The sequence below is a fragment of the Haliotis asinina genome, chromosome 14, assembly GCF_037392515.1.
Source record: "Haliotis asinina isolate JCU_RB_2024 chromosome 14, JCU_Hal_asi_v2, whole genome shotgun sequence".
Lineage (NCBI taxonomy): Eukaryota > Metazoa > Mollusca > Gastropoda > Lepetellida > Haliotidae > Haliotis > Haliotis asinina.
The window spans coordinates 14,245,264-14,389,442 of record NC_090293.1 but is presented as its reverse complement, the minus strand read 5'-3'; the positions used below and the strand labels follow the sequence as shown (position 1 = coordinate 14,389,442).

General features: G+C 39.7%; 1 protein-coding gene across 1 annotated transcript; it reads right to left on the bottom strand.

Moving 5' to 3' along the window:
- Positions 1-24,555: 24,555 nt before the first annotated feature.
- On the bottom strand, positions 24,556-138,852 carry LOC137261977 (coadhesin-like). The gene is made up of 8 exons (XM_067799781.1): positions 138,525-138,852; positions 136,490-136,681; positions 122,567-122,758; positions 119,980-120,168; positions 83,385-83,576; positions 30,003-30,194; positions 26,488-26,607; positions 24,556-24,824 (listed from the first exon to the last, which is right to left on the bottom strand). The coding sequence occupies exons 1-8, from the start codon at positions 138,850-138,852 to the stop codon at positions 24,556-24,558; spliced, it is 1,674 nt and encodes a 557-aa protein (XP_067655882.1).
- Positions 138,853-144,179: the final 5,327 nt, after the last annotated feature.

Genomic DNA, 144,179 nt, shown 5'->3' with positions numbered 1-144,179 from the left:
CCCAGAAGGCGGAGTAATTACTTTGTGATTATTCTACTTGAGTATATCATCCGAGTATCCTTGGTGTTGCAAGCTGGAGGCCCGCTTGCTCTAGCATTGTCCTTAGTGATACTCCTTGGCGGGTGGGAAGCTCGGATGATGAACCAATTTACATTACACATGTAAATCAAAACGTCAACTTGAAATTGACCCTGTTGATACTGACAATAGACAGTCTTTATCGATTGAGTATTGGCCACGTTTCCTTGTAATTGAAACTCCTGACAAGACACCATTATCACTGAACCCTTTTGCAGTATCTAAAGGTATTCAATGTATTGCTGGTGATGTGAAGAATCTTAGATGCTTACGTTCGGGTGCCCTCCAAGATGAGTGTGGGAAAAAGCAGCAAGCAACCAATGGGTATTGATTCTTTTGTGGGCATTCCGGTCACGGTCTCTGCTCACAAAACCCTGAACACAAGTAAAGGTATTGTCAGAGATCGTGATCGGTTGTTTCCTGATATGTCCGAACTTGACATATCATCCGAAATGAAAGATCAAGGAGTGTTTTATGTAAAGCGTTTTTCACCAGGAAAAGTAATGAAACAATCCAAACAAACACCTATCTGTTTTCCTTCTCTTCTCCAAATGCTCCCAAGTCAGTGAAGGCAGGTTACTGTAACATCCAAACGCATCATCTGTGCGCAGCTCTAAAATAACAAAATCATCTACAAGCTGCTAAACTACCTTCACTTGGGTCTATACCCAGCTATCTCATCACAGACTGAGGAATCGCTTCCTGGAACATCAAAGTCTTCTTCTGATCATAAATCATCTTCGCAGTCACGCACTGAGTCAGCTGATAGACAACAATCTGCTAGAGGTAAATCTAAGCCTAAGCCTGATGCTTCAAAACAACAAAGTGGCAGAGCTCCTAAAGGGTCACAAAATAAAATTCAATTGTTCAATAAATATGGGTCTCTTGAAGATATGGACGTATCTGAAAACGTCCATTCTAGGGTACATAGCTTGTCGCCCTCCAAAAGAGTGCGGGGTAGATCCCCAATAAATCCCCCCAAAAGATAGTTTATCCCAATAATATTGTACAGTGGAACTGCAGAGGATTGAGGACTAATTTAAATGAATTACAGCTATTAGTCCCAGATTTTACACCTTCAGCGATATATCTCCAAGAGACATATTTAAAACAAACAGATACATTTGACCTTCGTCATTTTAATGCATATCATTCTTTTTCACCTCTTGGTGATAGAGCCACTGGTGGGTGATCTGTTCTAGTCAGACAAAAACGTTATTCAAAGCCCTGTTTCACTTAATACTAATATGCAGGCTGTTGCTGTGAGAATTACTTTACATGTAGCATTGGCACTATGCTCACTCTATATTTCGCCGTCTTCGACGTTTGCCAAAACTGATCTTCAAGCCCTGTATGACCAACTCCCGAAGCCCTGTATTATAATGGGAGATTTAAACTGCTCTTGATCAAGCTCATGACACTGTTACGGGAGCTGATAACATACATTATCAACTCCTGAAGCACTTACCAGAATCCTGTTTAGAGACGCTCTTATCAATTTTTGATGATATTTGGACTTCCGGAAAATGTCCTTCTTCATGGCGTGATGCTATAGTAGTACCAATACCTAAACCTGGACGTGAACATACGGATCCATCTAATTATCGTCCGATTTCATTAACTAGCTGTGTTTGCAAGACCATGGAACGCATGAGAAATAATCGACTTGTTTGGTACTTGGAAACAAATAACCTCATCACAGATATACAATGTGGTTTCCGGAAAAAAACAGAAATGCTGTCGATCACCTAGTGCGTTTATAATCATTTGTGCAAAACGCGCTGATTAGTAAACAGCATGCTGTGTCTGTTTTTTTTTTTTATCTTGACAAGGCATTTGACACAACCTGGAAGTATGGCATTCTGAGAGATTTACATGATTTCCGTTTGCGAGGTCGTTTGCCTGAATTCATAGGCACAGTAACAACAGACAATTTCAAGTCTGCGTGGGTTCTACCCTGTCTGATCAGGATCAGGGTGTTCCACAAGGCAGTATTTTGTCAGTCACACTTTTTAGTATAAAGATAAACAGTTTATCAAAAGTTTTAAACGATTCAATTGATGGATCGTTATTTGTGGGTGATTTTAATATTTCGTGTCATGGTAAAAATATACATACCATTGAACGGCAACTACAGTTGTGTTTAAACAAGATTAATAAATGGTGTCTTGAAAACGGCTTTAAATATTCCAAATCGAGAACTAACTGCAAACATTTTTGTCGTAAATATAAACCACATAAAGACCCTGAACTATCTCTAGATGGCACACCAATTAAAGTTGTGAAGGAAGCTAAGTTCTTGGGTCTCACTTTTGACTCATACTTAACATTTTTACCGCATATTAAATCACTTAAAACTAAATGCCTGAAAGCACTTGACTTGTTGAAAGTGATTTCAAATTCTAAATGGGGAGGGGATCAAGCTACCCTTCTCCATCTATATCGATCTCTCGTTGCGTTCTAAACTTGATTATGGCTCCATTGCAAAAGCAACTTAAAACTATTAGATTCAGTCCATCGTCAAGGTCTAAGAGTTTGTTTTGGCTCCTTTAGAACTTCACCTGTATGTCGAGGTTGATGAACCATCTCTTGAGCAGCGACGTGTAAAACTAGCTTTACAGTATGTAACAAAACTATATTCAAATGAGTCAAACCCTGCATATAACTGTGTTTTCAATCCTCTGTATGAGGATTTATACAATAAGAAATCTTCTCTTGTTCCGTCTCTTGGTTTAAGAATAAAACCACTTATTTCTGCTGCCAGCATTGAGCTGGAAAACATAGCTCCTTTCCGTCTTCTTTCTTCTCCTCCTTGGCAGTTGGTTAGGCCACAAATTGACCTAACATTAACGACATTTAAAAAATCAGAAACGAATGAATTACAGTATAAACAAGAATATAATCAACTGAAACATAAATATAGCAATTATAAATCCTTATTTACAGATGCGTTACCGGAAATGCCTACGTGGCTGGGTAACCAACAAAAGACGATGTCGTATTGGCCAGTGGCAAGATTATTATACAATTCAATAATTTCTATTAAAAGTGGATGTTTACAAGAAATATTTTTAATAGTCTGAAGGCAAGAAAGAGACTCTTAATAGATTATATATTGTTTACGTTTAGGGTGGCTTTGAATATATTGAAGAGCTGTTAATATGGCGTTAGCTTCAGCTGTAAAAATAGAACTGGTACTCTAGACGATATTGTTCTGGATCCAATGACAGTGGCACAAGCCACAGCGCCACGGTCCTTATACGCATCTGTGAATAAGGATTTATAATTAGGTATAAATAGATTACATGAAATACAACCGTATATTGGTTACACCTACTTGGGCTGTCAGTTCAGATTTGAAGAGGTTATTTCACGACGATGTCGTATTGGCCATACTAGATATACTCATGTGCACTTGTTAAAAGGTGAGGATCCTCCGTTTTGTATCCCTTGTGATGAGAGAGTCACGGTCAAGCATATTCTGCTTGACTGTGTTGAATCTTCATCACAAGGGATAAGTATTTTACAGTTAAAACAAGGATGGATCTTTTAACCAGCGTTAATTCACATTTAATTATTGGTGTTTTAAAAGAAATTGATTTTTTGGTGGAATTTTTAATATTATGTTGTGTAAATAGATGTATTTTAATGATTGGTAGTTTGGATTAGTAACTTGAATTGTTGGTGGCTGTACCCTCAAAGGGGGTTGAAGTATTGTAAAATTACTGTCCTCCTGAGAGGGTACATAAGTCCACAAACATTCACAGTAAATTTAAGTCGACCAGGATTGTAATCGTAGTATTCATGTAATTTAATTTTCGTACAATCGCTCAGCTGAAGGGATGGTGTATATCCAACTAGGGTCCATGTAGGTAGCAAAGGTACTGTAAGTCCCCATGGTTCCTAGTGTGGTGATCTACCTTCTGTTGTTGGCGATCTATGGTCTGTTTGTATATTGTATTGTCTAATTAGTGCTATTAGTTTTACCTTTGCATGCTAATTTAATTGAAATTATGATATTCTAGTTACTTTACTGTCCTTCGTTGACAGATTTTTATATTGTTCGAACCCACAAGCTCAGGGTCAGGCAACTAATCACCAGACTCCAAACCGCTCAGCCACCACGACCTCCATAAGTACAATACGCTATGGCACGACTTCAGTCTAATGGCTGAGGTGTGCAAAGTGTGCTCATGCATACACGTGTCTACAAACACGTACGCATATACGCAATGCAGCTGTAGTTCTTATACATGATTGCATTTACACATTGCTCATTACCCACGTTCAACACACACGCAGTAGAAATGATGGTAAGAACAATTTGTTGTAGATCTAACAAAACATGATCTACTCTGTAATCTGTGTGCATCAAAGCGTACATCAGTTTCTATGCCCCTCTTGATACTGGCAATAAACAGTATGTAACGATAATCCTACATCATGTGAGTAAACCCTTTCTCATAACCTCAAATCCCGTGCACGTGACGCTGAGCTTAACATCAAGCTAGTAATAATGCTTGCACTAGATCACAACAGATATCTGATTTGTCATCTGGTTCTATACTCTGGCGATATTAGGCGATTTGGGACGGTTCTGCTGGACAAGCGGCGATGAAGAGGGGATTTTGAGAAGGGCTGTCTCTCTCCGAGGATTGGTCACCCGTGGTCATCCTGAACGTTGACGCTCATTAACGTCATTATTTGGATGACGTTTTCAGCTGATGGTCTCTTGCAATAGCTCAGGGATCATCCCAATACCCTTCAATGACATACCAGCATTCCGTATACCACATATTAATATTTTTAGATATTTTCAGTTTAAGAATCCATACAAATGCAAATCAACAGATGTTCAAGTTATAAAGCTGATAGAACAGCTGACTGGAAGGTCAGTTAAGCGCGCTTCAAACAGTTACAGGATATCCTGCTTTCAGCACGAGTCTGGACATGCATCACCAGAGGATCATCATGATCATATTATACACTCAAAATGAACAATGACACGCAAAATGAAATTCAAAATGGATACTTACAATTTTGTACTCATATGAAAACTGAAACATTTTTAGGGTTGCACATTGTTTCTGAAATGTTTTAGAAGATCATTCTTGACCAAACTCAACCAAAAATGATTTTGAATGGTTTTATCAATCAGGATTTTCCGGATGTGCGTGGATATGTCATGCAGCCCGAACATCAGGCACAATGACGGTTTCTCACATGCAAAGCATGAGTGCATGTGTCTATAAAAGACCCTAATGAATCTCACTGTTTCATCCACAACCTTTGTACTGTACTGTATACGAAAATGGAACGCCTCAACACTGCCGATCGAAATCAGGCAATTGGACGAGTGCAAGCTGACGAATCCAAGAGTGAGGTGGCAAGGAACTTGCAACGTTCATCCCAGCACAATAACTCGATCGTGGGATCGATTTCCTCAAACAAATTCGACAAATGACCGTCCAGGATCGGAAGAGCTAGAGTCACCACAACTGCCCGAGATCGGTACATCCGGGTAACCAACCATCCGGGACCACCATCGTAGCCCCCGGAACACACCACAAGAACAGTTTGGAGCCCGAATGGTGTACGATTAGACAATCAGGAACCGTCTTCGAGAAGTAGGAATATATGCCAGAAGTCTAAACGTTGCCCCCTACTACATGGCCGAGTGAGATGGTGTAACACGGTACTGCCATGGAACCTGGCAAACTGGAGGCGCATATGATTTAGCGATGAATCACGTCTCCTCATCTACCGATGAATTAGCGTCTCCTCAGGCGACGTGATGGTAGAGACCGTGTCTACGGACGACGTCATGAACATTTTGCTCCTAACTGCATCAGACAGGTGGAGAGATTCGGCGAAGAAAGGGGTATGTCCAAGGCAATCGCATGGCAAATCGATACATCAACTATATTCTTCTTCTGCATGTCCTTCACTTTTGATCTTCAGCGGCTGTTCTTCCAAAAGGACAAAGCCAGGCCCCACACAGTAAGTGCCACCGTGGACTACCTGGCCAGTAACAACATCAATACCCTCCCCTGGCCCTCCAGATCCCGGGATTTAAACACCATTGGGATCAGACCGATAGACCATAGAATCAGTTGTTCCACATGCTGTAGGAGGAATGGAGGATTCCACAAGAAAACATCCAACGACTGATTCGATCTCTACCCAGGAGGTGTTGGGCAGTTGTATCAACTGGAGGTGGTCATACGAGGTACTGGCGTAAACACCACCTAGTGGACAGCAGTGATGACTGTTATTCTCATGAAATATGGGCAAGATAGCAATGCATTGCTTAACGAAATTTCATTTATGTATCTCTCTTTTCCGCTGATCTATATATCCTTGAATAACACCAATTTTTTTTACTTCTATTTGGGCTTTTCTCTTTTTGTTTTTGAGGAGTGTACATACTGGAGTTTCGGATGGATAGCTGGCTTCATGAGTAGTCTACAGAGGGTAAAGCATTTTAGGACAGCTCATTTCTTCATTACCTTGAATAACACCAAATATTCATTGATATTTGGGTTTTGCGTTTCTTTGTTGGAAGAGTGTAGTGTATTTTAAATATTACTAACCATTACTTTTAATGTTCAACAGGCTTCCATCGCATTACAGAAAATTAAAGCTAACAAAAGAATCTTTGGAATCTTTTTACCCTTCATCGTAAGACAATATCTGCTACGAAGTTAGCGATACACCGAACTCTATAATTCATTTGTGTGGAGACAACCTATAAGAGTCATCTGTAATGTATGGTTGCCGGGTAAGTCCGAGGATCGTGTCAAGAAACACCCGTACACAGCTACATAGCTACAGACATTACACTTGATTTGTGATAACGTTACCCAACCTTCCATTCCACAATCAACATCATTTTTAAGAGGACGTTTGGTATTTTTTGTGGGGATTTCATAAGCCATATTTAGGGTTGAGATTTCATCATCCGAGCTCCCCACTCACCACGGAGTATTACAAGGATAATGCTAAAAACAAGCGGATCTCCGGCTTGCAGCACCAAGAATGATATATTCCAGCAGAAAAATTAAAAGATTAATAGTTCCACCAGACTGGCCCCATGAGCCACCGCCTTCTGGCATACGACTCTGAGCAAAAACAAGCAATACTTCTGAGATCAAAACATTCGCCAAGTCTTGAAGCATGTTATAATTGCGTAATTTTCTTACAACAGTACACAAATGTAGCACAGGGCTTGGCGTGACCAGCCGATTGGTCGAACCGGGCCCAATTCGACCACCCGTCTAGGCGAATTCAGGGCCAAAGTGGTGTATTGAGCAACAGGAGCACAATTGCAGGCCCCTATTGCCCTCAACCACCAGGATCCCCTCCTCCGCCGACACAGGGCCGCAACCCACGGCAAACGGGTTGGTGAACCAAATATCCCCCCGGGTCCATTACGGGGGTGTTGGCTAGGTCTTGGCGTTACCCAGCACCCACCACGAGGAGGTGGCTCGCCACGGGTGCCTATACCTTCAAGGGTGAAGGAGATGTACAATGATTGTCTTCGTTTGGAAGATCCATTTAATGGATCCATTTTGACACATAAGAGAGGACTTGAATTTGCTAGAATGTATAAATAACTTTGACTATTAGTGGCTATACCTTCAAGAGTGAAGGGGATGTACAATGATCGTCTTCCCTGGTATGTAAATGCTATTTCAATCAAAACCTTTTTCATCCGCGATTTTATCCAGCTAGGATCCATGTAGGTAGTAAAAGTACTGTAAGTCACCATAGTCCATAATGTGTTGATATATCTTTAGTTGATGGCAAGGTACCGGGGTAGAATAGGCCTTCAGCAACCCATGCTTGCCATAAAAGGCGACTAAGCTTGTCGTAAGAGGCGACTAACGGGATCGGGTGGTCAGGCTCGCTGACTTGGTTGACACATGACATCGGTGTATGTCGACGGTGTATAAATCGTCGCGTCTGGACCAGACAAGACTAAATGCATGAGCATCTGTCTCCTTGTCAAATGGAAACTTTTGAAGTTGGCGACGAGTTCAAATTCCTAAATAATGCTGATGGTGTTCCAGTTAGATCCTTGGCCATCTAGCCTCCAAGTGACATTTAGGCTTGCAAGTTTCCAAACTGTATGTAAACTGTTAGGCAGTAGGGACACTTGACTTGGCCAAATTAGGTGATGACAGTGTGGAGAAAGGAAAGGGCTTAACAAGAGAGGCAGTAAATATGACTTTATAAACCGTTATCAGATGGTTGGATGTGACATCTTATTGGTAATGGCCCCAGCACGTGTTACCACAATGCATATGTTCATCTGGTCTCCCTTAGGCTGCTTCTAAATTTATATGAGTTAGCTTGTTACCATCAAAATATTCAGAGACTAAGCAAGTCTAGACCATCTCTTTCCAAGAAGATTTAGGAAGATTTTTAATAGCTTTTTTATTTGTTAGCTAGGGATTTTGTAAATGCAGAGTCAATACATGCAGCAAGAGTACTGTAAATCCCTATGTGATCTACCTTCAGCTTCTTTGAGATGCATTTATCCATCCATATTTATCCTGACAACTTTCAGCTGTCGGTGATCTTTAGCCAAATGTATAATGCGTCGTCGTGAAGAGAAATACCGGTTTATGATTACTTGCAACATTTAAATGTAAATATGTGATATTCTACGTTTCACTTTCTTTTGTTGACAGGTATTTATATCTCTTTAAATTGTTTTTAGATCTTCAGTGTCAAGGGTGGTGGGGTTGCCCAGTGGTTAGAGCGTTCGCTGGTCACCAGGGTTCGATTCCCAGCAATGGGTACAGTGTGTGATGGTCGCTCACTGCCCACCACCACCCGGAGTCTCTGCTAAAAGCGGCGTCCCAACTACGTTAAATGTATTCTTCATAAAGGGGTTCCACAAAGTACCCTACCTTTGTTCATCAACGGCTGAGTTGCCAGTCGAACACATCAAACAGAACACTTTCCAGGTTCTTGTTGTATGCATTCTTTTTATCGTCCTTACTTTTCTCCAAAACCAAGAGCATGGCAAGTATTATCCTTTTTAAGGTCGACTTTTTTGGATTCTTCTAACCTCTTTGGGATGCCATTATATCTCATAACAATCAGCTGAAACATAGCACAGTGTGCTCAGTTCGGACATTGACAGCCCGGTTATAAAGACTTAAGCCTGAGGGGAAATGATGCACTGATAACAGGGGTTGAAAGCAGCCTTCGACAAAAACAGTCACACAAAGGAATTCCGAAGTAGCCATGCTTGACAGTACGTAGCGAAGCTATGATATATTCATGATAGAGATATCACTATGTAGTGTCGGGAATGACATATTTAGAGCAGTACCTACCAGGATAAAGATGTAGTTTTCACGGTGTATCTCCACGCACCGTTGTGCCCTAACTGACAAGTCGACATGCTGCGGTTATATCATTCGCTCTTCACACCGAAAATCTGGGGTCGATTCCCCTTATGGGCACAATGTGTGAAGCCCATTTCTCCTGGTGTCTCCCGTCGTCATGTTGCTGGAATATCGTTAAAAGCGGCGTAAGCTAGCCTCACTCACCCCTTTTAGAAAGGTTACATATTTGGTCCAAATAACCCCTTTAGTTTGTTAGACTGCACTCAGGCGGATTGAAGAACGCTATTTCACGTGTGCACATGTGTTCCACATTGTCTTATGTTACCAACTGAAGAAACATGTCACAACTGTATCCAACCCCAAAAACGTATATGATCCTTTGACAACCTTATAGCATACCAATTAAATACGAAATTCAATAATACACATGACAATAGTGATAACATGGCACAGTGACATAGGATAATTGAGGATTTGTTAGTAATTCATGGTCCTTTAACTTACAATTGATTTTAACGTGCACTCAAACGTTAACACACGGAAATTATAGATCCAAATTGGTGTTGTTTGCTGCTTAACAGCAATCAGTATATGCTTGTTTGTTTGTACCCTAACGGTGAAGTCAAGTAAAATACGTGCAGTCTGAAACGAATCGAGTGTTGAGCAGATGATCCAGTGACTAATGGCATGAGCATACGTCTGTGGAAATGGGAATAGATCACATGTGTTTACCAAGTCAGCAATCTGACTACCCGATCCATTAGTCGCCTCTTATGACAAGGATGGGTTGCTGAAGACCTTCACGGGTGGGTTTTATCAATACAAGTTAAAATTTACTTATTAGCTCCAGAAATACGTGATGATCTAGTTTCTATGAATTAAAATGTCTGTTCTGACATGGATATCGATTATCTGATATTTTTTTCCATTCAGGTTTTTCTGTTCCGTTCTGATTCTGAAGACCACTTGTAACCCGAACCTTCCCGTGCGTAACCTCGGTGTACCACAACGGTTGAAGAGTAGTTCAGGTATTTCACGTAATAAATCATACATTATGTACAATACGGTGATACCCTTGCTGGTAGAAAAACTAACTGTCGATAACACTTAATTGGGTTGTCACACACTTGATGAGTGGGTGAGTTTCGTTTTACGCAGCACTCAGCAATATTCTAGTTATATGGCGGCGGTCTGAAGATGATAGCGTCTGGATCAGGCAATTCATTGATCAACAGCATGAGCATCGATCTACGCGACTGGGATCCGATGACATGATTCAAACAACTCAGTGATCCTGACCAACTGATCCCGTTCGTTGCCTCTTACGTCAATCATGGGTTGCTGAAGGCCTATTCTACCCGGATCATCAAGGGTGCTCACACTTGATGAACTCCACTCATATATTAGCGTTGAAAGTGAGTTTCTCTATTTTGTATGCCTTTTGATGAAGCCATCCCTGTCAAGCATGCCCGAGTCCCTTTAAGTGGAATAACTATTTTAAAGTTTCATCCACTTAGTACCAAAAAAATCATTTATTTGTTGTTGTTTTTTTTTAAGAAAATAAGTTTATCAAGAAATTACTGTCTACAACGTATTATTGCACATAAGTGTAATGCGACCACTAAATGTGTGTTTTTGCGCAGAACAGGTCACAGAACAGAATTCAGACAGTTTATTCCAATTATATGTTGTACAGTGGAACTGCAGAGGTCTCAGAACAAATGTAAATGATTTACAGTTGTTAGTCCAAGATTTTACACCTTCAGCGATCTCTCTCCAGGAGACATATTTAAAACGGACAGATACATTCGCCTTTCGTCAGTTTATTTCTTATCATTGTTTTTCACCTCCGCTCCGGGTAACAGGGCCACATGAGGATTTTCAATCCTTGTCAAACAGAACGTTATCCATAGCCCTGTTTCATGTATTACTAATAACCAGGCTCTTGAAGTGAGAATTACAAGTGGCGTTTCCACTATACAATCTATATATCTCTTTGTCTTCAACATTTCCCTAAACCAGTCTTCAAGCTCTATTTGCCCAGCTCTCTATGTCGGGACATGCCTAAACAATTCAGTATTTTCTTTACAAATTGTTGTCAGTTCTTTTAAGTCGCACCCACCAATAATATCTCAATAGAAAGTTGGAGAAGTTGGTCGCACGTTCTATCAAGTGCGGGCTATTGGAAAGGATGGCTTGACGAGATCTGTCAAGTGCGTACAATTCAAACTGGCCTTACAGGTACTGTCTGTCTATTCAGGGTAGCACGCTATACGTTATAAACTCTACTCATGACACATTGCTTTTGTTTTCTCGTCTCATGAAGGGTTTTCTGCATGAGTACCTTAAAACACATGCCTTTCCTTGACCTTTCCCTACATAGCACGTGCTGTTTATGTCCTACCTAACGGTGACCACGTGACTTTGATCTGCTCCGACTGCCTCTGGCGAGGCTACCGTCTGGAGAACCTTATAATACAATAAACGTGATTATATATTCTACAACGTTGCTTTTTCTAGCCACGAAATGGCCAAACTAATTCCAACATTTTAACCCATTCACCCTTTGCTTTTTTGGTTTCGTTTGGTTACAGCTCGCCGCCGCACATCGAACAAGCACTGTCTATGAAAGAGTGTTCGTCACAGTCTATTGGTGGGCCAGGGTAAGCCAGCCTAGTGTTATCCCTGACATTTAGAGCTCGCTTCATAGTTAGAGACACCATTCTCATAGACATTTTGTCCTTTACGCTAAATGTGGAACATGTGTTGGCACATATTCACTGACACGCTTTGTTTGTTCATCGATTATTTCCCATGACAGTGTTTGATGCATTGAACGGTTATATTCCTGAGTACAGTGCATTCCTGACTTTATTTCGCAACATTCTGCACGTTGCACCCTTCATATTGATACGCTGGCTATCGTTTGCTCATGAAGGTCCCGGGGTAGAATAGGTCCTCAGCAACCCGTGCTTGCCATAAAAGGCGACGAACGAGATCGGGTGGTCAGGCGCGCTGACCTGATTGACATATGTCATGAGTTCTCAGGTGCGCAAATGGATCACTGCTGTTGATCACTGGAGTGTCTGGTCCAGTCTCGATTATTTACAGACCGCCGCCATATAGCTGGAATGTTACTGAATGTGGAGTACAACTCATTCACTGTTATCTAGACACGGGGCAACAAATCTACAAATTATCACGTTTCAATTTATTTATCATAATCAAAATATTTTAATCGATAAGAAAACTATATGGTATTGAAACTAGAATGCAAAGGGTGTTATGTTTATATATAATCTTCTGATATCTTTGAAAATAAATACAATGTTAAAACAACGTTCAGAATATTCAGGAGTCAGGAAAATGCAAAACCCTTTGCCGCCACATGTTTACATTTTGAACTAGACAAACACGGATGACAATCGTACATTGAAAGTACACTTTTAGAGTGGTTGAGTTAATATTTAACGTCACATCGGCAATGTCTCAGCCATATCGTGACTAGAACATTTAATACTGAAACGAAAGATATGTATAGTATACAAACCTGTCAACGAATCACAGTAAAACTACTTGAATATCACAGCTGGGATTAAAACTAGCGTGGACAGTTAAAACTAATATCACTATTCGGACAACACAATGTAAAATCAGGCTATAGATTGCCAACAACTGAAGGTAGATCACCACACTAGGGACCATGGGGACTGACAGTACCTTAGCTACCTGCATTGACCCTAGTTGGATTTACATCATCCCCTCAGCTGTTAGCAATGTAGACACATCTAGCGACAAATTAAAAATACACAAGTGCTACGACTAAGAACAGCGGAAAGTTTAACTTTACTCAGAATGTTTTTGGACTTATTGCTAGACACATATTAGATGTTCCTGCGCAAGATACTGATATTCCACGCTAACCTTTAGTTAAGACGAAGATAACAAGATGATTGGGGCATTGACAAACATTTTAGATATTCAACACTTCTGTTGAAAAAACCCAGGAAAATGTCATTTGCTTCGTGAAATGGATCGGTGGTCCTAAACATATTTGCTCAGTATATTGTGTTGATTCAATTCGTTGGGACTGTACTAGTTCCTAAATCGGGTATGCTATAACAATTCATACGTGAAACGCACGGGGAAAATAAACTTCTCGATATTTATCAGACAACCTGTCTCCCTCTTGTTTCAAGTGGATCGTTCTGTGGGGCGTTCCCAAGTATGCAAATTGGGGTCATTTGTCAGGTAGTGGATCATCTTAGATGTGTTTACCAGTACGTACCCTCTCAGGAGGACAATAATACACTTTTTAGAAGAGTATGTATACTACTATTAAAAATAACGGAAGGCTTAAAATGATCTGGAATGCTTTGGGACTTACGTACCCTCCCAGATGACCTATAATTTTGCAATACTTCAACCCCCTCTGAGGGTACAACCACTAACAATCTAAGTTACTAATATAACAATCAATGTTTACAATATAGCTATTTACAACTCATTGTAATCAGAATTAAAAAAATATATCGGTTTCCTTTCAAAACCAATAATTACATGAGAAGTAACATGAGTAAAAAGATCATTCATTGATCTTACATTGAAATATTTATCCCTTGTGATAGAGAATTCAACACATTCAAGCAACATATGGTTGACAGTGATTCCTTCATCAAAAGCATAACGCGTATGGCCAATGCGTCATCGTCGCATAATGACCTCCTCAAATCTGAACCGACAACCTAAGTTGGTGTAACCGATATATGGTTTTATTTCATAAGTGAGTGAGTGAGTGAGTGAGTGAGTTAATATTTAACGTCACATCGGCAATATTGCAGCCATATCTTGACGAAAACATACGTGTCATAAAAAAGAAATATAACTGCATATAATGAAGAACCTGTCGACGAAGGACAGTAAAACCACTAGACTATCACAGTTAGTATTAAAACCTGCATGGAAAATAAAACTAGCATGGACACTAATAGTATCTTTATTTGGACATAAAATATAAAAACAGACCATAGATCGCCAACAACAGAGGATAGATCACCATACTATACATACTGTTATATTTCATGTACTTTATTGATACCTATGTGGGTGTCCCACTTCTGCATTATGTCACGGCTATAGCATCTGATGACAGCTTTATAATCAGCGTATGGAATAAGAAGTGGTGTAACAGATTTATGGAGTGCTGCCTTGGCAGCAAGATGAGCCACTGTGTTCCCGGAAATGCCAACGTAGCTTTGTAACCAACAGTAAGACGATGCCGTATTAGCCAGTAGCAAGATCGTTATACAATTCAACAATTTCAATTAAAAGTGGATGTTTACAAGAAACATGGTTAATAAACTGACTGTAGGAAAGTATGACTCTGAATAGATTATATAGTGTTCGCTTTTAGGGTGGTTTATTAATGTAGTTTCAGAATGATAATATGGCGTTTGCTTCCGCTGTGAAACTAGAGCTGTTATCCAGTAATCGAGTATCGTTCTGGATCCAATAAGAGTGACACAGACAACTGCGCCACCATCCTTGGACCCATCTGTAAATAAGGATGTGCACGTACAATGTATATTGTTGCTTATATTGCAGTTCATTTTTTCTGATTTTTTAAAACTTTGTCAGTGTTAGGCCAACCTCTACCCTCACTAATTCGCAAGTAGGAGAGGAAAGAGGACGGGATAGAGATAGATTCGCTATCTCAATGCCATCAAGAAACGTTTGCCTCTTAGTCCTAGTGGCGGAACGAAAGAAGACCTTTTGTTGTACAGATCCTCATAGAGAGGATTAAAGGCGGTTAAAGGCAGGATTTGATGCATGAGAATATAGTTTGGGGATAGATAGTAAGGTTAAATTAATATGTCGCTGTGTAAGAGATGGTTCATCTGCCTCGGCGGGAGAAATTCAGTCCTTGGTGGTGGATAGAATTCATTAATTCTAAGTTGCCTTTACAGGGTCCACCATATATGATAATCCAGTTTCGGACGGATAAGTGATCTGTGTGTTTTGTGTATTGTAAGTGAATCAGGGTAGTTTGATCTCCTCCCAAGTTTGAATGTGAAACCACTATTAACAAGCAGAGTTCGGGCTAAAAGCCCGAAGGGATTTAATATGCAGCAAAAACGTCAAGCGGGAATATAAAATAAGACTCAGGAACTTGGCCTCCTTTACAGCTTTGGTAGATGTGCCATTTAGGAAATAGTTCAGAATGTTTATGTGGTTTGCATTTACGGCAGAAATGTATGCAATAAGTTTTCGATTTCAAAAGAATTGAATCCCTTTTCTAGACAGCATTTATTTATTTTGTTGCATTCTGTTACTGCGTTGGTCGTTCAATAGTTATGTATACGTTTACCGCAACCAAACATTAAAATCATCCACAAAGAGTGATCCATCAATTGACTCTTTTAAAACGTTTGCGAAACTGTTAATCTTCATACTAAACACTGTGACAGACAAAATACTGCCTTGTGGGACACCCTGATACTGACTGTAACGATTATACAACGTTGAACTCAGTCGGACTTGAAATTGCCTTTAATTTAAAACCATTGATATAAATTGAGGCAAACAACCCCTTAAGCATGTAAAGTCGTAACGTAAAGTCATATGCTTCTTCTAAATCGAAAAAGATCGACACTTCATGTCTTGTATGAATTACAGCGTTTTTCACGAGCGTCACTAAACGCACCAAGTGATCAGTGGTACTTCTGTTTTTGCGAAAACAACATTTAATAATGGTTAGTATATTATTGGTTTCTATGTACCAAGCTAGTCGATTACTGACAATACGTTCCATGGTTTTGCAAATGCAGCTAGTTAGTTAAAGTAGTCGATAATTGGAAGGATCCGTAAGATCATGTCCAGGTTTAGGTATTACGACTATTATAGAGTCATACCATGACGGAAATTTCCCCGACATCCAAATATCAACAATATTTCGAAATGTCTTTAAAAAGGACTCTGGTAAGAACTTCAAGAGCTGATAATGTATGTTATCAGCCCCTGCAGCAGAGTGATCAGCTTGTTCGAGAGCGGTATACTGCTCATGAATAGAACATAGTTCATTATACTCTTCCCCTCTATCTGAATTAAAATTAATAATTTTCTTTTCTTGTGGTTTTCTTGTTGATAGTTTGAATCTTGGCACATGATTAGAAGAGGAAAAGTGTTTAGCGAGAGTATCAGCCCCGGTAAATAAATGATCTCCACGTTTAAGATGATAGACGCTTGACTTAATGCCTTTACCTTCAATGTTCCATACCGTTGTCATTTTCGTTCTTGAGGTTCTCAATGAAACACAATTTTGCCGAAACTGTCATTTCGTATGTGTAAAGGTACGCCGGGCTTTACCATTTAGAATTTTATATCTATTTTACTTATGCAACATGGTATGGAAAACAGAAAAAAATGTTTGGCCTTCTCAAGCGTCTTTGCAATCAGCTGTAAACAACGGCTTACATACGTGAGGATATGCAAACGGCATCGGAATAGAAACGTCAGCTATTTTGAGATGTTCAACAGAGAAACATTCTATAGGAACAAGAGCAACAATATAACCACATTTCGTTCCGCTATTCCACAGACACTAAGTATCTGCAGTGGTTTCAATACAAACGCCATACACCATATTTTACCAACGCTATATAGACACTTTAAGATGCAATACACTGATCATGACTTGTGCAGCTATTGATCTGCTTTTTGTAGACTATATCACACCTACGTTATGACTGTAGCAAGGTTACTTCAGTTTAGCATAATCTTGAAAACAGGCTAAACAATGATCTGGTTGTAAATTTAAAGCTAACTAAGAACAAACTTTGCTCGTATTCGGCCAGAAAAAAATAATGATCCAATCACGTGATTCTTAACCTTTTTTCATCATGATATCTTTAACTGTAAAATATATAAAGGTAAAGTACAAAGGTAACACAGTCTCATGCAAAACAACAATAACACCAAACATAACAATCATAAGCCTTATGCAGAAAATAAGTTGGTATTATTATCATAAGGAATATGATTATGCCTGGTGGCAAGACTTAGACTTGAAATATAGTGTGAATGAGGTATTTTTAGAAAGACATACAACAATTAAAAAGGTATCAACAACTGAAAGGGTGTCCGGTCACCAGGCATCATATTGACTGACAGTGCCACAAATAAAGATAATGACTTCCAGCGTTATAAACAACCGAGCAAAAAAGACCAAGAAAAATAAGGCCACGTCTTTACTACATATTAATATTTACTACGTAAAATACCTGATGTAGAAGAGTGCTGAAAACTACCACAAAACCGTCGACACACAAGAAGACAAAAGTCTGACTCTAGAGTGGGTAGACAACTTCAACACTTTGCTTAATGACACAAAACATGTAGCTGATTTGTGTGCAACCGTGATTCACCGTATTACTGAAAACTCAAATGAATGAAAACAAATGGCACTTTAGACTCTAAAATGTCTCTGACGTGAAACATGCTCTCAATGACTTGCCCAATAACAAAGTTCCAGGACCACATGGAGTACTAAATGGGCACATCAAGAACAGTGCCCATATCTTACTATCTACTGTAGAGACTCTATTTAATAGCATACTAAGCACAGGGTGTTTCCCACCGAGGTAATAGATTTGTTTGGTATTCCTTAGCACAGGAGAATGTTTCTACATCAAAGGGTAGAATGCATTGTTTATTCATCGAATTCCCCAAAGCATCTGACAGGATTCACCATCATTGCTATAAAATGTGAATCTGGAAAATGGTAATAGTGGTAAATGCTTTAATGTCATATCATCACTGTATGACCAATTCAAACCTTGTGTTATGATTAATAGATTACCTTTATATGAGGATATTGCCTGAGAAATATGTAACGTTACGGCTTGTATGGTGAGTCCTATCTTATTTACAATGTTTCTGAAGGTTCCGTCACTGATGTATGAAGCTACAAACTGCAGAGGCATATTAGCGAACATTGGCATGGATCACATCACAGGTATTGTGTATTCTGATGAGATTGTTAATGGTAACTTGTCAGTTGGGAGAGTGCTGGTTAATCTAGGCCATGTCTGTAACCTGTATGGGATGAAAGTGAATCTGGAAAAAGACAAAAAGTGTTTAGAGGAGGAGAGAAACTTAAAAAAAATAAGAGATGGTACGATAAAGGTTAAAGACTGTAAGTGGACAAAGCTTGTCCCAAAGCGAGCTGAAATCCACGTTCTGGTGATTTCGACGATTGCATTGCTAGCGCTATACCAGGGAAGCACCGGCGCGATCTGAGCGCACAAACTGTTTCGTCGGTTGCGTAGCTGCTGTCGTGAGACGTTTTTTGACAATTGAAATCCGGAATTTAACATTTGTAAAGAGCAAATAAACATTAATATTATTTATCCGAGGCCGTTAATACCACTTCAGATGCAAAATCAATTGCCTGTATAACAAAACAAAGCGAGCGAAATTCAGCAAGATCAGTCGTCTGCTAGTGACAGGTTATGTATGTATCAAACAGGAAGCCAAGTCTCTCGCAGTGCGAAGGGAAAAGTATGGCTCATCCTGGAAAACACACAGAAAATGCACGGATATTACAAGCTTCGAACTTTAAATGATATTTAAGATACTAATTACGTTTTTGTTTGTTTGTAGGATTCGAAACCCCTAACACAACCTTGGAGCAGGCCTTACATCTGAATTATCATGGACTCATCGCCACCGTCTCAACAAGCTGAGAAAGCAACGAACATGCTGGTGAGGTTTACATACAGTACAAAGCATAATGGTAATTAGGGGATAAGTGTACTGTGTTTTACTATTTGGAGACGTATACTGGTGGCTAAATAGCCGCAAATTTAGTTATATTTAGTTATAAATTTAGTTATTTCCATTCTAATTCAACCCGCTTTAAGCCGTTTTTCGTGAACGAAGCATATTTTCTAGATCAATGTTTCTGTAGGCCAGAAGTTAATCATACCACTCCTTGAACTTACAGAATCGCCTGACATATTAGGTCCCTGCAACATATCTGTTATGTCCACGCTCACTAAATCTGACAATGATGAATAAACCCTAGTGTTACAGGTAAAACAAATGGCATTAACATGGAACCGCCCTCTGGTTATCAGAATTGAGCGGGCTGTTGCAAACGATACATCGCCCTCTGATTCCTTACCAATGGACCATTAACAGTGGTTGTCAAATGGCGTCACAGCGGGTGTCGTCACACTCCATATTGACTTCATATAAATCTTGTTCCATGATCTAACAATGTTAGATTAACAGCCTGTAAGATCTTCCAATCTGAGCAAAGGACACTTCATATCAGTGAAAATTCGTGTACATGGTTGCATGACTAAGTATTTCGAAGTATTTGCGTGTAAATGTTCGCATGTGCATGTGTGCGCGTGTGTGTCTGTCTGTATATCTGTATGTGTTTGTAAATGTATTTGTCCTTGCTGTGTGGTCTATCTATATGTGTGTAGAGCTATGTGCAATTGCATTATTTCCTCAGGGTACTCACACACAGACACACACACACATCCATACATACAAATATACATGTATGCACGTACATACATACATATGTGTGTGTGTAAATGCATTATCCCCACATGATATATTCATGTGTGTCTCGTGTAGTTTTCTTATTTTTAAGCTTAAAAAATGTAATTGCTATATATGTACTTTGGGCTGGAGGCCTATATATAGAAATAAACAATTCATTTCAGTATTAACTCACAGGCGAACTCGTTCTGTCAGCTCCTGTTGAGATAGAAAGGGTCTTGTTACTTTATAATAATTTGGGCTTTAGGATTGGTGATAAATCCGGAGTATACGTTTTCTGAATACGTCACTACACGCGCATGCGTTTCGCGATTTTAGTTAGAGTACATGTAATAGTATGGACGCGCATGTAATTGATAGTAACATTGCCTTAGGATATGGACGTCGTTATGATCGCATCAAGCAGTGATGACAATATAGCAAAGATCTGAGAGTATACTGAGAATGCTTACGCCGAAGAGTGCAGAGTGTCCCGGCAAACTATTGAACCCTGTTACAACCGTCATGTCAACTGCACCTTGCACAGTGTTCATCTCAGGTTTACAGCTTGTTCAGCTTGAAATGATCAAGTGAGTATTGATGCATTGCGTGACCCTGCCACAACTGGTTGGCTCTATTATTGTGAAGGGGTGCACCTTTGTCGGTTGGGGTACACATTTATCTAGTAGTACATGTTCCAACAGCTGAGACAAAGTCGCGTAGCACTCCCTGCTCCCCTATTCAATGAAGTTAATTCGACCTGCCATTTGTGCCAAATGACCTACCGAGTCGTGGAAATGTAGTAGCTCAGGTCAAGACGATCAAGCTGTAAGATCACCCTTAATACCCACTTCAGAGTAAACAAAACCCGCGAAAAATGTAGATTGCCCCCAGCTAACAGCGGTCAGAGCTTAACTGGTGTGGCTGTCAGTTAAACCCCGCCCTGAACGAAAAGTACCATGGTTTAAGCCGTAATATATATGCCAAGCAGGAGAGACATGTTGCAGCAAGGCCGTAGTAGTTGTGGCTAGTAATAAAGTAACACACGCAGGGAGTATTGTACTCCAACGTTCTCACTGAAGAATGATTTTAACACTTCTCAAGAACTGTAAACTTTGTTTTGAAACTCTGCGGTTGTTGCAGAATGCAAGCGAAATAATATGTTCTGAGATAATTCAGGCAATAACACAGAGAAGGGAAACTGCTGTGATGTCAGAAGAGTCAAATGATGGCCACAAACAGTATGTTGTGCGTCTCCCTTGTAACATCGTCTAACCATGAACTAAGATAGCCGCTGCCTACGTTACGTAAAATACAAAATTCTCTGGAAATTGACGCTTAACTAAACTAACTCTCTGTTCTGTTCCCAGTAATGATTTACTATTGAAGCGTTAGGTACAAATGTTCCGTGTGCAGGCAATCCTATCAGATCTATGTTAAATCAAATCACAGCCTAACATCATAAGGAACATTCGACGGTCGCACAGTTTTATGCACAAGTTACCCGTGACCTCATTCAATGCTTTTCAAGCACAATTGCGGATAAGCTGGTCATAGACTTTGCTGCTGGTAGAGGAGCCGGAAGATGTATTATACAACGGTGTTTGGCTGAGGTTACATTGTTTTGGTCGAAGCCCATAATCAGCAGCGGCACAAGTAAAGTCTGTTTCTGACAGACACAGACCCATGCATGCCTCTGCTGTTGGAACGGAGTAGACAATCCTGTCGTTGTAGCCGTCGAGCACTTTGTCTTGAAAGATGGTGAAGCCTGATCCATAACCAGCTGAACCGCAATCTGAAATAGGAAGTAAACCACTTAATACTAGTGAAGTATGACCAATGTTTCTCACCAAAGCTGACACGTGTCAGCGACATCCATTACAGCAAGGAACTGTGTAGACAACATTCTTGGATAGTAAACGTGCCATGGCCACAGACACGCTCTGGCACAGTGGAGTGCTTTTAAAGTTAAGACTGCTCGGTATCACCATCATTGCTATAAAATGTGAATCTGGAAAATGGTAATAGTGGTAAATGCTTTAATGTCATATCATCACTGTATGACCAATTCAAACCTTGTGTTATGATTAATAGATTACCTTTATATGAGGATATTGCCTGAGAAATATGTAACGTTACGGCTTGTATGGTGAGTCCTATCTTATTTACAATGTTTCTGAAGGTTCCGTCACTGATGTATGAAGCTACAAACTGCAGAGGCATATTAGCGAACATTGGCATGGATCACATCACAGGTATTGTGTATTCTGATGAGATTGTTAATGGTAACTTGTCAGTTGGGAGAGTGCTGGTTAATCTAGGCCATGTCTGTAACCTGTATGGGATGAAAGTGAATCTGGAAAAAGACAAAAAGTGTTTAGAGGAGGAGAGAAACTTAAAAAAAATAAGAGATGGTACGATAAAGGTTAAAGACTGTAAGTGGACAAAGCTTGAAGTTAATCATACCACTCCTTGAACTTACAGAATCGCCTGACATATTAGGTCCCTGCAACATATCTGTTATGTCCACGCTCACTAAATCTGACAATGATGAATAAACCCTAGTGTTACAGGTAAAACAAATGGCATTAACATGGAACCGCCCTCTGGTTATCAGAATTGAGCGGGCTGTTGCAAACGATACATCGCCCTCTGATTCCTTACCAATGGACCATTAACAGTGGTTGTCAAATGGCGTCACAGCGGGTGTCGTCACACTCCATATTGACTTCATATAAATCTTGTTCCATGATCTAACAATGTTAGATTAACAGCCTGTAAGATCTTCCAATCTGAGCAAAGGACACTTCATATCAGTGAAAATTCGTGTACATGGTTGCATGACTAAGTATTTCGAAGTATTTGCGTGTAAATGTTCGCATGTGCATGTGTGCGCGTGTGTGTCTGTCTGTATATCTGTATGTGTTTGTAAATGTATTTGTCCTTGCTGTGTGGTCTATCTATATGTGTGTAGAGCTATGTGCAATTGCATTATTTCCTCAGGGTACTCACACACAGACACACACACACATCCATACATACAAATATACATGTATGCACGTACATACATACATATGTGTGTGTGTAAATGCATTATCCCCACATGATATATTCATGTGTGTCTCGTGTAGTTTTCTTATTTTTAAGCTTAAAAAATGTAATTGCTATATATGTACTTTGGGCTGGAGGCCTATATATAGAAATAAACAATTCATTTCAGTATTAACTCACAGGCGAACTCGTTCTGTCAGCTCCTGTTGAGATAGAAAGGGTCTTGTTACTTTATAATAATTTGGGCTTTAGGATTGGTGATAAATCCGGAGTATACGTTTTCTGAATACGTCACTACACGCGCATGCGTTTCGCGATTTTAGTTAGAGTACATGTAATAGTATGGACGCGCATGTAATTGATAGTAACATTGCCTTAGGATATGGACGTCGTTATGATCGCATCAAGCAGTGATGACAATATAGCAAAGATCTGAGAGTATACTGAGAATGCTTACGCCGAAGAGTGCAGAGTGTCCCGGCAAACTATTGAACCCTGTTACAACCGTCATGTCAACTGCACCTTGCACAGTGTTCATCTCAGGTTTACAGCTTGTTCAGCTTGAAATGATCAAGTGAGTATTGATGCATTGCGTGACCCTGCCACAACTGGTTGGCTCTATTATTGTGAAGGGGTGCACCTTTGTCGGTTGGGGTACACATTTATCTAGTAGTACATGTTCCAACAGCTGAGACAAAGTCGCGTAGCACTCCCTGCTCCCCTATTCAATGAAGTTAATTCGACCTGCCATTTGTGCCAAATGACCTACCGAGTCGTGGAAATGTAGTAGCTCAGGTCAAGACGATCAAGCTGTAAGATCACCCTTAATACCCACTTCAGAGTAAACAAAACCCGCGAAAAATGTAGATTGCCCCCAGCTAACAGCGGTCAGAGCTTAACTGGTGTGGCTGTCAGTTAAACCCCGCCCTGAACGAAAAGTACCATGGTTTAAGCCGTAATATATATGCCAAGCAGGAGAGACATGTTGCAGCAAGGCCGTAGTAGTTGTGGCTAGTAATAAAGTAACACACGCAGGGAGTATTGTACTCCAACGTTCTCACTGAAGAATGATTTTAACACTTCTCAAGAACTGTAAACTTTGTTTTGAAACTCTGCGGTTGTTGCAGAATGCAAGCGAAATAATATGTTCTGAGATAATTCAGGCAATAACACAGAGAAGGGAAACTGCTGTGATGTCAGAAGAGTCAAATGATGGCCACAAACAGTATGTTGTGCGTCTCCCTTGTAACATCGTCTAACCATGAACTAAGATAGCCGCTGCCTACGTTACGTAAAATACAAAATTCTCTGGAAATTGACGCTTAACTAAACTAACTCTCTGTTCTGTTCCCAGTAATGATTTACTATTGAAGCGTTAGGTACAAATGTTCCGTGTGCAGGCAATCCTATCAGATCTATGTTAAATCAAATCACAGCCTAACATCATAAGGAACATTCGACGGTCGCACAGTTTTATGCACAAGTTACCCGTGACCTCATTCAATGCTTTTCAAGCACAATTGCGGATAAGCTGGTCATAGACTTTGCTGCTGGTAGAGGAGCCGGAAGATGTATTATACAACGGTGTTTGGCTGAGGTTACATTGTTTTGGTCGAAGCCCATAATCAGCAGCGGCACAAGTAAAGTCTGTTTCTGACAGACACAGACCCATGCATGCCTCTGCTGTTGGAACGGAGTAGACAATCCTGTCGTTGTAGCCGTCGAGCACTTTGTCTTGAAAGATGGTGAAGCCTGATCCATAACCAGCTGAACCGCAATCTGAAATAGGAAGTAAACCACTTAATACTAGTGAAGTATGACCAATGTTTCTCACCAAAGCTGACACGTGTCAGCGACATCCATTACAGCAAGGAACTGTGTAGACAACATTCTTGGATAGTAAACGTGCCATGGCCACAGACACGCTCTGGCACAGTGGAGTGCTTTTAAAGTTAAGACTGCTCGGTATCACAGTGAATGAAATCCAGTCAAGATTATTTCCAATACAACAAGAGATACGACAGGTACAAGTCCTACCTACAGCCCTCTACCTCCCTATTCTTAGACGAGTTCTTTGGGTCACTCCATCTTTAACCTATGCTATCAGTGTCATAGATCTGAGTCTTCAAAATCCTATCCACATCTGATGACATCACTTTGTTAAATCCCTAAGTGCCCTCCAGTCACTATTGGATATTGTCTATAAATATGCCAGGAAGTCACGGTATGAGGTCAATCTTTCAATGAGACATAACCCTGAATCTTCCTCAGTAGAATGGTATAGCACTGACGAAAGGTATGCCCACAGCATTTTCCGAATGCCACCTAGAGATGCATTTCAGCAAGTACCTGACGAAGGATGACTTTGTCACCCACTCTTGGAAGAAAGCTAAGGGCCCAGCGTTGTGCCTTTTGCTATTTACAGGATCTTGTGATGTATGATTTTCTGGGTTTCAATGGAAACGTTTCACACTTAGTCTCAAAATGGAGGGATGGGCTTCGTTTCCGGAGTACAGAAGATATACTTCTTTCTGCAAAACTTGGTAGATATGTAGGGGAGACCCTAAAGTGGTGCCTTTTGCTATTTACAGATTTTGGTGATTTATCGTTTTCCCAGTTTCCATGGGAGTGAGTGAGGTTAGTTTTACTCCGCATTCAGCAATATAACAACTATATGGCGGCGGTCTGTAAATAATCGAGTTTGGACCAGACAATCCAGTGATGAACAATATGAGCATCGATCTGCCCAATTGGGAACCGATGACATGTGTCAACCAAGTCAGCGAGTCTGACCACCCGATCCCGTTAGTCGCCTCTTACGAAAAGCATAGTCGCCATTTGTGGCAAGCATGGGTTGCTGAAGGCCTATTCTACCCCGGGACCTTCACGGGTAGGAAACGATTCTGACTTAGTCTCAAAATGGAGGGATGGGCTTCGTTTCCGGAGCACAACTCGAAAACTTTGGCAGGTATTTGTGGCAGACCACAAAGTGGTGCCTTTTACTTTTTACAATGTTTTGGCCTTTTCATTTTTCCCGGTTTTCATTGAACCCATTCTGACTTAGTCTCAAAATGGAGGGATAGGCTTCGTTTCCTGAACACAACTCGAAAACCATTTCATATCTGTCAACAAATGTTGGCAGATATATGAGACAGATCTTGAAATGGTGCCTTTTGCTGTTTACAAATATATGGCATTAAACTTTTTCATGACTTCCATGGAAACGATTCAAATTTAAGCAAAGAAAACATCAAGTAACTGTCACATGATTTGTCCTTTCAAATATGTAGGGAGCAGGGGGATATGTCATCCTCTCATAACTCTTGTTCCTATAAAGTAAGTTTCCGATTTGCCCATACTTGCTTTTTTAGTTTCTTTCGACCCGCCTGTGCTAGGCGTTTTGTTAAGACATAAGACACAGTAAATTGTTTCCAGTACTTACCCTGGACACACATGCTGCCAAGTTTGACGTACATGTTGTCACAGACACACTGTTCATTATAACACACAACGCCTGTCCCAGGACAGGAGGAGCTGCAGGTGCCAAAGTGTGGTTCTATTCCTGAAAACAATATGATACTCACAGTACCCAAAAATGCAAAGATATGCTTTTTGAACAGACATTATATATACCTACTATTTCATTTATTGGATTTCCATACACATATTATATTGGTGCCGAGCGGACCTAACATTATTTTACACCTAGGTATTGTCACAAAAGTACTGACTTTCAATGTCATTAATGCACAGACGAACAAGCGGCTTATCCAGTTGAGCTTTATCTTGGAAAAACTGACAAAAAGGCATTACTCACACAATAAGCATGACAACATCCGTCAGTGATCCCGATTATTTCAATACAATGCAAAACCATATACTAGTCAAAAGGACATCACCAAATCAAGGTAGAGAACGACGTTCTAACAATATGTAACATACATCGCTTGGTTATTTCTTATACGGCGAACCATTTTCTAATGTCGTTTTATTACGCCAAACAGAAAACAGAATTAGCGATAAGTAAGTAGAAGGCTTGTCCGGGAATTATCTGCCCTTGACTTCCTGTTTGTTTACTTCCTGGAGCTTGTTTCGAGGGTATTCTCCAGTGTTGGCGATGGCAGTAGTTGCTCGTACTTTCGAGAAATGACTGGAAGTATAATTATATAAAGGCTCGTTGCCATGTTCCACACGGCCAAAGATTATCCTTCTGCCTCCATAGCCGCCGTCAGATCGCTCACTGTTTTACATTCTGCACGACTGTTTCTCACTCACTCTAAGATGTGGTGATTTTGCAATACTATATATTTGGGACCCATTGCCTTAGATTTTGTCGCATTTGTATTGTATTTGAAATCTGTATTGTGAAATTTTTGTATAACTTGTGACTTTGTATAACTTGCTCTCTTGTCTCTAAATAATATAATATCTGAATATTTTAAACTTGCCTTTGTTCTGTTTTGCTGGTTCACAGGGGATTTCTTACATTGTTTGTCACGGTAAATTCTTAACCATAACAGATGTGTCATTATGATTACATATAAACACTTCAACTTATTGTTACTATAGTGCATTTTCTGCAGATTGTATTAATGACTAAGTGATAATTATTATTGAGTCACAAAGTTTTGAGTGATAGTTATTATGGGTCACATTTCGTATCACATATATTCAGTGCTATCAGTATTTAGCTGCAGGCCTTTAAAGAAGTGCCCTAGAGATGCCTCCCTTAACTAGTTGTGTTTTACTTCCAGGAGACTACGAGAAAGTTCTGTTATTGAACAGTGCAATGTAAGCAAACATCGAGGGTACATAGCCCAAGGACCAGTGAGCAACATATTTATCGTACCAAACGCCTCAAGTAGTATACACACAATGGGGTTTTGTTGGTGGTGCTGCACTTGCACGTCGGGGTGTCTGCATCAAAGCGGAATGGGAGCTTCGATATAGTGGCAAAGCAGTCAGTACAGCGGTTGTGTCTCTCCTTGGGTTTCAGGCAGTAGTCATCGATGAGAGAGATTCGCACTGTGGGTCACCATTTATTCTGGCAGGTTGATGTAGACAAAATCAACTAATTTGCCGTCTTCAACAATCTCGGGAAAGCACAGCAAATACAGTTCCAGAAGCTGTAGTGGTAGTGCTCGTAGAAGGTTCGTCCCGATCACTCCAGGATTTCCTTCTCAGGGTTGGACAGCAAGAGGCTGGAACACTTCTCATGCAGGGTCTCAAAGGCTTCAGCCATGTCGAAAGTTGTCTTAGTATAATCCCGAGCCACAAACAATCTCCCATTCTTGTTTATCTGGCTTGCGATATGTGGTATTTCCTCTTTGCTTCCCAAATGGACAAACGACCTGATCAAATCTGGGCATAAGCTTCGCGTAATAGCTTGCTTCCTGGCATTTTTCCATATCCATAGCCCTGCAATATCTCTAAATGAAGTGCACTTCCACCAGTGGAATTTGCAGAAACACACTTTGCCTATTGGAACAGATTTGCACAAAACTTTACTCTATTTTTCATGGCTGTGGAAGCTGAGGAGGCCGTTTGGAGGTTCCAAGACCCCGTTGCACCTCTGCGGTCCCATACCCCCATTGTGTATACTAGTGTTCATTTTTAACAGTTTGTAGCATGGGTATTGGCCAACCTGTGTGATTCAAATTATTCGAAAGTTTTTTCATAGCCAGGTGCAAAGCTGTTCGAAGACATGCTATATAAGATTTTGAAGATGACACAAGAAAAATACGTTTACAGTTATTTCCGTTCCATCTCTTTGCCTTTGCAAAACATCACAACGTTTTAATCATGGCCATCTGTTGAAATCGAATAAGAATGGAACCCCCATGTGTGTCTCTTGCAAAACAGCCTTCATATTTAAGTATATTTTCGTTGACTGTGTTGACTTTCTTACTGCAAGGAACTCCCATTATGTTGTGAGAAATCTGAAAGATCGGTTTTCAGATCTTAGCGGGCACCTGATCGTAAATTACCTGAAGAAAGTTTACCAGTATCATAAATTGCAGTTTTCTAAAGAGAATAGCAAGCAAATAATTGCTTGCTTTTTTATATTTTGTGTTATGACATTTTCTGTTTTTGTTTCTGTTATATGTTTGAAGCAATTTATTTTGGACCATAGATTTAGAACCGAAAAACATGATAACTTGATCTCATCACTATATGGCTGGAATAGTGTAGCTGTGACGTAAAACCCAACTGAACAGTGATGGCACCAGATGTTAATGAAGTATGTCCTGCCCTATGAAAAACATGGTCTGGATGCGGGTTGGAATATACTTTTTTCATCGATAGAAAAGCTTTCGCGAAAATGGATAACACATACTCATAGACTCTCATGCCACGGAAATTAATAGTTTGTGCATTTTCTTACACGTGTTCAATCTAAATAAAGGAAACAAGTGAGTTTTCAACCAGAAACAAGTGGGATCTTTGCACATTTCAGGATTAACTTCATACCAACAACAAGCAAATGGATGTTTTTCTGCAAATGAAATGTTTGCATTTAGGTTTGGAATATGTGTCTAGAACCTCAAAACGCTCGCAAATGAACATTTAGAAATGATCCATGATATATGCAAATGTGTCCCAAAAGAATGTCTTCATAGGAAAGTAACATTGTTTTCATAGCTTGAGATCAGACGTTCACTCTCAGCACGTTTCTAGTATTGTGAGAATAACGGACTTCTTAACGTTTGGCTTTCCAACAATATCAAGCTGACTAGCTTATAAGGCCGTGTTGCCCCTATCCTCAGACACATGCAGACGCGCACAAACAATGTCACTCTCGGGAGCGGGAATTCCGTGGCTGAACAAGGTTGCTTATGTCATATTTACCTGATGTAAAGGGGAACTTTAAGATCAAATGAATGAACCCAGTATTTAATGATTATCTTAAGTATCTAATGATAGGAACAAGACAAAAAAAATATAATTTATACTGACTCGGGCATTCATATGGACCACAGCTGAAGTTGCCAGTTTCAAAGAGACTCTCTGTGCAGTTAGCTCCACCTTTATCCGGAGCCGGGTTGGTACAGGTTCTAGTCCGGGTTTTCATTATGATGTGCGAGGGCCCACAGGTCTGTGAGCAAACAGGTACAGTCCACTCACCCCAAGCGCTGACACCGCCGTCAACTGAAGACAAATAAATAGCATAACGTTAGTGATGTCATAGAGGAACCCCTATTATTTAACAACTTCTACAGACTCAGTGGTCTGTTACTGACACAAAGTAGGGACTGTAGGTACAAATTTTGGATGCATCTTAAACTTTGTTGTTTAATGCAACACCAAACAATATCAACAACAGAGACAGTCCTGTGATGGACATAAACATCAATCCACGGGCATTTGAGGTAAGATGACATGTCAACCACGGGTCTGACCGCTCGATCCCCTTAGTTGCCTCTTAGGACAAGTATGGATTTAGTGGCTTTTACCAATTATTTTCAAAATTAAAAGAAAAACTGAACTTTTGCTGACATATTTAATGACAACTGCCATCTATGTAAAATCTGGGGTAAAACAATGGGGCAGAACATACCCAATAGGCAACACTTCTGCAACATTTTCTAATAATCTCATTTTGCTAGATATGAAGTGAAATTTCTGTTCAGATTATCCCAAATCGAAATAATTGGCAATTTGGCCATGTTTAAAATACGTTTCAGGGATATCAATGGTCTTTAACCCTGTTAGGGTCCTTTTTCCTTCAGCCTGACGTAGACATAAACAAGATCTGTGTTTCACAATCATAAAACCCTCAACAAGAGTGTATAATGGGAGGGACAACATTGTATTTATTGTAGCCACGGGGCCCATCAGTCACCATCACCTTTGTTCGATTATAAACCTTTTCATGCCTTGTACCAGACGTCCATAGGTGAAATAGGACACGCCCATGTCTAGGCAAAGATCTGATGTCACTGTTTCAATGAATCTCATATGAATATATGATGGTAATTAATACTTGGCGTTATTATAAAGGGCTAAATGATATATGACACATCTAAAGAAACGTTTCTCAATAAAAAAAGCGGAAGCAAACGCTACATGAACACCATTTAACATTAACATCCAAAATATAAACAACATATTTTTATTCCGACTCTCCTTGTCTTCAGGCTATTATAATCGTATCATGTAAACATACACCTTTAATACAAATTATTGAATTGTATTATGATCTGGCTACTGGCCAATTCGACTATGAAGGATCTTTTAACAATACAAGTTCTCATTTAATTAATGGATTTTTAAAAGAATTGGATGTTTTGACTGATTTGTAAATAGATCAATATTTTATGAGTGGACGTTTACATTAGTAACTCAGATTGTTAGTGGCTGTACTCTCAAGGGAGGTTGAAGTACCGTAAAATTATTGTCCTCCTGAGAGGGTACGTAAGTCCCAAAATATTCGAAGTCAACTTAATCTTCTACACTTTTAGCTGTAGTATTAGTATTGTTGTCATTTTAATTCGTGACTAAACAATCGCCAATAGCTGAAAGGATGGTGTAAATCCAGCTTGGGATCACGTAGGTAGCTAAGGTACTGTAAGTCCCCATGGCTCCTAGTATGGTGATCTGCCTTCAGTTGTTGGTGATCATTAGCCATTTTTACGTGGTATTGTTAAAAATATATTCTAGCTGGTTTTAACTCTTTTTGTGATATCCCGAAATATGAAGGATCTTTTTAATGTCACAAGTTCTCATTTAATCATGGCATTTTAAAAAGAATTATATTTATTAACTAAATTGTAAATAGCTAAATATTTTATTAATGGAAGTTTAAATTCGTAAATGTGCTTGTTAGTGGCTGTACCCTCAAAGGGGGTTTAAGTACTGTAAAACTATTGTCCTCCTGAGAGGATACGTAAGTCCACAAACATTCAACGTTAATTCAAACTTTCCACGTTTTTAATCATAGAATAAGTGTCTCGGCTAGATTTTCCAAATTGCTGACGGCTGAGGGGGATGATGTAAATCCACCTAGGGTCCATGCAGGAAGCAAAATTAGCAAGTCCCCATGGTCCCTAGTATGGTGATCTACTTTCAGCTGTTAGCAATGTGTGATATTCTAGTTGTTTGACTGTCCTTTGGCGACAGGTTTTTATAGTACACATACATTCGATTTCAGTGTTTAGTTCCCGTCACGATAAGGCTGAAACATTGCCGGTGTGACGTTAAATATTAACTCACACACTCACTCTTTTTGTGATACTCAAGTTATTTTACAGTCCGTCCATGACTGCTTCTGTAATTAAATTTACTTGTAATTTTGTGCATGTATAGGATTTCTCGTCACTATATGGCTACAATATAACCGATGTGACGTTAAATTCTAACTCACTCACTCCTATTGCTGCGATGCGAAAAACGTGGCAGACATTTGATTCAGACCCTAAGGTGCTATTTACAGGTTTTTGTGATTTCCTATTTTCTCGGTTTGGAAATGTTTGAAAGCAGCCAGAGAAAAACTCAAGGGAACTCACTATCGTGTGAGAGAAGACCGTCGGATGCTGGCGGATAAATACTCGGAAGCACTAACACGAGGTTTCAAACGCATCGTGAGACAGGATGCACTAGTTGTGGACAACAGAGTGTATAAATCTGTTTAGATCGACTAGTTGGCAAACAAGGGAGGGCACTCTAGATACTCATCGCGATCGTGGTGATGCAGGCACAAACAAGTGAGATAAGGGCCATGGCCTGTCTATTCAATGCTGGAATGTAGAAGGACTGAGGAAACATGTAAATAATGAATTCTCAGACTTTAAAGACCTTTGTATGTTATATAATGTGATAGGTTTGTGCGAAACATTCGTGCGGCATAATGTTATTCAAATCTTTTTATATCTTTATCTCACTGGCGTTTCTTATTTGAATTATATTTAATATTTTCTCCCTGAATAACGCTTTTAAAAGGATTAGATCGTCCATAACAATTTAGCTGTCACTATCAATTACGTTTTATATCTAACCAGTTCTACATATTTCATATCTTCTATAAGAAAGCGTCAAAGATAAAAAAAAAACCTCAGCTGTACCTAAATCATTCAAAGTTAAAGGAAATCGATATAGAAGAGTAATCATATTTGAAAAGAGGTTCTATTTTTGTATCAATTATAGGTTGGGTCATATTGTGGGATAACAAGAAATAATCAAGTCTAGCTTGTTTCAGAGTTGTTCATAAAGATGTATTTCTTGCCATGATATAAGTTCATCTTTCAGTTTAAGAAATCACTAGCCTTTACACGATTTTATGTGCGCATTGATATACATAGGTATGAAGTAATCTGGCACTACGTTCCAGTCCCCACAGCCTAGTAGTTGGTCGCTTTGACCTTATTATAGAATCGAGATTGTCACAGAAGCAAGGCTTGTCAATATCTGGACCATGTTTATCATGACTATTTTGTAGTTATCTAACGTCAGCTGTACAGTCAAAACATTACCTTCTATGTCTGTTCGGACAACACCAAGTGAGTAGTCAGTATGCGTGGAAAACACGATGTTACACCTCTAAAGTTACTTTTGAATAAACTGGAACAGCAGGGGTTTTTTACGACACCAGCCACCCATAACTTGCTTTATCATATCCCTACTAAAGTGAACACCGTGCTGAAAATAAACTGACGCATGCTTTGTCTCCAGATACCTACACATTTGTGTTCTGTTTAAATTATCATGACCCTCGACAATTAATTATTTTACTTTGGTCATTTCTTATCATGATAATGTCTGTACAATGACAGAAAGGAATGTATACACAGATTAAGCTATGCTCATAAAACCCTCCTGCAGGGAATACTATAACATTAATCCAGCAGGAATCCACGAAGGAAACACATGATACATATGTGCTCAGAGAAGGAACTGAGATGAAGCATGCTCTATTGAACCGCGCATAAAGACATGAAAAAGCATTCGCTGGCGTGTGTTCACTCCTGTTGACACACCACTTCAATTGTCTTTTCGTCGGGTCGCTTCCATATAATCGTAAATATACTAACGTTTGACTCACACAAAATTTGATAAACCATATCGCTCCTTTGGGCGGAAAGTTTAATTTGAATGGAAAGGAGTATTATAGAGAAAGTAAGTTGTCGGAATGTATAATGAATAATGTAAACACTTTCCCTATGTGGTCTGGACGATTGTCAGAGGTACAATAATATTTCAATCAAATTATTACCAAATAGAAGTCGGAATGTTAGGATCCCTTGTTTCATAGGCAATTTCAACACCCACAACGCTAACATGTGTCCACAGCTGTTAGCCTTTTGGCTTGCGGATTACGGTCCAAGAATTACCCTCTGGTTTAGCCTGAGAGCGGGTAGATCATTTTGGATACCTGATGACGTGCCTTGCTAGGCTTGCCGAGGGTAGTGTACAGTACACAACCCTGTGCACTTAAAAGAACCCACGAATCCGTTGGTATATGACCAGATGGTGGCCACATGAACACGTGCATACACCTAGTTGCGGGTACAGCAACGTGCAGTAAACTTGGACAAAATGCTGTGACTACGTGTCCCAGTCCACCCAGCTGTCAATTGGGTACCTCGTTAGGATGAGAGAGACACAATAAACTCGGAGCGCATAGTGGCAGCAAGAGTTGTATACTCCCCAGGGAGTTGAAATACGATGTGCTGTTGAGATTGACATCCAGTGATCGAAGGAAAAATACCAGCGCTTTGAGCATGCACTAGTGCGTGGATATGTGCGCTATATATAGTCTGGTTCATAATTATTGAGAATTTTTCTTCTTACTTTGAGCTATCCTAACACCTCAACTGATTCACTGATACTTAAAACTAAGTAATGGTATAAGGGAGGTAACTCATCTTGGCCCACTGAGTATAGTACAATTAGAGTTACCTCCCCTGAATTTGTAGCAGACGTCATTTTCCTCAGCACTGTCAACAATGTCTGCTGAAGATAAAACAAGGTTGAGTTGTGTAATCAAGGAATTGATGATATAAATATATTGGCAGAGAGAACAGGAACTCCTCTTTCTACTGTGTATAGGATTAGGAAGAATTTTAAAGAGGGAAAGGATTTTTGGCACCAGAAAGGAGCAGGGAGACCCAGAAAATTGGACTTCTCAGATCGCGTCCGGCTGGGAATTTTAGCGTCTAAAAAGCAAAGGGCAAGCATCTCCAACATCAGGTATGAAATGATAGAAAGGGGATCAACAGTTGTATCAAAATCTACAGTTAGAAGAAATTTTATTGATCTTGGATGGGAGAAAAAGACTGGAATTCCTTCTCCTCTCATGACACAAGAACATAAAGACAGGCGTGTTGAGTGGTGTTTGGCACATGAAAACTTTGACTGGGAAAATGTGATTTTTACTGATGAAAGCTCAATATGGGTATATCCCAATAATGTGAAAATATGGACAAAGTCTGCGTCAGCACCGTTGTATCGACGACCTAAATACAGCCCAAAGTTTCATGTATGGGGAGGGATATCCTTATTAGGAACGACCCCGCTGTGTGTGTTTGAGGGAAATCTGACAAGTCAACGCTACACTAACATATTAGATAATTTTCTCCTTCCAAGTGCACATGTGTTTTATGGAAATGACTGGCTTTTGCAGCAAGATAATGATCCTAAACACACCGCAAAACATGCCAAGCAGTGGTTTCAGGAGAAAAATGTGACTGCATTGCCATTTCCGGCATATAGTCCTGACTTAAATCCCATTGAGAACATTTGGGGGATGATGAAGGAATGTGTGAATCAAAAGGGGTTGACAAAAATTGAAGACATGTGGTCCGATACTGGGACAGCATAACTCACGAGACACTAACCTCTCTGATAGGAAGTATGCCTACACGTCTTAGACTGTGCCGTGAAGCTCAAGGAGACTTGATAAAATATTAAATTGTTACCTACACAACATGAAAAGGTCAGTTCACTTTCACAATACATTCAATTTTATCTGATTTGTTCTCGTTTAATAATATGAAATGCTTTAGCTATTCTCAATAATTTTGAACCATACTGTAAATATCCTATCTATCTATCTAGAATCTACGAGCGCCGTAAACGGCAGCACGCTGTGTCGTATGAAGAAAAAGCGATTATTGAGAGCGGCGCTGATGGCTGATGTTGTCTTTGGTACTCAGACTTAGGTGCTCTGATCGATTTTCCTGTCGACCATCAATGACAGAAAAACGCGAAAGAAGAGTGGGGTGCGTGCCGTGAATTGATCTGAAGGTTTGAAACGTACTTTTTTTCATACTTGCGGTAATCACTTTCTACGCAATGATACGGGGGCGTCGTGTTTCTGCGCGAGCATTTGTAAACTGGTATCTTGTAAACTTAACTGTGAAAAGAGTACTAAACTTTGCAGATATTTGAAACTTATCACGTCGCACTCTACATTGGATGAACGGTGTCAGGTCATCATTCACAAATACTCGAAGTTGCCTTAAATGTCATGCAATGCATGTGTACTACACAGTGTACTACACAGTGCACTAATAACCCCGATGCGACTGGTGTATCTGTCAGTACCTTGCTCAAAATAAGGTGAATATGAAGGTAAATACGTTGGGCTCCAATAACTTCACAAGCCCGGGGAAAGTGCGTACTCGTAACGAAGAGAAAATTGAATTTGACGATTTATTTAAATGCGCAAATCGCCAGTACAGTCAACACTGTTACACAGTAACAAAGGCAATGCCAACATTGACAAGAATTATGAAAATGGCTACTGATAATTTGCTATATGCAGGGACTAAAGAAACAATGCGTTAACGTTTAAGAAAAAATGTTTTTAAATGGCGGAAAACTAGTTCAGACAGACAGGTCCAAATGAGGCGAAAAGGCATTGTTGCTTGGCGTTTGAGATATCTCAGGATGTTTTTACCAGTTCCGCAAAGAAACCCGTTCAATCGTGGTTGCTCTGAAATATTGAAGAACAAGAGACTCGATTTCGGGTCATGTATACGCTTAAGGGCAGCTTGTTTCTGCAGAACTGATTTAACTTCTCACTCCTTGTGAGTGAGGGAGTTAAATGATTATCATCTTGTAATTCAATTTTACACCTTTTCCTTTTTCTGGGCAATTCCTATCATGTTTGCTGAAGCCTGAGTTGCTCTCGACGAGTTGGACGTTGATTGCTGGGAAATTAATGTATGCATTGTCCTGAGATTATGTAGTGTTCCAAACTGTTAAGGAGGTAATTTGTCGGAGATTTTTAGACGAAATTTAGAGACTGTATTTGAGCCTAATACCACGACATAATCGCACTTGGTAAACATGCTCTAGAATATATTTGCGTTCTACAGCTATTTGTTTGATGGAAGAACTCTGTCCTATTCCAATAAAAGTTTCATACATTTTTTTATCTTCACATGTTTCAATAATCTTTCATTTTCTTCACTTCATGTGATGCTAAAAGAATAGTTCTTTAATCTTTTTTCCCATGAAATGAGATTATTTATACTTATGTTTGTAAAGTTGTCTACTATAACATTTGACCTCTTTTCGATACCAGTTGCTCTGAGGTATTTAATAGTAGTCTTTACTTACAATTAAAATGAAACTCAATTTACATTCTAGTTGTTTTACTGTCCATCGTCGACAAGTTTTACGATATGCATATAGTCCTTTTTATTGTTAAATGCTCTATGATATGGCTGAAATATTACCGATGTGACGTTAAATATTAATTCACTTAACATTTATCATGTTGAATGTATAACAAAATTGTACAAGTTTCACAATGTTCCCATTTCTAACACTTGATATTACTTTGTTATGTAGTGTTCTGAACTTAGATTGACCATTAGGACGGTTTTTATTTTTTCAGCAGTCGTATGTGTGCGATGTTTTACCTTATGAAGGATCGATTTTGTTATTTGCCCATACTAGAACTTGGGTTCTGTCACCGTTTTACTTCGGGTATATTCGTGATAGATATTCAGTATTACGGATGAAAATATTCCGTGATATTAGCAATGTACCCAGAAGAGAAAAGAACATCTGACTTTATCCATTTAGATATTTAGATATTCATACCAAGAACATCAACTGAAGAATAACCAGAATTTCCGTTTGACTGGATCATTGTTCTGTACAGTTTTCCTTGTGTGAAGGGACGGCGGGCAGTGATCAGTGCACAGTAGGATCTGATACACCAGAAAGTCTAACATCAGCGTGAGATACAAATGCTGAAGCGATCAAACTTTTGCTACTTGCGATTATTCTAGTAGCATCCGTGATATGTGTCGATTGTCGTGAACACTCTGTACACAGTCTACCTTTTTTATAATGACCCTGAAGAATAGGCGTATTGAAATCACGGGTTATATAATCATTGGCACATTAAGATCGAATGTGTTATCTATTGATTCCTCAAAACAAATTCCAATATTCTGAGCTCTTGTCCTGTTTCTTGTAATAGACTTGATTTGTACCCACATCCCTTAAAACACGACTATATGGAAATCATCCATTAAGGGCGCACAAATAGTGTCTTCCACACAGGCCGATTCACCTCCACCGCGAGTTTGTCTTTACGAAATGTTATATGGAAATCAGCGATTCTTACACTGATGTTGTTTGAATCGAAAGTTAGCCGAGTTTCTCTTAGACATGCCAAATTTGTCTCCTACATATTACATCACAGAATCCGGGTTCACGCGTTAAATGTCTAATTTCTCTTCAAGGCTAAAGCCATTTAAATGATAATCTTTAAATCTTTTGGTAAACTGGGTCCTCATTTGGGATGAACATCTCCACCTAACAAAATATATCACAAACACATTAATGAAACGCAAGTACTGTACAGACATAGAAATTTGAATACATGGGGGTATGGAATGCAGAGCTGCAGCAAATTGTAATATTTCATCCGACATTAAAAGTTCATAAACAATCAAGTATGTAGGCATCGGGTATTGGTGATGCATATGAGTACACTAGGCGTGCACCAAGAACATCAATAGCTTGTTACACAGTCTAATGTACAATAAAAGCAAAGCAATGTAAGCCAAAATTTTCACTGGTTGTGGTTACTGCGAAACACAACAACCATACGAAATGGCATAACTGGTTCTGTTATACACAGTGCTTCAAAAGAAAGCACAAGGACTGTTTAAGAACATATAATATCGGTAGGTAACAGATATATGGAAGGTAATACGAAACGACTGATCTTGGTATCACTTGAATGTTTGCAAACTTACTTATTACGACTGAAATAAGTTTCTTTGAGTGCACGTCTTTTTTTCCTTTTGAAAGGCGATAGTCTTGACAAATATATCCACAATTGTTTTCAACATATGATTTACTAGTATGAAGTACTCATCCAAATAACAAAAGCAGTAACATGCAACAGATGAATCTTCCATCGTAATTATGCAAAATTGTGTTTGATGATAACACATACAAATGAACTAAAGCATAGAGAAGTTCAGCTTTATGGATAACACCTTTTGTTTTGTTACAAATACAGCCACGGTGTCAATCTAGACTCTTCCGGCGTTGTCAAGCTGGCTTGATTGCATCTACCCTACAACATGTAGTAGCAACGGCGATAGCAGATATTTTTTTTGAAATACATGTATTATTTCTACTTTTTCCTGAGGGTACCCTTTTCCATTTAAGGGTGAGACTTGTTTCTATAAAAGTCTTGTGAATGGTACTATGTGTAATGGCACTGAATTTTGCTAACTGACTATTTGATTTGAATCCGATATATGCGTAATTGTTTCATGTGTTGATATTTCAAATGGAAACTTCCTGTGTTCCCATAACCTATCACGCTCTCTATCTATTGGCTATCTCAGGAGACAATGTGCCCGATACAGCACCATGAGTCGGCTTACAATGTCTGATATATGACAGTTAATGACATATTTAAAGTTTGCTTCCTTTACCTGGTGCACAAGTTGAATACATGAAGAATCCCGTTTCGTTTACGACTGGTATCGCTGCTGCTGTTGTTCCTAGGGGCACAGTATGTGCCACACATTCTCCACTGGTGACCTTATATCCAAAGGACTTTATCACTCTAAAGATTGAACAGCGCGATGCACATTCGGCCCGGCTAGTCATGTCAGTCTTTCTCCACAGAACACCTGCCGTAACTCTCTTGTTCTGGAAACCCGGCAATGGTTTTACTTGGCATTCATCACAAAGAATGATAGAAGTTTTGACAAGACCAGCACACCCACAAGCTATTATCACAATCAGTTGCATGTTCATTGTTAGAAAACCCTCTTCCCCCTCCCAGCCATGAACTGGCAAGGACAACAATACTGGTTTTCTGAAGATTCTTATAGGTCAACTAATCGATCGTTTTTAAACATTTAAAACACGTTACACATCTCCGTACGGAGCCCGAAACAACCAATGAGAAGTTCCGTCTGGCAACAGCAACGGTAATGATAACTTTTTGCCATGGCACAGTAGGGGAATAATACAAAACAAATGCTCAAAGTAACTATCCAATCGGATGTTCTGCTTGTCTCAGTTAAAGGAAGTAATTCTCTCAACGATCCCATAAAAAGTTACCTTTGGAATCTATCTTCTATACTTCATGGTGCAAGTCACGCTGATAACGGACATTTACCCTCTTTACGCAAGGTGTGTTGGTTGGTTAGGTGACTGTTGGGTCTGCGATTATCATTATGACATCCCAAATCAGGGTATATACAACATTTGAGCAACGTGGACAGTGGTTAGAGCAGTGATTCAAGTGTTCGTTAGTTCGCTCCTGCATTTAGTTCACCATCTTGGTGTAATGTATAAATCCACGTTCACGTGTATTCTGTCGTGATATTGCTAACCTGGCGCCAACAACGCCCTACGCCGTCCACGCATGTTAGCATTAGATTTGCAAATAAATAAATGAGTTTGTCTGTCATTATCCCCCACAACATGTTTTGCGGAGGGTATTAAAATGCACGGCTTGCATCCATGTACGTGGACATGTCACCATGTTCTTCCGGAACAGAACTTTACAACCGTTCAATATTTCTTCACCAAACTTGGCACATAGACAGGCTTGAGGGTGAGCTGGTGCCTTTGATAGTTTTGGATATCTGACTATAAAAATACCTTTTGCATTTCCATGGCAACAACTTTGATTTTGCCTGAAATTAGTGTTGGTGCACTCTTTTCCCGAGCACAACTATTAAATCAATCCTGTTCAATATTTCCTTACAACCTTCTGACATAGATACATCCGGTGATACCTTGGTGCCTTCTGATAGTTTTGGATTTCTGAATGAAATATATTTTGTGTTTTCTCTGCAACTAGTTTACCTAACTGAAAGTGGTGGCAGTACTCTTGTCCGGTTCATAATGTAAAAGCCCTTTAATAAGGTCCCCCCACTCTCATGTATTCCTTGACTGTATTGCTGTTCATCAGATGTTTATCTCACAGTCAAAACAGTTAAAGATCTTTTATATAATGTTAATTAACTGAAATTTTAAAGGAGGTTTAAAGGAGAATTATTATTTATGAATTGAACAATATGTTTTGTAAATAGATAAATGGTAATTTGAAACTGGTAGTATTAAGTTAGTAGCAACTGCGATGAATAGTGGCTTTACCCTCAAAAGGTGTTAAGATATCGCACAGCTATTGTATTCCTCAGGGTACACAACTCCTGAACCTTTTGAAGTTAAATTTCAACTTTCCAGATTTTAAACGTAGTATAGTTTGTAGCATATAAAAAAAACCCACCTAGGTCAACTCGTATCATAACAGAAAAACGTATTACGACACTACAATTACTGGCATCACCAACTTTAACCACTCACTATGTAAACAAAACAGCCACCCAGGTGTACTAAGCCCCTACTACACTACTACAAACGATTGAACATATATCTACACACTTCCACCTGCAACAAACAAACATTACACAAACAAATAAAATAAATACCAAACGAAAAAATATTACAGCAACATTCCCCTGTTATTCAACCCATCCAACATCCCAGGTAGCACGGCAGCAATGGCCCGATAAGTGAGGGCAACGAGCTTGCAGCGTTGGCACACCAGTGGGCGATCCACTGTCTGTCAGCCGCCAACTGGTACCAGCAGATCCCCAACATTGACCCATGTGTTCTAAATATACACACTCTATTAGTTCATCTGCCCGAACTACTGTTAGTCGTGAAACGTGAAGACTAACTTTCAAATATATTTCAAACCCCTTGCCCAGTGACATACATACAATCAGCGCACAATTCTTTAGGCCAATGATAAAACCTTAGAGTCTAAGTTAAAGTTATATGAAACAACAAACAATGGAAAGTTTTGAAACACACATCTGATGCAGACTACCAACTGTGGAATTTCGTCTCTGAGCCGTATCTTACACCATTGTTCACTGTTGTTCTTGTACGAGGATCTACAGATGATATACTAGGATCTTTGAAAAATGTAAAGTGTACCATATAGGTCACTGTTTTAAAATGTATGTGAACATGGTACTAAACGATAAATTGGTTATTTGGAAATGGTTGTCATTTGATACGTAAGAACCAATGGGTGAAACGTGGCCATCCTCTCCCTCTGCTGAAACATTTCGTTTCAGTATTATTTATATTTGTCACTGTTTTGGGTTATCAGAAATACATGTACTTTTCAGTACGTTATTAGATAACAACTGTCTTTGTGACTGACTGGGATTATTATTTTCTTTCAATTGTATTTTGAAACGAAAGTATTACAATTAAACAAAACTGATAGCGTGAAACATGCATTATTTAACTATATATAAGATTAACTATTAATCAAAATTAAAAGGAGCCCCAGAGGTAAGGCAATCTAGAATTGTAACAATTGTCAAGAGCTTAAGAATTTCTTGGCTCATATAAATTCTTGGTCTGGACGACAGATTAACTAGAATGTAATAACTGCTCTTCTAGACATAATTACACGGTGTATTTACCGGTATATTGACTGTATCAAAATGACTCCTGCGGGACATCCCGTCGTAAAATTCTAAAAAGGGTTTCAAAGCATTTAAAATCTTCGGCATCAGCAAGCAAATATGATTTATTTGAAGACCAAAATAATGCTGAGGAGTGAGTGACTTTAGTTATACGCCGCACTCAGCACTATTGCAGCTATTGCTGTGGTCTGTAAATAATCGAGCCTGGACCAGACAATCCTTCTGATCAACAACATGAGCATCGATCTGCGCAATTGGGAACCGATGACATATGTCAGCCAAGTCAGCGAGCCTGACTCCCACGATCCCGTTAGTCGCCTCTTACGGCAAGCATAGTCGCCTTTGATTTTTTTTTTTTTTTTTAGTTAAGATTTAACGTCACATCGGCAATATTACAGCCATATCGTGACGAGAACAAGTAATTATAATACTACAAATACATTAATAGCACATACATTGTAAAACCCTGTCAACGAAGGACAGTAAAACTAACTAGAATATCACAGAGTAGAATCTAAAACTAGTGAATAGACCTAAAACAATGCATCTATACAGGACAGTACAATATAAAAATGAGCTATAGGTTGCTAACAACTGAAGGTAGATCACCATACTAAGGACCATGGGGACTTACAGTACATTTGCTTCCTGCAAGGACCCTAGTTGGATTTACATCATCCCTTCAGATGTTAGCAATTGAGACAAATCTAGCCATAAAGTAAAAACACACTTATTCTACGATTAAAAAGCTGGAAAACTGAAATTTACTCCAAATGTTTGAGGACTTATGTACCCTCTCAAGGGGACAATTGTTTTACGGTACTTCAACCCCCTTTGAGGGTACAGCCACTAGCGATTTGAGTTACAAATTTAATCTTCCAATTTTAAAATATTTATATATTTACAATTCATTTAACAAATCTAATTCTTTTAAAAAAGCAATAATTAAATGACCACTGTTATTGTTAAAAAGATCCTTCATAGTTTGTGAATTAAAATACTGATCCCTTGTGATGGAATACTCAACACAGTCAAGCAAGATATGCTTGACTGTGATTCTTTCATCACAAGGGATGCAGAACGGAGGATCCTCACCTTTCAAAAGATATTCATGAGTATATCTCGTATGGCCAATACGACATCGCCGCAAAATGACCTCCTCAAATCTGGACTGACAACCCAAGTGGGTATAACCAATATAAGGCTTTATTGCATGTAATTTATTTATACCCACCTGGGTGTCCCACTTCTTTTGCATCAGATCACGAATATAGGATCGAATTGTAGCTTTATAATCAGAGTATGGAATAAGAAGTGGAGTCACAGATTTGTTGAGTGCTGCCCTGGCAGAAAGATCAGCCATTGCGTTGCCAGAAATACCTACATGGCTTGGCAACCAACAGAAGGCGATGTCGTATTGGCCAGTTGCAAGATTATTATACAATTCAATTATTTCTATTAAAAGTGGATGTTTACATGACAGGTTCTTAATTGCCTGAAGGCAAGAAAGAGAGTCGGAATAGATAATATACTGTTTATGTGTAGGATGTTTTTCAATATATTTAAGAGCCGTTAATATAGCGTTTGCTTCTGCTGTGTAAATAGAAATGTTACCTGGTAATCTGAAAGATATTGTTCTGGATCCAATGACAGTGGCACAAGCCACAGCGCCACCATCCTTGGATCCATCTGTAAATAAAGATTTGTATGTGTTATAGTTACTTTGTAATTGATGATATTCTTGTTTATATTGTAATTCATTTGTTTCTGATTTTTTAAACTTTGTCAGTGTTAGGTCAACTTGCGGCCTCACTAATTGCCAGGGAGGAGAAGAAAGAAGACGGGAATGAGATATATTCTCCATCTCAATCCCAGCAGCAGAAATGTATTGTTGGATTCTTATCCCAAGAGGAGGAACAAGTGAAGTTTTAGTATTATACAAATCCTCATACAGAGGATTAAAAACGCAGTTGTGAGCAGGATTGGATTCATTTGAATATAACTTTGTAATATATTGTAAAGACAATTTGATACGGCGAAGTTTCAAAGACGGCTCATCGGCCTCAACGTAGAGACTGTCAATGGGAGATGTTCTGAAAGATCCAATACATAGCCTCAGACCTTGGTGATGTACAGAATCTAATAGCTTTAGGTTGCTTTTGCAGGCTCCACCATACACAATGGAACCGTAATCAAGTTTTGATCGAACCAGAGATCTATATAAGTGAAGGAGGGTACTTTGGTTTCCTCCCCACTTTGAATTAGAAACAACTTTTAACAAATCGAGCGCCTTCAGGCATTTGGCTTTGAGGTACTTAATATGAGGCAGAAAGGTCAGATGTGAGTCAAAGATGAGACCAAGAAATTTAGCCTCCTTCACAACTTTGATGGGTGTGCCATTTAATGATAATTCGGGGTCTTTATGGGGTTTGTATTTCCTACAAAAATGGATACAATTAGTTTTAGTTTTAGAAAATTTGAACCCGTTTTCCAGACACCATTTATGAATTTTGTTTAGACACAATTGTAACTGTCTCTCAATAGTTCGCATATTTTTACCACGGCAAGAAATATTAAAATCATCCACAAATAATGATCCGTCAATTGAATCACTTAAAACCTTTGAAAGACTATTTATTTTAATACTAAATAGAGTGACCGACAAAATACTGCCTTGTGGAACACCCTGATCCTGATTATAATGAGCAGACAGGGTTGAACCTACGCGGACTTGAAATTGCCTGTCGGTTAAAAATTGAGATACAAAGAGAGGCAAACGACCTCTCAAACCAAAATCATGTAAATCCTGTAAAATGCCATGCTTCCACGTAGTATCGTAGGCTTTCTCAAGATCAAAAAATATAGATACTGCGTGTTGTTTGGTGATAATAGCATTTTTGACGAAGGATTCTAAACGCACTAAATGATCAATAGTACTTCGATTCTTCCGAAAACCACATTGAATATTGGTAATGAGGTTATTGGTTTCCAGATACCAAATTAATCTGTTATTTACCATTCGCTCCATGGTTTTACAGACGCAGCTGGTTAAAGATATCAGTCTGTAATTTGATGGATCCGTGTGATCCCGGCCAGGTTTTGGTATTGGCACAACAATAGCATTACGCCACGAAGGAGGAAAAATTCCAGACATCCATATTTTGTCAAATATATCTAAAAGTGTGACCAGACATGGTTCAGGTAAGTGTTTTAATAGTTGGTAATGAATATTGTCATCGCCCGCTGCAGTGTCACGGGCTTGATCAAGAGCAGTATGTAGCTCATGTAACGAAAACACTTCATTATAGTCCTCACCATTAGTGGAATTGAAATTAACTTTTGTCTTTTCCTGTTGTTTTTGGTAACTCTGAAATTCAGGGACATAATTTGCCGAAGAGGAATTTTTTGCAAGAGTTTCGCCAATTTTATTTGCAATGTCCGCTTTGTTAGTGACTAATTTATCACCATCTTTAAGATGGTGAACAGCGGATTTTGAACCTTTGCCTTTTATTCGCTGAACCATGTTCCACACCTTAGACATAGGTGTACGTGAATTAATTTTTGAAACATAGCTCCTCCAAGATTGGCGCTTGTTTTGCTTATACGTGCGTCTTGTTTTCGCACTAGTGATTTTAACATTGTTGAAGTTATGAACAGTAGGATGTCTGCGAAAATATTTTTCTGCTTTCTTCCTACGTTTTCTTGCCTGTTTACACTCGTCAGTAAACCATGGTTTACGAATATGAGGAGTTGCAGAGGACTTAGGAATGGTTTCATCAGCAATTTCATTCAGTTGTGTTGAGAACATCAGGATGGGATCTGGTACATTACTGAAGTGATCAGGTGTTAATTTTTCAACGCATAATTGTTCATACACAGGCCAATTTGCCTTAGCGAAATTCCACCGCGATGAAGGTGGATTGTCATCTGGTGTTATAGATTCCAGGAGAGTAGGGAAGTGATCGCTTCCACAAAGGTCATCATGTACAGACCATTCAAATTCGGTGTAAACATTCGCATCTGTGAGGGACAGATCAAGTGAAGAATAGGTTCCAGTGGCAGGGTGTAAATAGGTGCTGGATTCATCATTAAACACACATAAATTATTATCAGAAATAAAATCTTCAATGACCTTGCCTTTATTGTTTGCACTTGTACTGCCCCATAGAGGGTTGTGCCCGTTTAAATCGCCCATGATGATACAAGGCTTCGGTAGCTGATCATACAGCGTCTGAAGATCAGATTGTCTTAGAGAAGATGATGGTGGAATGTATAAAGAGCACAGTGTAAGTGTAATATGCAAAGTCAGTCGAATAGCAACGGCTTGAAGATTAGTATTTAGATGAACAGCACTATGGGTGATATTCTGTCTTACTAATATACTAGAACCTCCAGTCGCTTTATCTCCTGGAGGAGAAAATGAATGGTAACTCATGTACTGCCTTAAATCAAATGAATCGGTATGCTTAAGATAGGTCTCTTGTAGACAGAAGGCCGAAGGTTTAAAATCCTGGACTAACAACTGTATCTCATTAAAATTCTTTCTAAGTCCTCTGCAATTCCATTGGACTATATTAGATGAATGACTCATGGAGGTTCAATGGGTGATCTCTCACGTGAGCGTGATGACGCAGAACTCCTCACAGAACTCTGTGATAATGGAGTTACATCCATGTCCATAGCACTGTAGGTGTTGTGGACAGGTACCTCGGATGAAACGGGATTCCTGGGAGATTGGTTTCTATTTAACTTTTTTCTATTACTTTTTGTGCTTTTTCCACTGGATGGGTGTTCCACGGCTGGTTGCGTCTGACTTTCAGCCTGAGCAGTAGAAGATGAAGTCGATGTTTGGCTATCAACCATGATGACAGGTGGTATTACAACAGGTTGTTCCGAATTGATCCAAGTGAAGTCCGTCTGACATGAAACAGACGAAGTTGGAGCCGCCTGAGAAACAGCATTAGCATATGTGAGTGTGGACTGAGATGTGGATTGAGAGCCTAGTTGAGAAGTCAATAGCTTCCTGGCTTCTCCAAAAGTAATGTTGTTCTCACATTTTAGTTTTAAGATTTTTGATTCGGTTTGCCAAACAGGGCAGGATTTGGATGAGGCCATATGTTGGCCACCACAATTTGTACAGTGCAGTGCTTGTTGACAGTCGGTGTAATCATGATTATCGCCACAGCGTTGACAAGCTACGGAGCGAGTACAAGTCTTTGATCCGTGGCCAAACTTCTGACATTTAAAGCATCGGAGTGGAGTGGGGACATACACCTCCACTCCGATGTTGACATAACCAGCTTTGATAGAGCGTGGTAATGAAGATCTGGCAAACGTAAACAAGTACGTATTTGTTGGTTCTATTGTTGAATCTTCCTTCCTCCGAGTAAAACGTTTAACAGAAGACACTCCTTGTTGTTTTAATTCATCAGTTATTTTCTGCTCCGACATACCAGACAAGGAACGGGTCCGGTCACGTACTATGCCTCGGCAGGAGTTGAGTGTCCTGTGTTCAGAAACAATCACCGGAATATTGGCAAATGTAGTGATGGATAACAGATTGAGGGATTGTTGTTTCCTCACACATTCTACCAGTAAAGAGCCAGAGCGCAGCCGGGTGACATTCTTCACCTCGCCACAATGTCCATGAATAGCCTTAGAAATGGCAAAGGGGTTCAGTTTAATTGGTAAGTGGTCTTCAGCTTCTATCACGATGAATCGAGCCCAGGAATCAAAATCTGTAATACTCTCGTCAGAAGAAATTGATTCTAGATGCCTGCGTTTTGAACCAGTGTGATTATGAGCCATGGTGACATATATATAAATTCAACAACCCTGCTCCCCACCCACCATGGAGTGTCAACAGGGACGGTGTCTAACTGCATCGGATTTCCAGCATGCAAACACCAGGGATACAGGGTTGCTATACTCCAGCAAATATGACTTGAATAGCAATACTTGTTTACTAAAACGATTGCCAGGCTGGTTCTACCCGTAACAACTATTTAGAAACAGAGAGTATTCAGCGGTCAACATCGCCAGATTGGCCCATGAGCCACCGCCTTCTGGCATAGGACTCTAGGCAAACGGATAGTTTATAAGTTCAAATACAAAAACAGTCAGTTTCAGAAAAATGCACAATAAGATGCAATAGGTGCATTAATAATGTTGTCCATGTGCAGGGCATGGCGTGACCAGCCGATTGATAGAACCGGGCCAGTTCTACCACCCGTCTAGGTGAAGTTAGGGCCAAAGTGGTGTGTTGGGCAATAGGAACACAGTTGCAGGCTCCTATTGCCCTCAACCACCAGGATCCCCTCCTCCACCGACACAGGGCTGCAACCCACGGCAAACGGGTTGGTGGACCAAATATACCCCGGGTCCACAACGGGGGTGTTGGCGAGCTCTTGGCGTTACCCAGCACCCACCACGAGGAGGTGGCTCGCCACGGGTGCCTCGCCTTTGATGGCAAGTATGGCTTGCTGAAGGTCTATTCTACCTCGGACATGCACAGGTCAAAAACTGCAGTCAACGCATGCATCAGAAGCAAGTCTGTATCTGTAACATCATTTTCCGATGAAGGCTTATTTACTGTTGAAGTTGTTGTGAATGATGAATATGACAGTTTATGAATTAGAAAAGCTAAATCATGATTATGAAAAAAACTAGCCATGCAGCAAGTTTCGGAAAATAACAGTTCAGAAAATGAATATTGAGATGAAATAATGATGGCAAAACTTAGCGAATGGGCAATCAAATACCAGGTTCCTAATAGAACAATTTCGTCACAATTGGAAATTCTACGCACCGACTGCACTTCTCTCCCTAACGATGCACGTATATTGCATCTTACTACTCAGAGTGGAAAACATTACAGATGGGTAGTACTTTCATTTGGAATTACAAGTACGTTATCAGATCAACTTTCCTCTTTATGCAATTTGAAGATTTCCTTTGGACTAATGATATAATTAAATAGCATTTAAAACTTCTAGCAAATTATGTATGTACTGTATCTATAGCTCTCTTTTCAGAAGAAGGTCCCGGGGTAGAATAGGCCTTCAGCATCCCATGCTTGCCATAAAAGGTGACTCAGCTTGTCGTAAGAGGCAACTAACGGGATCGGGTGGTCAGGCTCGCCTGACTTTGTTGACACCTGTCATCGGTTCGCAATTGCGCAGATCGATGCCCATGTTGTTGACCACTGGATTGTCTGGTCCAGACTCGATTATTTACAGACCGCCGCCATATAGCTGGAATATTGCTGAGTGCGGCGTAACACTAAGCTCACTCCCTATTTTCAGAGATTTTAAGCTATTATCATGACGGACGTGCCAGACGACCAGAAGTAGGATAATGCCTTTAAAAACCTACAGATGTGGAATTTCAGCGGTTTTCCTGGGTAGGGGTAGTAAATGGCTTTTGGAACTTCTTTGCAAATTATGAATGCTCAGCGTCAGTAGTTCTAATTTTCAGAAATTTTACACTATTATTACTAATGACGTGCCTTTTGTCCAGAAAAGGGGTAATGCTTTAAACCCTGCAATTTGTGGAATTTCAAGAGGTTTTCTTGTCTGATGACAGTAAACACGATTTCAAGTGAGTATATTAGGAATGTACTGGGGCAGTAATCCTAATTTTCAGATATTTCAAACTATTATAATTATTCATGTACCCTTAACCAGAACCTAACAGTATGTGAAATGTGAAGATTTCCTTTCGATTGATAAAAGTAAATGGCATTTCTAACTTTTGAGCAGGTTCTGAATGCACAGGGTCAATAAATTTTAATTTTTACAGATTTTAGCTATTATCTTTATTCAGAAGCCCTTGACCAGAAATGGGATAAAGCCTCCAGTTGAAAGAATGTGAAACTTTTCTGTGGACAGATGATAGTATATAGCATATCTAACTTCTGAGCACATTCTGAATGCACTTGGTCAGTAATTCTAATTTTCACAGATGTTAACTATTATCATTAGTCAAGTGCACTTACCGGAAGGGGGACAAAGCCTTTAAAACATAAACTATATGGAATTCCACGATTTCCTCACGCTTGATGCTGGCAAATAACAGTTCAAAGTTGTTGGCGATCTATAGCCCGTGTTTTGCTTTGTATTGTCTGCGTTGATTACTAGAATGTTTTACCTTTCCATGCTAGTTTTATATCTATATCTGTGATACACTAGTATTTTACTGCCCATCGTCACAGGTTATATTCTTCAAAACGTTTTCATTGTTAAAATTGTTCTCGTCACGATATCGCTGAGATATTGCCGATGTGACGTTAAATATGAACTCACTAACAATTCAATTAAACTACTGAGCAAATTCTGATGAGTTAACAGTAGTAGTTATATCTTATTTCCGTAAGTCTGATCATGGCTTAAAAACAACCTACAACCGGATGTATTGCATGAGATTGATTATTAGCATACCAGATAGATATATATATATATCTGTGTGTGTGTGTGAGAGAGAGAGAGAGAGAGAGACTTGCATGAAGTAATCTCATGTATTTTGAAAATGGTGATTGTGAAGAGCGCCTAATGTTCTTGAGGTGCGATAGTTTGTTATTATGTAGTTAAAGTATTTTTGTTATGTTTATCTGACAATACCTGCTTCACTAAAGGTGACTAAAGCTACAATAGTCCGCATGACTGTTGATAATTAGTCATGTAAAATTTGAGAAACTTACAGAATCTACATGAAACAGGTCAGCACAGATTTTTAACTGAGCTCCTCTCTGTATGCTCTTCATTATGCATGGACTAAGGACTTTAAAAATATGATGATAGGAGATCATATTTCACATTTGTACAGAGCAGACTGAAAGCATTCATACTAACTTCAAAGGTCACATGCAACCAAAAGATCAAGCATTAGTAAAACACTAATATCAGTTATTCATGACATTGCTGCTTTTTTTAATAAAATACACAAAATTATAAGCGTACACTCGCGATTCAAAAGTGCAAGAGTTTGTTCCAATTTCCGTCAGATCAAGTCATCCGAGAAAAATGGATATTGTTTGTTGGCAACCCACAGACATAAAAAGCATGTCATGTGTACAAGTATCACTCCTGCCTAATTACATAAGCCGACAGAGACAGGACTCGGTTGCACAAGTCATAAATCAACTTATTTTGTTTATGGAGTATACTGATAGGTGTTAAGTTCGAACTGCATGTGGTCGATGATTGAAGCTGTGTATTGCATATTGTCTTTAACAGACGGGCAGGCAGACATATAGGTGTCAATAAACCAGACATTGAGCTTTCTCTGTGACAGAGGCTGCTTACCACCATCAACAATTTTTTATGTTACGAGTAGATTCTTTGCTTGTTGGTGTACACAGCCAATATTAAACTACTGCTCACCTCATACTGCATGCATACTGTTTCATTGCACGAGCGTTATGAGCGAAGCGCAGCACACTTGTTGAAACCAGTTTTTCACCCAGCGCTGGAGGAAATTTAGTGAATCGTTTGAACTCTGATTTCGCGGGCTTTTCTTTTAGTCGCGTTTATTTCAAATTTATAGGTTGAAATACCGTTTTTGATGATCTGTTTTGGTAAGTGCACAACGAAAGGTATCAGAATCTGCAAAATTGTGTTGTACTTTGCATGTGACCTTTAACAGTTGACTTCACAGTTTCACCTCAGCTTCTAGGCCTTCTGACACAAGGTTCCTCCTGAGAGGGTACGTAAGTCCCAACACATTTGAAGTCAAATTTAATGTTACATTTTTTAGCCGTAGTATTTCTTTCATTTTAATTTGTGGCTAATCTTACATACAATCACCAACAGCTGGGGGGATGGTGTAAATCCAGCTACGGACCATGCAGGTAGCAGAGGTACTGTAAGTCCCCATGATCTCTAGTATGGTGATCTACCTTCAGATGTTGGCGATCTATAGCCTGTTTTTGTATTGTATTGCCTGAATGGTGATATTTGTTATAACTTTTCACGTTAGTTTTATTTCTTATTGTGATATTGTAGTTGTTTTACTGTCCTTCGCCGACAGGTTTTACAATATACATATATTCCTTTTCATTGTTAAATGTTCTCGTCACCATATGGCTGAAATATTGCCTATGTGACGTTAAATATTAACTCACTCACTCACTCACTCACTCACTCACTCGATAACATCAGTTGTTGGACTAACTGACAGTTTATGTCTTATGTTACAAAGACTACCCACATTAAGCTATCTCATTTTTTATTTGATCACTTGCACAATAATCAGATTGAAAGTAACAAATGATGATTACTGGCAACTCCCAATATGATAATGACAATAGCATTTACACAACATTACGTGGAGGTTAAGACAATGCAAAGGAAGCTGACTAACGGCTCCATTAGGGAAAGTACACTTTAAAAGGGGAAAGAATCTAAAATGGACCTTTTAAGTCTGGTATCATCAGTATCGTATTGTTTGTGATGGAATGTTACTGAAATTACCTTACTATGATTTACAGATCATCTCTCAATTTGCAATGTCATGAGTGTGTACATGAACTTGTGTATTTTTCTTGAATTTCAAAAGATATATTCTCTGAAGAGTATGAGCAATTAACATACCAATGTCTTACAAACTCTAACAAATAGCATAACACAAATATCTTGTCAAGTATGTTTTGAATGCACATAAAACTTGAATTATTTCACTTAAATACCCTTCCAAAATGGGTATAAATTCATGAAACAGTTAATTGTGACATAAATCAATTTACCTTTTAACTTTTATCACTTTAAAGACACTAAATACCGTATTATTACACACTGTGCAGAAGTAGCCAGGATTGCCCATATTTAGAAACAAGTTGTTATATGAAAATTACACATTATTAAACTATGAAAATCTGCAATTACAGCATATATTTCATAGTTCTCTTTCTAAACATGCACATATGATGTTAAAAGGAATAATTGAGTATATTATAAAATATGATTAGATATTGTAAGACAGTCATATTTGAAGTTGAGGAGGAACCATTTCCGAGAATGAAAACTGAATGAATGACACACACCTGACACTTAAGTCCAAAAACAACAAATAGGGACATTTATTGGTCGTTTCCTTATCGTAAGCTGGAACCCCACTCACACAATGCCAAGCTAAAATAATTGCAGCAAAGCGTATGAAACGTAACGCATTTTCACGTGTTTTCTTATCTTATTCTGTTTCTCGATTAAATGCATATTTCTAGTCGCAACACACGCCCCCCCCCCCCCCCAACACACACACACACACACACAAACACACCTTTACACACACATAACAATAACATAAAATCTCTCTCATGACAAACACTGCTGTTTCTCCTCTCTCCTTTAATAACCTCGTCTTTTTATTTATTTTCAGGCAGTCTTTCTGAAACGTTATTTCTAAATTCCACTGCGCCTATCATTAGTCTGTTTTGGCCGTGTTAGTGTGTAGGGCTTTTTTGCTTATTGAGATTTTATGATAGAGGTCACCAAGTTTGATTTGTTTGTGTTGGAAGCTTGTACCGGTTTTTATGAGTTGTTTGACTTCTGTTTTGAATGAACGAAAGCTGATGTTTGGCGATATGACAGGCGGCGAGTTCAGCTGCTGTGTCTGCCCTGTCGTTTCCTTAATTGCTTGAGTAGCTGGGTATTCATAGGGATGTGATTAGTGAGTCGGTTTGAAGTACGATATTGTGAACGAGGGTTGGGCGGGATTTTGAGTGCGTGCATGCTGTAGAGTTGCTACATGGAGTTGACTGAGTCTAAAGGAATACGAAAGTTTGTTTGATGGAGTGAGGGCATTAGGTAGAATGCAGTGAGGACGGATATTAGTGCTGCAGTCTTTATTGTCGGGTAGTTGGTGTAGAAGAGGGGTTGTTGAACATGTTCAATGCCCGAACCAGAGGTTTTGTTTGGGCTGACAGATCCATCTGTCTAAATGTGGGCGTGGGTGGGGTAGTGTGTGAATATGTAGTTGTTCGTAATGTTTGTTAATGTAGTTTTGTGGGTGTCGTTGGGTAGTTGTGGGTGGTGTAACTTGTAATGCGAGGTATGTGTTGTATGGTATTTAACTGTTGTGCATGTAGCAGAATGCTTAGGTAGGTGAGGCATAGGGCTTTAGATGGGCTGAGTTTGAATGTTTTAAGGGTGGATATTTTGGTGTTTTTATATTTGTGGTTAATGAGTATGAATAGTGGGTTATGTAAGGGAGTATGGTTTGTTTTATGTCTTGTCTGATTGTCTATAACTTGGCTCACGTGTCGTTGGTTATCAATTATGCAGATCAATGCTCATGCAGGTGATCACTGGATTGTCTGGTCCAGACACGTTTACTCACAGACCGCCACTATATAGCTGGAATATTGCTGAGCGCTCTCCTTGTGTGATTGAAGGCGTGCCTGTTAGCAGAAGTGGTATAAATAGTATGGCTAGTATGTGGGCTATGTATTGCATTGACCAGTCTAAGCAAACTTAGTCTCAGTGTATTTTGTTACACTCCACCACTGAGTCTAACAAAACCTAGTAGAAGGTCGCGCCAGGTAACCTTTGAGCGACAAATGGCCGTCCAATCCAACGCGCGACGGTTAAATAGTTTTAGCCAATCAGGCAACGGCTAATATTTAGGGATCGGAGGGACTTTCAAAATTTTCAGCTCACTGACACAGATCTCTCCCCAAACAAAAATCCGCATATAACACAGTTATTTGACCTGCAGTATATACGCGTTGGGGTTTCTGTTGACATGGTTACCATTAGCTAATATTTCCGCAAGATAACATCCTTGAATATTGCCAAAAACACTATTTTCAGCGACTGTTTACTCACCGTTGTCATGGTTGTACGTACGCCGTGTGCATCATACACAAGCGAGGGTACGTTAAATAGCATTCGGAATCGTTCGGGTACAAACCTTTGCGAGATAAAAAGTTCAAAATGTATGTGCGAATGTCCACTTTCGCGATTTGGTAAGCTGCGCTCTGATTGGTCAGTCTCAAAGGTTACCTGACGCGACCTCCCATAAGGTTTTGTTAGACTCAATAGAGGAGTGTAACGAAAAGTACTGAGGATACGTTTAACTCGACTGTTGCACTGACATGAGTTTTTGTAGGCTACAAGGGGAGAGGGAATGGAGGATCGGACCGGCGCAGTCCATTCTCGACAGTATGAGGGTGCCATACATGTTGCTTAGTGTGTTTTTCGACACCCCAGGTTGTGCCGCTGATGGCTTCCATTGGGATGAGGTATTCTCGACATGAGCTCACAAAATTATGAATGTGGGTTGTCCATGTCAAGTGATGGTCAAACGTTACTCCTATGATTGTGTCTTATTTTCTATTTCATTCTTTTTCGTTTATTTGGTGTGGTTTGTATTTCTTTGTAGTTCTGAATAGTACGTCGACGGATTTGTGTTCATACATGAAAATGGAACCCCCATTTTTGTGCCTAGTTTTTAATATACTTTCGCATTCTTTGGCATATAGTGCTTGGTGATTTACAGAGGTGGAAGATGCCCAGAAGGAAAAATCTTAATGTCATTTGCGAATTTAGCAGTGGAGATTTTACGCCATTTCTTTTCTTGGAATATGTCGTTGAATAAAGCGGTGGACACAATGATTCCCTGGAAATTTCCACTTTCAAGAGTATAATGCTCCGAGATAGTGTTGTGAGATTTGATAGTTATATGTTTCTTATTTTGGAATGAGTGAGTGGATAGTAGTGGGCCGTTTTTAGAGTTTCTCTTTATGGAGAAAGTAGTTTGGTAGTTGGTGAAGCTTCTAGTGGCCGAGAAATGGGCAGCAAATGTAATAACTTCTTTGTGGCAATGTTTGGAGAGTTTGGTTAGATGTTTTGGGGTTTTTTTTGAAAATATAATTGATGGCTTTCAATTTTCTCCAGTGGTGTGTTTTGGCTGCCTTGATATTTTTCACAGGGACTTGAAACAGCGCTTTGAAACAGCGCTCGAAAGGCATATATGTGTATAGACCCTACCCTAATACTATATAAAAGGAAAGGGATGTAACGGAGAAAACACCCCCTGTTCGATCAAAGTTACATGTAACCGCATAAACTATTTTAAGCTCCCGTCGACGCCAACGGATCAAAAGCCAGATGATTTCCATACAAAATGACCTATAAATGGTCACAATCGGATCATTATTTCAAAAGTTATACGCCACGAATCATCGAAAACAGCTACCTCCGCAATTTCACGCCAAAATCATGGATCACCAAATACGGCGAAAACCCACACCTTTTAAATTCGTTTATTAATTCCAGCCACGTTGACAGCACCAGCGTTGCGCTGGATCCGATTGGCTGCGGCATTCCGCGGTTCGGAATACCTATTGCAACATCTAATTTTCTCGACCGTAAACAAGCATTTTCACCAAAACCGCTGGCAATCCTACTCACTTGGCGGCCATAAGTGACTTTGACTTTCAAGTGAACTGATCAGATCCGCACAAACAGACTCGGGCCATCCGATTAGCCATTCTCACGGTATATTTTATTTCCAACCAATCGGAAGAATTTTGGAAATGTCTAAACCTTCATTAGTTGCAACGTTATTAATAGTGATTTCTTTGTTACTTAGTTTGCTTCTGATAGCCAGGACTTCTAGATCTTGATCGGGAATGTGCAAAATGTCGTAATTAAGTTTCTCTGCAATGAACATGCCAACTGCGAGGGCCGGGGTGGTTAGGTGGCCGGAGGTCTGTCTTTCCTAATGTAATTTTAGCCTAGTATTTTGAAGGCATTTGGGGAGGATAATGCTGTTTCTTGCAGATATGTAATCTGAGGCAATTTTTTTTTTGCAATCTTAATCTTTATCACTACAGAGCAAAGAGTAGACATTGTCTTCTCAGCCACCCTGTTCCTCATGGTCCCTTCCATTAATTACTGTATATGACATTTATGACCTCTATTGGTCATCCCCCTTGGCTGTGTCTGCCATCAAATCAACTGTACAAGGAAGTGCTATTGTTTCTCTATCTGCCCATTGTTGTCCAATATTTCGATCGTCTGTGCAGGGACAGCCGCTCGTTGAAAACGTCCCGTGGTTGTCATGTCTTGTGAAACCATCTAAAGACGTTTGAACTCACCTAGGCCATCATCTTCGTCAAAGGAATGTTCGTCTCAGGTATGAACTAATTCCCCAGTCGGTCATATAGAGATGCGTCGACAATACCATGGGATGAGGCATGAATTTGTAATAAAGGGGATGAAGTGCCATGAGTTGTTTAGTGGTTGTTTGGTTTAGGAGAAATGAGTAGACTGTAGACTGGCGATGTTTTCCAGTTAACTTAGAATCCATCAGGTTTCCACAAGGTTTCAGTTGGTTTGACAAGGTTTTCAAGGACTCCCATAGGTTTCCGCAGTGTTTCTGTTACCATTGACTTATGTAGTTTCTGTTATCAGCTGACTTACATTTTCCACAGAGTTTCTGTTACCAGACAGCAGTTACTTTCCACAGCATTTCATTTGCTCGGGTTCACAATACAAGGAGTTTGTTACAGTCATAACGTATGCGGAAAGAAATACAGCAAATACAATAATATTCACTGTTATATTTTTACATAAATATAGATCACACATTTGACTAATAAAACAGATATGGCACTAAAACGGATCCAAACATTATTACATTTATAACTTATAACGTAAAGTTTTAACATTTATATTACTAAAACGTGCTATAGCAAACATTTTCTTGCACCACTTGAGATTCATCCTCACACTTTCTGACACAAACACCCCCCAGTCAGTCATCACTATCGCGTACCATACAATAACACACAGCTTGCAACAGAATGCAATAATAAAATAAAATGCAATAAAAAACTTACATTACAATGAAAATAAATAAAACTATATTTGAAAATAAATTTAAAAAATAGAATTGAATATGAAGTTAACATATTTTTCAGATCACAATTGTTAAAGTTTTAAATTGAAATTCAATACAAAATGAATTGAACATAAATAAAATTACATCTACATGTTCGGTTAGCTATTCAATAGGCCACTCAGTGGCATCCTTGAATGGAGAATCCCCTGTCATTCTGGTTGGAGGCCTCATCCTAGAGTGGCCTTTGCTCCAGTGTCGACTTGTAAGTCTTGCGTTTTTTTGGATTCACAGGTAAAAGGGATCGAGAGCAATAAATTGGCATCTCCTTCGTCTCTCACAACTGGTGAACTCATTTCTAAGGTGAGTATAGTCTTTAGAGTGGCCTTTGCTCCAGTGTCGACTTGTAAGTCTTGAGTTTTTTTGGATTCACAGGTAAAAGGGATCGAGAGCAATAAATTGGCATCTTCTTCGTCTCTCACAACTGGTGAACTCATTTCTAAGGTGAGTATAGTCTTTAGAGTGGCCTTTGCTCCAGTGTCGACTTGTAAGTCTTGAGTTTTTTTTGGATTCACAGGTAAAAGAGATCGAGAGCAATAAATTGGCATCTTCTTCGTCTCTCACAACTGGTGAACTCATTTCTAAGGTGAGTATAGTCTTTAGAGTGGCCTTTGCTCCAGTGTCGACTTGTAAGTCTTGAGTTTTTGTGGATTCACAGGTAAAAGGGATTGAGAGCAATAAATTGGCATCTTCTTCGTCTCTCACAACTGGTGAACTCATTTCTAAGGTGAGTATAGTCTTTAGAGTGGCCTTTGCTCCAGTGTCGACTTGTAATTCTTGAGTTTTTTTGGATTCACAGGTAAAAGAGATCGAGAGCAATAAATTGGCATCTTCTTCGTCTCTCACAACTGGTGAACTCATTTCTAAGGTGAGTATAGTCTTTAGAGTGGCCTTTGCTCCAATGTCGACTTGTAAGTCTTGAGTTTTTGTGGATTCACAGGTAAAAGGGATCGAGAGCAATAAATTGGCATCTTCTTCGTCTCTCACAACTGGTGAACTCATTTCTAAGGTGAGTATAGTTGCAACCTTTTCCTTTCGTCGATCTGGCCAATCGATGGTTTCCAGGCTTTTCACACGCTATGCACGTTTCTCAAAAAAGTATAAAACACAAAAATCAAAACGGAAAAACCATACAAAGAAGGATTTCAAATTATTTTAAGGAAGTTATGAAAAATTACTAACTTGAACAATTACCCTCAGCATTGTTTTTACAAATAATGCAGTACATCACACTTAATGAAATATCCTAATCTGTTGCTCTGAACTGAGTTCAGGACCCGGTTGTATCAAACTTTAATAAAGCTTCAATCGCTAATTAAACTGTGATTAGTTAATCATTGCTTATCTTCAGCTGCATGAAACACTTAATAAAGGAATCCCTTCAATAATCCATCATTAAGCTAATGACGGTTTGGGGGTATCATTATCTCGTCATTAGCTGTATCAAAACGGCAAACAACAGAAAAGAGAAAAAAATTCGTGAACGGATTAATCATTTGGAAGATATGAGCAGCGAGGAAGTCAGAGCGAGGCACCGTTTCAGTATTGAAGCGATACAGTACATTTGTGGGCTGATTGGCGACAGGCTACGTCCCATGACAGCGCGATCTAAAGCACTGAGCGTGGAATTACATGTATGCCTAACCATGACTAGTTTCTTAATAATAGACAATATTCACAAAATACCTGCTGTCACACATGCACAGTAAATAAGATATAACACAATATTGACGAGCGAAATCTACACTTCTGAAAGAAGGACCGGTACTCACTCATCACAAATAACATATATTCCTTTGGTGAGAGCAGGAGTCATGTCTTACGCAGTCAATTGTAATGATTGCATACCCAAACAACACTGGATCTTAAATTTATCGTATCGCTGTCCAACAACAATGGCCATGGTGATAAGAGAGGACACTCTTGTGAAAAGTCCAAAACATAACTTTAAGAGCCTACGAAATCCTTAGAACACTTAATGATCGACGTTATTTGCTAGTAGCAAATTATTTATTTTGTTTATTTTTATCTAATTTAACAGCTTACTTGGCCTTGTAATATAATCAATATCTCCAGAATTTGTCAGGAATTTGGAGTGTACCTTTGATGGCGGCGATATTTTATTTTGACACGAAAAATACTTTCGTAGGGAAGGGAAGTGTGTTGCCAACCTTTGCTCGCTTCGCTTGCTTTTATGAAGACTGGTCATTTTCTCTAAGCAGCACAACCACATTTGCGCTACAGTTTGCCTGTGTTCCAAAAATTAATATCAAATACAAGAAAAGAAACCTATTAATTTCAATTCAGATAATGGGGTTGACTACAATCAACTATTTTCTATTCATGAGCTCCACACTGCTCTTGAACAAGCGCATGATACTGCTACAGGGGCTGATAATATTCATTATCAGCTCCTAAAGCACTTACGGAATCATGTTTAGAAACACTCTTAAACATTTTTGATGACATTGTGACGCCCTTCTTCATGGCGCGATGCTATTATTGTACCCATCCCGAAACCATGATGTGATCATACTGATCCTTCAAATTGTCGACCCATTTCCGTAACTCTCTGTGTGTAAAATCATGGAACGCATGATGGAATCGAATCGACTTGTTTGGTACTTGGACATTGTGCAATGTGGTTTCCGTAAGACCAGAAGTACTGTCGATCACTTAGTACGTTTGGAAACATTTATTAAAAACGCTCTAGTTAATGAACAACACGCTGTGTCAGTCTTTTTGTGTCTTGACAAAAAGCATATGACACAACCTGGAAATATGGCATCTTAAAGGATTTACACGGCTTCGGATTGCGAGGCCGTTTACCTCAACTTATAGCCAAATTTAGTCCGCGTGGGCTCAACCTGTCTGATCATTATAATCAGGATCAGGGTGTTCCACAAGGCAGTATTTTGTCTGTCACTCTTTTTAGCATCACGATCAACAGTTTATCTAAAGTTTTAAACGATTTAATAGATGGATCGTTATTTGTGGATGATTTTAATATTTCTTGTCTCGGGAGAAATATGCATACTATTGAACGGCAACTACAGCTGTGTTTAAACAAAATAGATAAATGGTGTCTTGAAAACGGCTTTAAATTTTCTAAATCAAAAACCAATTTTATACACTTCTGCCGTAAATACAAACCACATAAAGACCCAGAACTATTTCTAAGTGGCACCCCAAGTTGTTAAGGAGGCCAAGTTCTTGGAACTTATTTTCGATTCACATTTGACCTTTTTACCGCATATTAAATCCCTTAAATCTAAATGCTTGAAGGCTCTCGATTTGTTAAAGGTTGTCTCAAATTCTAAATGGGGAGATGATCAAGCTACCCTCCTCCATCTGTATAGATCACTGATCCGTTCCAAAATTGAATATGGCTCCATCGTCTGTGGTAGAGCCTGTACCAGCAACTTAAAGCTGTTAGATTCTGTTCACCGCCAAGGTCTAAGACTTTGTCTTGGTTCCTTTAGAATCTCTCCTTTTGACAGTCTTGAACCATTTCTTACACAACGGCGAATAAAATTAGCTTTACAATATATCACACAATTATCCGCTAACGAATCTAACCCTGCTCATAACTGCTTTCAATCCTCTTTATGAGGATTTGTGTAACAAAACGTTGTCTCTTGTTCCGCCTGTTGGGCTCTGAATAAAGCCTTTTATTGCTGCTGCTGGCATTGAGCTGAAAAATACAGTTCCTTTCCGACTTCATTCTTCTCCTCCCTGGCAATTATTAGGACACAAGTTGACTTAATATTAACTACATTTAAAAAATCGGAAACTAACCAATTACAATATAAACAGGAATATAATCAATTAAAAAGTAAATATAGCAATTACAAATCCTTATTTACAGATGGGCCCAAGGACGGTGGGGCAGTAGCTTGTGCTATTGTCACTGGATCCAGAACAATATCTTCTAGATTGCCTGAAAACAGCTCTATTTTTACAGCTGAAGCAAACGCTATATTAACAGCTCTTAAATATATTCAAAGACACCCCAAACGTAAACAATCTATAATCTATTCAGACTCTCTTTCTTGTCTTCAGGCTATTAAACATTTATCATGTAAACATCCACTTTTAATAGAATTTATTGAATTGTATAACGATCTTGCTACTGGCCAATGTGACCTCGTCTTTTCTTGGTTACCAAGCCACGTAGGCATTTCTTGTAACATGATGACCGATCTTGCTGCCAAGGCGGCACTCAACAAATCTGACGCCACTTCTTATTCCCTACACTGATTACAAAGCTAGCATTAGAACTTACATCCATGATCTGATGCATAAGAAGTGGGACACCCAGGTAGGTATCAATAAATTACATGACATACAACCGTGTATTGGTTACACCTACTTCGGCTGTCAGTCCGGGTTTGAAGAGGTTATTTTACGACGATGTCGTATTGGCCATACAAGATATACTCATAAATATTTGCCTAAAGGTGAGGATCCTCCGTTTTGTTTCCCTTGTGATGAAAGAATCACAGTCAAGCATATCCTGCTTGAGTGTGTTGAGTATTCCATCACAAGGGATCAGTATTTTAATTCACGAACTTGGAAGGATCTTTTTAATAACACAAGCTCTCATTTAATAATTGCATTTTTAAAAGCATTAGATTTATTGACCGAATTGTAAATAGACAAATATTCTATTATCGGAAGTTTAAATTCATAACTGTGCCTGTTAGTGACTGTATCCTCAAAGGGGGTTGAAGTACTGTAAAACTATTGTCCCCCTGAGAGGGTACATAAGTCCACAAACATTTCCACGTTTGTAATCGTAGAATAAGTGTCGTTTTATTTGCATGGCTAGATTTCCCAATTGCTGACGGCTGAGGGGATGATGTAAATCCAGCTAGGATCCATGCAGGTAGCAAAGGTAGTGTAAGTCCCCATAGTCCCTAGTATGGTGATTTACCTTCAGTTGATAGCAATCTATCATTTTTATATTGTATTGTCCTCTACAGATAAATTGTTTTAGGTATAGTTACTAGTTTTATATTCTCCTCTGTGATATGGCACCCGTGGCGAGCCACCTCCTCGTGGCGGGTGCTCGGTAACGCCAAGAGCTCGCCAACACCGCCATTGTGGACCCGGGGGCATATTTGGTCCACCAACCCGTTTACCGTGGGTTGCTGCCCTGTGTCGGTGGAGGACGGGAGTCTGGGGATTGAGGGCACTGGGCGCCTGTGAGTGCGTTCCCTTTGCTCAACACACCCCTTCGACCCTTACTTCACCTAGACGGGTGGTTGAATGGGCCCGGTTCAACCAATCGGCTGGTCATGCCAAGCCCTGTGTATGGACTGTATATATGTCAATGTACAAATTATATTTGGAATTGTTTGATTTTCGGACTTGGACTTATTATTACAGTTACATTATTTGGATTTTGCAATATCATAATATGTACTTGCGTTTTGCCTAGAGTCTTATGCCCAGAAGACGGTGGCTCATGGGCCAATCTGGTGGATTAGTTATTTACAATTCTTCCGCTAGAGTATATCATCTGAGTATCCTTGGTGCTGCAAGTCGGAGGACCACTTGTGTTTAGCATTGTCCTTGTGATACTCCGTGTTGAGTGGGGAGCTCAGATGATGAACCATACTACATTACCCATGGCTTACACAACCCCCCTAAAAAGAAACAAACGTCAGCTTGACTATGATGATGACGATGAACCTCGACCGTCCAGCTCAATCGAATATTCTCCACGATTTCTCGTTATGGAAACTCTTGACAAATCACCTATCAAATTAAATCCTTTTGCAGTATCAAAAGGTATACATGGTATTGCGGGTGAGGTCAGAAAAGTCAGACGATTACGTTCAGGCTCTCTCCTTAGAGAGTGTAATAGAAAACAACAATCCACCAACCTGATGTCTACCCAGTTGTCCGTTGGAGTTCCGGTCTCAATTTCCCCTCACAGGACTCTGAATACGAGCAAAGGGATTGTCAGAGATAGAGATCGACTGTTCTCTGATATGTCAGAACTTGATATCGCGTCAGAAATGAAAGAGCAAGGAGGGATCTTTGTCAGAATATTTACAACACGAATAAACTCTGAAACAAAACCTACTAATACTTATCTGTTCCATTTTTCTTCACCAAACATTCCAAAATCGTTAGAGCAGGATATTGCAATCTCAGTGTTGATACCTATATTCCCAATGCACTGAGATGTTTCAAATGTCAAAAGTATGGACTCGGTGTCAATACCTGTAGTAACTCGGTAACATGCGCTCATTGCAGTAAGAAAACTCATGTTACTGAGGTTTGTAATAACAACATTAAAAAATGTGCAAACTGCTCTGGGACACATTCATCTTTCTCTAAACAATGTCCCATCTGGATTCAACAAATGGAGATAAACAAAATTAAATCCACAGCAAAGTATTAGTTTTGCTGATGCCAAGAAACTTGTTCTTTCCCCAACAGACCAGACCACTTCTTATGCCTCAGTTACGAGAAGACCCTGTGCCGTCAGTCACAAAGCAACTGTATCCACCCCATCAATGGTGTGCCAAACTGGTCTGACATGGGTGGATACAGAGAAACCTGCAATATACACACCCACCCAGTCGACCCAGACCACTAAAACACTTCCAAAAACACTCGCTCCATTTCAATCACGGCCATCTTCTCAAGAACAATCGTTCTCATCATCACAGCCCATACCTAAACGTCAGTCACAAAATAATGGGGAAGGTATTACCAAAAATAAAATCAAAACCAGAAATGACGTACAAACATGTCAAAGTAGCAGAACCTTCAAAGGTTCAAATGACACCATCAAACTTTTTAATAAGTTTGGATCCTTAGAGGACATGGATGTGTCCGAAAACATCCAAAGTATGGCACATAGCTTGTCGCTCACAAGGAAATCAAGGTGTAGAATCAATAAATCCCCCCAAGAAATAGTTTCTTCATATATTATTCAGTGGAATTGAAAGAGGCCTAACGACTAATCTTAATGAGCTTCACCTATTAGTCCACGACTTTAGACCATCAGCATTCTGCTTGCAAGAAACGTGTCTAAAGCAGACAAATACTTTTAACTTACGTCAATATAATGCTTGTCATCCCTTTTCCCCACCTGGTGAAAGAGCCACTGGAGGATCTTTAATCCTTGTAAGACATGGTGTTATTCACAGTCCATTGAAACTCAAAACTAATCTTCAATCGGTTGCAGTGAGAATGACTTTGAACGTTATGCTTACTTTATGTTCATTGTACATTCCACATTCATCAACTCTTATGCAGGCTGATCTACAAACTCTACGATCAATTACCCAAACCATGGGTGATTTAAATGGGCACAACCCACTTTGGGGTGGTGTAACCACGAACACAAAAGGTCAGCTTCTGGAGGATTTCATTAATTTGTGTATATATAATGATGGTACAAATACATATTTACAACCTGGCACAGGAACATATACAGCTCTTGATTTATCATTAACTGACTCCAACTTACTAAATGAATTTGAATGGTCAGTCCACAAAGACCTCTGTGGAAGTGACCATTTTCCCACTATACTAAAATCTGTAACACCATCTGATGTTCCTACATCATCAAGATGGAATTTTTGAAAGGCTAACAGGCCATTTTATGAAACGTTGTGTGCTGCCAAGCTTCAACCTGAATATTTTATTGATGTTCCTGACGCTATCAGAAGGTTTTCTGATGAACTAAACTCTATAGCTGATTAATGCATACCAAAGTCCTCTGCAACTCCACATATTCGAAAACCGTGGTTGAACGATGAGTGCAAACAAGCTAGGAAGGCAAGGAAAAAAGCAGAACATTATTTCCGTCGCCATCCCATGGTGCATAATTCAAATAGATTTAAAACTTTAAATGCTAAAGCGCGGCGTAATTTTAAACGGAATAAACGCCAATCTTGGAAAAAATTATGTATCCAAAATAAATTCTCGGACACCCATGTCCAAGGTTTGGAACATGGTTCAGAAAATCAAAGGTAAAGGTAATAAATCTAGTGGCCATCATGTGAAACATGGAGATCAATTACTTACAGATAAACCAGATACATTGTATCATTGTACATTGATGTATTGCGAATAACCTGGGTGAAACTCTCGCTAAACATCCTTCATCTTCTAATAATTCCAACAATATCAAAAACAAGAAGAAAAGAAAACTATTAATTTCAACTCAGATAATGGGGAAGATTATTATGAAACATTTTCTATTCATGAACTCCATACTGCTCTTGATCAAGCTCATGACACTGCTACAGGAGCTGATACCATACATTATCAACTCCTGAAGCGCTTAACAGAATCCTGTTTAGAGACGCTCTTATATATTTTTGATGATATTTGGACTTCTGGGAAATTTCCTTCTTCATGGCGTGACGCCACAGTAATACCAATACCCAAACCTGGACGTGATCATAAGGATCCTTCCAATTATCGTCCGATTTCTCGAACTAGCTGTGTTTGCAAGACCATGGAACACATGCTAAATAACCGACTTGTTTGGTACTTGGAAACAAATAATCTCATAACAGATATACAATGTGCTTTCCGTAAAAACAGAGGTACTGTCGATCACCTAGTCCGTTTGGAACCATTTGTTAAACACGCATTAATTAATAAACAGCATGCTCTGTCTATCCTTTTTTTTATCTCGTGAAGGAATAAGACACAACCTGGAAATATGGCATTTTAAGAGATTTACATTATTTCGGTTTGCGAGGTCGTTTGCCTAAATTCATAGCCAAATGTTTTAATAACAGACAATTTCAAGTCCGCGTGGGTTCTACCTGTCTGATCATTACAATCAGGATCAGGGTGTTCCACAAGGCAGTATTTTGTCAGTCACACTTTTTAGTATAAAGATAAACCGTTTATCTAAAGTTTTAAACGATTCAGTTGATGGATCGTGATTTGTGGATGATTTTAATATTTCTTGTCGTGGTAAAAATATGAATACCATTGAACGGTAACTTCAGCTGTGTTTAAACAAGATTAATAATAATTGAAAACGTCTCTAAATCTTCTAAATCGAAAACTAACTGCATACATTTTTGCAGTAAATATAAACCACATAAAGACCCTGAACTATCTCTAGTTGACACGCCAATTAAAGTTGTTAAGGAAGCTAGGTTCTTAGGTCTAATCTTTGATTCACACTTAACGTTTTTATCACACATTAAATCCTTTAAAACTAAATGCCTGAAAGCACTTGGCTTGTTGAAAGTGGTTTCAAATTCTAAATGGGGAAGGGATCAAGCTTCCCTTCCCCATCTCTATCGATCACTCGTTCGTTCTAAACTTGATTATGGCTCCATCATCTATGGTGGAGCCTGCAAAAGCAACTTAAAACTATTAGATTCTGTTAACCATCAATGTCTAAGACTTGGCTCCTTTAGAAACTCACCTGTTGACAGTCTCTACGTCGAGGCAGATGAACCATCTCTTACACAACCCCGAATAATCTTTATCACAAAATTTATCACAAACTAGACTCTAACGAATCTAACCCAGCATATAACTGTGTCTTCAATCCTCTCTATGAGGATTTGTATAGCTAAAGGCTTCTCTTGTTCCTCCTCTCGGGCTCAGAATTAATTCATTCATTGCTGCTGGGGTTATTTAGCTACAAAATATAGCTCTAGCCGACTTCTTTCTTCTCTTCCTTCGCAATTGATTAGGCAGCTAGTTGACCTAACATTAACTATATTTATATAGTCGGTAACTAACGAATTACAAGATGAACATAATCAAGAATATAATCAATTGGGTGAGTGAGTTAATATTTAACGTCACATCGGCAATATCTCAGCCATATTGTGACGAGAACCTTTAACAAAGAAAAGGACTGTATGTATATTATAAAATCAATCGGCGAAGGACAGTAAAACAACTAGGATATCACAATGTGAATTAAAACTAGCGTGGAAAGTTAAAACTAATATCACTATTCGGAGTGAGTGAGTGAGTGAGTTTAGTTTTACGCCGCACTCAGCAATATTCCAGCTATATGGCGGCGGTCTGTAAATAATCGAGTCTAGACCAGACAATCCAGTGATCAACAACATGAGCATCGATCTGCGCAATTGGGAACCGATGACATGCGTCAACCAAGTCAGCGAGCCTGACCACCCGATCCCGTTAGTCGCCTCTTACGACAAGCTGAGTCGCCTTTCATGGCAACACTATTCGGACAATACAACATATAATCAGGCTATAGATTGCCAACAACTGAAGGTAGATCACCATACTAGGGGCCATGGGGACTTACAGTACATTTGCTACCCGCATGGACCATAGTTGGATTTACATCATCCCCTCAGCTGTTAGCAATTTAGTCACATCTAGCCAAAAATTAAAAATACATATATACTACGATTAAAGACAGTGGAAGTCTAAACGTACATGAAATATATATACAGTATACTGTTTATGTTTAGGGTGTCTTTGAATATATTTCAGAGCCGTTAGTATGGTGTTTGCTTCAGCTGTAAAAATAGAACTGTTGTCTGGTAATCTGGAAGATATTGTTCGGGATCCAATGACAGTGGCACAGGCCACTGCGTCACCATCCTTGGACCCATCTGTAAATAAGGATTTATAATTGCTATATTTATGTGTCAATTGATGATATTCTTGTTTGTATTCTAATTCATTAGTTTCTGATTTTTTAAATGTGGTCAGTGTTAGGTCCACTTGAGGCCTGACCTACTGCCAAGGAGGAGAAGAAAGAAGACGGGGGGCAGCTATGTTCTCCAGCTTAATGCCGGCCGAAGAAAGAAATGGTTTAATTCTATGTCCTAGAGACGGGACAAGGGAAGATTTCTTGTTGTATGAATCCTCATAAAGGGGATTGTAAACACAGTTATAGGAAAATTGATCCATCTATTGAATCATTTAACACCTTGGATAAACTGTTGATCTTAATACTTAACAGTGTGACAGACAATATACTACCCTGATCCTGATTATAATGGTGCGACAAGGTTGAACCCACGCGGACTTGAAATTGTCTATCGTTTAAAAAGTTTGATATAAACTGAGGCAAACGGCTCCTTAATCCAAAATCATGTAAGTCTCTTAAAATGCCATATTTCCACGTCGTATCGTATGCTTTTCAAGATCGAAAAGATCGGCACTGCATGTTGTTTATTAATGATGGCATTTTTAACAATGTATGTTATCAGCTCCTGTAGCAGTATCGTGAGCTTGGTCAAGAGCTTCATGAAGTTCATGAATAGAAAATAACTCATTATAGTCTTCCCCATTACCCGTGTTGAAATGAATAGGTTTCCTTTCTTCTTCTTGTTGATATTTTTTTTAAATTTAGGTACACAGAGGAGGAAGAGTGCTTCGCCAAAGTTTAACCTAATTTATTAGCAATATCTAAAGGAGCTGTTAATACTTCATTTTCCTTCTTAAGGTGGTGGATGCCAGCTTGAGAGCCTTTACCTTTGATTTTTTGGACCATATTCCATACCTTGGACATGGGCGTACGTGAACTGATTTTTGATACATAATTTCTCCAAGATTGACGTTTACTTTGCTTAAAGGTACACCAAGCTTTTGCATTTAAAATCTTAAATTTATTGAGATTATGGACCATAGGATGGCGACGGAAATAGTGCTCAGCCTTTTTCCGTGCCTTCCTTGCTTGTTTGCAGTGATCATCAAACCATGGTTTTCGTATGTGAGGAACAGCAGAGGACTTAGGGATACATTTATCAGCAATTACATTCATTTCATCCGAGAAACATTTTATGGGATCAGGAGTGCCCAAGAACAGCTCTGGTTTCAATTTGTTAGCACAAAGAGTAGCATACAATTGCCAGTCAGCTTTCTTAAAATTCCAACCTGACGATGGACGGACGTCAGATGGGGACACAGGTTTCAAAATAGTCGGAAAATGGTCACTTCCACATAGATCATCATGGACTGACCATGTGAATTCACTCAATAATGTTGAATCTGTAAGAGACATATCTAAACATGACTACCTGTAGCAGGGTGCAGGTAGGTTTCAGAGTCATCATTAAAGATACACAGATCATTATCTGATATGAAATCTTCAATCACTTTTCCTTTTTGATTCATGGTTGAACTTCCCCATAAAGGATTGTGCCCATTTAGATCACCCATGATGATAAAGGGCTTAGGGAGCTGATAGCATAATTTTTTAAGTTCAAGCTTTTGAAGATTTAAAGAAGGAGGAAGGTACAAGGAACAAAGTGTAAAGGTAATCTGCAAGGTAATACGAACGGCTACTGCTTGCAGGTTTGTGTTAAGGGGAACAGGACTATGGATGACGCCCTGTCGTACCAAAACAGAAGCTCCACCAGTAGCTTTATCACCCGGGGGAGAATAAGAATGAAAGGAATTATAGCGTCTGAAGTCAAATTTATCGGTATGTCTAAGGTAGGTTTCTTGTAAACAAATTGCTGATGAATTTATATCATGAGTTAAGAGCTGCAGTTCATGAGAGTTATGTTTAAGTCTCTGCAGTTCCACTTAAAAAGAATCGAATGGCTCATGGGGGATCTGTAGGTGATCGTTCACGTGAACGCGAGGAGTAGTTAGTACTACCAGGACGTTCACAGGATAGGGTGATATCAATCTCGAGAGGGTCAAAAAAGTTATGTAAGTCTACCGGTGTTTCAGTAGGAGTGGCAATCTTAGTTTTGATTTTCCTATGTTGTTTCTTCTTGTGAGGATTGGGCACTTCATTTGTTGATTTTGTTGTACCTGATGGTTCAGGAGTTGGGGCACACTGAGATGCTGGAGGGATGTCATGTTGTTGACTATCTGTCGACGTTGTGTGACTTTTTGATGATTTAGAAGCAGGCTGAGGGTGTTCCGAGTTTGTCCATGTCAAGTCAGTTTGATCTAGAAGAACATGTGCGAGAGACAACTGCAGCATACGTTTGTGGTGATGGAGGCGAACGACTTGCAACAACGTTTTTAGCTTCCTGAAAGGAAATGCTGTTTTGACATTTTACTGTCAAAATATCTTTTTCATGGATCCACAAAGGACAAGATGTAGAAGAAGCGTCATGTTCACCCTTGCAATTTACACAGTTTAGTGCAGCCCTACAACCAGTGTTTTCATGGTGATCGAGAGCACGTAGAAGAACGATTTTAGAACCATGTCCAAATTTCTGACAATTGTATCACCGGAGTGGATTGGGTACAGACACATCCACTCCGATGTTGAAATAGCCAGCTTTAATGGATTTAGGTATATCAGCCAGTGAAAATGTGAACAAATAGGTATTTGCTGGTACAGAAGCATCACCATCTCTTCTCATGAAACGTTTCACTGAGGTGACATGCTGTCCAGAAAGTTCTTTCAAGATTTCTTCCTCTGTCATTTCCGCTAGACAACGGGCTCTGTCGCGGATGATCCCTCGACCAGAATTTAGAGTTCTGTGGTCAGAGACTGCAACTTCAGTGTTTGCAAATGTAGAACATTTCAAAAGGTTGATAGTTTGCTGTCTCCGCGCACACTCAATTAAAAGGGAGCCGCCTCGGAGACGTGAAACACTCATCACCTCACCACACATACCTTCGATTGCTTTGGAGATAGCAAACGGGTTGATTTTTAAAGGAAGACCATTCTTAGATTCAGCAACAAGAGTTGCCCAAGAGTTAGACTTTGTTGCAAGAGAAACATCATCATCAGCCGACAATATCTCGGCGTCCAAACGTCCATTTCCGGTAGAACCAGAATGATTGCGAGCCATGATTATAACAAAGAGATTCGACAACCCTGCTCCCCACCCACCATGGATTGTCAACAAGGACGGCATCTAATTGCATCGGGTCTCCAGAATGCAGATACCAGGGATACAGGGATGCTATACTCCAGCAAATATGACATGAATAGCTATATTCGTTTATTAAGTGTATTGTCAGGCTGGTTCTGCCCATAACAATAACTTAAAAACATATAGAATTCAGCGGTCAACATCACTAGATTGGCCCATGAGCCACCGCCTGCTGGCATAGGACTCTAGGCAATATAATATCTTGAAATAATTGAGTTTCTAAAAGCCAAGATCAAATAAAACTATCAAATTTGTGCAATATTACCCACTATGCACAGTGCTTGGCATGACCAGCCGATTGGTAGAACCGGGCCCATCCTACCACCCGTCTAGGTGAAGTCAGGGCCAAAGTGGTGTGTTGAGGAATAGGAACACTGGTCCTGCTCCCATGCCCTCAACCACCAGGATCCCCTCCTCCACCGACACAGGGCCGCAACCCACGGCAAACGGGTTGGTGGACCAAATATCCCCCCCGGGTCCACAACGGGGGTGTCGGCGAGCTCTTAGCGCTACCCAGCACCAACCACGGGGAGGTGGCTCGCCACGGGTGCCTATAATCAATTAAAAAGTAAATATAGCAATTACAAATCTTTATTTACAGATGGGCCCAAGGATGGTGGCACAGTGGCTTGTGCCGCTGCCTTTGGATCCAGAACAATATCTTCCAGATTACCGGATAACAGCTCTCTTTTTACAGCTGAAGCAAATGCTATATTAACAGTTCTTAAATATATTCAAAGACACCCTAAACATAAACCATACATAATCTATTCCGACGCTTTTTCTTGTCTTCAGGCTATTAAAAATTTGTCTTGTAAACATCCACTTTTAATAGAAATTAATGAAATGTATAATGATCTTGCTACTGGCCAATGCGACATGACCTCGTCTTGTGTTGGTTACCCAGCCAGGTTGGCATTTCTGATAACACAATGGCCGATCTTGCTGCCAAGGCAGCACTCAACAAATCTGTGACTCCATTTCGTATTCCATACTCTGATTTCAAAGCTACCATTAGAACTTACATCCGGGATCTGATGCAGAAGAAGTGGGACACCCAGGTAGGTATAAATAAATTACATGAAATAAAACCGTATATTGGTTACAACTACTTGGGCTGTCGTGTTGGTAAGTCCCAAAACATTCACAGTAAATTTAAACTTCCCACTGTTCTTAGTCGTAGCATGTATGTATTTTTACTTTTTGGCTATATGTGTCTAAATTGCTAACAGCTGAGGGGATGATGTAAATCCAGCTAGGGTCCATGCAGGTAGCAAATGTAAGCCCCCATTGTCCCTAGTATGGTGATCTTACCTTCAGTTCCATTTGTGATATTCTAGTTGTTTTACTGTCCTTTGTTGACAGGTTTTTATAGTAGAAATATACTACCGACAAGAAATAAGGGAACTAATGAAATAATAGCGAATTTGAAACTGCTTTAAATATCCACTAAATCAATTTTAGGCGTCCAGTTCAATATCTGGTGTGTCCACCATGTTGGGCAACACATTCACGGCACCTTGAAGGCATGCTGTTAATCAATTTCCGGATGGTTGCCCGTGGTATTGTCCACCATTCCTCTTGGAGAGCTGCACCAAGCTGGGCCAGGTTGGCAGGTCCTGGATCCCTTTCGTACACCCTTCGACCAAGAACGTCCCAGAGATGTTCAATTGGGAACAGGTCTGGGGACTTAGAGGGCCAGTCCAATATCTGGATACCCTCTTATCGGAGATAAGCGGAGACAATTCGGGCCCGATGTGGTCTGGCATTATCATCTTGGAATACAAAATTTCGGCCGATACCTCTAGCCAATGGAGCAATATTTGGTCAACGTATCGCTGACCAGTCATGGCTCCGTTAATGATGACCAAATCTGATCGTCTGTCATGTGTAATCCCACCCCAAACCATGACACTACCACCTCCATATCGATCATGGTCAAGAATTGCTGCTCTGGCATATCGCTCCCCGCTCCGACGCCAACAACGTTTTCTGCCATCTGTGAATCGTAGGCAAAACCTTGACTCATCAGAAAACATGGTGTAATGCCAGTGGCGCATAGCCCGCCCCTGATGCTGCCTAGCCCATGCCAATGTTTGGCGCTTATGGTGAGCTGAAAGGGTGACACCCTTAAAATGCCGTCTTGCTTTCAGACGAGCTTGATAGAGTCGGGTTGTAACGGTTGAGGTTCAAATGCGTCTTCCAGTGAGTGTGCGGAATTCTCTATTGATGGCAGGGGCCGATTTAAACCTATCGCATAGAGCAATTAACGTAATGAGACGATCCTGTCGTGGTGTCGTTGATTTTGGTCTACCACGCCCAGGTCTCGTTGCAACCCCACCCGTTTGACGGTACTTATCCCACAGGCGTGAAATTACATTTTTTGACTTACCCATCTGCCGGGCAAATAATGATGCCCCCCACTCTATCATCCCCACAATTCTCCATTTTGTTGCTTCACCGAGATACTGCCACGGAGGCATTTCTGTCAGTAAGTGTCAATCTCTATTGCATTAGTGATTGCGACTTCTCCAGTACATTTACAAGAGTTAACTTCTGTATGCATGTGCTGGGCATGCATTATGCGAAATTCCATTGTCATTGGATGTTGCGTTTGGGAGATACGCCACGATACCGGACCCTGTCACAGTCAAAGTCATCTACATTCAATTTTTTGGTTCCCTTATTTTCTGTCGGTAGTATATATTTCATTTCAGTATTAAATGTTCTCGTCACGATATGCCTCAGATATTGCCGATGTGACGTTAAATATTAACTCACTCACTCACTGACTAGAAGAGGATCTCCAAAACCTAATGGGGTACCGTATGTGCTCCTTCTGTCACCCAAGTGACTACAGTCAGTGGGTGTAAACTCTTACTTGGACTATTGAACAGTCAGCATGTTCTTGACATTACTGGGTGGCATTGTTGTGTATTTGTATTGTAAAAATGGTACAGTGACATTCAAGAAGCAGTGGATCGAACTGGGAAAGCTGTGGTAGAGGAAATATCACCTGTGTGTAAATATTGTCTTTTTGTAAAAAGAAATATTGCATTGTATTTTCGTAATGGTTTTTCTTGGATAACATGATGCACGTGAGTCATGTACAGTTGTGTTTGAGATGGCACATTGGGAAAACTATTGAATAGGATCTATTATGATCCAGAGCATCATAGGAGTTGTACTGGGAGCTATATCTGGCCTTGATATATAAAGACGTAAAAGGTTAAGTAAGACTGCGGATAACTAGACATAGCAGCACGGGAGCAATCTAGCTTCATGTGGTCGTGGAGCGATGACAGGGAGACATGACCTCCCATTTTCATTATGAATAACCCACAAAACAAACTCTTCAGGTTGCCATGGGATGCCATGAATCAGCACAAACGGGCACCATCACCACCATCACCATCACCTCATGGATCTGCCCTTTCATCAGTGCCGACCTGAGCAGCAGATGCAACCAGTACAGCCACCTGTATACTTTAGAAGATTCAAGGCTATTACACCCATTTAATGTGATTGTCTCAAGTCCGACCTGGGAAAACCTACCTTGTGAAGCGGCGTTTAGAATAGATGAACATTAAACCTTATCCTGAACGTATTATATGGTTTTACAAACAATGGCAGCTATTGTATAATGCCATTCAAACGCGAACGTATCCCTACATTCCTTCTGGTCTCGAAAAGGATGCACCTTTTATGCCAGTGTTGTGAACGTCATTGTGCTTGAGGACATGTCTACTGCCAACAAAGATCCATGCATTACATATCTTTATACCGAGGGAAGTCATCATTGTAATCTCTCAGTGATAGCCTTGAACCAAAACTTGTATTACAGTAAGGATCCTACAGAAGGAAGAACCTGCCATTATATGCTAATCATGACTTGAGCGAGGCAAATGTTTACGGTAACACAGACCATATTTTCCTTGTGCCAGTTCAAAGGGCTATCCAAAACCCTTATGGCCACTTGTTGGATGATCTAACCACTATAACAGCAATAACCACAAGTAACAAAGACGCTGCTGCTGATTTTTTTTATTTTTTGTTTAAAGTTTTTGACCACATTTTCATCCATTTTATAGCAACACCTATACATAATATGTGGATATAGATGTACAGAGGATTGTGTCTTGTTTAGATATACTGAAGAGGATATATACAAAGACGTCATAAATGTACAGAAGGTTATGATTGATGTGAGTATCATAATATATGCATTACACCACGTTACTAAAACACATGTGTAGCGAACAACGCTATAGTAGCTGCTGCTGATGAATATCAAGCAATAACTCGCACAGCAACATGAAAATATGATGTCTGATCTCGAAGAGCAAGGTATATGACAAATCTGTTCAAGTATGTGTGAGCAAAATAAAGACTTTTTGAAGGAGAAATGACAGCTGTACATAAAAAGAAACTAAAACCAAGACATCACACTATAGAAATTAATTTGAAGCCCATTTAAAGAGACATGTGCACGATATATAACTTACCTGTATCATATGCAGTGGGGCCCAGACAAGGAATAGTGCCCCAAATACACGACATCAAAAATCTGTATCATAGTGTGTTTTCCAAACGTTACAAATACAAGGCTTGGGTAGAAGACCTCACTGATGATGATCCGATACTGAGGGTGAGGGACTGGAGACGAGGAGGGCCAATGATGTAGACATTTGGGAGAACTCCATCCAACATCTATTCATTTGAAACGGAGCTAATAAACAATGAAACTCTCTCTTGTTTCTTGATGTATTGTACTAATACAATATTTATTAATGTAATGTATCCTGGTTGAGAATGAACCTTCAGTGACCCATGCTAAATTGTCTGGTCCATTACTTACAGTGTTACGAGAGTGTATTTTCTGTACATTGTATTATTAATTAAGAAATAATTATGATTTGTGACAATGTTTAGTGTTTTAAGTGATAATTATAGTGGGTCACATTTCGTTTCATAAATGTTCAGTACTATTAGTATTTTGGCTGCAGGCCTTTAAGGAACTTTTGACTTCCAGGAAGCTGGCCAAGAAGATTCTACGTTGATGGCGATATGGTCGTATGCACTCGAACAGTGTTATATTTTGCTGGTTGCGAGGGGATTTCTAACACATTTTCTTACAACTTTTGTCAATTTTTAACCGTAACAACACAAATCCACCTTTACTTCAGTATTGCTGGGTACGGCGTAATACTAAACTCACTCATTCACTGTATCGTTGGAGGATTGACATGAGACAACTGTACCAATTTCAACCCTATTTCACTAAATCCACAGATTTTTTATTTTTAACCTCCTCCTATCCCACATAGTACATGAAATTTGCACCAGTAAATGAAGATTTGTGGTTCATTACACATTATCAAATAAGCATTGTTAATTCACGTTCATTCCTGTTCATCGTCTGCAGCATAACAATTAAATGATCTGTAAGTACTATATTTATATACATTCTCTCATAATAATACATCATTTAGAAGTTAGAAATGTATGCACTTGTAATGCGAGTCATTTTGGTCTACAAAACCGTTTTGGGCCTATAGCCATTCTGAGCCCGAACCGTTTGCGAGCCGGTTTTACAGTACCGGTTTTAGACTGAGATGAGGAAAGGGACATAACTGTTTTACCTGGACCACGCGCCAGAATTTCCTTGTTTGAGAGGGCACATGAAAACTGACTGATGTGGGTCTGTGCTTGGTGTGGAGTGAGTGAACAGGGTTTCTGTCAGCTGCTGTGACTAATTTCATGAATTATATGGCAAAAATGTGATGATTTTCTTGTGGATTTTGTAACTGGTGGATTTGCATTCGATTTATGCAGTGGCAAACTGCATTTTACTAAGTTAAGCACGTTGTTCACATTATGTTTTAACTGCATTGAACATATTGTATGTTGTATATCACGTTGTAAATGTATTGGGAATGCGAGTGCATCTACACACTACCTTTATGCATGCTTCGTGCATAGTGTGTAACACAATAAACTTGTTATCTATGAGATAGCTAGTGTCACGAATGCTTTGGTGGTAGGGGAATTACCTCACTGTCATGCATAGTAGTGAATATGATGTTATGTGTAGATTTGCAAAATTAACCACTGGTGCGTAGATGTCTTATTCATCGTTGAAGAACAATGTAAATAAATCTGTTTTCTCCTGAATAAATCTCCTGTTTTTAACTGAATTCTCTTGAAATCGGTTTTTACTTCTGTTCCCAGCAATGATTCATTATTGAAGCATCAGGTACACTTTTTTCTGTGTGAATGCAATCCTATCTGATCTACATTAAATCTCAGCCTAACATCACAAGAAACATTATATGGTCCCATAGCTTTACGCACTTTGTACTCGTGACCTTTCATTAGATTCTTGCTAACCACAATTCCGGATAATCTGGTCATAGTAACTGCTACTGCCAATGGACTCAGAAGGTGCATTATACCACTGCGTTTTGCTCAGGTAACATCTTTTCGCTTCAAGACTATAATCAGCAGTGACACAAGTAAAGTTTGTTTCTGACAGGCACAGACCCATGCATGCCTCTGTTGTTTGAACGGAGCTGACAATCCTGTCGTTGTAACCACCGAGGAACTTGCCGTGAAAGAGTGTGAAGCCTGTTCCATAACCAGATGAACCACAACCTGAAATGAGAAGCATAAGTCAGTCACATAGAAAACATACCAACAACTGTACTATTTTGACGTAAACAACACAGATATCTGGGACTGAACTGAAATACCTATCACATTTGCTGATTTCTATCAAAATATCCCGTCCCCCTTGTGGATTCAAACGTTGACAAAAAGTTCATCATGAAACCTACCCAGAAATGCTAAAGATGGTATCATTAGACTCTACACAACGTATTCACCGCCTGACGTAACCAGTTACAGTAAAGTTAAACAAGATGATTCATAGCCTAAAAAGTCCAACGTTGCAGAGTCAGACAAGACACAGAATGAACATTCAATGTGTGGCTGACACTGTCTCCAAACACATCTATTTGGCCTGTTTAACAGCATACTAAAATCAGGTCACATCCTCACCCATGCAAAGTAGGAACCACCAATCTAATCCGTAAAGATGGCAATAAACCTAAAAGTAACTATATACTGTAGACCTATCCCGCTACTAACTACCAGACTCGATAAGTGGATCAAGTTACACAACATTCCACTTCCGAACGAGCAGCCATAAGGCTAACAAAGAGGATCTAGATATAGCTGTACACCTACGACATTCAACCTTACTGACGCCATCCACTACAGCAGTGAACTGAGCAGCAAAGTGTACATGTTACGGTGAGATTGTGAAATCAGTCGTTTTGCGAAATGACTAAAAGTTCCAGTCATTTCATGAAATGACCAAGGGGCTCAGCCATATCATATCATTTTGTGCAACAACGATCAATATACTTCAGTTATTTTAAGAAATGTGATTTCACTTATCCATGTGGGGAACAATGGTTTGTGATGTGTGGTGATTCTGGACACAGCAAGTGTTAAACAAACAGATGTATACATATAAATGCTTCAAATCCAAGCTGAAGTGCCTCAGTCACTGCCACAACACTTTTAACTATTGACAATAAATGATGTTGAAATTGCGTTCCACTTTCGTCAATGTATGACATTAACTGGTGCGCGATTGAATGAGTTTTGTTTTACACCGCACTCAGCAATATTCCGGTTATATGGCGGCGGTCTGTAAATTATGGACCAGTCAATCCAGTGATCAACAACATGAGCATCGATCTGCGCAATTGGGAACCGATGACGTGTCAACCAAGTTAGCGAGCCTGGCCACCCGATCCCATTAGTCACCTCTTACGACAAGCATATGCCATTGACTAAAATTACATGAATTGACATAAGTATATTGATGGTTGCTACACAAAATGGCGCGATGACGAGACTTTGTCAGCATTATCCCAAAGTGCCTCCAGTCAAAGTTAGATATTGTGTCTACATATGCCAAAAAGTGGTGGTCCGAGGTCAATCCTTCAAAGTGTCATAAACCTGGGTCTTCTACAGCTGAGTGGCACACCAGTGACGAAACTATATCCCAACATACTCCACGTACCACCTCAGGATGCAAGTCAGCAATCATCTGAAGAATGGTGTGTTATTGTGTTATATTGCCATACATGTTGTATGGATGTGAACTCTCTTCAACCTGGTGGCATTATATGGCTAAATCAATGCACGGCGTACAACTTCGGACGGGAACTGACATGTTTCAGCATCTTAAACTGGCTACCCCAGTCACAATGGAGATGCACAAAAGACAAAGTATGTTCTTCCATGAACTCGGTTCACTTACTCCAGAAAACAGCTAAAAAAACTTAGGAAACATTGTATCAATATTTTCATTTAGATAACGGCTTCCAAGAACGGTTTCCTACCACACACTGTCCAAATCCTTTGTAACTACAACCGATAAGTTGTTCTAAGTGACTACCTCAATCATGACATACTCCCCAGTAAACAACAGTGAAAACGGCAGACAATTGAAGTCTTATTGAGAAGATGTGAGGTAGAATGGTCAACATCCATGAAAAGTTCCTGGTCCAGCATCAGTGTGGACACCAGCCAAAAGAAGGTAGCTCAGCTATGGGTTGCTATTCCACAGACTACAGCGACAACATGTGAACTTTGTAGCTGCGGTTACCTCAATTTTATACGAAACGCTCCAATATCATGCAACCATATCTGCGATCTGTATTATACCTTTTAGACAACAATGACCGTAGTTCAAGTGGAACTGTCGGTGAGATTACAAAATGCTGCTTTAGTAGCTGATGGGAAAGCCTTCTCCTATAAATATGGACTGATTCTGCTGATGAATTTGGTGAATTGTTCCAGACAGAAACTACTGTACATAAACATTAGGTATCCTTGGAAACCACGTTTCCAGCAGACGAAACCCAACAGCTTTCCCCGTCTACTCGCAATCCTTTAATCAATCCACTTAACAATCCTCTCCCCACCCACATTGTTGTTAACGTCTGTTCACTATCCCAGTTTATACATGGAATCTTCAAATAGGAGGAAATATAAATGATTCTGTTTCTAAATTATGTTGAAGACGTTTCTTTGTTAAGAATCCATACAAAAAACATGTCACAAGTGAAATTGAGAATTTCCCCATTTTTGCTCCACGTAACGTTTCCGATTTGTCCATACTTACTTCATTAGTTTTGTTTTACTCACATATACTAGGCGTTTTGTTGAGGCATAAGACGTCTTACTTACCCTGGACACAACTGCTGCCACGTTTGATGTACATGATGTCACACACACAATATCCGTTATTACAGACAGCGTTTGTCACAGAACAATACGAGCTGCAGAAGCCAAGGCTTGGTTCTATTCCTGAAAACAATATGGTACTCAGTGTACCCGAAAGGCAAAGACACTCTATTTGAATACAGTGAGTGAGTTAAAATTTATCGTCACATCGGCAATATTTCAGCCACATCGTGACGACAATGATGAATTACAAAAATACATATTAATTAATGACACATTGTGAAAACCTGTCAACTAAGGACAGTAAAATTAACTAGAATATTACAGAGAAGAATGTAAAAGTAGTGATTAGATCTAAAACAATTGAACTATAGAGGACAATACAATATAAGAATGGGCTACAGATTGCCTTCAACTGAAAGTAGATCACAATACTTGGGACCATGGGGACTTACATTACTTTTGCTTTCTGCATGGGCCCTAGCTGAATTTACACCATCCCCTCAGCCATTGGCTTTTATGCAGAGAATTAGCCATACATTATAATTAGAAAACTGCACAGTGGAAGCTGTCTAAACCGTGCTCATCAGGACTGAGGACATAATCCACTTTAGACAGCATGCCGCACTGTAGAGCTGAAGATAAATGTACCAGCCACGGACGGGACTGACGTGTTACACCGGTGTTGACAACCTCCCGGATTCTACAGATGACGGTTTTGACAGCTTCCTCTATACTACGATTTAAAAACCTGGAAAACGTACATCTACATCAATTGTTTTGGGACTTACGTACCCACTCAGGACAATAATTTTACAGTACTGTAACCCCCTTTGAGGGTACAAGCACTAACAAATTAAGTTACTAATTTAAACCTCCAATTATGAAACATTTATCTATTTACAAATCAGCCAACAGATCTATTCTTTAAAACATGCAACAATTAAATGAGAACTGATATTGTTTAAAAGATCCTTCATATTTCGTGATTTGAAATAGTACTCACTGGTGATGGAGTATTCAACAGTCAAACAAGGTATGCTTGACCGTGATGCTTTCATCACAAGGGACGCAGAACGGAGGATCCTCACCTTTCAGTACATATTTGTGCGTGTACTTTGTGTGGCCAGAGCGACAGATCAGGTAGGTGTAACCAATATAGGGTTTATAGCATGTAATTTATTAAATATTAACTCACTCACACAATTTCACTTTTGGGAACAGGAATTCCGCGGCAGAACAAGTTCGCGTATGTGATACCTGATGTAATGGGAACACAAGATCAAATTAATTATCTCATTATCTTAATTATCTGATGGTAGCAACATGGTTTGCTATCTAAAGATCAATATGCAAATCCTACATGAGAAGAATGACTAACATATACTGACTCGGGCATTCAGGTAGACCACAGTTGATGTCGACAGTTTCCGCGAGACTCTCTGTGCAGTTAGCTCCGCCTTTATCCGGAGCCGGGTTGGTACAGGTTCTAGTTCGGGTTTTCAATATAGTGTGCGAGGGCCCACAGGTCTGAGAGCAGGCTGGTCCCGTCCACTGGCCCCAAGCGCTGACACCGCCATCAACTGAAGACCAATGAACAGCATAACGTTAATGTTGTCATGGAGGCATACCTGTTACTTACATACTACAGACGGACTGGTCTGTTACTTACACAAAGTAGGCACTGTTGTGAATTCAGGAGACACAATTTAGGAGGCATAATTTACAGAACGCTATTTACATTCATTATACAAGATGGACAAACAAGAACAGAAAGATGGGAAAGAATGGAACAGTTCCAATTATCAGGAAAATATTTTTGATGGACAAATATATGTGAATAATTTTTAATCTTTTCTCATTTATATGAACAGCCAGATCTGCATTGACATGTGACATAACTCAGAGTATATATTCACAATGAATTGAATCGGTAACACTGCGTAAATTAGTCATCATGGTATTTCTCTGTTGAGTATATAATCGATATTCAAATAGGTAATGATAGGAATTTTCACAAACATAGTTTGATGTCAGCACTCAACAAAACTGACAATCGGGTCTGCCCCAAACGATCCAGTGATTGACATCATACGCATCAATGCACGGACATTTGAGATACGTTGATATGTCCACGAGTTCAACCACCCGACCCCGTTAGTTGTCTGTAGAAAAACAAGTAGTGAAAAAAAACAGATATGTGTTACACATTAATGAATATCAGAGGATTCAACAAGACTGCATAAAACGAGAAACAACATACACTTACTGCGGCCACGGCGCACATCAGTCATTATAACCTTCGTCCGATATATTCCTTTATACGACTTCTATCAGATGATCCATTGCCTTTTCAGGCCAACACTTAATATGCCTTTGCAAGAGTTTGTGTAGGTGAAACAGAGATAAGCGATATTATTAACCAGTGCACGCTTCAGTGTTATTTATGTAAATCTGTTCCATATCATTATAGAAAGAGCGTATGTAAATTCAGACGTAGTCCCCATAATTTCGCAATAGAAACTGGAAACGTTATGTGTAAATGTGTGTGTCAAATGTGTAAAGATAATGTGTAAAGATGACATTAAAGACGGAAGTACACTTTATATTAAATCGTCGCAAAAGGCGTAGTGGTCTTAGTTTGTACAACGGTCAACAAGAAGAGAGCTTGGAAACCCTTCTTAGAGAAAGTGAAACGAGCTCGTCATATGTACATGTACTTCCTCCTGGCTGCGGTCAGTTGTTACAGAGCTCACCTCTACTACCAAGTTCAGGAAAGGATGAGCAACTGGGGGGAATGAATACGCAAACCCGATTCGCCAAAGTTAATGAAGGATTGTGTGTTATCAATGAATGACCACTTTTCCACGTCGACAGGTTTTTCAAAGTCAATAAGCAAATGAAGACCGGGGATTCGTTGAGTTTCTCCATATGCTTGTAGGTATTAAATGTGTTCTGCGCTTTTCCTTGATATCTGTCTAAGGTGAAATCTTTCTGAAAAAAATCATTATTGGGGGTGTACACATTCTACCTGAAATGTCCCCGCCGAAAGGCACGCCCTTGGAAAGTGGGATTGATGATCTTGAGTTTAAAATAGCTTGTATAAAGTCGGAGACTAACCAGGACGTTGTTTTATGTTTCAATGTCAGATTATTGTATTAAGGATGATCAAAATGACTTAGAACATAGCTCGTTATATTGAGCTGATTTTCAGTAAACAAAGAGCCTTTCAAGATGATAACAAAGCTGGACTGTCACTGGACTGTGTACAAATATGGAACATGTATAAAGCACATAGATGACTTATGCAGTGAGTGAGTGAGTTAATATTTAACGTCACATCGGCAATATTTCAGCCATATCGTGACGAGAACATTTTGAAACTGAAATGAAACATGCATACATTATAAACACCTGTCGTCAAAGGACAGTAAAACAACTAGAACATCACAGTTACAATTAAAACTAGTGTGGAGAGTTAAAACTCATACCGCTATTTGGACAATACAATATAAAGCACGGGCTGTAGATCGCCAGCAACTGAAGGTAGATCACCATACTAGGGACCATGGGGACTTACAGCACCTTTGCTACCTACATGAACCCTAGCCGGATTTACACCATCAGTTCAGCTGCTGGCGAGTGTAAGAAATTTTAGCCAAAATTAAAAGAACACAAATACTACGCTTAAAAATCCTGGAAAGTATAAATTTACTTTGAAAACTTTTGGACTTACGTACCCTCTCAGGAGGACAATACTTTCACAATACCTGTGATGATCAATGTTCCTAATCTATACTACCAACCCTTAAAATACAACTATCTACAGAAATCAATTTCCTTTAAAAATCCAGTAATTAAAGGAGTATTTACTGTGTTAAAAAGATGTGTTTACATTAAAACATTTATCCCTTATGATGGAGAATTCAACACAGTCAAGCAGAATATGCTTGATCGTGGTTCTCTCATCATAAGGGATGCAAAACGGACGATCTTCACCTTTCAACAGGTATGCATGTGTATACCTCGTATGACCAATACGACATCGTCGTGGCATGACCTCTTCAAATGTGGGCTGACATCCCAAGTGGGTATAACCAATGTAAGGTTTTATCTCATGTAATTTATTAATACCCACCTGAGTGTCCCACTTCTTTTGCATCAGATCACGGATATAAGATCTAATGATGGCTTTGTAATCACTGTAGGGAATGAGAAGTGGTGTCACAGATTTGTTGAGTGTTGCTTTAGCAGCAAGGTCAGCCAATGTGTTACCAGAGATTCCTACATCGCTGGGTAACCAACAGAAGACAATGTCGTATTGGCCAGTAGCAAGAGTATTATACAATTCAAAAATTTCAATTGAAAGTGGATGTTTACAAGAAGTATTTTTAACAGCCCGAAGGCAAGAGTAAGTGAGTTAATATTTTACGTCACATCGCCAATATCTCAGCCATATAGTCACGAGAACATTTAAATGAAATATATGCATGTGGAAAAATCTGTCAACGAAGGACAGTAAAACAACTAGAATATCACAATTTTCATTAAAACTAGTATGGAAAGTTAAAACTAATACCACTATTTAGACAATACAATATAAAAACAGACTATAGATCCCCAACAACAGAAGGTAGATCACCACACTAGGGGCCATGGTACCTACATGGGCCCTAGTTGGATTTACACCACATCCCTTCAGCTGCTGGCGATTGTACGAAAGGTAAGCCAAAATTAAAAGAACATGAATACTACGATTAAAAACCTGGTACACTTAAATTTACTGTGAATGTATGTGGACAATAATTTTAAACTTATTGAAGGAGGACAATAATTTTACAAGGAGGACAATAATTTTACAATACTTCAACCCCCTTTGAGGGTACATCCACCAACAATTCAAGTTAATAATTCAAACTACCAATCATTAAAATGCATCTATTTACAGAAACACACTATTCAAAATTCAACCAAAAAATCAATTTCTTTTAAAAAACCTATAATAAAATGAGAATTAACGTTGGTAAAAAGATCCTTCATTGTTTTAACTGTAAAATACTTATCCCTTGTGATGGAGAATTCAACACAGTCAAGCAGAATATGCGTGACTGTGACTCTCTCATCACAAGGGATGCAAAATGGAGGATCTTCACCTTTCAACAGGCACGCATGAGTATATCTAGTGTGGCCAATACGACATCGTCTTAAAATAACCTCTTCAAATCTGGACTCACAACCCAAGTGAGTATAACCAATGTAAGGTTTTACCTCATGTAATTTATTGATACCCACTTGGGTGTCCCACTTCTTTTGCATCAGATCACGGATACAAGATCTAATGGTGGCTTTGTAATCACTGTAGGGAATAAGAAGTGATGTCACAGATTTGTTGAGTGCTCCCTTGGCAGCAAGATCGGCCATTGTGTTACCAGAAATGCCTACGTGGCTTGGTAACCAACAGAAGACGATGTCGTATTGGCCAGTAGCAAGATTATTATACAATTCAATAATTTCAATTAATAGTGGATGTTTACATGATAACCTGAACCTGAATAAACTATATATTGTTTACGTTTAGGGTGTCTTTCAATATATTTAAGAGCTGTAAATATGGCGTTAGCTTCAGCTGTAAAAATAGAACTATTATCTGGTAATCTAGAAGATATTGTTCTGGATCCAATGACAGTGTCACAAGCCACTGCGCCACAATCCTTGGACCCATATGTAAATAAGGATATATAATTGCTATATTTATGTTTTAATTGATTATATTCTTGTTTATATTGTAATTCATTAGTTTCTGATTTTTTAAATGTGGTCAATGTTAGGTGTACTTGGGGCCTGACCAACTGCCAAGGAGGAAAGAAAACGGGAGGGAGCTATGTTTTCCAGCTCAATGCCGGCTGAAGAAAGAAAGTGTTTAATTCTATGTCCTAGAGGAGGGACAAGAGAAGATTTTTATTGTATAAATCCTCATAAAGGGGATTGAAAACACAGTTATAGGCAGGGTTAGATTCACAAGAGTATAATTTAGAAATGTACTGTAAAGCTAACTTAATGCTCAAGAGATGGTTCATCTGCCTCAACATAGAGACTGTCAATAGGTGTTCTAAAAGATCCAAGACAAAGTCTCAGACCTTGATGATGGACAGAATCAAGAAGTTTAAGATTGCTTTTGCAGGCTCCGCCGTAGACGATGGAGCCATAATCAAGTTTAGAACGAACGAGTGATCGATATAGATGGGGAAGGGTAGCTTGATCCCCTCCCCATTTTGAATTTGAAACCACTTTCGATAAGTCAAGTGCTTTCAGGCATTTAGTTTTAAGTGATTTCATATGCGGTAAAAACGTTAAGTGTGAGTCAAAGATTAGACCCAAGAACTTGGCCTCCTTCACAACTTTAATCGGCGTGCCATCTAGAGAGAGTTCAGGGTCATTATGTGGTTTATATTTACAACACAAATGTATGCAGTTAGTTTTGGATTTAGAAAATTTAAAGCCGCTTTCAAGACACCACTTATTTATCTTTTTTAAACACAACTGCAATTGCCGTTCAATAGTATGCATGTTTTTCCCACGACAAGAAATATTAAAATCATCCACAAATCACGATCCATCAATTGAATCGTTTAAACATTTAGATAAACTGTTGATCTTGATGCTAAAAAGAGTGACGGACAAAATACTGCCTTGTGGAACACCCTGATCCTGATTGTAATGATCAGACAGGGTAGAACCCACACGGACCTGAAATTGTCTGTTATTTAAAAACTTGGCAATACATTTAGGCAAACGACCTCGCAACCCGAATTCATGTAAACCTCTTAAAATCCCATAGTTCCAAGTAGTGTCATATGCCTTCTCAAGATCAAAAAAGATAGAGACAGCGTGTTGTTTGTTTATTAGTGCGTTTTTAACAAATGATTTCAGTCGCACGAGATGATCAACATTACTTCTGTTTTTACGGAAACCACACTGTATATCTGTTATGAGATTATTTGTTTCCAAGCACTAAACAAGTCAATTATTTATCATGCGCTCCATGGTCCCGCAAACACAGCTAGTCAGTGAAATCGGACGATAATTGGATGGATCCGTATGATCACGTCCAGGCCCAGGCACTGGCACTACTATGGCATCACGCCATGAGGGAGGAAAATCACCCGATGTCCAAATATGATCAAAAATATTCAGGAGAGTTTCCAGGCAGGACTCCGGCAAGTGCTTCAGGAGTCGATAATGCATGTTATCAGCTCCCGCAGCAGTGTCGTGAGCCCGATCAAGAGCAGTATGGAGTTCATGAACAGAAAACGTTTTCATTATAATCCTCCCCATTATCAGAATTGAAATTAATAGTTTTCATTTCTTCTTGTTCTTGATATTGCTGGAATTATGGTACATAATTTGAAGAGGAAGAATGTCTAGTAAGGGCTCCACCCAGCCTACTAGCAATATCTGATTTATCAGTGAACAATTGATCTCCATGTTTAAGATGATGGACAGCAGACCGAAGGCAAGAAAGAGAGTCGGAATAGATTATTTACTATTTATGTTTAGGGTCTCTTTGAATATATTTAAGAGTAGTTGTAGTAGTTGTAACCAATATGCGGTTTTATTTCATGTAACTTATTTATACCTACTTGGGTGTCCCACTTCTGCATCAAATCACGGATGCAAGTTCTAATGCTAGCTTTGTAATCAGATAGACGCTTATTCTGTTTGAAGGCGCGTGGAGCCTTAGCGTTTAGAATCTTAACATTGTCTAAATTATGGACTGTAGGATGTCGCCGAAAATACTTCTCGGCCTTCTTCCTATTCTTCTTGGCCTGTTCACATTCATCATTACGAACGTGTGGGGTTGCAGAGGACTTAGGTATAGTTTCATTAGCTATATTCTTCAGTTTATCAGAGAATACCTGAATCGGATTCAGGATATTGACATAAATGTCATTTTTCAAGTTTTCAGTGCAAACTGTCCGAAATAATGGCCAATTGGTCTTACTAAAATTCCACCTTGTTGCAGGTGGGTTATCAGTCGGATTTACAGCTGTAAGAATTATTGGAGGATGGTCACTTCCACAAAGGTCATTATGGACTGACCATTCAAACTCTTTGTATAAATGGCACCCATGAAGAGCCACCTCCTCGTGGTGGGTGCTGGGTAATGCTAAGTGCTCTTCTCCCGTGTGGACCCGGGATAGAATGTGTCCACAGCACCCCACTGCTTGTCGTAAGAGGCGACTAAATTGGGCAACCTGTTGGCCGTGGGTTGCGTCCCGTGTCGGTGGAGGACGGGAACCTGGTGGTTGAGGGCATTTGGGCTTTTAACTACTTTCCATTTGCCTAACACACCACTTTGGCCCTTACTTCACCTTGACAGGTGGTTGAATTGGCCCGATTCAACCAATCGGCTGGTCATGCCAAGCCCTGTGCATGGATTATATATATATATATATATATATATATATATATATATATATATATATATATATATATATATATATATATATATATATATGTCATTGCACAAATTTTATTTGGACTTTTAATTTCGGTCTTGGCTGAATTATTCATCGACTTTTCTGGTTTTGGAATGTATTTGAAGTTCTGAATTTTGCCTAGAGTCTTATGCCCAGAAGGCGGTGGCTCATGGGCCAGTCTGGTGGATTAATTCTTTGTAATTCTTCTACTGGAGTATATCGTCCGGGTATCCTTGGTGCTGCAAGCCGTGATTTAGATAATGTAGACATCGAAGGGTTTGACGTGCATACTAACAATAGACCCAATGACGGGAGAAAACGTGTCTCTGGTGGTATTATGATAGCAGTCAATAAACGGTTAAACAACAGTGTAAAGATGCTATCACAAACTAATGATATCTTACTTTGGTGTAAGATAAGTGGACATATACGAAGACTTGAAGAAGACCTTATACTTGGATGTAGGAAGTAAGTAAGCTTCGAAGGAACACTTTCCCGAATTTGAACATCATAACTATGTGTAGTCAAACCAGATATGTGTGTGTTGGTGGGGACTTGAATGCGCGTACCAGTGACCTCCCTGATTATGTAGAAATGGATGAATTCATTGAACGTGATATAGACGATAGCATGTTCCAGTCAGTTAACTTACTTAAAAGCGCTGGAGTTAATTTAGTGAGAGAATCAATGGACCGTTCAACAAATTCACATGGCTATAAACTGTTAGAAGCATGTAAAAACACAAGCTTGTTCATCGCTAACGGAAGGATCGGCGAAGACGAAAACATTGGTATGTTAACTTGTAAAGATGCAAGTGTAGTAGACTATTGTATGGCAACAGCCAATGTATTTCATTTCATAACGGAATTCAAAGTGTGTGAATTTGATCCTTGTTACTCCGATGTACATTCATGCATAACTTTTTCATGCACAACATACCGTTGTGATAGAGTTACTTCCAAATTCCCGGTCTCCAAGTTGACCGAAAGGACTAAACGTACTGTTAAAAAGTGGGATCCAGTTAATCGAGATGCGTTTGTACAACATTTTGACCAGACGTTTATAGAAGATATTTGTAAGAGAATCGATGCACTGGATGTGAACGATGCTACCAATCTTGTCAGTGACAAACTAATTTCTGCAGCAATGGCTACTTTGGGCAGTAAAAAGAAACGTAATATATCCAAAAGAAATTCCAAACCATGGTTTAATCAGGAATGCAAACTGGCACGTAAAAAGTATCATAACTGCAAAAAGCAATATGGTAAACTGAATTGTGTCGAGAATAGATCGGCTTTTTTACAATCTAGTAAACGATACAGTAAAATTCTGAAAAAATCTTATAAAAATTATAAGCTCAAGTGTACAAATACTCTCCGGGATACAAAAGATAAAAACCCTAAAGAGTTTTGGAAGTTGCTAAAATCTTTTAATAATAAGCCCGAAAAGCCTATAATTGCTGTAGACAAATTATATGAATATTTTCAAGAGTTGAATGAATGTGAGTATGAGGATATTAGCTTGGATGTGAATGATTTGCCGGTTAACGAGGAACTTGACTGTGACATAACTGAAGAAGAGATTCTGTCAGCTACAAGCAAGTTACGTAACAACAAGGCTTGTGGTGTAGACAATATATACAATGAGTATATAAAAGCAACCTCTCATGTTTTAATGCCCGTATATATGAAACTTTTCAATTGCGTGTTTAACAATGGTGTAATGCCTGAAGCTTGGCTTGTCGGTTACATAAAGCCAATCTACAAAAATAAAGGGAACCCTGCGGAACCATGTAACTACAGGGGAATCTCTTTGTTAAGTTGTTTAGGAAAGCTTTTCACTTCCATCTTAAGTGAAAGACTGCAAAAGTATTCAGACAAATTTGACTTAAATCAGTAAGGCACAAGCTGGCTTTAGAAGCAAATATTCTACGATGGATCAAATTTATGTTCTGAAATCACTAATTGACATTTATCAAAATTTTAAAAAGAAATTGTTCTGTGTTTTCGTGGATTTCAGTAAAGCTTTTGATACTGTTTGGGGAAGTGGCCTTTGGTATAAATTAATTCAAAGTAATATCAATGGAAAATGTTTCTGTATCATAAAGAATATGTATGAGCGTATAAAATCAAGAGCTGTACATTCTGATGTTGTAACTAATGCCTTCCCATATAAGAGCGGTGTCAGACAGGGTGAAAATCTATCTCCCTTCCTTTTTGCCTTGTACATAAATGATCTTGAGTGTTTCCTCTATGAACATGATGTAACTGGCCTCGAACATGTAAATAAGCTTATTGAGGACCAGATTGGTATTTTCATGAAACTGTTAATATTACTTTACGCCGACGATACGGTCATTTTAGCTGAAACAAGTGATGGGTTGCAGAATTCTTTGAATGCTTTTGACCAATATTGTAAAAAAATGGAAACTTAGTGTGAATTTAGAAAAAACAAAGGTTGTTATATTTTCAAAGGGATATTGTAAGAAGAAATACAGTTTTACGTTAAATGGTACAACTATTGACATCTCTATATTATATATATCTTGGTGTACTTTTCACTGGTAATGGACGGTACGTTAAAGCGATCAAACGTATTTCTGTACAAGCCAATAAGGCAATATTTACCATCTTCAAAAGCATTCGCCAACTTGACATGCCGATAGACTGCCAATTGAAATTATTTGATAATCTTGCCAAAACCAATTCTTCTCTATGGTGCAGAAGTGTGGGGATTTTTCATGTTGCCATGATCGAACGTGTCCATCTTAAATTTTGTAAATCTATTCTGAATGTGAAACAATCAACTCCAGATTTTATGATATACGGTGAATTAGGTAGATACCCCATCAGTATATCCGTTAAAGTTAGAATTATATCAAACTGGACCAAAATGTTAAGTTGTAATAACAAATTAAATACTATCTTTTACCATGTCATGTACAATCTATATTCCGTAAATGCTGATTTTAATTTCCCTTTGTTATCAAGTGTCAAGCGTATCCTTCAGGATACGGGGTTGTATTATATCTGGCTCAGCCAGTCTGTACCTAGCATTGTTTGGCTTAAAAATAATGTTCATCTCACTCCTATTGATCAGTTTAAGCAATTATGGTGGCGCTCTGCTGTGGATTCGTCGAAAGGTCATTACTATGTAATGTATAAGCATTCTCTATTTTTAGAACCTTACTTGTTACAACTACCCTATTACTATAGACGCTGGTTGACTAAATTCAGAACTTCAAACCACAGGTTGCCCATTGAAACAGGACGCTGGTACGGCCCCGAACGGTGTAATAGAACCTGCCATATTTGTGCATCTTCGACGTCTGTCTGTGATGAACTTCACTTTTTATTATACTGCCCAGCACTCAATATATTCAGACATCAATTTCTTCCTCAATATTTCTGTAAGCATCCCAGTACTGAAGAATTTGTGTATCTAATGAAATGTGACTATCCACCACTTAACTGTAACATTGCCAAATTTATCAAAACTGGGCTTTGCTCTATGTTTTAAGTAATTTTATGTATGAAATTGCTGTATGTTCTCTGTGTCACGATATGTGATTTTTGAGAATACAATTTCTGTTCTGTTCTGTTCGGCAATGTTCAGTGACGTCAACGAAGCCATAGAACAAAACTATGTACACACAGGTTACTTAAGAAATCCTCCAAATCAATATTTCATTCTTCCGCTGATACCCAATTAGCTCTGCTTAAAGGTATAATAACAAATGTGCGATCGTGATATTGTTTAAGTGAATACCACACCAATCACTTTAGGCTGAGCCGGCATTACGCTTTGGAAGATCTCCATTACTTAGCAAGAAAGCTGATCGTAAAACATCATTACCGCCTAAGAAAGAATGAACTTATCCACTACTTTTGTACACACAGAAACATGCCTTTGCAATGAAATTCCTGGGGGAAGAAGTTTTTCTATTAAGCCTAGAAATAGAGATATCTACAGTTTAATAGATTATATCATTGACACGATGTATAAGGAAGTAATAACTGGGACTGTTTTTTATATAAAAGTGAGTGTGTCATATGTGGATGAGGATACTGTGTTTTACAGAGGACTTTCAAAATGTTTTTCAGAAGTAAATATTTTATAAGAAAACCTTTTCACGATACAGCCAGGGATTACTGGTCTGCTGATGGGGTGACTATTTGCGACACATGTTTACGGGAGGATTAAATACAATTGAACATCCAATTAAATCATCTGGCATCTGGGTGTAATGATAGCAGATATATGGCGGCAGATAAAGATTTAATATGCCAGATCTATAGCACAATCGAAGAGGCACTGTGGTACAAATGTGGAAACGGTTATTTAGTGAAATACAGAAAAATGAACCACACGGGATATGAATAAAAAGATTAAAATCCAAATTAACGTCCAGTTATCTCTGCATATAGATATAATAATGGCTAATCGGTTCGTGTCATACGCTGTGGATAAGTGCCTGTGGTACTTATACTGCCCTGCGGTCGCAGGATTTTACGTTCTCAATTTATTAATTTTATTATTGATATAAAGTAAACTGTTATCGTCACGATATGGCTACAATGTTGCCGATGTGACGCTAAATATTATTTCGCACACTCACTTCACTGAACATTTCGTTTGACACATAAAGGGGCAGGAAAGCCTAAAGAAGTTCAGTCTTAAGGATAACAACTTCAGTTCAGTTGTCGATCTAGACTCTGCCCTACTGCCGAATTCAAGCCACTTCACAATTCCCTATGAAATTATTTTATAATCATGTGGCTAAACATGCTCGCAAAACAATGTAAAATAGCAATAGAAATTGTAATTTTGAGGGAAATACATGTATTATTTTTTTTTATTCCTGAGGGTCACGCTTTCCTAGTAAAGAGTGAGAGTTGTTCCTATGAAAATGCGGTTATGCAACATTCTAATGTGAATGGTGCTATGTGTCACGGCACCGATGTTTGTTTATTGCCTATTTGGTTTGAATCAGATATATGCGTAATTATTCACGCGTTGACTTTTCAAATGTTACCTACCTTCACATATTTTTGTCTCGATATTAATTTTGATAAAGAAATATTTTCCGCTTTTGAGCCTGAAAGGAATATTGACTACTTGCATATGCAGGTTCTCAAATACGCAACAGTTGTTTCAATGATCCTGCCCATGGTAACAGTTAACGAACCAAACAATGCCCGAATATAAATTACCTACATTTTAAATCAGCCTGTTCCAATATTCGGAATTGGAAAGGCATTAGTTCGATGAGAACAATCTGCTGCCATGCTTACTTGTCCTACAAATATATCAACAAATATCCCGAAAACATGTAACCCATAACGTATCACCCTTTCTATGTATTTGGCTATCTCAGGAGAAACGAGTTCGTTACAGAACCATGACTTGGGTGGCAGTTTGCTTCCTTTACCTGGTGCACAAGTTGAATACATGAAGAATCCCGTTTCGTTTACGACAGCTATCGCTTCTGCTGTTGTTCCTAGAGGCACTGTATGTGCGACACATTCTCCACCAGCGTCCTTGTATCCAAAGGACTTTATCACTCTATAGAGTGAACAGCGAGATGCACATTCGGCCCGGCTGGTCATGTTAGTTTTTGTCCACAGAACACCTGCCGTAACTCTCTTGTTCTGGAAACCCGGCAATGGTGCTATTTTGCATTCATCACAATGAAGGGTCCAACTTTTGACAAGACCGACACAACCACAAGTTATCATCAGCACCAACTGCATGCTCATTATTGGAAAACCCTCTTCACCATTCTATCCACGAACTGGCAAAGACAACAATCCCGATTTTCTGAAGATGCAAATAGCTCAACCAATCGATCTTTTAAAACATTTAAACCACGCTGAACGTCTTACTTACGTACTCCGTGACAACCAATAAGCAGTCATGTTTGGTAAGGCTAACGTGTACATAAGTAAGTACTAGTATCATGACAGTAAGGGTGAATAATACAAAGCAAATGCTCAAAGTAACTATTTAATCGGATGCTCTGTTTTTCTGAAATAAAAAAGAGGATTGTGTCTCGGGATCCCATGAAAAGTGACCTTTAGGATCTATCTACTAATCTTCATGGTGTAAAAGAACGCTGATGATGGACATTTTCCTTCCAAACTAGGTGTGTTGATTGGTTAGCTGACTGTTTGGTCTGCGATTATCAGTGAGTGAGTGAGTTGAGTTTTACGCCGCACTCAGCAATATTCCAGCTATATGGCGGCGGTCTGTAAATAATCGAGTCTGGACCAGACAATCCAGTAATCAACAACATGAGCATCGATCTGCGCAATTGGGAACCGATGACATGTGTCAACCAAGTCAGCGAGCCTAACCACCCGATCCCGTTAGTCGTCTCTTACGACAAGCATAGTCGCCTTTTATGGCAAGCATGGGTTGCTGAAGGCCTATTCTACCCCGGGACCTTCACGGGTCCTGCGATTATCAATATGTCACCGACCTGTAACTGACCGATGAGTCACTAGTCACATAGGGTATAGACATCATTTTAGAAACGAGGACAGTGGTTAGAGACGTGATGAAAGTGTTCACTCGCTCCTTTGTTTAATTCCCAACCTCGAAGTAATGTACAAATCATATGTATTTTAACGTGATATTGCTAAACCAGTATCAGCAACGTCATATGCCGTTGGCGCAAGTTAACATAAGATTTGCAAATACATACATGCGTTTGTCTCTCATTAAGCATAACGTGTTCGGCAGGTGGTATTAAAATGCACTCGGTCCAACCCCAACCACCAAATCAAATGGACAGAATACACCCTACTGTCGACCAACCAACCAACCTGAGTTAACCAAACGGAAGTTAACATAGACCATCCACATCAAACGACACCGATCACGGATCAACAGAGATCAAGGGTACTTCATCCCGACAGCACGTGACGAACTCATCAATGAATGCTAAGCGCTTGTAACGTCCCACTTTAAGGCCCTGTATGCCACCTATTGTCACTGGCCTGTACATGTTATCCCTTGTCATCACAGGCACCCATGAAGAGCCACCTCCTCGTGGTGGGTGCTGGGTAACGCTAAGTGCTCTTCTTCCATGTGGACCCGGGACAGAATGTGTCCACAGCACCCCACTGCTGGTCGTAAGAGGCGACCAAATTGGGCAACCTGTTTGCCGTTGGTTGCGTCCCGTGTCGGTGGAGGACGGTAGTCTGGTGGTTGAGGGCAGTAGGAGAATGAACCATTTTGCTCTTATTGTTCAACACACCACTTTGGCCCTTACTTCACCAAGACGGGTGGTAGAACTGACCCAGTTCTATCAATCGGCTGGTCACGCCAAGCCATGAGCTGTAACTATTTCATGCTCAAAATTTATGAAACTGATAATTGATTTTTCATGCTTGGCTATTTGGAGATTGTAATTTGAAATGTATCATTTTATATATGTTTTTGCCTAGAGTCGTATGCCCAGAAGGCGGTGGCTCATGGGCAAATCTGGTGGAAATATTAATCTTTTAATTTTTTCTGCTGGAGTATATCATCCGGGTATCCTTGGTGCTGCAAGCTGGAGGCCCGCTTGCTTTAGCATTGTCATTGTGATACTACGTGGTGGGTGGGGTGGGAACCATTTAAAACCAACTATGGCTTACGAAACCCCCATCAAAAAAGCAAAACGTCCACTAGACACTGATGAAGATGATAATGAACACAGACCGACTCAATCAATCGACTACTGGCCACGCTTTATAGTGACCGAGACTCATGATAAGACACCACTAAAATTGAACCCGTTTGCAGTATCGAAGGCTATTCAAGGCATTGCGGGTGATGTCAAAAATGTTAGACGCTTGCGTTCAGGAGCTCTTCTCATTGAATGTAGTAAACGACAGCAAGCTTCAAACCTGGTGACAACTGAATTGTTGGTCGGAATTCCCGTGTCAATTTCAGCTCACAGGACGCTAAACACTAGCAAAGGCATAATTCGTGATCCGTTTTGTTGTTTGCGGACATGACGGACTTAGATATTGTGACAGAGATGAAAGATCAAGGTGTCATGCATGTCAAAAGGTTTACAACCCGAAAAATAAAGAAACTGTTCCAACAAACACATATTTGTTTTCTTTTTCATCGCCAACTGCTCCAAAATCTGTGAAAGCTGGATACTGTAACATCGCAGTTGATACCTATGTTCCTAACCCATTAAGGTGTTTCAAGTGCCAAAAATTTGGACATGGAGTGAATAGTTGTACATTGTCTGTCATGTGTGCTCACTGTGGTGAGCAGACACATACAACAGAAGATTGTACCAACAACTTTAAAAAATGCGTTAACTGCGTCGGAAGTCACTCGTTTTTCCAGTTTGGAAACGGAACATGAAAATCAACAAAATCAAATATAATCAAAATATTAGTTTTGCAGATGCAAAAAACTTGTCCAAAGATCAAACTCAACAGAAACTGCTTCTGTTACCAGAACATCGCCTTCGCCAACCGTGAATGTAATCAAATCTTCTGTGTGCTGTCAAACCAACCTAACATGGGTTAATACTGACACTCCTCTGACTTTGCTACCTGAATCATCCACACAAACTGCTGACGTACTTCCGGAGCCCATAGGGTGCACCTTGTTAACAGGAGAAATTATCTCCGACAAATGCAAAACTGACGTCTCAATCAAAAACATGCTTAAATCTAGATCTGAATCTTCACAAAAGGGTTAATGTGGAAGAGCCTCAAAGGGGTCTAGTAACAAAGTCCAACTTTTTAATAAGTTCGGATGCTTAGAAGATATGAATGTTTCCGAAAACATCCAAACAAGGCCACATAGCTTGTCGCCCTCCAAAAGAGTGCGGGGTAGATCTCCAATAAATCCCCCCGAAAGATAGTTTCTTCCATTAATATTGTACAGTGGAACTGCAGAGGATTGAGGACTTAATTTACATAGCCTCAAAGGGGTCTAGTAACAAAATCCAACTTTTTAATAAGTTCGGATCCTTAGAAGATGTGGATGTTTCCGAAAACATCCAAACAAGGCCACATAGCTTGTCGCCTTCCAAAAGAGTGCGGGGTAGATCCCCAATAAATCCCCCCAAAAGATAGTTTCTTTCATTAATATTGTACAGTGGAGTGAGTGAGTGAGTTTAGTTTTACGTCGCACTTAGCAATATTCCAGCTATATGGCGACGGTCTGTAAATAATCGAGTCTGAACCAGACAATCCAGTGATCAACAACATGAGCATCGATCTGCGCAATGGGGAACCGATGACATGTGTCAACCAAGTCAGCTAGTCTGACCACCCGATCCCGTTAGTCGCCTCTTACGACAAGCCTAGTCACCTTTTATGGCAAGCATGGGTTGCTGAAGGCCTATTCTACCCCGGGACCTTCACGGGTCTTGTACAGTGGAACTCCAGAGGATTGAGGACTTAATTTACATGAATTACAGCTATTAGTCCAAGATTTTACACCTTCAGCGATATGTCTCCAAGAGACATATTTAAAACAAACAGATACATTTGACCTTCGTCACTATAATGCATATCATTGTTTTGCACCTCCGGGTGATAGGGCCACTGGCGGATCATCCATTCTAGTCAGACAAAACGTTATTCAAAGCCCTGTTTCACTTAATACTAATATGCAGACTGTTGCAGTGAGAATTACTTTACATGTAGCGTTTACGCTATGCTCTCTTTGTATTTCGCCGTCTTCGACGTTTGCCAAAAGTGATCGTCAAGCTCTATATGACCAATTCCCGAAGCCCTGTATCATAATGGGAGATTTAAATGTAACTACAAACACTAAAGGTAAATTGTTGGAGGACTTCTGTTCTGACAATGATTTATGTATTTGTAATGATGGTTCCAACACATATTTACACCCTGGTACAGGGACTTATTCTGCTCTCGACTTGTCACTCACAAATTCAGAACTACTTAATGAATTCGAATGGTCAGTCCACGATGACCTCTGTGGAAGTGACCATTTTCCTACTACATTATAAGCTGTAACTCCAGAACAGAACAAACGCCAATCTTGGCAAAATTATGTATCTAAAATAAATTCTCGGACACCCATGCATGTCCAAGGTATGGAACATGGTCCAGAAAATTAAAGGTAAGGGTACTAAATCTACAGTCCATCATCTTAAACATGGAGATCAATTACTTACTGATACATCAGATATTGCAAATAAGCTGTGTTTGCAAGACCATGGAACGCATGATAAATAATCGACTTGTTTGGTACTTGGAAACAAATAACCTCATGACAGATATACAGTGTGGTTTCCGTAAAAACAGAAGTACGGTCGATCACCTAGTGCGTCTGGAATCATTTGTGCAAAGCGCACTTAATAAACAACATGCTGTGTCTATCTTTTTTTATCTAGAAAAAGCATATGACACAACCTGGAAATATGGCATTCTGAGAGATTTACATGATTTCGGTTTGCGAGATCGTTTGCCGCGATTCATAGCAAACTCTTTAAATGACAGACAATTTCAAGTCCGCGTGGGTTTCTACCCTGTCTGATCATTACAATCAGGATCAGGGTATCCCACAAGGCAGTATTTTGTCTGTAACACTCTTCAGTATCAAGATAAATAGTTTGTCAAAAGTTTTAAACGCTTCAATTGATGGATCGTTATTTGTGGATGATTTTAATATTTCTTGTCGTGGTAAAAATATGCATACCATTGAACGGCCACTGCAGCTGTGTTTAAATAAAATAAATAAATGGTGTCTTGAAAACGGCTTCAAATTTTCTAAATCCAAAACTAATTGTATACACTTTTGTAGAAAAAATAAACCTCATAAAGATCCTGAACTCTTTCTAAATGGATCTCCCATAAAAGTTGTAAAGAGATGAGCCATCTCTTGAGCAGCGACGTATAAAACTAGCTTTACAGTATGTAACAAAATTATAATTCCAGTGAGTCAAACCCTGCATATAACTGTGTTTTCAAGTTCTCTGTTTGAGGATTTATACAAAAAGAAATCTTATCTTGTTCCGCCTCTTGTTTTAAGAATTATTTATTAAAAGGTGAAGATCCTCCGTTTTGTATCCCTTGTGATGAAAGAATCGCAGTCAAACACGTCCTACCCAGTCTTATCTGCCCTCAACCTCCCCCCGCCCCTCCTTGTCAGTATACAACCCCTCCTACCAAACCCCACTCCACCCCTTTCCAAAACCTCCCGCCCCAAGCCCACCCTCCAAACACTACCCCAATCTCCATCATCCCCTCAATCAATCAAAGTAGGACTCATCAAACTTGCATTTGGCTAGAAAACTACGAAATGCAACACAGCAAACAACAAGGGCAGCTAAAAAACACCATTGTCAAGATTTTGTTCAACCCTCAGGCTCAACAAATAAAATACTCGAAAACTGTGGAACAAATTTAAAGCCATACAGGGCTATTAAAAAACATCATTCATCCTAACCTTCCGGACATAGCCACAAACAAAGAAAAAGCAAATGCGGTAGCTGCCCATTTGTCAGAAATCAGCAGCTCCACCAACTACACACAGCACTTCCAAAACATCATCAAAAACCACCCCCATTCGCCCCCGAATTTCCACACGCACACCTACAAATAAATAACTAATAAACATACATGTACATGAATTAAAATCTGCACTTAAACACAAAAACTAAATTTGCCCTTAAACACAAAAACTCAGCCTCAGTCCCGGGTCTAGATAACATCACCTACACAATACTAAACAAACTACCAACCAATATCTTAAACCTCACAGTAGCACTATTCAATACAATCTGGACTCGGGGAACCATACCCACCCCCTGGAAAACAGCTAAGGTGGTGCCGATCCTAAAGCCATGCACACCACCAACCTTCCCCGATTCATTTAGGCCAATCTCAGTAACGTCACACCTATGCAAAACTATGGAAACTAGTATTAACAACAGACTCAAACATCAAAATCAAACTCATAACTTCATTAAACAGGACCAGGGCGGTTTCACTCCAAACTGACAAACTTTAGACCACATTTTACATTTGGAACAAGATATAAGGACAGCCCATGCACAAAAACAATACACTCTGGCCATTTTCATTGACTTCAGTAAAGCTTTCGATATGGTTTGGCACAACGACCTCCTAACAAACTACAGGAAAAGGCCATACACGGGAGAATTCAAAATTTCATTCACAGTTTCCTTAATCAAAGATAATTATTTATCAAAACGCACAACACACTCTCGGACCCTTATCCACTAGAAAATGGTACTCGCACAGGGCAGCATAATCTCCCCAACCCTATTCAACTTCATGTTTAACGATATTATTCCAGATAAATGGCCTGAAATCTCGACAGCAAATTTCTCAGATGACATCTCATTTTGGACCTCCTCATCCTCTGCTGCCCTAACCACAATAAAAATACAAAGAATGCTAAATTATATTCAAAATTGGTCCCAAAAGTGGGGTTTCCAAATTAATGTCAACAAAACCGTGGATATCTTATAAAAAAAACAACACATGCAAAATCATACACCCAATTTGCACATTAATAATAAAAAAAATCAATTCAAAAGGGAAACAAAATTTCCTTGCGGTAATATTTGACCAACCCATGACATGGACACCCCAATTTCATAATTTGGTCAACACATGTCAAAAAAACCTTAACCTAATGCGAGCCATTAGGGGTACAACATGGCGTGCCGACAAATAAACATAAATACACATATATAAAACTCTTAAAGTCGCAATTGCACTATGCCGCCCCGGTCCTGCACTCCCTATCCTCTAATATATAATATCAAAAAACTTAATTCTATCCAATACAAGGCCCTTAAAGATCACCTATACTCTAGTAGAGAACAAATACAAAATGACCTGCTGACATCGCTATAAATGAAATCCCGCCATTAAAACTAATCATTTCGATCTTTAATTAACTTAAATCGACCTTTTCGTCAACAGTGCACAATTCTCAGCCGCAAACGAAATTTCAACCAATCAGATATTATGAACTTCCCAAACCATGTGTACTCATGGGCGATATCAATGGCCACAACCCGCTCTGCGGGAATGCGATCACAAACACTAAAGGTAAATTATTGAAGATTTTATTTCAAATAATAATTTATGTATATACAATGATGGTGCAGATACATATTTACATCCTGGAACAGGAACATATTCAGCCCTTGACCTGTCAATAACTGACTCCAGCTTACTTAATGAATTTGAATGGTCAGTCCACGATTACCTCTGTGGAAGTGACCATTTTCCTACTATACTTAAACGTGTGACCCCATCTGATACTACTCCATTATCCAGATGGAATTTTAAAAAGACTAACTGGCCATTATGTACTATACAATGTGCTGACAAACTGAAACCCGAACATTTTATTGACGTTCCTGACGCTATCAAGTGCTTTTCTGATGAACTAAATAACATTGCTGATGAGTGTATTCCAAAGTCCTCTCCAGTTCCACATATCCGAAAACCATGGTTCAACGATGACTGCAAACAAGCTAGGAAGGCAAGGAAAAAGCAGAACATTATTTCCGTCGCCATCCTATGGTGCATAACTTAAATAAAAAAACTTTAAATGCTAAAGCACGGCGTAATTTTAAACAGAACAAACGCCAATTTTGGCAAAATTATGTATCCAAAAAAATTCTCGGACACCCATGCATGTCCAAGGTATGGAACACGGTCCAGAAAATTAAGGGTAAAGGTACTAAATCTACAGTCCATCATCTTAAACATGGAGATCAGTTACTTACGGATAAATCAGATATTGCAAATAAACTGGGCGAAACCCTTGCTAAACACTCTCCCTCTTCTAATTATATACCTAAATTCCAGCAGTATCAAAAACAACTAGAAAAGGAAACTATTAACTTCCATTCAGGTAATGGGGAAGATTTTAATGAAACGTTCATGAACTCCATACTGTTCTTGATCAAGCCCATGATACTGCTACAGGAGCAGATAACATCCATTATCAACTCCTAGAGCATTTACCAGAATCCTGCCTAGAAACTCTTCTATATATTTTTGATGATATTTGGACATCGGGTAACTTTCCTAGCTCATGGCGTGACGCCATAGTAGTACCAATACCTAAACCTGGACGTGATCATACCCACAGGGGCTTGTATCGCTTTGAAACGGCGTTCGAAAGACATATAGATGTATTGACCCTACCCTAGTACTATATAAAAGGAAAGGGATGTAACGAGGAAACCACCCCCTCCTCGATCAAAGTTACATGTTACCGCGTAAAATATTTTTAAGGCCCATCGAGGCCAACGGATCGAAAGCCAGATGATTTCCCTACAAAATGAGCTATAAATGGTCACAATCGGATCATTCTTTCAAAAGTTATACGCTACGAATCATCGAAAACAGCTACCTCCGCAATTTCACGCCAAAATCATGGATCACCCAATACGGCGAAAACTCACCTTTTAAATTCGTTTATTAATTCCAGCCACGTTGGCAGCACCAGCGCTGGGCTGGATTCGATCGGCCGCGGCATTCCGAGGGTCGGAAAACTTATAACAACATCTACATGTCATTTTTTCGACAGTAAGCAAGCATTTTCACCAAAATAGCCGGCAATCCTACTCACATGTCGGCCATAAGCGACCTTGACATTCAAGTGAACTGAGCAGATCCGCACAAACAGACTCGGGCCATCCGACTGGTTGGAAACAAAATATACAGTGGAAATGGCCAATCGGATGGCCCGAGTCTGTTCCTCTACCTAAGCCTGGTTAAGACCATTCAGATGCATCTAATTATTGAGGTAGCTGTTTTCGATGATTCGTAGCGTATAACTTTTGAAAGAATGATCCGATTGTGACCATTTATAGCTCATTTTGTAGGGAAATCATCTGGCTTTCGATCCGTTGGCCTCGATGGGCCTTAAAAATATTTTACGCGGTAACATGTAACTTTGATCGAGGAGGGGGTGGTTACATCCCTTTCCTTTTATATAGTACTAGGGTAGGGTCAATACATCTATATGTCTTTCGAACGCCGTTTCTAAGCGATACAAGCCCCTGTGATCATACCGATCCGTCAAATTATCGACCAATTTCACTAACTAGCAGTGTTTGCAAAACCATGGAACGCATGATAAATAATCGACTTGTTTGGTACTTGGAAACAAATAACCTTACAACCGATATACAATGTGGTTTCCGTAAAAACAGAAGTACTGTCGATCACTTAGTGCGTTTAGAATCATTTGTGAATGTCTGTCTCTATCTCTTTTGACCTTGAGAAGGCATATGACACTACCTGGAAATATGGCATTTTACGAGATTTACATGACTTCGGCTTGCGAGGTCCTTTGCCTGAATTTATTGCCAACTTTTTAAATGACAGACAATCCCAGGTCCGTGTGGGTCCTACCCTGCCTGATCATTACAATCAGGATCAGGGTGTTCCACAAGGCAGTATTTTGTCTGTCACTCTTTTTAGCATCAAGATCAACAGTTTATCAAAAGTTCTAAACGCTTCAATTGATGGATCGTTATTTGTGGATGATTTTAATATTTCTTGTCGTGGTAAAATTATGCATACTATTGAACGGCAACTGCAGATGTGTTTAAACAAAATAAATAAATGGTGTCTTGAAAACGGCTTCAAGTTTTCTAAATCCAAAACTTATTGTATACATTTTTGTAGAAAATATAAGCCACATAAAAACCCAGAACTGTCTCTAGATGGCACTCCCATCAGAGTTGTAAAGGAGGCCAAGTTCTTGGGCCTAATCTTTGACTCCCACTTAACATTTCTGCCTCATATTAAGTTCCTTAAAACTAAATGCCTGAAGGCTCTTGACGTGTTGAAAGTTGTTTCCAACTAAAAGTGGGGATCAAGCTACCCTCTTACACCTATATCGATCACTGGTCCCTTCTAAACTTGATTATGGCTCCATCGTATATGGCGGAGCCTGCAAAAGCAGCCTGACACTTCTTGATTCTGTCAACCACCAAGGCCTAAGACTTTGTCTTGGGTCCTTCAGAACGTCACCTATTGGCAGTCTCTATGTTGAGGTTGATGAACCATCTCTTGAGCAGTTAGCTTTACAGTACATTACTAAGTTATACTCTAATGAAGCTAACCCTGCCGATAACTGCGTTTTCAATTCCCTTCATGAGGATTTATACAACAAGAAATCCTCGCTTGTCCCGCCTCTAGGACATAGAATTAAACCCTTTCTTTTTTCGGCCGGCATTGAGCTGAAAAACAGAACTCCCTCCCGTCTTCTTTCTTCTCCTTGGCAGTTGGTCAGGTCCCAAGTGGACCTAACATTGACCACATATAAAAAATCAGAAACTAATGAATTACAATACAAACAAGAATATAATCAATTAAAACATAAATATAGCAATTATAAATCCTTATTTGCAGATGGGTCCAAGGACGGTGGCGCAGTGACCTGTGCTGAGGCTAACGCAATACTAACTGCTCTTAAATATATTGAAAGACACCCTAAACATAAACAGTATATAATCTATTCCGACCCTCTTTCTTGCCTTTAGGCTATTAAAATATTTCTTGTAAACATCCACTTTTAATTGAAATTATTGAATTGTATAATAATCTTGCTACTGGCCAATACGACGTCGTCTTCTGTTGGTTACCAAGCCATGTACAAATCTCTGGTAACATTGGCTGACCTTGCTGCTAAAGCAGCACTCAACAAATCTGTGACACTACTTCTTATTCCTTAAAGTGATTACAAAGCCACCATTAGATCTTATATCCGTGTGATGAAATTTGGACTTCAGGAACATTCCCTCCCTCTTGGCGGAATGCTATTGTGGTTCCTCTACCTAAGCCTGGTTAAGACCATTCAGGTGCATCTAATTATTGACCTATATCATTAACTAACTGCGTTTGCAAGACTATGGATCGAATGGTAAATACTCGTTTAGTGTGGTATTTGGAGACCAATAATCTGATTTCTAACATTCAGTGTGGTTTCCGTAAAAACAGAAGCACTATTGACCATTTGGTTCGATTGGAATCTTTCATTAAGAATTCTATTGTTAATAACCAGCATGCTGTATCTATATTTTTCGACCTTGAAAAGGCATATGATACTACATGGAAACATGGTATTTTAAAAGATTTACATGACGTTAGTTTACGAGGTCGTTTGCCTCATTTCATATCACAGTTTTTAACGGGCAGACAGTTTCAAGTCCGAGTGGGGTCTACCCTCTCTGATCATTACCAACAGGACCAGGGTGTTCCACAAGGCAGTCTTTTGTCTATGGCTTTATTTAGTATTAAAATAAATAGGCTTTCAAAGGTTTTAACAGATTCAGTCAATGGTTCTCTTTTCGTGGATGACTTTCATATTTCTTGTCGTGGCAAAAACATGCGAACCATTGAGAGACAGTTACAAATCTGTCTAAACAAAATTCATAAATGGTGCCTTGAGAACGGGTTTAAATTTTCTCAATCTAAAACAAACTGCATTCACTTCTGCCGAAAATACAAACCTCATAAAGACCCTGACTTATTTTTAAATGGTGCACCCATCAAAGTTGTCAAGGAAGGTAAGTTCCTTGGTCTCATCTTTGACTCACACTTAAGCTTTCTGCCACATATTAAATACCTAAAAACCAAATGCCTGAAGGCGCTCGATTTGTTGAAAGTCGTTTCAAATACAAAGTGGGGAGGAGACCAAACAACCCTCCTACATTTATACAGGTCACTCATCAGATCTAAACTGGATTACGGCTCCATTGTCTATGGTGGAGCCTGTAAAAGTAACCTCAAAATACTTGATTCTATCCATCAACAAGGTCTAAGACTTTGTCTTGGATCATTCCGGACTTCTCCTATTGACAGTCTATACGTTGAAGCAGACGAACCTTCTCTTGGCCACCGTCGTATTAAATTATCTTTACAGTATCTCACTAAACTGTATTCAAATAAGTCCAATCCTGCATATAACTGTGTCTTCAATCCCCCGTATGGGGATTTGTACAATAAGATGTCTTCTCTTGTTCCGACTCTTGGACTGAGAGTTAAACCTTTTCTTTCTGCTGCTGGCATTGAGCTGGATAATATAGCTCATTCTCGCTTGTTTTCTTCTCCCCCTTGGCAACTGGTTAGACCACAAGTTGACCTTACATTAAGTAAATATAAAAAATCAGACACTAATGACTTACAATACAAACAGGAATATAATCAATTAAAAAGTAAGTATAGTACATATAAATCCTTATTTACAGATGGGTCCAAGGATGGTGGCGCAGTTGCTTGTGCCACTGTCATTGGATCCAGAACAATATCTTCTAGATTACCAAATAGCAGTTCCATTTTTACAGCAGAAGCACATGCCATATTAACAGCCCTAAACTATATTAACAAACACTCTAAATATAAACAATATATCATTTATTCAGACTCTCTTTCATGCCTCCAGGCTATTAAAAATGTATCTTCTCAGCATCCACTTTTAGCTGACATTGTTGAATTGTATAATGAACTTGCTACTGGCCAGCATGACATCGTCTTCTGTTGGTTACCCAGCCATGTTGGAATCTCTTGTAACACAATGGCCGATCGTGCTGCCAAGCTAGCACTCAACAAATCTGTGACACCGCTTCTCATACCCTATTCTGATTATAAGGCTGTCATAAGATCATATATCCGTGATCTAATGCAAAAGAAGTGGGACACCCAAGTAGGTATCAATAAATTGCATGCAATAAAGCCCTATATCGGTTATACCCACTTGGGTTTTCAGTCCAGATTTGAAGAGGTTGTTATACGACGATGTCGCATTGGCCATACGCGATATACTCACGAACACTTGTTAAAAGGTGAGGATCCTCCGTTTTGTATCCCTTGTGATGAGAGAATCACTGTTAAGCATGTCCTGCTTGATTGTGTTGATTTTGCCATCACAAGGGATAAATATTTCAATGAGAAAACTGTAAAGGATCTTTTTTATAACGTTAATCATCATTTAATAAATTGACTTTTTAAAGGAAATAGAATTGCTACATAAATTCTGAATATGTTTTGCACATAGATAATATATCTTTTGTGCATGGTATTGTAAATTAGCAGCTGCGATCGTTAGTGGCTGTGCCCTCGAGGGAGGTTGAAGTAGCGTAAAATTATGGTCCTCCCAAGAGGGTACGTAAGTCCCCAAAACTTTCAAAGACGATTTTGCTGAACCATACTTTTTAGTTGTAGTGTGTTTGTTGTTTTAAATTCTGGCTAAATCTTCCTATAATCGCCAGTGTCTGAAGCGCTGGTGTAAATCCAGCCAGGGTCCATGCAGGTAGCAAAGGTACTGTAAGTCCCCATGGACCCTGGCATGGTGATCTACCTTCAGCTGCTGGTGATGTATAGCCCGTGTTTTATCTTGTCTTGTCCAAATAGTTCTGTCAGTTTTACCGTTCCACACTAGTTTTATCCGTAGCTGTGATATTCTAGTTGTTTTACTGTCCTTTGACGACAGTTTTTTTATAGTATGCACATTTCCCATTTCAATTTCCAATCTGTTCTCGTCACGATATGGCTGAAATATTGCCGATGTGACGTTAAATATTAACTCACTCACTCACTCTTATATCCGTGATCTGATGCAAAAGAAGTGGGACACTCAGGTAGGTATCAATAAATTACATGAGATAAAACCCTACATTGGTTATACCCACTTGGGTTGTCAGTCCAGATTTGAAGAGGTCATACTACGACGATGCCGTATTGGTCATACGAGGTATACACATGCATACCTGTTGAAAGGTGAAGATCCTCCGTTTTGCATCCCATGTGATGAGAGAACCACGGTCAAGCACATCCTGCTTGACTGTGGTGAAATATTTGATGTAAAAACACTTTCGGATCATTTTAACACAGTAAATACTCATTTATTTCTTGGATTTTTAAAGGAAATTGATTTCCTTGTTGAATTATAATTGATATGTTCTGTAGATAGTTGTATTTTAAGGGTTGGTAGTATAGATTAGGAACATTGATCATTAGTGGCTGTACCCTCAAAGGGGGCTGAAGTATTGTAAAATTATTGTCCTCCTGAGAGGGTACGTAAGTCCAAAAATTTTCAAAGTTAATTTATACTTTCCAGGATTTTTAAGCAAAGTATTTGTGTTCTTTTAATTTTGGCTAAAAGTTCTTACACTCGCCAGCAGCTGAAGGGATGGTGTAAATCCAGCTAGGGTCCATGTAGGTAGCAAAGGTGCTGTAAGTCCCCATGGTCCCTAGTATGGTGATCTACCTTCAGTTGCTGGCGATCTACAGCCCGTATTTTATATTGTATTGTCCAAATAGTGGTATTTGTTTTAACTCTCCACACTAGTTTTAATTATAACTGTGATATTCTAGTTGTTTTACTGTCCTTTGACGACAGGTGTTTATAATGTAGGCATGTTTAATTTCAATATCAAAATGTTCTCGTCACGATATGGCTGAAATATTGCCGATGTGACGTTAAATATTAACTCACTCACTCACTCACTACTTGCTTGACAACGATACAAGAAGGTGTATCGAAACGTCGCCCCACCTAAATAAAGACGTTGCTCATCCATAAAGTTTTGTCCTTATCTGATTCACCAACTTCTAAACATGCCCCGCAAAGAAATATGACAGACGTACAATACAGATAATACGGACACATGGTGTACAGGTATGATGTCAATATATTAATATATTCATAAGCATGGATAAATCATTAACGCACAGACGATGTCAGGAGCCGTGCAAATTGATTCAGTATGGAGTCATCTCAGTATGGGGAAGACAAGGCTCCATTTGTGATTGAAATTGTTCATCTAGGTATATTTTTGCTGCTTTGACACAATAAGTTTTCTTTCGGAATTTCTTTATTAAATAAATTAATAATTATAGCTAAGCCAAATCTCTAGGTGTTTTTAATAGGTTTGTGTCACAAAGCATTTCCAGTACACATGGCACACCAAAGTGACATTTCTTATAGATTTTATACAAGAAGCTAGATTTGGAAGCATGTTTTATACTGCATATAAAAATATTTCTCTTGGCAACAAATAATGTGATTTATTATCCATACAGTGAAACATAACCGAGTACATAAAAATCATATGTTGCACACGTGTAAGAAACCCGAACACGAATTTCATTGGTCAGTTATCCGACCATGACCTCCATGACCCCATTGGAATGTGGAACTATTTTTTTCATTCACAACTTTTTACTACAAATTTACAACGAATGTTCAGTCTCGCTACTACGAGATCAAACCAATGAAATGCTATCAAATACAAAACGTTACAAACAATTTTTCACACACCGTGTTTATTGATGTGAGATTTCAAGAAAAGGTAAAAATAAATTCGGCTCGATTACGACATGTGGAGCACACGTCACTGGCGACAAACGGCTAACAAATCACAGTGCCCGCAAACATTTGATTCAGAGGTTCCAAGACAACGTAGCTCCAACGCAAATCATGCAAGTGTCTGGACATGAAAATGTACAGAGTATGAACAATTACTCACACCTTTCTGCTGCACAACACCGGGGAAGTGGGAAATCTGATGTCTTCGACCGGAAATCAGCCTGCCATGTTTCCATGTTCGCGTCGAGCGTCTTCAATCGGTCCATCATCGGCAGTTGGTCCGAAATAAATCTAACATCCCAATGCATGTCGTACACATACACAAGCAAAGCCTTGTCTAGCTATATTGTTCACACTATCCTATGATATCTCGGAGGTCCAGTATACGGGAGGTCCAATATACATCAAAATAGACAAGTCTTCTAGACCAGTGAATGAGACCGAGACGTTACAAACCGTCGCCGTGTTGCTCGCTCTCCTCTCACTCTTCAGACGACGAATACCTTTTCCATTAACAATGTTTTCTAGTTATACACTTCTTACAGTTACTTAAGGTGACAAAGATTAAATTTCAATTCAAAATGTGTTTGTATTTTTTGTCTTCGTGCAAGAGTAGCTAGTCAATATGTAGCGCTCTTTTCTTAGTAGCATTATACAGAGAGTGTGCGTCCATAGTGCCGTATCACTGTATTCTTACACGACCTTGACCTTTACGGCAAACGGCAACAGCTGATTTCATTTTACGTGGACTTTGTCGTCACTGCAAAAACATCACCAACTGACATCACAGTTTTTTATGTTGGGCATCTATGGTGTAATACAATCTACCAAATAAGTACAATCCTACTTGTTTTGATCACCTGTCCAGGATGTTATCATTGACTGAATCGTTAAATATAAATATATAATTCGTATAAACATTGAAATGTAAATTGGGACACATTCATTTCTAATTTGGAGAAACAAGGAAGTGTTCAAATAAATCCCAACGAACACCATGCAGTCCTACCCTATTCTATTGAGAAACATCATGTGCGCCTTATCTCTCAAAGGCTCTTGTGGGTGAAGATACAGTAAAGACGCTCACTTTACTGTAGTTATTTTTTCTTGTTTCATCATGTAGGAAAAATGACGTTTCCATCGAATTCAGTGCTGGTAATAACATTTACTCATATCTTAAGTGTACAGTTTCAATGTATTTCGACATCATGCAGCATTTAGGGAAATACACGAGTAGTGAATTTGTGTAATCTGCTGCAGGATTCACAGAATTTGCAATTTTTACAGGTCAACAATTACAGAATTACAGCATGCTTTACGTTAGGGATGTGGTAGTACTGAAATGTTCGTAAGAGTATTTAACTTTATATCACACTAACACACACTCAATACTCCCGGCACTTGTTACTGTGGACACTCAGTAAATTATGACCTTGGTGAACGTCTTGCCTTTGCCGCCAGATGCATTCATTCATTCATTCGTTCGTTCATTCACAATAACTCTCCTCTCTCTCTCTCTCTCTCTCTCTATTTATATATATATATGTGTGTGTGTGTGTGTGTGTGCGTGAGTGAGAGAGAGATATAACATTAAAAGGGATATGATGATATCTGGCGGCAAAGGCAAGACGTTCACCAAGGTCATAATTTACTGAGTGTCCACAGTAACAAATGCCGAGAGTATTGTGTTCTGATTAAAAACCGTTATGATGCTGTGGTGCCAATCGGAATAATCCAATCACTTCTCATGAATCTTGAGTCTTGAAACTCGGTGCCTGCCGTGATGTCATAAATGTAAAATGGTAGCCAAACACAGTAAATTGTGCGTCTCCTTGGTAGTAACAACATATAACTATGAACTATCCTCTCTCGAGCATCCGCTCATTAAAACAAAAAACATTTTCCCAAAACATTCGAAGTCAAATGTAAGTCTACCGGGTTCCTAAATGTAGTATTTTTGTTGTTTGAATTTTGGCTAGAATTTCTTACACTCGCTAGCAGCTGAAGGGATGGTGTGAAGCCAACTAGGGTCCATGCAGGTGGCAAAGGTAGTGTAAGTCCCCATGGTCCCTAGTATGGTGATCTACCTTCAGGTGTTTGTGATCTATAGCCAGGTTTTATATTGTACTGTCCAAATAGTGCTCTTTAGTTTTGACCTTCCACGCTAGTTTTACTTCCCTCTGTGATCTTCTGACGGTTTAACTGCCTTTCGTCGACAGGATTTTATCATATACATATATTCAATTTCTATTCAAGAATGATCTCGTCACGATATGGCTGCAATATCGCCGATCTGACGTTAAATTTTAACTCACTCACCCATTAAAACACATACAAATATTCAGCATAACAAGAATTCTTGTTGCTGTCACCAGACAACTGTGACCCACATTTTATGGGTTTTCTCGTATTTCTGAATTCTTTTGAAATAGGCATTTAATCAAGCTGATCTTTCTAAAATCTCACCCCAACATCACAAGAAACATTCGACGGGCGCACCGTAACAATAACACTATGTACAAAGAGCAATCATGAACCTCATTCAGATGATTACTAACATATCGTCGGAAGGACTCTGATGAAATCTGGCGGAAAGAATTGGAACTGAAATATAATCACGTTTGATGTGGTGCTTTCTAAAGAACTATATGAGCACACCATCAACCTCTGAGGTACAATTTACCAGGTACAGTTTTTCCTTGTGTAGATGACGTCACCTGATCTATCTGAAATCCCAGCCTTACGTCATGAGAAACAGTCGCAAAGTTTTGCGCACATGGTACTGGTAACTTTTCATTTGATGTTTTTTTTAAGCACAATTGCGGATAATCTGGTGATAGACGGTGCTACTGACAGTTTTGTCGGAAGGTGCATTATACCAAGGTGTTTTGCTGAGGTAGCATGTTTTCGACTGATGCTGATAGTCAGCAGTCACACAGCTGAATCCTGATTCTGACAGGCACAGACTCATGCAAGCCTCCACTGTGTTAATCGACTGGACAATCTTGTCGTTGTAACCATTGAGGAGTTTGTCGTGGAAGAGGGTGAAGCCTGATCCATATCCAGCTGAACCGCAACCTAAAATAACAAGCAAATAATTTGATAGGAGTGAAGTATAATCAGTTCTTGAAGACTTATGTTTAGCGCTTGTGATATATTTCTCATGCAATACACGATAGTGTTAATTGCTGTCGGTTTCGATGATCCATATCGAAAGCCAGACCTATGTCAAACCCATACTTACAGTTTTACTTCCTATTGACTCACCTGGGGCGGGTGATTTGTTACGATATAATGGTTATTTGTTCCAAATACTTACCCTGGACACAACTGCTGCCACGTTTGATGTACATGATGTCACACACACAATATCCGTTATTACAGACAACGTTTGTCCCCAAACAGGAGGAGCTGCAGGTGCCAAAGTTTGGTGCTGTTGCTATAAAATATGAAAATAATCAGTATAATCGAAATACGAAGACGGTCTATAAACAAGTTACATTTCGCCCATTTCATTTATTTCATCGGGATGAGGCAACTGGATAACCTAATTTCGAACGGTTCCACAACAATATTTATATTTTTCTCATCGAATAAGACAATAATAATAATATTAATAATAATAATAATAAGCCTTCCTCCGGTAGTGACACCAACCACACTGGAGATGGGACTTGCCCCAGGGGAAGGCACAGAACCCGACCAAGAATATCTTGGTCACAACATCTAAAATCCACTAGACTTGACGGATCCCAAAAACTTCCGCCCTATCACATGTCTAAATACTCAATATAAATTATTCACAGGGTGTTTGTCAAACCTCGTGTCACGTTACTGCTCTTCCAATGAGATAATTTACAGAGAGCAGAAGGGGGCGAGAAAGGGATGTTGGGGGTGCAAGGATCAACTTCTTGTACAGAAAATGATTTTGGAAGAGGCTAAAACATACCACCGCGACCTCTCCATGTGCTGGATAGACTACAAAAAGGCATACGACTCTGTCCCTCACGAATGGATTCTGAAGTCTCTTCAGTGTAATGACCTCCCTGAGCGACTACTTGATTTACTCAAGTCTTTAATGAGTTGCTGGTCGACTCAACTTGAGATGTACTCGCAAGGAGAGGTGCAGACTTCGGAATCTATTCAAATCAGAAGGGGAATATTTCAGGGGGACTCCTTCAGTCCATTGCTCTTTTGTCTGTCTCTAAATCCTTTGAGTTTCCTGCTCAACGGGGAGGAAGGGTACCATCCCGGACCTCCTCAGCACAGATCCCCAACACCTCTCACTCATCTCCTCTATATGGATGACATCGAGCTCCTTGCCAAAGGAGAGACCAATTTGAAAGAACAGGTTCTCCTTGTCGAGTCCTTCTCTAATGATATTGGCATGACATTTGGACTCGACAAATGTAATACTCTTCATCTGAAACGTGGCAAGGTAACTAGTGATGGATCGGTCAAGTTACAAGGGGGAGGAGTTATTGAGCATCTTGTGGAAGATCAGGCCTACACCTATCTTGGAATGCAAGTTCGAGACAAGCTCCAGAATGCCCAGATTCAAGATAAACTTCGGGCCGAGTATAAATCTCGTTTAAAGAAAATCTGGAGTTCAGAGCTAAATGCTCGAAACAAAGTCAAAGCCACCAATACCTTTGCTGTGCCAGTCCTCTCCTATTCCTTTGGAGTAGTTGATTGGACAAAACAAGACATCCAGAATCTTGACCGCCTGACCAGAAGGATCATGTCTGATAACAGAGCACACCACCCTCGCTCCTCTCTTAATCGTTTATATATGCCAATCAATTTGGGAGGACGGGGTTTGATTAATGTGGAAGCTCTTCATGACAGAATTTTATTGTGTACTTTTGCACATATTTATTTGTCAGATGATCCTCTGGTGATGCACGTCAAGATTCATGATGAAAGCAAGGAATTCCACAGCTACTTTAAGCGTGCCAAGGTTGTTGGACACAATTTGAAATTTGAAGTTGATTTTGTTAATGGCGATGTACTGCTGGACGGTACAGTGATGGGAGTAAACCAGGTGAAGTCTTTCACCAAGTCTGCCCAGAGTCGGTCCTTTATGGAGAAGCTGTCTGAGAAGCCATTGCATCGTGTGTATATGCAGTGTGTGGAACAGAACAGCAATCCAAGCGACTCCTTCGCCTGGATGAAGTCGGCTGGTCTCAAATGTGAAACTGAGGGCTTCCTTTTTGCTGCTCAGGACCAGTCACTTCCCACTCGCAATCGCCAGAATGTGATTCTTAAAGAAAATATCAATATGAAATGTCGTCTTTGCAATCAATTTACAGAGACTGTCCAACACCTTGTTAGTGGATGCCCTTCCTTGGCACAAACAGTATATCTTAAAAGACATGATGGCATGGCTCGCTGCTTTTATTATCGTCTCCGCCATGCCTGTGGCTTTGACTCCGAGGTCCATCCATGGTACGACGCTGAGCATGTCCAGGGCGTCCTGGAAAATGACAGCTACAAACTACTCTGGAATAGGCCAATATACAGCCTGAGACGAATTCCAGCCAACAAACCTGATCTTGTCCTTTTTGATAAAGCCAATGAAATTATTTATATCATTGAATTTTCTGTCCCTTTTGACAGCAATGTGATTGGCAAGATTCAGGAAAAGCATGATAAATATGCGGACCTCGCCTTTGAAATGTCTCGCTTGCATCCCAAGTACACTGTCGTCAGGCTCCCCATTGTTCTCGGTGCCCTTGGTTTGGTACCTCCTGATCTCTTGGCGCAGATGAGGAGAGTGCCCGGGTTCTCCACCGGGAGCACAGCCCTTCTGACAATCTGGGTAATGCAGAAGGCTGCAGTGTTGGGGAGCCTTCATATTCTCCGAAAAGTTCTTGGTGGGTTCGACTAGGCAGTGTTTCCTGGGAGAAGTCCCATTCGCTGTCTGGGCTGCGTGTAGAGGGGGCGAGGGCCCTGAGCTGATGATGAGCTTGACCAGCCTGACTGTGCCAGGATCACCCGAACCCTCTCTGCTGCATTTCAATTTTTAATCTGTAAAACATAATAATAATAATAATCTCCTCTATATGGATGACATCGAGCTCCTTGCCAAAGGAGAGACCAATTTGAAAGAACAGGTTCTCCTTGTCGAGTCCTTCTCTAATGATATTGGCATGACATTTGGACTCGACAAATGTAATAATCTTCATCTGAAATGTGGCAAGGTAACTAATGATGGATCGGTCAAGTTACAAGGGGGAGGAGTTATTGAGCATCTTGTGGAAGATCAGGCCTACACCTATCTTGGAATGCAAGTTCGAGACACGCTCCAGAATGCCCAGATTCAAGATAAACTTCGGGCCGAGTATAAATCTCGTTTAAAGAAAATCTGGAGTTCAGAGCTAAATGCTCGAAACGAAGTCAAAGCCACCAATACCTTTGCTGTGCCAGTCCTCTCCTATTCCTTTGGAGTAGTTGATTGGACAAAACAAGGCATCCAGAATCTTGACCGCCTGACCAGAAGGATCATGTCTGATAACAGAGCACACCACCCTCGTTCCTCTCTTAATCGTTTATATATGCCAATCAATTCGGGAGGTCGGGGTTTGATTAATGTGGAAGCTCTTCATGACAGAATCTTATTGTGTACTTTTGCACATATTTATTTGTCAGATGATCCTCTGGTGATGCACGTCAAGATTCATGATGAAAGCAAGGAATTCCACAGCTACTTTAAGCGTGCCAAGGTTGTTGGACACAATTTGAAATTTGAAGTTGATTTTGTTGATGGCGATGTACTGCTGGACGGTACAGTGATGGGAGTAAACCAGGTGAAGTCTTTCACCAAGTCTGCCCAGAGTCGGTCCTTTGTGGAGAAGCTGTCTGAGAAGCCACTGCATCGTGTGTATATGCAGTGTGTGGAACAGAACAGCAATCCAACTGACTCCTTCGCCTGGATGAAGTCGGCTGGTCTCAAATGTGAAACTGAGGGCTTCCTTTTTGCTGCTCAGGACCAGTCACTTCCCACTCGCAATCGCCAGAATGTGATTCTTAAAGAAAATATCAATATGAAATGTCGTCTTTGCAATGAATTTACAGAGACTGTCCAACACCTTATCAGTGGATGCCCTTCCTTGGCACAAACATCATATCTTAAAAGACATGATGGCATCGCTCGCTGCTTTTACTATCGTCTCCGCCATGCCTGTGGCTTTGACTCCGAGGTCCATCCATGGTATGACCGTGAACATGTCCAGGGCGTCCTGGAAAATGATGCTTTTAAACTTCTCTGGAATAGGCCAATATACAGCCTGAGACGAATTCCAGCCAACAAACCTGATCTTGTCCTTTGTGATAAAACCAATGAAATTATTTATATCATTGAATTTTCTGTCCCTTTTGACAGCAATGTGATTGGCAAGATTCAGGAAAAGCATGATAAATATGCGGACCTCGCCTTTGAAATGTCTCGCTTGCATCCCAAGTACACTGTCGTCAGGCTCCCCATTGTTCTCGGTGCCCTTGGTTTGGTACCTCCTGATCTCTTGGCGCAGATCAGAAGAGTGCCCGGGTTCTCCACCGGGAGCACAGCCCTTCTGACAATCTGGGTAATGCAGAAGGCTGCTGTGTTGGGGAGCCTCCATATTCTCCGGAAAGTTCTTGGTGGGTTCGACTAGGCAGTGTTTCCTGGGAGAAGTCCCATTCGCTGTCTGGGCTGCGTGTAGAGGGGGCGAGGGCCCTGAGCTGACGATGAGCTTGACCAGCCTGACTGTGCCAGGATCACCCGAACCCTCTCTGCTGCATTTCAATTTTTAATCTGTAAAACATAACAGAAATAACATTATTCGTCGCCTTGTTTCTGTTCCTGCGAATGCGTGAATGGCTACCTTCGCACTGCTTTTAGCAACAGTGCACCAATATTAAACCACATTTGAGATTCATGAATAGTACCCATCTGGGGCAACGAACCCGGGTCTTGGGCAGGACGACCGAATGTTTTACCCACAAGACTACCAGGAAACTGCAAATATTTTTAGACGCCATCTTGTGCCAATTTTTACTTATTGTGGGTGTTTTCGAGTCAACGTGTAAATTTGTGCTTTTCCTTGTATGTAGTAAACATAATTATGAAAAAAGTATTCTTGACTTAAATGCAAACGTCTACCTGTACATGCAGGCAGGCCACAGTTGAAGACCGACGTTTCTGAAAGAGTCTCCGTACAGTCAGATCCACCATGAGCTGGAGCTGGATTCGCACAGGTTCTAGTGCGAGTTTTGGGGACTGTATGAGATGTGCCACAGGTTTGTGTACAGGAGCCACTCCAAGAGCTCCAACTGCTGACTCCACCGTTTACTAAAGATGAATAAAATGTTATGTTAAATAAAATGCTTCTAAGAAACTTCCTGTTAAGTCAATGAAAAAATAATGTAATGTTATTCGTTTATACTTATTGTAAGTATATTACGATATGCCACGACCCAGTGTGATGACTGAGATATGCTCACACACACACACACACGCACACACATACATACATGTAAACACTATCCCGTATAAGAACCACAGCTATGCAATGCAAATTCAAGACATAGATGTGTAGCTCTATTTCTGTCACAACAGTAACTCGTTAACCCCACTCCTCACTGACTGTGTCCGGCATTGATTTGATGTTGATATATTGTGCTCCATATTTTATGGATGCCTGTTCCAGTGCATACAGATTGTGAACGGGGGGTTTCTTTGGCAAATTCAGCCATTCATAATGTTCCAAACATACTCTGTGGAATCTGGATAGGTAGCATTACTATCACCAATTGACGTAGGAGACCAATAACGGTAGGTGCACGACTTGGCTTGTCATTATCCTACATAAAGACTGGGGTTGTGTGTAGACGGTGGTCATCGATGTGTGGTCCATCAACCAGTGATGTACTGGTGTTCACTCAGATTGTATCCATCGTTGCAAGGGCAAGTTACAGTAAAGTCAGCGACACGCACACCCACTTGTTACACGCTGTTCCACTGTGTACAAAAAATGCGTGCGCTATACCCTCTCAGCCATCAGGAAATCGACTTTGTTAGTCATACTGCTTTATACTCTACAGCTAAGAACGTACATAGCGCAAGAATCCAGTCAGTATAAGTGCTCAAAAGCGTTTTGAGAGGATGCATGCCATAGGCATCAGCAATGTCTAGGCGTATGTATTTGAGAAAAAGGCGTCTCTTGAGATTAGGTTCAAATGTGGCCATATTAATCATAACTCTCAGTTTTAATGGCAAATTATTCCAGAGTCGTACAGCTATTCTGTAGAAGGATCGATCTCCATTGGCGGTGGGGTGGTCCTTGCATGTGAAACACGCACCATGCCTTGTCCCATGGATTTAAGAGACCTTGTGAGCCTGTATTCTTGGAAGAGTTCCTGGACATACACGGGGGCTAGGCCCGTCTTTGCTTCAAAGGTTATAACAGGGGCGCTTTGTACGTGATCTTGTCTGCAACCAATGATGTTTCTCTAACACTGGAGGAATGTGGTTGTCTTTCTTTGTCGCACGTCTAGGTACACAATTCTGAACGCGCTGGAGCTTTGCCATCAGTTGCTTTGGTAATCCAATCAGAAGAGCATTGCAGTGATCTAAATGGGACACCACACAGGATTGAACAATGGTCTGTTACGGTCTTAGGTTTATAAACAGACGTATTCAGGCAATGTTGATGTTAAAATATGCATAGCTGCATACATTGTTCACATTGGACTCTGCAGAGATGAATCAAATATAATCAAATATAAATCCAAGATTTCGTGCTTCTTTGCTTGTTTCATTGATGTAGCTTCCAATTCCACAGGGGGGCAGAAAAGAGAGAATCAACAGTCCCGTCTTTTCACTGTTGAGCTCAAGACAGTTTAATGTCATGTCATTGTCCCAGTGCATCAAACGATGATAGATATCCCCCTACTGGTGTTGTGTGGGACACAACAAACATCCAGAGACCTTTTAAGCTTAGAATTGGTAAGGGAAACTTATGGGTTCTTTTCTTCTCTGATCTACATACCAGTATTGTTAACAATAAAGTTCATGACAAGCTGATTACATTAATCTGCATAGTCCAGTGAACAACTCAGGTGGCCACTTGTTTGTTTTTCTTGATGTCCAACAAATTGGGACACCCTGTTTGAATTTCATATATCACAAATATCAAACATCTCCACAAGAAAATGGAGTAGAGTACAGATTATTTCCCGGCTGTGTTCTCTGGTGCTAGGCACACATTCAAGACAATTTTCACGCTTCTAGTCGCAAGTGTTATTACGAAATAACAAGTGAAATGCAGAGCTCTCAAAATTGCAGCCAGCACGGCGCACACTCGCATGTCTTATAGGTCGTCTCGATCTAATACCCTGTATCTATACTATACGATTTAAGCCGTTTTTGACAGTTGTGTTGGGCAAACGGCGATGAAACAGTTTTTGAGAAGGAGTACTGTGTCTCTCCTATGACTGGTCACTCGTGGATGCCCTGAACGCTGACGCTCCTAACGTCATTGTTTGGATGAAGTTTTCTTCAGGCTATTATGTATATATTAAAGATATTATATTATATCACACCATCATATTTTACTTTATTAGTTCATAACTGGCTTCCTATATCACAGAAAATTCAAGCTAGCAAAAGTAAATGCGACACAATAGTTACCATGCGTCATTCCGACCATGCCAATAGATAATTACCATAGGTCTGTGTATTACCTCACCTGGACATGGTGAGAAACCACAGTTCTCACTGGTGGTGCAAGTGAGGGCCTCGGAACAGTCTGCTCCACCGTGAGCTGGGGCAGGGTTGGTGCAAGTTCGGGTTCGAGTCCTGGTTCCTGTGGCCGCGGTGCCGCACGTCAGTGAACACACCAGCGTGCCCCACGACCCCCAGGCGGTGACACCTCCGTCAACTGGAAAACATCAGAGACGACGCATAGTGTCCCGGGACGGGAAGATGGTTTTGATGCTATCTTTCATCTAAAAATCAGAATTCTTACAACACAAACGGCGCATTCGTGATAAGTAAATTGTGAGGTAACATCATTGCAACGACAAATCAAATGTTACTTAAAAACATTTTTAAATGTGACTACACTTTACTGAATAAATATATTTCCTTAACAAATAAATAATGAATGAATAAAGGAAGTTGTTCCCAGATAGACAAATGAATAAGATGTTTCAAACAATCGTTTTTGTTTTGCAGGAATCTGTTGTGAATGAATTCTTTCAGTTTTCTTATATAGTGATCAATGCCACCGTGCAGCATATTTTGTGGAACATGAAGTGTTTGAGTGAGTTAAAACGTAAGGTCACCACGGCATTATTTCAGATTTATTATGACGAAATAACTCTTGCACACGATAAATGCAAGTAACAAATCCTGTCATCAAAGTTTTGTAGGGTATCAAAGAAGGTGTGTAAAGCTAGCATGTAACTCTAAAGCTGTTTTACTATTGAAGACAAAACAATTGCAGACTACAGGCCGTCAATAGCTGTACGAACCATGGAGACTTACAGTACATGTGTCACCTGCCTGGACCCTAGCTAGATGTACAACGTCCCTTCAGAGTTAGCCGACAAAGAACTTAACACGCATTTCACAAATAAAAATGTTGCAGATGTCAATACATTTTCGCCAAATTGGCTCATGCCTTTCCCTTCTTTGGGTTTTTTTTAGGGAGTGTCCTTTTCTTTTTATTTATTTATTTATTTATTTATTTATGTATTTTTCTGTTTATTTGTGTGTGTGTATGTGTGTGTGTGTGTGTGTGTGTGGACGTGTATACTGTCTTTTCCACTGTCACTAATTCCGCTTGCAAGTCTTTTGCACAGGACACATTACTAGAAAAAAATGTTGTGATATCTTTACTGTAATACACTAATAGTGCTTAAATGCGTTTTACCTGTCAACGTATTCACTTTCAAATGCATGTGTAAATACAGGCTCGAAGTTTTAGCAAACGACCAAAGTGGAACTTTTGTATGAAACCAGAGTTTGGATGCAAATGTTACAAGTATGGTTTATCTCTTTCTTTACCTGTTAAACACGTTATTAAGTGAGAAATCTTTTTCTCTTCTTTTTATTTCAGTACAAAAATATGACGCACTTTTTAGCACCATCCCAAATTCGAAGGTGGTTCAATGAATTACCTGTCTTTGAAATACCAACGAGGAAACCATTAAACAAATCATTTCATGATGATACTTGTGCATCAGGAAATGAGTGAAAAAAGAAATAGAATAAAATCAGTTCGATAATGACCTTCATCAAGATGTGTTAAGATGTTTCATTCAGACACTGGCATCTTAACATAACAAATCCAGATATGGCTGGATCAGCTAACAACTGAGTGAGTGAGTTTTACGCCGCACTCAGCAATAGTACAGCCATATGGTGGCGGTCTGTAAGTAATCGAGTCTGGACCAGACAATACCAGTGATCAACAAGCTTAGGTCTGCGCAACTGGGAACTGATGACATGTGTCAACCACGTCAGCGAGCCTGACCACTTGGTCTAGCTAGCCGCCTCTTACGACAAGCATAGTCGCCTTTGCTAACAACCACATGCAAGCGCTGACGTGGGAGAAAGATTGTTTAACACGCCAATCTGATATGTCTGTGTCCAGGGGATTACGCTTTCTTCACATTTGCAATGAATAACAGTTGTTCTACCACCCAGGTTACAGCCATATCTACGTCTCTGTTGATAAGTGACTGGAATGGTATGGCAGTGTGACGGAGGAAGATCTCAAGGGGAAAGCTCATCGTCAGTTTTGAAATATTCATCATCCGTTCATGCCAGCAATACTCACCCATCAGTGACTACACAAACACTTCATTGTCTTATTCCCTCTAGACTGTATGTACTATATGGAATCGTACGTTGCACATGGGAATTTCTATATCTCTTTGTCATATAATGTCGTGTATATAGAGCTGTGTATAACAGTTATAACGAACGTTCCCTCAATGCTCCAGAATCTTCAGAACTCAAACGAAATTAGTATCTTGGGCGGTGGGGTAGCCCTGTGGATAATGACACCGCTCATCACGCATGAGATCCGGGTTCGATTCAAAATGAATTACTGTGCTTCAAATACTCTAGACACCCGGGATTTGGAGAACAGATGATGTTTAAGGACATTTTAAACACAAAAATAAACTAAAGTGCCCACATGGGTTTTGATGTCTGCACTCATTTATATCGAGCCTTCACCACGGTCCTTACTATGATACTTACCTTCCGCTATTGGCAGTATATAACCTGTTTTTATCTTGTATTGTCATTTTTGTTAAACTGCTTTAGATCTAGTTACTTTAAATTCGAATCTGTGATACACTAGTTAATTTACTGTCCGTTGAGATTTTGTTGTGTTGTTGTGATTTTCAATTGACAGTTAATTATTATGCATAAGTGTAATTGTTCTCGTCGCGGTATGGCTAAAATACTGCCGATGTGACGACAAATTACAGACTACATCGAGTCTGGGTACATTAGAAAAATGTTATCAGCCAGCCATTCCAGCTGATCCTCATGGTAGTAGCATGCGGTACTGCTCTCTTGTGACGTCATTCCGAGTTGTGCGATGTTACTACCTGTCAATGCGCAGCGAATACTCACTCTTTCATTTTCTGCCTATAGAATACCATTCGGTCGTGTTTTGAAAAGATACAGATCACAGAACATGGTGACTTTTGGTTTACAATAAGTATTACGTCAGAGATAGTTAAAAGTCAAACATTTGGAAAACAATTATGTGTCAACACCTCGTAAAGGACAAGGTATGATAGAGGCCATTATTGGCCCACAACATGTCATGATTATCAAAAGTTTACAACACAATAATTTTAGCATAAAAGGAGCTAAACTAGTTGTTGCAGTTACCTCCAATTGCATTTTTATGTTTTTGGTGTTGTTAGTTTTCCTCTTTGAAGACCTCAAAGTTAACATATTTTACAATATCTTCTAGAAACCTACATTTTCTGATTTTCAGAGTGGTAGAAAAGTGTGAGCAAAAGCGTGACCCATCCCAATTTTTTCACCACATATGAAGAGAGTAAATTAGAATGCACACCTAAAAAATTGTGGTGGGTCACGCTTTTGCTCACATCAAAATCTTTAAAAAAGTACATTTTTTCGGTTTATGAAATTGCCCCATACAACATCTCAAAAAATAAACATTGACATAAACTAACATCTTTAAAAACAATCCATCACATTTACACATCTGTGCCATGATACATTATATACTGAACATCATTGAAAACGCACCACCTGTAAATTTTGAAATAAGGCAATAGAATCTTTTGGAAATGGAAAATTAATGGTGGGAATTTTGATAATAACACACTAGATCGTAAATAACGCTCTACAGTAAAAAACGGATCGTTCGAACACATCATCGAACACATCACATGAAAACAACAAAATTCATGCACATCACACACGAAGGGCACAAATTGCATGCAGAAAGCATGCTGTTCAGGGGTATAAATGACCTTCGGCACAAAACCGTTCTCATTTTCGCAGTACTTTCGTAAGTAAAGTTTTTTCGCCATGCCAAGATTGTCACCAGAGGAACGAGAACAGGCCTTGGGTATGTTGCAGGTCGGCGCTTCAAGCAGAAACATTGCACGACGATTTGGGTGTCATCATTCGACCATTCTGAGGCTTGCTAACAGATACCAACAAACAGGAACCAGCAGGGACCGGCAACGCCCAGGTCAGGCACGTGTTACCACCCCTCGTCAAGATCGAGACATTGTACGGCGCCATATTCGGGATCGAACCTTGCCCGCTGCCAGAACCGCCAACGCTGTCCAGGGTCGACGTGGTTTGATCAGCGCTTCCACCGTCCGACGCCGTCTTCGTGCGGCAAGGGTTACGTTTCAATGTTGTTCAGTATATTTTGAATGGTTTTGTTATCTAAAATACACATATCAAACATCTTTATTAAAATTTTCAATATCATAAGGCACTCACAAGGCTGATTTATGAGAGGTAAACATTGGTTTTGGGTTGTTGGTCTCTGCTAGAAAAGTTAGAAGATGTATGAAGATTTTCAAAATATGATCAAGCAGTACTGTAAAGGTGAGAATCTTTGTTATTATGTAAGAATTTGATCATAGTTTTTCTATCATCTGTGTATCAAACACCTTTGAGTCCCCTGTTACTGTCAAAATAACACTGTCATTCAACAGGATTGCCATATATAAACATATGGATTTTCCAAGACCTTATGTACCTTGATGTTTTCAATGACATATTAGATTTAACCAAAATGACTACACTTAACTGTATGAAAAGGATTTTTTTTAGCTAGAATAAGAACATTGTATCAAGGTCTAGCAGATGATGAACACAAGCAGACGTCAAGTCATACATAGTTGTGGCACCCGTGGCGAGCCACCTCCTCGTGGTGGGTGCTGGGTAACGCCAAGAGCTCGCCGACACCCCCGTTGTGGACCCGGGGGGATATTTGGTCCACCAACCCGTTTGCCGTGGGTTGCAACCCTGTGTCGGTGGAGGAAGGGATCCTGGTGGTTGAGGGCAATAGGTGCCTGCAACCGTGTACCTATTGCTCAACACACCACTTTGGCCCTGACTTCACCTAGACGGGAGGTAGAACTGGCCCGGTTCTACCAATCGGCTGGTCATGTCATGCCCTGTGCATGGTCAACATCAAATGTGGATTATGTATATCTGTGTATCTTTTCCACGAAATATTTTTGTGATACTCTCATGTTTGAAAATTGTTGCTATGCCTAGAGTCCTATGCCAGAAGGCGGTGGCTCATGGGCCAATCTGGCAATACTGACCTCCGGGTTCTATGTGTCTTCAGATAATAGCCATGGGCGGAACCAGCCTGACTTTTCTTCTGTTTGACAATTTTAGCTACCTGTGTCTGTACTGCTAGAGTATAACAACCCTGTAACCCTGGTGGTTTGGAGTCGGTTTCCACTTCGACACCGTCCTTGTTGACACTCCATGGTGGGTGGGGAGCAGGGTTGTCGAATATCCTTTCTTCATTATGCCTACCCCCAATCTAACTGGTTCTCGATCAAAATCAAAAAGGCGACATGTTGAAACAGATGGTTTATCATCTTCTGATGATGACTCTACTGCAGTCAGTAGTGAATCCTGGCCGCGCTTTTTAGTTGTGGACGGAATTGATGGACAACCTTTGAAGCTTAACCCCTTTGTCATATCAAAAGCCATTGCTGGAATATGTGGTGAAGTGAGAAATGTAACACGTCTCAGGACAGGTTCTCTGTTAGTTGAATGTGCAAAGAGACAGCAATCTGTTAATTTGCTCGCAGCTCGCCAGTTTGCGAATACTGGGATTACTGTTTCCGTTCATAAAACTCTTAATTCGTGCAGAGGCATCATACGTGATCGGGCAAAATGTCTTGCTGACATGTCAGAAGGCGAAATTGCTTCTGAACTGAAGTCCCAAGGTGTCACCTCTGTCAAGAGATTCTCTAGGAAACTAGGTGATGAAATCATTGGGACGAATACATACCTGTTTACTTTCTGTCTCACGTCCTTACCAAAATCAATAAAAGCTGGTTATTTTAACATTGAAGTGGAAGTGTATATTCCCAATCCGCTTCGATGTTTCAAATGTCAACAGTTTGGACATGGAGCTAAGTCATGTCACAGCTCCCCAGTTTGCTCCCGTTGTAGTGGGAAACATGAAAATGTCAACTGCGCAAATGAAATAAAATGTGCGAACTGCAATGGTAACCATATGTCATTTTCCAAATCATGTCCAGCATATGAAAGACAAGCACAAATTTTGAAATTGAAGCACACCAACAATATATCCTTCAATGAAGCAAAGAAACTTTTACCAGTTACAAGTCACATGTCGTCTGCAAAAACGTACGCAGTAGCTGTTTCTACTCCTTGTACAAAGGTTGATCAGGGCTGTCAAACTGCGATCACATGGGTCTCCGATGACCAAACTGTTTTGTACAGTGTTTCTGGTGCCAGAAATGGTGCTGCCACTCAGACAGAGACTGAAGCTGACCATATGCTTCCAGCCATGTCTCCCACACCATTAACCACCACTACACCGCCAGCACCTGAAGTTCTTTCAGACCCCGAAGTACAGCCAGCATCGGTAAACAAACCTAAACGTCTTACGAACAAACAACAGAAACAACTCAAAAAGAAAGAAACTAGGGCACTTAAGCACATAGAAGTGTCTCTTCCTTTAACTGTTCCTGTAGAGGTTCACAACACTTTTGAACCTCTGGACATGGAGGTCACGCCATCGCTATCAGATCAGCGAAGACCTTCTCCACGTGCTCGATCTCCAATTGAACCACCATGACTTCTTCCACTACTTTATTTCAATGGAATTGTAGAGGACTTCGTAATAATTTTAATGATCTTCAGCTATTAATACAAGATCTAAAACCATCAGCCTTTTGCTTACAGGAAACTTTCCTTAAAGCTACAGATAATTTTGACTTGAGATCATATACTTCTTACCATCACTTTTCCCCTCCAGGTTATAAAGCTACTGGAGGTTCTTCTGTTATGGTGAGGCAGGGTGTTATTCACAGTCCTGTTCCTCTTAATACCCCTCTCCAGGCTGTCGCTGTACGCGTAACCCTGAATATTGTGTTTACTCTTTGTTCTTTATATATTCCACCTTCGTTTTGTCTCCAACAGGTTGACCTTCAAGCATTATATGACCAGCTACCGAAGCCCTGTGTCATCCTGGGAGATTTAAATGGTCATAACCCTCTTTGGGGTAGTACTAACATCAATACAAACGGTAAAATCTTAGAGGAGTTTTTCTCAAACAATGATTTATGTATTTTTAATGATGGTTCTTACACTTATCTTCATCCTGGAACTGGCAGTTACTCTTGTCTGGACTTGTCAATAGTGGATTCCAATTTACTGGGTGAATTCGAGTGGTCGGTTCACGATGACCTGTGCGGAAGTGACCATTTTCCTACTGCTCTCACAGCTGTGTGTCCATCTGATGTTCCTCCATCGTCCAGATGGAATTTCACTAAGGCTGACTGGAATTTGTATGCAACTCTTTGTACTAATAAACTAACACCTGATGCTTTTACAGATGTTGCCGATCCTATAGAATCTTTCTCTGCTGAACTTCTCAAAATAGCTGAAGATTGTATTCCAAAGTCCTCTCCAAATTCTCACATACGTAAACCATGGTTTACAACTGATTGCAAACAAGCTAGGAAAGCACGGAAGAAGGCTGAACATTATTTCCGTCGCCATCCCATGGTCCATAACTTAAATAAATATAAAATACTAAATGCTAAAGCCCGGCGTATTTTTAAACAAAATAAACGCAAGTCTTGGCAAAATTATGTGTCAAGGATAACTTCACGAACGCCAATGTCAAAGGTTTGGAACATGATCCAGAAAATAAAAGGTAAGGGGACCAAATCAAGCATCCACCATCTACAATCTGGAGATCAGTTGTTAACTGATCGATCCGATATCGCAAATAAACTGGGTGAAACGCTTGCCAAACATTCTTCCTCGTCTAATTATGTTCCAAAATTTCAAAAATACCAAGAACAACAGGAGAAGAAACCCATCAATTTTCATTCGGACAACGGGGAAGATTATAACGAACTCTTTTCTATCCATGAGCTTTATAATGCTCTTGAACAAGCTAATAATACCGCTACAGGAGCTGATGGTATACATTATCAACTCCTGAAACACTTACCAGGATCATGTTTAGAGACTCTGTTGAATATCTTTGATGAAATTTGGACGTCAGGTAAATTTCCTTCATCCTGGCGCGATGCCATAGTTATTCCCATACCTAAACCTGGACGTGATCATACTGATCCATCTAATTATAGACCTATTTCACTGACTAGCTGCGTTTGCAAAACCATGGAACGCATGGTCAATAACAGATTGATATGGTACTTAGAATCAAACAACTTAATCACAGATATTCAATGTGGTTTTCGCAAAAATCGAAGTACCATTGACCATTTGGTTCGATTGGAATCATTCGTTAAGAATGCCATTGTATCCAAACAGCATGCAGTGTCAATCTTTTTCGATTTAGAAAAGGCTTATGACACTACATGGAAGCACGGTATTTTAAAAGATATTCATGACTTTGGATTGCGAGGTCGTCTGCCTCAATTTATATCCGAATTTTTAGCTGACAGGCAATTTCAAGTCCGCGTGGGTTCTACCTTGTCTGATTATTATGCTCAAGATCAGGGTGTCCCACAAGGCAGTATTTTGTCTGTAACTTTATTTAGCATTAAAATCAACAGTTTAGCAAAGGTTTTAAATGATTCAATTGATGGATCACTTTTCGTGGATGATTTTAATATTTCTTGTCGTGGCAAAAACATGCACACAATTGAAAGACAACTCCAGCTTTGTTTAAATAAGATTGATAAATGGTGTATGGAAAATGGATTTAAATTTTCAAAATCCAAAACTAATTGCATCCACTTTTGCCGAAAGTATAAACCTCATAAAGACCCCGAACTGTATCTAGATAACACACCTATTACAGTTGTTAAAGAAGCAAAATTCTTGGGCATAATTTTTGATGAACATTTAACATTTCGACCACACATTAAATATTTAAAAAATAAGTGCCTGAAGGCCCTCGATTTGCTAAAGGTTGTATCTAATACAAAGTGGGGTGCAGACCAGAAAACCCTCCTCCAACTATACCGAGCTCTTATACGATCCAAACTTGATTACGGCTCCGTTGTGTATGGCGGAGCCTGCAAAAGCAACCTGAAACTTTTAGATTCTATTCATCACCACGGTCTAAAACTTTGTCTTGGATCCTTTCGAACTTCTCCCCTTGACAGTCTTTATGTTGAAGCCGATGAGCCTTCTTTGAACCATCGACGTATTAAGCTTTCTTTGCAGTATGTTACAAAACTGTTTTCTAATGAATCCAACCCTGCATACAACTGCGTTTTTAATCCTCTCTACGAGGATTTGTATGGGAAAAAAACTTCTCTTATTCCGCCTCTTGGAATACGAATTAAACCTTTCCTTTCTGCTGCTGGCATTAAGCTACAAAATATTGCTCCTTCCCGTCTTCTTTCGTCTCCTCCTTGGCAATTGGTTAGGCCAGAGGTTGACCTCACCCTGACAATGTTTAAGAAATCCGAAACAAATGAATTACAATACAAACAAGGATATAATCAGTTAAAAACTAAATATGGCAATTACAAATCCTTGTTCACAGACGGGTCCAAGGACGGTGGCGCTGTGGCCTGTGCCACTGTTATTGGTTCTACAACAATATCGTCTAGAATACCGGACAATGCCTCTATTTTCACAGCGGAAGCAAATGCCATATTAACGGCTCTTAAACATATTGAAAGACACCCTAAACATAAACAGTATATAATTTATTCAGACTCTCTTTCTTGCCTTCAGGCTATTAAAAACTTATCGTGTCAACATCCACTTTTAATAGAAATTATTGAAATATATAATGTTCTTGCTACTGGCCAATACGACATCGTCCTCTGCTGGTTACCTAGCCACGTAGGCATTTCTGGTAACACAATGGCCGATTTTGCTGCCAAGGCAGCACTCAACAAATCTGTGACACCACTTCTTGTTCCTTACTCGGATTACAAAGCTAGCATTGGAACTTACATCCGTGATCTGATGCAGAAGAGGTGGGACACCCAAGTAGGTATCAATAAATTACATGAAATAAAACCCTACATTGGTTACACCTACTTGGGTTGTCAGTCCAGATCTGAAGAGGTCATCATGCGACGATGTCGCATTGGCCATACTAGATATACTCACAAATACTTATTAAAAGGTGAAGATCCTCCGTTCTGTATCCCTTGTGATGAGAGAGTTACGGTCAAGCATATACTGCTTGACTGTGTTGAATTCTCCATCACAAGGGAGAAATATTTTACTGTTAAAACAGTTAAAGATCTTTTTAACACAGTTAGTTCTCATTTAATTATTGCATTTTTAAAGGAAATTGATTTATTAGTTGAATTCTGAACAATATGCTCTGTAGATAGATGTATTTTAATGTTTGGTAGCTAGACTAGGAAGTTGAGCTGTTTGTGGCTGTACCCTCGAAGGGGGTTGAAGTATTGTAAAATTATTGTCCTCCTGAGAGGGTACGTAAGTCCCACATCGTTCAAAGCCAGTGTAAACGTACCAGGTGTTTTAAATGTAGTATTCTTGTTCTTTTAATTTTGGCTAAAATTTCCTACAATCGCCATCAGCTGAAGGGATGATGTAAATCCAACTAGGGTCCACGCAGGTAGCAAAGGTACTGTGGGTCCCCTTGGTCTCTAGTGTGGTGATCTACCTTCCGTTGTTGGCGATCTATAGCCTATCTTTATATTGTGTTATCCCCTATCGCTAAATATTTTAGAATTCATTTCTAGTTTTACTTATATATCTGTGATATTCTAGTGATTTTACTGTCCTTTGTTGACAGGATTATATAATCAATCTTTCATTATTGTTACTCTATATATTGTTTTAGTCACGATGTGGCTGAAATATTGCCAAAGTGACTTTAAATTTTAACTCACTCACTCACTCATACATAGTTGTAAAGTGTAATATATAAGCTTAATTCACACTGGGAGGCAAAGGAATATGTAGCCTAATGGTAGCAACAGTGGACTATCGGTATTTTTTGTTATCAGACATGCAAGTTCAAATCCATGTAACGTTTCTTTCTTTTTTTCAAAGTTTGTTTATCAAGTCTACAATGTTTAATTAAACTGTTTCGCATCAAATCCAAATATTGTAATTTGTTTTCATAAGTTTGGTAATCTATGTTACAACACTGGTGAAATAAGCTTTAATTAACATCATGTAAATCTTTTCTTGAGACCACTGACCATTCACCTTTTCAAGTCAGTCTAGTTGCCTTTGTACCCAATATTTTAAATTCATATTTTAGATATTTTGATCTACTTTAGGTTTATACACTTTTGCATACTGCAGTTCTTGAGAGTGAATCACATACTGAGATTGATGACTGTGTGAATGAAAAGTAATAGTGGATGTTTTTTATCTTTAAAGTGGATAAGTAGTGAATAATTACTCTGTGAAGTCTTTTGAATACTGACTTTAACAGGTGCATGGTGTTGATATGAACCTGCACTTACAATGAAATTTCACCTGAAATGGTCCCCTTTGAGGTCAAGACCTGTGATTTTTAGTGCAACATGGTTGGCTATTGTATTAACATATGATGATTGAGATGATAACTGTATATTTGCTAAAACTGGTTGTAAATGCTGACTTGTAACACTTACTAGCTGGAATGAAGCTGTGCCCAAAATGTAACTTTACCCCAATCAGGCCCCTGTGATTCTTAGTACAACATGTTTGTCATCATGCTTACATGTTGTACAATGAACCCATGGATTACATTTGCAAAGAATGCTGTGAATAATGACTGAGTTTTGGGGACACAATTGGCAAGTAATTGAATTAACAATGTTTTGCAACCCTAATTGGGCCCCTTGCGGTTAAAACAGTATGATTGACATTGATATGTTTTTCAGCATGACTACCTGTCGTAAAACTGCGGTAATTTGTATGTAAATAAAATGACAGTTGTAAATAAGCCATTATGGAAAACTGATATTTCAGACTTTGTGTTATTTTTCATGGGAACTGATAAAACCCGTTCTGGGCCCCCACTGCAGTAAAATTACACATCAGAACATATAAAATATAGCATTTTTATGCAAAGCTAACTTGTCTCTAAACAAATAATAGTTTTCAGCCAATTCTGTTAGTGGGCCAAAAAACACCCTTATCATACCTTGTCCTTTCGCATTTGATTTCATTGTTGGTTATTTGGGATTGTGTATCCAGGATTATCATCACCGGGAGGTTTCACGTGGGATAAACGTCTGAGGCAAGCATACCTCAGGACTGTCCTCTCACATTTATCAGTCACATTATATGTCGTAAAGGACGAGCACACTTCCCTGGTTACGGTTATTTGTACAATCTCTGTTCGTAACACCATTGCCATATTGATTCGGTGACGTCACTGTTCTGGAACATAATAGGCCGCAGACGTTTTGTCTAGATGCTAAGTGCATTCCTTTGTTCACAAGTGACTGCAGTGCATGGCCAGGCAGGCATCGGAACATTCTCAATTAAATGCACTTAGAAAATGTCAACTCTGCCGTCACAAAGAATACAATTGAGAGTTTCCTCTTTTTCATATCCATTTAATTTGTGTTTACACATTTTGTTTGTATTTACTTACTTATTTTGTAAAACTTTATTCGCATATATTTAATTTTTTGTCTGGGAGTGGCTAGGGATGGTAGGCATTGTGCGGTGCGTCACGATTAAATATAAAAGCAGAACACACGATTCTCTGCTGTCAGTGATAACTTCAGTGAATGGTAGAAAATGGCCATCTTTTCCATCACTCATTAGCGTACGTTCAGTGGTTGATAAATGTCATCGGTTCCCAATTGCGCAGATTGATACTCATGCTGTGTGTCACTGGACTGTCTGTCCCAGACTCAATTATCAACAAACCGCTCGTATATAGCTGTACTGTTGCAGTGTGCAGCGTAAAAGTAAACTCTCACTCACTCATTCACAGGATGACGACATGAATACTACTATCAGTTCAAAAATACAGGTAGGTTAATTATCATCAGAAACAGATTTGATTGGGGGGTAAAGTTGAAAATATATGTGAAATTGCTATGAATGATTAAGTGAAAATCAGTTTTGCCCAAGTCCTCCCCTACAAAAAGCATGGCTAGTATCAGGGTTAGAGTTTAGTTTTGATCCATAGAAAATGTGACATCTATGTTGACAAACACTCATGGCCTCTCAGACCAAGGAACTTAATGCCTTTGGTCGGTTCCTGACTGTGTCCTAATCCAAAAAAAGGAAGTAAATTTGGACTTTGGTTTCAACTATGTGTCTGGAACTTCAATACGTTCGCAAGTGAACACTTAGACATGATCCATGACTCATGCAGATGTTTCGACCAATAATGTATTCGTAGGAAAGAAAGACTAATAGTTAGGAGCACGGCCTATAGCTAGTGGTCAAAAAGCACCATCCATCATGTAGTGAGTTGGGACAGTATTGCAGCACTATCACGGCTGAGGACACAAATAACGGGTTGCTGGCACGTAGCCATGTCTTCAAATTGCGAGTCCCTGACTAGACGATTTAAACATTTGGCTACTTCACTGCCACCGGCGTTTCGGAAACCTATGATCATGGCTTCAAATCGGACGTTCAGCACCTTTCCAGTATTGTGAGAATAGCCCATATCCCAACACGTTTGGCTCTCCACCCATATCAAGCTGACTCGCTCGTATAACTGGATCAACGTATAAAGCCGCGGTGAATCTTGCCTCCAACCCCCATCCTCGCACATATGCACACACGCACGGACACACACATGCAATTTCACATTAGGAATAGGAATTTGGCGGCAGAACAAGATGGCGTACCTAAAAGTTACCTGATGTAAAGGGTACGTGTAAGTCCAAATTAATTATCTCATTATCATAATTATCTAATGATAGCCAGAAGGTTTGTTTCCTAAATACAAACATGGAAACCTACAAGAGGACAATGACTAATTTATACTGACTCGGGCATTCAGATAGACCACAGTTGATGTCACCAGTTTCCGAGAGACTCTCTGTGCAGTTAGCTCCGCCTTTATCCGGAGCCGGGTTGGTACAGGTTCTAGTCCGGGTTTTCAATATGGTGTGTGAGGGCCCGCAGGTCTGAGGGCAAGCTGGTCCTGTCCACTGGCCCCAAGCGCTGACACCGCCGTCAACTGAAGACAAAGGAATGGCATAACGGTAATGTTGTCATGGAGGGATGTCAATTATTTAACACTGGTCTGTTTGACAAAGTATAGTTACTGTCGTGAATATAGGATGCAATTCCTCGGACAATTCTCTGTCCATTTTGTAATAAAGTGGAGAGTGGATTACATTTTTTTTTATTTCTTTGTCCTGTTTATAATGATCTAAGGCAAATGTAGTTTCCCAAGTGGCTACAATGAGATATCAATGCTACAGTATTAAATCCATGTTACAATATAAGGTATTTCTATTCATCTGTCATGCGCCTGTATAGAGAAAACTTTCAGTGTAACGTGTGTACCGTATGTTGCACACGTTGTATATATTATCCATATCTACTTTGTATATGGGCCTATGACCTTCATGCATTAAACTGACTCATAAAATGGCGACTTCGTGGGTATAGGTACAGCGAGCATAAAAATGATTGTGATCTGGCCTCTTATCAAGGATGAGAATGAGCTCCAATGATGGGTATAATGTGTGGTCTATTCTTCCCATAATCTAAGAATAAGTCTGTGCTTTCAGTCGCATGATGAGATGCTATAAGAAGAAAACAAACACTGATACAAACAATCTACATCCTTTGGCGGACCATTGAACATCAGTAGCCAGCATTGGTGAGAATGGTGAGCTACTTCCCTGGCGAACCATCATGTCACTGTTTGAGCAGCTCCGCCAACAAACAAGAGAGGAGGTAACAATGAGCAGTCCGGAAGTCAGCGACGTGTCTTTGTCTAGTCAGTATAGGGTAACTGCTGACAGTCATTTTCATTTTGATCTTGCTGTGGTAGCACGCCAGTGCCTTAGCAACATTAAACTCGCAGTCGCAGTCGCAGTCGCAGTCGCAGTCGCTAACTACTGTTAGTCCAGACATTGGCCAGCAATCTCGAAGATGCGTGACGATGTCTTGAGGTTCTCTATTGGTATGCATCCCAAGGCAACGACACATGTGGAAGGTTGTTTAAACAGCTACATATGCAGGCTCTGGCAGGTTGTCAGCTATGGGAGAAATGTGCGATCAACTCTACCCAAGCAGGACAACCACAACTACTTGGCCCATCAGCAGTATGTTTTAGAGGAACAGAACATCGTCTGCTTCTTGTCCTCCATATGTCGTGGCACCAATAAGCCGTTGGAGGAGCGGTGCCTTTCGATCTAGAAGAGCTGCCTCAAACTGCACTATCATTATTTTTAAGGGATCTTGACCAAATGGCCTGTTGAAAGGATGCCTTTCCTGACATTCATTTTGGCATCTCGCGTCTCGTATTTAGGCCACCGATATGGGAGAAACTTGCGGCTGTTGTCAGATCAGTGTCACTGAACCAAGATGGCTGAAATATTGCCGATGTGACGTTAAATTAACTCACTCACTCATTCATTGAACCAAATTCTGTTCCAGACCGATCCGCCGTATCTGACATCATCACCAATCGTTTGAAGTGGCTCAAGCTGAACCTGCCATTGAAAACCGAATGTTTGTGATCAAAGTGGGACCCTCAAGTGACACACTTGTCCCAAGGAGCTGTAATTCAGAATTTCAGCACACCAGCAATAAATATTCGTAGTGTCGATTCCCGCTGCTTGCGCATCATATCCCATCTCAGTTGTTACGTTAAAGTGGTGGAAACCTGGACAGCCATTTAGGCCAACATGCCGGGATATGAATGGACTACACCTCAAGGGGCATTCAATCAAAATAACGTTTTCATCGTAATTGTTTCTGCAAAATAATTTATGATCAGGAAGGTCATCGTGTCTTTCTCCTATCAAATTTATATCTGGGAATAATCTTAAAGCTGATTATGTTACCTGGTGCACAAGTTGAATACATGTTGAACCCCAATTCAGTGGAATACGTCATTGCTGCTGGTGTTGTTAGAGGTACGGTATACGCCACACATTCTTTACTGGTGTCCTTGTATCCAAAAGACTTTATCGGTCTAAAGAGGAAACAGCGAGCCGCGCATTCGGCACGACTAGCCATATCTGTCTTGGTCCAAAGGACACTTCCAATTATTCTTTTATCCCGGAAATCTGGCAAAGGATCTACCTCACAGACATCACAAACAATGGTAGAACTTTGAACAAGCCCCAAACCACAAGGAATCAAAATCAGTATCACATCACCTATAAGCATGACTCCTTGCTTCCCACGCTCTTGCTCTAAAGATAATCTGTGTGGAATTATGGCTACCCTTCCAGCTTTGGTTATCTGTTTATGTGTTTATGATTCCCCAGACATTATTTTCTGATTAATGTCCATACAAGGAATAACTAAATGATGTGTGATTCCCACAGAGACTTACCCGTCCTTCAAGGAACTGAATAGTGCCGAGAGGTAAAGCAATGAAAGGACAAGAAAAGCAATATAATAGAACGTTAAATCTCATGCATGATCAGCAGTGGCTTGGGACCAACTGCTGGCGGGCTGAACTGAAACTCCTAACTGTGGGAATTCGGATGAGGAGCCAGTGGAAGGGGTTGCGGATAAATAACCTAAAGTACTCGTTGACCAGACTATAGCCACAACTCTCCAGCATCAGAACGACTGCCTCCCTAAACCTGAGCCTGCACCCACCCGAGTCAACATTCCATACCAAGGCAAGAAAGTGATCAAATCAGCCGACTCCTCAGAAAAACTGCCAGTGTTGATGTGACCTTTTATTCTGATAAGACATTGAAAAACATCCTTAGAGCAAATGGAAGAGGTGGCAGTGATCAAACCAACCCCAACCCCAGAGGCTGCATCTACAAGATAAACTGTGACTGCGGCAGCAGCTACATAGGTGAAACCTGCAGACCATTCAACATCAGACTCAAAGAGCACAAAACTTCAGTAAGAAAATTAAATCTGAAAGCGGCCCTTTCTGAACACATCGTCAACTATCCAAACCACTCCACCAACTGGAAAAACACCGAGATCCTGGCTTCCAACATCAGTGATTGGCGGAGAAGGAAGCTTTGGGAAGCAATCAACATCAGAAGATTAGAACCTCAGATCAATAGAGATCAAGGCGTGTACCTACCCTCTGTCTGGTATGTCAACTAGGACTCATAGACTCTCAATCTATCAGCTGTGTAAACAACCATGTACTGTTAAAACATTCCCCCTTTCATCTCCCCTCTGTGATTGTACATACCTAATAATATTTATGTGCTTGTATATACATCTTACCTCTCTGGATACATGTATACCTATATATATTCTGCAATGTTACCTATGCTCATTATCCACCTGACGAAGGGGCAAGAATTAGCCTTGAAACGTCGTGTTAAAAGAATTAAAGAAGTTGTCATCCATAATAGTGTCTTGTATAAGGTACTCTAAACCTAAACTGTTTAGGCCATTATTCCGCATTCCTCAAATTTACACAACGATAGGATATGTCGAAATAACTCACTTCAGCATAACTGGGCATTTAGTGGGATGCGTAATATGATATTCAGAAAAGCATGTTTGTTCGTAAAGCATACGACCAGCTGCTGAAAACAGTAGACCAGACTATAGATGACAATTAGGTCGCTCAGCCATGTATGACGACGGACCGTCGACTCACCTGGCATGAATTGCATTCGCTACACAAGGGGTCATCTCAAAGATATTTTGTGCTTTTGTATGTGATTTGAATATGTCTTGATAAACATCGTATGTGTCTTGTTAAGATATCTTACCTGATAGCCATAGAAAAAGCATCGTCTCAAATGTCTCAACATATATAGGTGGCATGGCCACCCGAACATTCACAGGAATGGATATTGTTACATATGTTAGGACATATCGTGTTCTTCCCTACCTTAATTCCTCTGTGGGATTAGTATCTTAGCTGATATCGCTATCCCTCAGCCGGACCATCGTCTGCTTCGCCCGTCCTGGTTTCGGTTTTGAGACGACCCCACCTACCGGTTTCTTTTTATAGTGATATTAAGACTCCATGGTAGCTACTTTCTTCCTAATTTCAGCATGAAACTTATTATGTTTACATCAGCTATCATTTATAAATAAGCTAAGTCTGTTTTACATCATCGCACACTAATTTGTATAAAGCCATGGTCTGTTCCAGAAAAGTTGCTTTGGACAATCCGCATTGCTCATTTCTGCATCTCTCCTTTTTTTCACATTTCCAATCTCCCTACCATTGGAACAGTAGTTTGGCCGAACTTATTTTAACAGATATTTCACAATTTTGCTTATCAACTTACTTAAAATGTAAAAATAAACGTCATTGTTTTTGTTTTTTATTTCCGACAAAACTATAGCATTCAATCATAGGTCGTGTACTACTGGGGATGCATGCGAATGAAAGAAGAGCCACCTGGTTCCTTAATCATTGATGTCAGTACATTTCCTCTTTCCTCACATATGGTATGTGATATTCTGTACTGTTTGCACTGTTGCCTAACTCTGGTGCTCTTTATTTGGATCCAATGACCATGCTTCAAACACATCAAAATTAACGGTGTTTCGTCAGATAAAATATGCCGTTTACTGGTTCCTCGAGGCCCATGTACGTTCTATGATAGAGGTGCTACAGGTTACACTGTTACGAGAGTGTAATTTCTGTAAATTGTATTATTGACTGAGTGATAGTTATTATGGGAGTTAGTGAGTTAGAATTTAAACGTCAGATCGGAAATATTTCAGCCATATCGTGACGAGCAGAACATGATTATACAGAACATGGAGATATTATAAAACCCGTCGTCAAAGTACGGTAAAATAACTACAGTATCACAATTCGGGTCTAAAACTAGCATATGAAGTTAAAACTACAACACAATTTGGACAACGCCACGATCTGGCTGCAATGTTGCCGATGTGACGTTAAATATTAACTCTCTCACTCACAATTTGGACATCACATAATATAAAAGTAGGCTATAGATCACCAGCAATTGAAGGTAGATCACCATACTAGAGACCAAGGGGACTTACATTACTTGGCTAAAAGTGTCGAATTCACCAACAGATGAAGGGATGTAATAAATCCAGCAAATGTACTGCAGGTCCCCATGACCCCAGCTAAAGTGATCTGCCTTCATTTGTTGCCAGTTTAAAGTTTGTTGTTAATTGTGTACTGCCCGAATAGCGCCTTTATACTAACGTTATCTGCAAGTTTTAAATTCTTGTTGGTTTCTAGGTTTCGTACATATCACTTCCAAAAACGACAATAGAACATATAGTGGTTAGTGAATTTAGTTTCACCTCACTTTTCGGAACATTCCAGCAATATCACAGCAGGGAACACCAGCAATATTCTTCGGTGAAACGAGCGAGCGCTTCCGCCTCTAGGCTACGCCACCACCCCAAAAATTACACGAAACACCACATAAAGCTCAATGATGCCCATTGTACATACCCATTTTAAACTAGTCATGCATTTCAAGCGAAAAGGAGCGGTGAGGTAGCCTAATGGTTAAACTGTTCGCCCGTCACGCCAAAGACCCGGGTTCGATCACCCACATAGGTACACTGTGTGACGCCCGACATGATATTGCTGGAATATTGCTAAAAACGGCGTAACACCTTATTCACTCACTCACTCAAACCAATAGTGAGTGAGTGAGTTAATATTTAACGTCACATCGGCAATATTTCAGCCATATCGTGACGAGACATAACACTGAAATGGAATATATGTGTATGATGAAAACAAAGGACAGTAAAAACAACCAGAATATCACAGAAAAGAATGTAAAACTAGTAATTAGACCTAAAATAATTTATATAGAGAGAACAGTACAATATAAAAATGGGCTATAGATTGCTAAGAACTGAAACTGAACGAAAAACAACGAAAAAGAGTCCTCTGAAGCTATACAACTATTCTATACAACTTCTTGTTTTCCATAGACGCAAACGACTCCCACCAAAAACACACCGAATCGATCAGACCTGTCAGCGCGCGCTAATTGTCATTCAATTTCCGAGACGCATACACCTAACTGACATTGTGCTATTAGGTACATAAATCGAAAACAGTTCTTTGACGTCTCCGTTCCCCATTGCGCACCTTGACTATCATCTGCCCACACCGAACAGTCAGCGATCTGACTGGCTATAAATGAAATATGTCCCGTAAGCGTTAAAACCCCGTCAATGACTATATATACCTTGATGGCAGTTTCTGTGTAACAGACAAAGACTTAAAACAACAAGAAAAGAATGTGATGACACTACTTAGGTTACAACCTGTTTCAAGTTACATTACAGCCAGTGAGAAGTTCCTCACCAACTTTAAGCCAATCAGTGAAGTCCTTCTAAGTGATGAACTGTGACCTACCCTTACACGGGTGGCGAGGCTCCCTACGGGTGCTCCTGAGGTTCCTAACTCATCGTGAAATTAATATTGTAAAGCTGATAATTAAAACCAAACCACCCACACCAACGCTAACATTAATTTTGCACCCTGTTACACTGCAATCCACAACAATTTCAATACAATTACATTAGTAGCAAAAATTACAAACGCAGTAGTAACTGCATTCTCTTCCCACAGAGGTTACTCCTGCCATCTCTTCCTACGTAATCTCTGTTCTCATACGGCCATATTTCCCGGCTCTCGTAAAATCCCGTTGCGGTGAAAGATTATCTCACTTCTGTCCATCCAATCAAATCACGTGTTACTTCGACTAAGATCCAACATCGCGGGCGCCATGGAGTTAGTTTATCAACGTGGGAAGGATACTTTTGGTATTTCAGGTTTAAATGAAAAGCAGAAACTAGCACAATAGAGAGTGCAGCTACCACAATAGAGAGTGATGTTTTTGATGATGTGACACTTAAGAGATTTAATCGGTAAATGTCCGTTGTCAGCGAGGGAGACTGGAGGCGCCATAACATGGGCGGGTTCTGTCTAGACGAAACGTTTACGAATCGTGCCGGGGAATAGATTCTAGTTTCCCGAAACATACTCAAATTTGAAACAACGTCGCTGCTTGCACTGCTATATCTGACAGCATCCAACCTATGATTGTGCTGGCATATTGTTAACAGCGACGTAAAGTCTTACTCATTTACGTTTTAGTAAAACCTACACGTGTAATCCTGAATTCGAAACAACAATTATTATTACTGACTATGTTGTTATCGTGGGGAAGAGCCTGTGCGATTAGAACAATGTAAATCTATCCTCAGTCAGACAAAAACACAGTGTTTTCTTCTGTATTCTTGTGGAGACTATCATGCCTCACGGAGTACGCACTTGGGCAGTAGAAGCTGGCTTTGTCTGTGATTCCCTGCAGAGAACACAGAAGCAATAGTTCACGCTTTTGATTTTTTTATGAAGCCGATCAATATTTGTTAGTGTAAGTCTCCCGGTGCCCATGATTCTCTGAATAGTAACGTTTGCACGTGAAAGCAAAATACTAGTTACCAAAGGAATTGTAGATCACCACTGATTGGTGTACAAACACAGATGGAACATATCACAATGGCTGTGTAAAAGAGCTTTGGTAAAAATATAA

Excerpts from the sequence above, each read along its gene's own strand:
- LOC137261977 (XM_067799781.1), bottom strand. The coding sequence starts at position 138,852 with ATGCTTATAGGTGATGTGATACTGATTTTGATTCCTTGTGGTTTGGGG. Across the intron at positions 136,682-138,524 it reads GTATTCAACTTGTGCACCAG|TTGACGGCGGTGTCAGCGCT; the intron begins GTAACATAATCA and ends CTTTGTCTTCAG. Across the intron at positions 83,577-119,979 it reads TGGCCTGCCTGCATGTACAG|TTGATGGCGGTGTCAGCGCT; the intron begins GTAGACGTTTGC and ends ATTGGTCTTCAG.